Source organism: Leucoraja erinacea, chromosome 3 (assembly GCF_028641065.1).
Source record: "Leucoraja erinacea ecotype New England chromosome 3, Leri_hhj_1, whole genome shotgun sequence".
In the NCBI taxonomy this organism is placed as follows: Eukaryota; Metazoa; Chordata; class Chondrichthyes; order Rajiformes; family Rajidae; genus Leucoraja; species Leucoraja erinaceus.
The window spans coordinates 3,129,124-3,273,302 of record NC_073379.1 but is presented as its reverse complement, the minus strand read 5'-3'; the positions used below and the strand labels follow the sequence as shown (position 1 = coordinate 3,273,302).

General features: G+C 42.4%; 2 protein-coding genes across 3 annotated transcripts; one reads left to right on the top strand and one right to left on the bottom strand.

The window, feature by feature from the left end:
• Positions 1-33,427: 33,427 nt before the first annotated feature.
• khdc4 (KH domain containing 4, pre-mRNA splicing factor) lies at positions 33,428-92,493 on the top strand. The gene is made up of 14 exons (XM_055631493.1): positions 33,428-33,546; positions 46,392-46,614; positions 47,403-47,528; positions 48,158-48,237; positions 54,073-54,125; positions 55,725-55,879; positions 57,530-57,741; positions 59,631-59,691; positions 71,746-71,806; positions 78,893-79,230; positions 79,654-79,818; positions 84,180-84,286; positions 87,036-87,124; positions 91,741-92,493. Exons 1-14 carry the CDS (start codon positions 33,518-33,520, stop codon positions 92,040-92,042), a joined length of 2,001 nt encoding a protein of 666 aa, XP_055487468.1. The 5' UTR covers positions 33,428-33,517; the 3' UTR covers positions 92,043-92,493.
• A 1,350-nt stretch (positions 92,494-93,843) lies between these two features.
• On the bottom strand, positions 93,844-128,440 carry aggf1 (angiogenic factor with G patch and FHA domains 1). Of its 2 annotated transcripts, XM_055631481.1 has the most exons (16): positions 128,345-128,440; positions 128,144-128,226; positions 126,520-126,725; positions 122,563-122,662; positions 121,993-122,231; positions 120,142-120,273; positions 118,334-118,510; positions 111,953-112,274; positions 109,644-109,749; positions 108,446-108,497; positions 104,087-104,188; positions 101,985-102,150; positions 99,296-99,378; positions 96,363-96,490; positions 94,748-94,847; positions 93,844-94,151 (listed from the first exon to the last, which is right to left on the bottom strand). In XM_055631481.1, exons 3-16 carry the CDS (start codon positions 126,709-126,711, stop codon positions 93,924-93,926), a joined length of 2,127 nt encoding a protein of 708 aa, XP_055487456.1. In that variant the 5' UTR covers positions 126,712-126,725; positions 128,144-128,226; positions 128,345-128,440; the 3' UTR covers positions 93,844-93,923. The 2 variants fall into 2 exon arrangements, with proteins under 2 accessions (XP_055487456.1, XP_055487449.1); XM_055631474.1 differs by having other exon boundaries at positions 128,144-128,411.
• Positions 128,441-144,179: the final 15,739 nt, after the last annotated feature.

Sequence of the window (144,179 nt, the reverse complement as noted above, 5' to 3'; positions counted from 1 at the left end):
TGTCATTTGGACCCCTTGAGGTCCAAACGAAATGCCGTTTCTGCAGCCATACATTACAAACACATAGACCCAAGACACAACATAATTTACATAAACATCCATCACATTGCTGTGATGGAAGGCCAAATAAACTTATCTCTCCACTGCACTCTCCCCCCCCCGATGTCAGAGTCAAAATCAAAGCCTCCGGCTGGCGATGGTGATTGTCCAGCGGCCATTAAAGCCACGCCGGGTGGTGCGAGGTCGCACACCGGGTTCTTGATGTTAGAGCCCCCGGCGTGCGCTCGCAGAGTCCCGCGGCCATTCCAAGCCGCGCGGGGCGGTGCTGTAAGGCCCCGCTCCAGGAGCTCTTCAACCCCGCAACTCGGGCGGGGGAAGTCGCCGTTGCGAGAGCCCTGAAAAGCGGTCTCCCTCCAGGGACCCGCAGGCTCCCGGTGCCGCCATCCACAGACCTGCCGTTGAAGCCTCCGACTCTCCGGTCGGGCCGCAGCAGCAGCAGCAGCAGCAGCGCTCCTCCACCGCTCCACCCGCTCTGGACTCGGCCAGCCCCGCGACGGCGACGGTGAGTCGTCGGCACCAGAGTCCCCGGTCTCTTCCTGTTGGAGGCCACTCCTCGTTGCAGCCCCAACGATAACGGGAACCCGACGAGAAAAGGTCGGGTCTCCCGTGCAGGGAGAGATTTAAAAAGTTTCCCCCTCCCACCCCACCCCCACCCCCCACACACACACACCCCAACAAGAAATAACAAAAACTACATAAAAACACAGACAGAAAATAATAAAACGCGGACAGACTGCAGAGGCCGCTGCTGACCAGAGTCGCGCCGCCTACCGGATGACTTGGTCAGCAAGGACAAGTCGGGCCGAAGGGCTTCCATGCTTTATGAATTTATGACGTCAGAGAAGATATGTAGGCTTCTCAGGGTTAGTTTGCAGAGCACAATAATGTCTGATGTTATTTGTATAAGGTCTGAATGACAATAAAGGTAATTCTATTCTATAAGAAGGAACTGCATATGCTGGTTTAAACCAAAGATAGTTCCTCGTGCTGGCGAGAGCAGGAACAGGGAGATACAGGACCTGGATGTAGGGCTGAGGAACTGGTGCAGGGGGCAGGGAGTTGGATTCTTAGACCACTGGAATCTGTTTTGGAGTAAGGGGGAACTGTACAAAAGGGACGGATTTCATCTTAACAGGTGGGGGACCAGCATTCTGGCAGGCAGGTTTGCCACTGCTACACGGGTGGTTTTAAACTGAATAAGGGGGGTGGGGTATCAAATGGGATAGTGGAGGATGGAGTTAAAGGGAAAGAGAGTAAAGAGATAGTTAATGACCCCAGAATTAACGGGAAAGAAAGCTCACAAAGGGATAGGAGAGTATGGCCAAGTGTAATAGAGATCGATGTGAAAGGTAAGATGCGTAAGGAATTAAAAGTATTGTAAATGAATGCACAAAGTATAAGAAGTGAAGTAGATGAGCTTGAGGCTCAGTTAGAGGTTGGGAGATATGACATTGTGGGGATTACTGAGACGTGGTTGCAGGAGGATCGGGCCTGCGAACTTAATATTCAGGATTATACATCCTATAGAAAGGACAGGCAGGTGGGCAGGAGGAGGTGGGGGGGGGGGGGGGGGGGGGGGGGGGGGGGGGGGGTAGCTCTGCTGGTGAGGGATGGAATTCAGTCCCCTGCGAGGAAAGATATAGGGACTGACGAGGTAGAGTAATTGTGGATTGAGTTGAGGAATTGCAAAGGCAAGAAGACACTAATTGGTGTTATCTACAGACCCCCAAATAGTAGCCCGGATATAGGGTGTAAGTTGCAGCAGGAGTTAAAACTGGCATGTAACAAAGGAAATGCCACTGTGGTGATGGGGGATTTCAATATGCAGGTAGACTGGGAAAATCAGGTTGGTTCAGGACCCCAAGAAAGAGAATTTGTAGAATGCCTCCGAGATGGATTCTTAGAGCAGCTTGTAATGGAGCCGACCAGAGAAAAGGCAATTCTGGATTTAGTGTTGTCCAATGAACCGGGTATGGTAAGAGAACTCGAGGTAAAGGAACCGCTTGGAGGTAGTGATCATAATATGATTAGTTTTAATCTACAATTTGAGAAGGAGAAGGTTAAATCGGAAGTGTCAGTGATGCAGTTGAACAAAGGGGACTATGAAGGCATGAGACGGGAGCTGGCCAAGGTAGACTGGAAAGGGATACTAGCAGGAATGACAGTGGGACAGCAATGGCAGGAATTTCTGGGCATAATCTGGAAAACGCAGGATCATTTAATTCCAAAAAGGAAGAAAGATTCTAAGGGGAGTAGGAGGCAACCGTGGCTGACAAGAGAAGTTAGGGATAGAATAAAACTAAAAGAAAAGATGTATAACACAGCAAAGAGTAGCCGGAAACCAGAGGATTGGGAAAATTTCATAGGACAACAGAAGGAAACAAAACGGGTAATACGGGCTGAAAAGATGAAGTACGAGGGGAAGCTGGCCAGGAATATAAAGAAGGACAGTAAAAGCTTCTTTGATGTGTTAAGGGAAAAAGAATAGCAAAGTCAAATGTGGGTTCCTTGAAGGCAGACACGGGTGAAATTATTATGGGGAACAAGGAAATGGCAGAAGAGTTGAACAGATACTTCGGATCTGTCTTCACTAAGGAAGACACAAATAATCTCTCAGGTGTACTGGAGGACAGAGGATCTAAGGGGGTAGAGGAACTGAAATACATTTTCATTAGGCGAGAAATAGTATTGGGTAGGCTAATGGGACTGAAGGATGATAAATCCCCTGGACTTGACGGACTGCATCCCAGGGTCCTCAGGGAGGTGGCTCTAGAAATAGTGAACACATTGGTGATCATTTTCCAATGTTCAATAGATTCAGGATCAGTTCCTGTGGATTGGAGGATAGCTAATGTTATCTCACTTTTCAAGAAAGGAGAGAGAGAAAACAGGGAATTACAGACCAGTTCGCCTGACTTCGGTGGTGGGAAAGATGCTGGAGTCAATTATTAAAGAGGTAATAATGGGGCATTTGGATAGCAGTACAACGATTAGTCCAAGTCAGCATGGATTTCTGAAAGGGAAATCATGCTTGACTAATCCTCTGGAATTTTTTGAGGATGTGACAAGTAAAATGGATGAAGGGGTGCCAGTGGATGTAGTGTATCTAGACTTTCAGAAAGCCTTTGATAAGGTCCCGCACGGGAGACTAGTGACTAACATTAGAGCACATGGTATTGGGGGTAGGGTGTTGATATGGATAGAAAATTGGTTGGCAGACAGGAAGCAAAGAGTAGGAATGAACGGGTCCTTTACAGAATGGCAGGCAGTGGCGAGTGGAGTGCCGCAAGGCTCAATGTTGGGGCTGCAGCTGTTTACCATATATATTAATGATTTGGAAGGGGGAATTAGGAGCAACACTAGCAAGTTTGCAGATGACACAAAGCTGGGTGGCAGTGTGAACTGTGAAGAGGATATTCGGAGGTTGCAGGGTGACCTGGACAGGTTGAGTGAGTGGGCAGATGCGTGGCAGATGCAGTATAATATAGATAAATGTGAGGTTATCCACTTTGGCGGCAAAAACAAGGGGGCAGATTATTATCTCAATGGGGTTAGGTTAGGTTAGGGGGAGGTACAGCGAGACCTGGGTGTCCTTGTACACCAGTCACTGAAAGTTGGCGTGCAGGTACAGCAGGCAGTGAAGAAAGCTAATGGAATGTTGGCCTTCATAACAAGAGGATTTCAGTATAGGAGTAAAGAGGTTCTTCTGCAGTTGTATAGGGCTCTGGTGAGACCACATCTGGAGTATTGTGTACAGTTTTGGTCTCCTAATTTGAGGAAGGACATCCTTATGATTGAGGCAGTGCAGCGTAGGTTCACGAGATTGATCCCTGGGATGGCGGGACTGTCATTTGAGGAAAGATTGAAAATACTAGGCATGTTGTATTCACTGGAGTTTAGAATGATGAGGGGAGATCTATAAAATTATAAAAGGACTGGACAAGCTAGATGCAGGAAATGTTGGGCGAGTCCAGCACCAGGGGGCACAGTCTTAGAATAAAGGGGAAGCCATTTAAGACTGAGGTGAGAAAAACTTTTTCACCCAGAGAGTTGTGAATTTGTGGAATTCCCTGCCACAGAGGGCAGTGGAGGCCAAATAACTGGATGGATTTAAGAGAGAGTTAGATAGAGCTCTAGGGGCTAGTGGAATCAAGGGATATGGGGAGAAGGCAGGCACCGGTTATTGATTGGGGACAATCAGCCATGATCACAATGAATGGTGGTGCTGGCTCGAAGGGCCAAATGGCCTCCTCCTGCACGTATTTTCTATGCTTCTATATTTCTATGACACAAAAAGCTGGAGTAACTGGCGGCGCCAGGCAGCATCTCTGGAGAGAAGGAATGGGTGACGTTTCGGGTCTGAAGAAGGGTCTCGACCCAAAACTTCACAAATTCCTTCTCTCCAGAGATGCTGCCTGTCCCGCTGAGTTACTCCAGCTTTTTTGCCTGATGTTATTGGTAGATCCTTTAGAAAGAATAAATGGGCCTTTGATGAGGGAAATGGAATTCTCTCACATAATGGGGCGTATTATCAGGAGTGAGAGGCTGGAGGAGTGAGAGGTTTGTTTTCTTTGGACTGCTGGAGGTGGTGGAGTGACCTGACAGGTATATAAAATGATGAGAGGCATAGATAGAGTGGACAGACAGAATTTTTTTCCCAGGATAGAAAAAAATCAAACACTAGAGGGTATTTAACGTGAGAAGGGCAAAGCTTAAAGAGATGTGTGGAGTAGGTTTTCTTTTACATTTCAGTTTAGTTTATTGTCACGTATAGAGGTACAGTAAAAAGCTTTTGTTGCGTGTTAACCAGTCAGCAGAAAGACAATACATGATTACAATCAATCCATTTACACTGTATAGATACATGATAAGGGAATAACGTTTAGTGCAAGGTTAAACCAGCAAAGTCCGGTTGAGGATAGTCTGAGGGACATCAAAGAGGTAGATAGTTGTTCAGCACTGCTCTCTGGTTGTGCTAGGATGGTTCAGTTGCCTGATGACAGCTGGGAAGAAACTGTCCCTGAATCTGGAGGTGTGCGTGTTCACACTTCTATACCTTTTGCCTGATGGGAGAGGGGGAGTAGAGGGAGTGGCCAGGGTGAGACTCGTCCTTGATTGTGCTGCTGGCCTTGCCGAGGCAGCGTGAGGTATAAATAGAATCAATAGAAGGGAGGTTGGTTTGTGTGATGGTCTGGGCTGCGTCCACAATTCACTGCAATTTCTTGCATAGAGGGTGGTGAGTGCTTGGATCTTGCTGCCAGGGGTACGGGTTGAAGCAGATATTTCCGTAGCATTGAAAAGGCTTTTGGATAGGCATAAGGATGTGCAGGGAATAGAGGGATCGGGGTCATGTGTAGGTTGGTAAGAGATGGTCCTTGGCATCATATTCAGCACAGATGTTGTGGGCCAATGGGCCTGATCTTGTGCTGTACTGTCCTATGTTCTACATTCACTAAAGTAAGCTTTGCTGATGGCCACACCCCTGAGAGAGTTTTATAGTGTTTATAGCTAAACTTCTGTTGTTTCACTTTGTTCCATAATCCCACAATCACACAAAATTAATACAAGATGTGCTGGAAAGTGAGCTTTGAAAAGCTTCCACGGTTAATTTAAAGTGTGCTATAACTAGCTCTTTACAAGCTGGATACTATTAATAGTCTGTGCTTCACTGCAAGTTTAAACAGTTTGCTGTCAGAAGGAATTTGGACGAAAGTAAGTGACTAGTACAACATTGCTACCTGCATTCAGAGCATGTGATAAGAGTTCAAAACAAGGTGAAAATGTTCAAAACAAATTCAGAACCATTTTTATCATAGATGCCTAATTTAGTTCGACATTCTCTCATTTTCTTTTTATCTGAGTGGCAACACTAGTTTTTTTTCAAATCCTCAATTCAGATCCAATCGACATGGGATCTGCGTTATAATGATTGTAGTTGCAGCAAATGTCCTCGTCTATCCCACGTACTGAGCAATGTAATTCTGAAAAAAACATTAGCAAATGAGTTTGTTTGTTGCTACTTGATGTATTTTTGTCTCAGGGAAGGGGAGTGTAAAACTGCACACCATGGGTTTAAGGTTGAGGAGAGAAATTTATGGGGAATCTGAAGGACATGCTTTTTCACATCGAGGATGCCAGAGGAGGTGATATTGGAAGATACAATTACAATGTACAATGTAACCATATAACAATTACAGCACGGAAACAGGCCATCTCGGCCCTTCTAGTCCGTGCCGAACACTTACTCTCACCTAGTCCCATCTACCTGGACTCAGACCATAACCCTCCATTCCTTTCCTGTCCATATACCTATCCAATTTATTTTTAAATGATAAAAATGAACCTGCCTCCACCACTTCCACTGGAAGCTCATTCAACTCTCTGAGTAAAGAAGTTCCCCCTCATGTTACCCCTAAACCTTTGTCCCTTAATATCTCAAATCATGTCCTCTTGTTCCTTCTCATGAATCTTCCCTACTCTCAATGGAAAAAGCTTATCCACGTCAACTCTGTCTATCCCTGTCATCATTTTAAATACCTCTATCAAGTCCCCCCTTAACCTTCTGCGCTCCAAAGAATAAAGACCTATCTTGCTTAATGCTTAAATGAACGCACAATCAGCCATGATTTGAATGGCGGAGTAGACTTGATGGGCTGAATGTCCTAATTCTGCTCCTATCGCTTATGAAATGATAGGAAAGAAGTAGAGGGATATGGGAGGCAGGTGAATGGGATTAACGTGCATAGGCATCTCTGGCAGGATGGATGTTATGGGAAAAAGAGTCTGTGTTATAGATCTAATCAAACCACTATCTGGTTAGGAATTGTCTTTACAGAATGATTTCTCGGCAGTATTTTATGATACTATCGCAAATTTGAATAATATGCACAGTGGAGCAGCTGGTGGAGCTGCTGTCTCACAGCGGCAGATATCTGGCGTCGATCCTGACCTCGGGTGCTGTGAGTGTGGAGTTTGCATGTTCTCCTTAAGAGGGTTTCCTCCGGGTGCTCAGGTTTCTTTCCACATCGCAAAGACGTGCAGGTTTGTAGGTTAGTTGGCCTCTGTAATTTGCTCCTTGTGCGTCACAAATGGATGAGAATGTGAGATAAGATAGCACTAGTGTGAATGGGTGATCAATGGGCAGCGTGGATTCGGTGGGCCGAAGGGCCAGTTTCCATGCTGTATCTCCAAATGAAAAAATAAACTAAAAAAATACTGATTTGGTGTCAAAACCACTATATTTAAAAAAACATGAAAGGACTTCTAAAACCGTCAGTGTCTGGAACTAACTATGTATAATTATTTCACACTAGAAGTATTCATCTAGTTACCAAACACTTATTAAATATTTTATAGAGAAAATGGAATAGAAATAAGTAAATAAGCAACATTAATATCAATTTCTTTTACAGTTTGGCAGACTTGAAATGGTCACAGGAATGAATAATTACCATTATTTATTTACTAGCAAAAGCTTACATTCAGAAAGAAATGCTGGTAGATTAATGCACACATATAAACGGGTTTATTGAACTCCAAGAGTTTATAGATTTTGTTTTTGACATGTCTGACATTGGCTTTTAATCTGCCGCTAAAAACCACTCCTGCCTCTTAGCCCAAATACCCCACGCGTTTAAACATATGTATTTCTGCACGATCTCAAGCATATTCCTTCAAAGTTATTTATACATTACAGATATTCATTAAGTTTTTCACGATTTTGGCAGAGCGGCGGCGACCTGGTCAAGGATTAAACACACCGAGGTAAAACACTTGTCCTGCCGCCTACTAACAATATTCGCTAATATCACAAATCATTCTGCAACACGAACGATGCAGTCACTGATTGCAAAAATACCTTAACAAATGTCCTCTTCCAGCCGCGGGATAAGAACAGTTTTATTCAATTGTTGGATACCTTGAAACTTTCATGATCCCACTATTCACTACTTTAAACAATTTCCAACTAATCCCTTCCACTGCACGGCGCTTCTCTCACCTCACTGCGCGGCCCGATATCCTCATTCATTCTACTCTCAACGCAACGAAGTTCCTTCCCACCGGCTCCAAAGTATATTTCCACTCCGGACTTGCCTTACTATTCGTCCACGTGTGGGTAAAGGCGAAGAAGCATTTTCCGTCGGCATGCAATTACACAGCCTGAGCACAGAGATCCATTACCTTCAGCGAGTCGGCTACAGTTTTAAACCCTGGAATTTAGATTCCTCCAGAATGATCAACAGTGAACACAGGGCACTCCAGCCTATTCCCTCCCACTTCAAACAGAACTTTAGGTCCTAGCGTCCGCCTAGTTGCGTCTAACTCTTGAAATCCACAAGAACTGCTTCACAAAGTCCTTAAAAGGCCAGTAGATTTTTTTAACCAAATATAAATCATAAATGTTTTCTTTTCGTTATACATCAATAACTATTTCAAGAGGGTAGAGAGGAATTGCCGGCACTGGCAAAAATGCGATTTATATTGGATCCATTTATCGTGGGTTAACTAAAATCATGAGAGGAATAGATCGGGTAGATGCACAAAGTCTCTTGGCCAGAGTAGGGAAATCGAGGACCAGAGGACATGGGTTTAAAGTGAATGGGAAAAGATTTTATAGGAATCTGAGGAGTAATGTTTTCACACAAAGGGTGGTGGGTGTATGGAACAAGCTGCCAGAGGAGATGGCTGAGGCTGGGACTATGGCAACGTTTAAGAAACATTTAGATAGTACATTGATTGGCCTGGTTTAGAGAAATTTGAGCCAAATGCAGATGAGTGTAGATGGGACATGTTGGCTGGTGCGGTCAAGTTGGGCCGAAGGGCCTGTTTCCAATTTAACATTAAGATAAAATGTTAAATTAAATGCCATGCAGTGGAAGGCATTACAATCAGTGGAGGCCTTTTGTGGGAAAGGATGGCATGTCATTGTGTCATAGACCTGTACAACATGGAAACAGGCCCTTCAGCCCACTTTGTTCATGCCAGCCAAGTAAGGCATACTGGGCTAGTCACATGGGCCTGCACTTGGCCCACATTCCTCTCCATCCTTCCAATCCATAGAAATGTTTCAATGTCATGATTGGAATGGAGGTGGACAAATCCCTCATTGGGCCATCTTACATTGTAAGTTCATTCAAAAAGAACGATCAAACAGAAAAGTTTATTTTAAAGGGACACGGTGGGAAAAGTTGGAAGTTATGGTCAATTTCTACAAAATCTTGGTGACCCCGACCAGAGAGAAATTTCAGTTATCAGATTAAACAAAAGAAAGAAGCACTGGAAATGCTGAGAAACTTATTCCACATACTCACCTCTCTCCCTGTGCAAAAGTACTTGATTTATCCTACCCAAAAAAAAAGACTATGCATCCATAAGGTCATAAGTGATAGGAGCAGAATTAGGCCATTCGGCCCATTGTCTATTCCACCATTCAATCATGGCTGATCTATCGTAGACTCAAAATGCTGGAATAACTCAGCGGGACAGGCAGCATCTCTGGCGAGGGATGGATGACATTTCAGGTCGAGAATCTTCTTCAGATCTATCTCTCCTGACCCCATTCTCCTGCCTTCTCCCCATAACCCTTCACACCTTTCATAATCAAGAATCTATCTTTCTCTGCCTCAAAAATATCCATTGACTTGGCTTCCACAGCATTCTGTGGCAAAGAATTCCACAGATTCACCACCCTCTGGCAAAATAATTTCATCCTCATCTTCCTAAAAGAACGTTCTTTAATTCTGAGGCAATGAACTTTAGTCCTAGACTTTCCCACTAGTGGAAACATCCTCTCCACATCCACTCTATCCAAGCTTTTCACTATTCGGTCAGTTAACCAAATAGGAATAGATAGATGCATTCCTATCTGTTCCACTCATGAATTTATACACCTCTATACATTCACCCCTCAGCTTCCTGCAGGAATAAAGCTTACCCACCCCCCTCCTATAGCACAGCCCACCGAGTACTGGCAACATCTTCATAATTCTTCTCTGCACTCTTGTCAGCTTAATGGCATCCTTCCAACAAACTGAACGCAATACTCCAACTGCTCACCCACATCTTGTGCAACTGTGGCATAATGTCCCAGTGCTGGAGAAACTCAACGGATCAGGTAGAATCTCTGAAGACCATGAATAGGTGACATTTCTGGTTGGGACCCTCCTTCAGACTGATTGTGATGGGAAAGGGGGGGAGGGAGGGAGGGAGGGGGGGGGGGGGGGGGGCATAATTGGTTGCATAAATAATGGCACCTAAATGAGTTACTCAGTCATTTATACATAGCACTACACTGGAAATTGAGCTGATCAGTATTAGTGTGTAGGAAGGAACTGCAGATGCTGGTTTACACCAAAGATCGACACAAAATGCAGGAACGGGGTACTGATTGGGGAAGATCAGCCATGATCACATTGAATGGCGGTGCTGGCTCGAGGGGCCAAATGGCCTTCTCCTGCACCTATTGTCTATTGTTCCTGAATCTGTAATATAAAATTGACAAATCAAATACAAAATGCATATTTGATTCCACTTAAGTTGATATGGTTGGGGGCTTTAATGTGGTCTGTATTTTTGTGTTGACAATGGTGCTGAAGGCATCAGCATTATTATAGTGTAATGCCCCCGTCCCACTTAGGAAACCTGAACGGAAACCACTGGAGACTTTGCGCCCCACCCAAGATTTCCGTGTGGTTCCCGGAGGTTGCAGGTGGTTGCCGGAGGTTGCAGGTAGTGGAAGCAGGTAGGGAGACTGACAAAAACCTCGAGAGGTTTCCTAAGTGGGACAGGGGCATAAGTTGGACAGCAACTGGGCCAGAGTACATGAAAATCCAGAAGATCCTGCTTCTGCACAGAATACAGTGAAACAGTACCTTGAGGAAGGGTCTCAATCTGAAGCATCACCAATTCCTTTTCATCAATGATGCTGCCTGACTTGCTGAGTTGCTCCAGTATATTGTGTCTACCCTTGCCAATAGAATTGGCCTTGAATACAGATGTGAAACTGTGATAGTTACTCACTAAACATGGCAGAATAATTTAGGATTGTGCACTTACTCAGAGATGACTTTTTAATGCATGTTGATTGATAATTACTGTCAAACCTTTTTGGCCCTGGAAGTATAATATTCCAGAGATTATTTTCAGAAATGAATTACTGTTGGCGATTGTTTCAAAGAATTCCCCGCTGGATTAGAATATGACTGAGATAGTAGGATTTATAGCCACCACGGCAGTGGAAGCCAAGTGATTGGGTATGTTTAAAGCAAAGATTGATATGTTCTTGATTAGGAAAGGCATCAAAGATTAGGGGTGAAGGCAGGAAAATGGGATTGAGAGAGAAAAATATTTCAGTTATGATCAATTGGCAGAGCAAACTCGATGAGCCGAATGGTCGAATGCTGCTCCTCTACCTTATGATCAACTTGTTCTTTTAGATAGAAACATAGAAATTAGGTGCAGGAAGATTCGGGGTGAAGGCAGGAAAAATCCCGTACCTGGACCCCCTGATCCCCTTAGCCACAAAATACTCCCTCTTTTCAGTTATGATCACCCTCTTGGCAGAGCAGAGATTCGACTCTCTGCGTGAAAAAAAATCATCTCGGTTTAAAGGATTTCCCCCTTATCTTATGGACTTCCCTTTACAAATCTTCCTGCATCTAAACTTATGACCCCTTAAGAATTTTTGTAAGTTTAAATCTACAAACATTTGGTGGGCTTCCATTAGCATGGTGAACCACGCATGCTGTTTTTTTTCTGCTGACCAGGAAATTATGGAATTATGGAATCCCTATTTTAGTCTATTTCTACTTATCTGTTCTTTTCATCTTTTGATACCTTAACAAACAAAAAAAGCAATAGTACACAGAAAATAATTTTCTTTTTCTTTTTTTCTTTTTTCTTTTATTAGAAGTAAGTACAATAGTATGGTACCGTAGATACCTAGTGTATATTGACACGTTACATTTCATGTACAGCTTCTTATTTTATTTATTTTTTTAACAGTAAAAAGGAGACAGAAAGAGAATAGAAAAGAAATAGAGAGGTGTGTGATACCGAAAAGTGAGAAAAGGAGAAGAGAAAGAAAATAGAGAGAAAAGAAGAAGAGGTAGTAAGCAGAAGAATGAAGGAGAGATAGCTATTTATTATTCTTGACCACCATTCACCCAATCCTGAAACAGATAATGTCTACGTTTGTGTTGCACCATATGCTCATTGCACATTTACAAATAAAGTAACCCAAGCGATGGTGTCGTCTCTCTGTAAGTTATTGATATCGCCAGAACAAAGTTATTGCTGGTAAATAGGGTAGAACTCCATTACTTTCTGAGGTATTTATGTTATTATGGGATAAAATAGAATGAAATGTCAAGAGGCATCCGAAGATTGCTTTCAGTGAATGAAATGGGGAATACTCAGCCTGCCTGCATGTGATTGAACTATTTCTGCCCTGTAATTCTCCATAACGGAAAAGCAAATTGCCTGAAATGTCACACTTTATTACGGACTACACACAAATCCTTAGGACTATGCCTTATTGGAGAAGAGGTGTAAGTAATATGAACATGACAGATTTCCCCATTACAGGGGTGAGGAGTAGCTGAAAATCCAAATTGATGGACCATGGCTTGATGCTTTTGAAACGGCAGTCATGTGAAAAAAATGTCTTGCCCTGATAAATAAATGGTAAATATTGAGGTACTTGAGGTATACACCTTTGGGACGAAATGATTTTGGATGAGAAGCACATGATATCGTTCTGAAAGAAAAGATTCCATTATCCCGTTGCTTCCACTGAATGTTGATCATTGTCCTCTTTTTGAATGCTATTTTCAATTTCCTTTGACTTGTCATAGTCATTGAGCTGTACCAAATGGAAACAGGCCCTTCGGCCAATCCTATCCATGCCAACCACGTTAGTATATTGGGCGAGTCTCATTTCCTTGCATTTGCCCAATATCCTTCTAAACCCTTCCTTTTCATCTGCCATCACTCAGCGGGAGAAATAGGTGTGAAGTACTGGAAAGAGAGGGGTGAAAAAAGGAGGGGCAGGGGTTATCTAAAATTGAAGAATTCCATGGTCATAACATGTGTTTACAAATTACCCAGGTGGAATATATTCCTCCAGTTTGCGTGTGGGCTCTGTCTGGCAATGGAGGATGACCAGGACGGAAATGTTAGTAAAGGAATGGGATGGGGAGGCAAAATGGTCAGCAACTTGGAGCTCCAGCAGGTCTATGCAGACCAAATGCTCATGTTCAGTGAAACTGTTGCCTAATTTACACCGATGTTAAGGAGGCCACATCAGGATCAACGAATATAGCGTAGATGGGATTAGAGAAGATGAACCTCTACATTACCTGGAGGGGTTGCTGGGATCCCTGGATGGATGTGAAGGGCAGTGTTCTGCGCTTTCTAGCTTCTGCAACTTCTGCCACAAAGTGAGAGAAGGCTAGATGAATGATGGGGGGTGGAAAAAGTCTTGGATCATGTTGGCTGATTTTCCATGGTAGTGTGTAGGGTAGATGGAATCAATGGTGGGAAATCTAGTCTGTGTGATCGACTGGGCTACATCTACAATATGCAATTTATTGTGGTCTTGGGCAGAGCTATTCTCAAACCAAACCAACAGTGTGCTTTCCATAGTTCATTATATGTTGCAATATCTATGCAATAAATTTGAAGAAGATGGAAAGGAGTCCTTACAAGAAATGGTGGGGAGGAAGTTTAGTCTGCGTGCATACAGGAAATGCTTCTGTTAGGTTTATTGGTAGATCTGTTTTTATTACAAGATTAATGATATCATTCCACCATGCCAAGGTAAGAGATAAAATACAACAGAATCTGCAGAAGGTCATCAAATGAAAACATGTGTTCAACAGAAAATAAAGCTTTGTTTATCCTTAAAGAAACGTTGTCAAAAAAGCATTGTTTCGCTCAGCGAATATCTAATTTGAAAGAAGTGTTCATTTTAAATTATTATGCATCAAAAGTCCTTTACCAATTTTGAACGATTCAATGTGAAATTAGCATTCAGTTTAGTTTATTGCCACATGTACCAATGTACAGTGAAAAGCTTTTTGTTGCATGCTAACCAGTCAGCAGAAAGACAGTACATGATTATAATCAATCATTCACAGAGTATAGACACATAATAAGTTTAGTGCAAGGTAAAGCCAGCAAAGTCCGGTCAAGGATAGTCCTAGGGGCATCAAAGAGGTTGATAGTAGTTCAGAACAGCTCTCTGGTTGTGCTAGGATGATTCAGTTCCCTGATAACAGCTGGGAAGAAATTGTCCCCGAATCTGGTGGTGTGCGTTTTTACACTTCTATACCTTTTGCCTGACGGAAGAGGGGAGAAGATGGAGTGGCCAGGGTTTAAATTTTTAATTTAGGAATATCTTATTTCTCTCAACTTTTTTTCTGAACCAGTTTATTTATAGATCATGCAGGGGTTTGGCTGTATGTTCTGCTGTGTGTTCTGGCAAATTGCCATTTTTCATTGATAAGACTATGCAGGAGGTGTTGGCATGTTATCTGACTACAGGGACCTTTACTGTGAACATGTGATCCAACATTTGTACACACTCATTTCTATTCAAGGTCAATGGATAGCTCGCTAACTGAATATTTCACTATTGTTTCACCATCCCCAGTGTTGGGATTCTGGGATCAAATGTGGCTCATACAATATGTTACCATCCTGATTACGATTAACTAACCAAGCATGAAATATAGGTTAAAACCTTCCTGGATTATGTGATTAGACAATACCTACTGGATAATGAAAGGCCTAGATAGAATGGATATGGAAAGGATGTTTCCAGCAATGGCAGAGTCTAGGTCAGAGGGCACAGCCTCAGAATAAAAGGACGTACTTTTAGATTGGTTGTGGATGAATTTCTTTCGCCAGAGAGTGGTGAATCTGAGGAATTTATTGCCACAGACAGCTGTGGAAATCAAGACATTGGGTATTTTTAAAGTAGAGATCCATCGGTTCTTGATTAGTAAAAGGGTCAAATGTTACAGGTAGAAGGCAGGAGAATGGGGGTCGAGAGGGAAAAATAGATCTGCCATGATTAAATGATGGAGCAGACCTGAGGAGATGAATGATACCTTTGCCAAATGTTTTGAAAGCCATGGGAGTAATTTTTCTATTTTTAGTGTTGGGAAGTGAGACCTTAAAGAATTACATGAGAGAAAATGGATTCAGGCCAATTGTTCCTCGATTTACTTGGATGAAAGAAAAATCAGATAAGCTTTGTTTTGGTATTTGTCGTTCCCCACTTTATTTCCCGTGTGTGTTTTATCGAGCTGTGAAAAAGAAAAACTGTTTCCACAAATTTTTAAAAATCTATATTTGTTCAAGAATATTTCGACAGAATATAGAAAGGCAATTGGTCTTCTGGTAAAGTAGAGAGTACAGAACCACTTGGCAAGGTGTGCAGAATCTTAATCACATGTGCATTTTTGTTTGGTATATTTAGCATCACGACTGTATTCAACTGGGAGAATTTATGATGCCTCATAAATTCAACCCCGATAACTGCATTTGCCACCAATCTAAAGGCCAATTGGGAGTTATATATTCTGAAATTCATAATACTTTCATCTTTGATTAATTCTGCATCTGTAATTTTCTGTACAATAGCCAGATAAAGGCTGTTTGGGGAGAATATCAGAATTAGGAAAGACAGTGCCTGAAGTTTTTTGCCATCGTTCCATGCGGACGCGCACTGTAATTACATTTATAATTTAAGTCACAACAACCCTTGCGTGCTCGTTATGAACATGAAAGCGTTGACTAAGTTCACAGAGTTGGTTCCGATTACAAACTGGTGGACAACTAGTAGCAATGTTACAACATTTTGAGATTTTAAAAATCAAGTCTGCAATTTATCTCATCAGCTAAGTTTATGACCAGTGGCGGACTGGCCAGGGTGTCAGCTTGCCCGATGGCAAGTGGGCCCCTTATTCTTTATTCTTTTATTTCCTTATTCTTGCTCCTGAAATACTGGATTTTACTTTGGAGTCACGTGAGTGACCACGCGAAGAGCCCGCTGCGCGTCATTATCGTCTAACGCATGGCGCACGACTGGCTGGCAGGCTAGTCACTCCTCCAGCGGTAAGTTTCAAACCCTGCAGGTAAGTTTTTGAACTTATTTCCAGGTTCTGTTTTTTGCTTGCAGGAATCTCTTTTACAGAGTTTCCTGCTGGATACCAAACCGGTTATGGACCGCGGAGAATCCTGGTCACGGACCGCGGGGAACCGGGTTATGGACCGCAGGGGAAAACCGGCTACGGACCGCGGGGATACGCTACCCGAGTCGCTAACAGTGCGGCGAGCGACTTCCGAGTGCCTCTTGAAACCGCTGTGGTTCCCCAGAAAGGGGGTAAGCCCAAGAGTAAGACGGATAGGCCTGTCGACTCGGATATGGGTACGTCCTCGGACGTTTAACCCAGATGGAGCATGGATAGTGCCCTCGGGCGTTTATCCCACAAATGTGATGCTCCATCCTGATATGGTCCGTGGAACGGGGCCATATCAGCGCAGGTCTCCTTGGGGGCCTGCGGCAGCACCTGTTTCAGGGCTGTTTACAAATCTCCCTCTCTGTGGAGGGGAGTGCGAGGGGTCAGTGTGTAACTGACTCCAAACTCGGAAGTATGTCCGTGGAACGTACTGGAGTACATGCATGAGGTTCAAGAATTGTCTGTGATGAGTTGGCTTCCAGCCATTGGCAGAAAACCAGGAGGGGGCCAGAGTTTCCTTCACGTTACAAGCTTTGCAAGTATCAGCTACCTCACGTCACATCATTACAGGAACAGGTGACGGCTGTAAGATACCATGCACCTGTAAATTGTTCCTGAAAGTACCGGCACTGAACAGCGCTATCTGGGGTGACATTGGAGGGGGCATGAAAATCCAGGAGATGAAACTCCAACAAGTTTTAAAAATTACTAGCCTGGTGTTGATGTGCAATGCACACTTCGAGATGAACTGCTTTCAGAAGAACGCCATCAGACCTGCCTTAAATTCCAAATTTACAGGCTCATGTAAGGCCAGCAATGTCTAGCCGCCAAATCTTCTCTTCGGGAAAGACCTAACCATCCTAAGACCTGGATGAGTAAGCAAAAGCAAAAGTCGGACTGATCAAGGTACCAACGACGAGCAAAGCTTCATCGTTTCAGTGAGAACACACCCCACGCTTCCACCGGCAGTAAGTTCACTGAAGCTGGTGGCAGCTTCAAAGCTGGGCAAAGGTCTTTCAGGCCAAGGCCCAAGCCGGTCCTCAGTAAAAATATGGAATCCACGCACCCCAGCAGTCCTACTCTCCAAATTAAGGACGGAAATAGAACCCGCACCAGGGGCCTTTGGGCTTACCATAAGACCACCGGTAACCATGGATGTAGGTGGGTCTGGTTCTTTCTGAAACATGGGGTATGTGGACCATTTACAAGTTGGTAATATTTACACTTGTTTTTTGTACAAATGACAATGATAACATTGTTCACATCCGTTTATAAACTAAAATGATAACATGAGATTAGTTTATATGGCACAGTATACAAGGGTTCCAAGCAGACTTTCGGGACAGGCTTGGAAATGTGGCCAGAGTTGCCTTTCGAGGCAGGCTCGGAATTATGGCAAGGATGGCCTGATCATCGTGAAAGATGGAGGAGGTCGGCTCATCCTTGATTTACCTCGCATGTGCAGTATAGACATTTCAGCATAGGAAATTTTGTTACTGTCTAAACTGATTTCCTTAGGATCTTTATGGCATGCATCAATCACAAAGATACATACTATTCAGTTCCCATTCACAGGGATCATCGGAGATATTTGAAATTTAGCTGGATGGGGCAATAGTAACAGTTAAAGCATTGCAAAATGGGCTAACCTCAGCTCCCAGGTTATTTACCAAATTACTAAAACCGGTGCTTGGGCTGCTCAGAGCTCAAAAACACTTGTTATGGCCTAACTAGATGATATTCTAAACGTTGTATTTTGCTAAAATTAACTGTTTCAGCCATAAACTATATTTGAGAAATTGGGGTTTCTCATCCATCCGGTTAAATTTAAGTTGATACCAACTAGAGTTATTGATTATTGGGATTTACCTTTAACTCTATTAATTTGTCTGTGACTCCGCCCTGGGGCAAGAGATTGGAATTAGTAGAAGCAACCTTCTATTCATCAAGTGGCCAGTGTAATTGGCAATACAGTGGTTGTGTTTTTCAGCTGCGCAATTTGGGCCTTTGCATTATCAGAACTTACAACGTGCAAAGGACCAAGCTCTTAAGTACCATTTAGGTCATTGTTAACAGACCTAGTACCAGCTGAAGCTATCAAAGTCACAATGGTGGACGAACAGTATTCAGCATTGCTCCAGCAACTTTTGGTCAGTAAATCTTCAGTTATATTACAAACTGATGCTAGTCCTCAAAGATGAAAAATTACTAATACCATCTCTAGTTACGGAGGTGGATGCGATTTGCATGAGTTACCAATTCTTCAGTTATATGGTATCAACTACCTATAGACATTCTATGGGTTAAAGGTTATTGTGCAAATCTGCATAATCTGCATGCTCAACTCCAAGCTGATCCACTATCGTGGTGGCATATGATAATCACATGGGTGCAATCAAGTCAGTATCCTGTGATAGTTTACATAACCTCATTTGGCGCTAATGTATCATCACGTAAAATCAATGATAACACAGAATGGATGTTGGATCACAAAGTATTTAATGACATTGTGGCTCAATGGAACACCGAAGATCGAGATGTTTACAACCAGACTCAATCACCAGTTGCAAAAAATTACGTGGCATGGCAGTGGCAATAGATGCATTCTCGCTACACTGGGGAGGAATGTTCTTTTTTGTCTTTCCTCCATTTTGCCTCATCAGTCGGGTTTTGCAAAAAAGTTCAGCAAGTTCCTGCTTTAGGGATTATTCGTAATGCCTGACTGGCCTATGCAGCCATGGTTCCCGCTGATGTTGGGAATGATAATAGAGCCTTATATGGTTATTTCTAAACACAAAAATTGCTGGTTCAGCCCGTGACTGGGGAAAAACCATCCTCTGCATGATAAAATCAATTAATTGACTTGCAGACTCTGAGAAGACCGTTCCTGCCGCTCGGGTTGTCAGACCGAACCATGGACTTGCTCACTGCAGATTGCAGAGATAGCACCAAAAAAGCAGTACATTTCCTCATCAGGAGATGGGAAGTATTTTGTTTAAATGCTAATATTACATATAATCCGGCACGGATGACTGATGTCTTTTTCAAATGAGTCTTTGACAAAAATTAAGTTATAGTGTCATTAACTGTGCCAAACGTGCCTTCTCATCATATTTGCTGCGGGGAGCGGGATCCGCTCTGTCGGATCTCACCCTCTGATATCCAGATTTATGAAGGGTATCTTCAACTCAAAACCTCCCAGGCCCAGATACGCAGAGATATGGGATGTTAACATTGTGCTGACGCCACTTCGCCGGTAGGCTCCAGCTACATCCCTGTCCTTGGTCAAACTCACTTACAAAGTGGTTATGCTCATGGTGCTGGTTTCAACGCAACGGGTCCAGTCATTGCATAAGCTGCAACTGGACAGGATGGTTACATCTGCAGGCAAAATAACTTTTTATGTTTATGACTTACTCAAGCAGAGTAGACCAGGGGCATCAGGTCTCAAACTAGATTTGTTGGCATATCCCATGGACCTTCGGTTGTGTGTGGTCACACATCTACAACAGTATGTTAGGTCACTAAAAGCCTTACAGGCTCTGAACGAGCAATGTTTGTTAGTTACATAAAAGCTCATAAGAAGGTATCACTACAGACCATCTCCAAGTGGTTAAAACGGGTTCTGGCTTGTGCAGGAGTGAACACTGACATTTTCAAATCTCACTCCACCAGGGCTGCAACTACATTAGCAGCAAGGTTATGGAAGTTCCGCTGGACTACATCCTAGCGGCTGCAGGATAGTCAAACAAACGATCTTTCCAAACATTTTATAACAAACCCATTGCCAGACCGGGGGTATTTGCCAATTCTATTTGCCAACTCTATTTTAGGTTCTGTTTTATAGTTTCCTCCCGGATGAGAGGGGTTACTATTATTATTATTTGTTCATTAAAAAGCATCAGCATGTCTATATCTATGTCATGTCTGAATGCATTATTAATGTTCACTCATCCTTGGTCAACTAATGCAGTGTGTGACGCATGGACTCGTGTTCACGGCATGAAATCACAGAGCTTTGAAATCTTCACGTAGTCACTCACGTGACTCCAATGTAAAATAGTAAGATTAAACGATAAGTTACCAGTTCGAAGTTTGATCTTTATTTTATGAGGAGTTACGATGAGGGATTACGTGCCCCCCGCTCCCAACCCTCTCTTATAAAGGTCAGCTGGTAGTTCTAGTTTCTCGAATCATGCTATATTCAGTTCAACAACTGTTATCTGTGATTTCACACTGCTGCTTTGAAGATTGACGCGCATGTGTGCTGGCGGGCTCTTCACGTAATCCCTCATTGTAACTCCTCATAAAATAAAGATCAAACTTCAAACTGGTAAGCTCGTTTAATCTTATTATTTCCTATGTGTCTCCAATAATCCAATTCCAATTAAGAGATATTCAAGTACCGGTAATCTGCTATTTGTCTGATTTGCATTTGTTTACTGCATTGGGTAAAATAGTAAGCCAGCCATTCATCAAAGTGGTATTTGAAGGTACCAGTCTATTAAATTGACCAGAGCCAAACTCTGATATTTTTCCTGCCCAACTTCTCCTTCTATAACGCACCACTTAATGAGGACTTAGGAGGCTAATTATTCTTGGTTAGGGAAATGTAAGCTCCAGTTCAGAACAAGCATAACAGTACTTCTCTCTTTGCCATGGAAAGTGGTCAGGAGTATTAAGTTAGATGGAAGCAGCAGGAGATATTAAGTTTCTTTACCATTTGTAAAAGTGTTTTTTACAATGTGATAGTTATTGCTGTGTGGCAACTCAAATTTCACTGTACCTTAACTGGTACATGTGACAATAAACCTACCTTGACCTTGTATTTGTATTGTGTGATTTGTGAGTTTTAATATTCTAGCCATTGTATATTTTTCCTTATACCCCATCCTTCATGGGGTTGAAGAATTTTAAATAATTCTATTGGATTGTTCTCCAAGAGATATCATTATCAAGTTTCCTCCTTTTAATCTAATTGCAACTTCTCAGAAAACCAAGCAGCCTTTACTTGCATTGCAGCAAGATCTGGATAATCTTGTCATTAGCTGAAAAATGACAGGTAATAATCGTACAACACAAGTTCCAGGCAATGGTCATCTTCAACAAAAGAGAGTTCCAACTACATCCTTGGGATGTGCAGCAGAATCAAATTGCTAGATTTCTACACCGTGATATTATGGCAGAGTTATCATTGTCTTATTTTAAGCCAGAAATGGTGACATTGCTAGATATCGATTCATCCATCCATTAACACATCAAGTGGGTCACTGTGGTCTCATAAACCAAGTTCAATAAATTTTCAATTTCCCAATGGAAGGAAAGTACAACTTGAAAAGATCTAACTGGATCAGCTACATAAACACTGTGGCCATAAGAGCACAATATCTATTTTCATGGAAGGTCAATGTCAACAAGCCTATAGAAAAAGAGGCTTCTTCTTCTGCTGGGGAATTTGTCATTTTACCACCCAAACCCTTTCCATTATCTTCGAAACACTATCAGATGTACGATATAATATTGTCCAAAGAGTGTAACTTTAATAACACTCAAAAAAAGCCATATGCTCTTGAACCTGCTGTGCCAATCAATAAGGTAGTAGCTGATTAGATCTTGGCCTCAATTCCCATTTCCTACCAAATCCCATAATATTTGATTCCGCTATAGTTGAAAACGACTCAGCTTCCACAACTCTCTGGGGTCGAGAACTCCAAAGATTCACGAGTGTCCGAGAGAAGAAATTCATCATCATTGCTTTGTTAAATGGCAACCTTTTTATTCTGAAACTATGTTGCCAGCTTTAGATTTGCCTACCATGGGAAACACTCTGTTAGTATCTAATATCAACACCATGTGCAATAAAGCAGCACACTTGGACAGCAGTACATTAATCCGTAGGTTGGTTGGTTGCTGATGTACATGTTCTCAATCTGCCGTAAAATCTGCCATTAGAATTTGTTCTTTCCTGTTTCCAGGCCTCTGTGAACCTTAAAGGACAGACACCTCATTTCTATAATACGCGTGTGTGTGTGTGTTGTTAATTTTCCTATTTTCTTCCAAACGCTAGGCCACGGCCTCCCCATTTTCACACATTCTATTCACATTTTTCCCGTCGAGGCGATAAACATCTTCCCGTCGCATTCCCACCTATATTTCCGAACTTCTTAATAGTTAACATTTTTAAAAACAGCCCGAAAAAATGTCACCTATTTCGGAAAAAAATCTCGAGTGACGTTACCAAGCACTCGCAAGGCAGGACGGGACACTCCGGGAGGGAGGGGCATTCCAGCGCCCGCGTAGGAGGGTAATGCTGGAGCTGGAGTGAGGGCCGAGCCCGGGGCTTGGGATGGGGCCGTGACCAGGGCCGAAAAAGAAGTCGCCGCTGGTACCAAGGACAAGCCTGTGTCCGTGGTCAGGGACGAGCCTGGTCGTGAAGTCGTAGCCTGCACTATAGCCCAGGCAGTGGCCGAGTTGAAGGCTGGAGATGAAGTTGGGGCCGGCACTGGAGCTCAGGCTGCGGCCGAGCTAACGCCTGGAGTCTACAGCCAGGACTGGGCCGAGTACGAGAACCAGGCCGAGTTGCAGGCCCTGGCGCTGTTCTATGACCTGGTTAGTTCCTGGGGCAGGGAATGTGAGGGAGGAGGATGAGGGAAATGAGGAGGAAGGGGGAGATGGGTGGGGGATTGGGGTGGTAGAGAGAGATGGGGAGGGGAGGGGGGGTGGAGTGGGACATGGGGAGACCCCCGCCCTCTCCCCCCCCTCTCTCTCTCTACCCCCTCCCCTCTCTCCCCACCCTCTCTAACCCCTCCCTCTCTACCCCCCTCTCTGCCCCTCTCTACCCCTCCCTCTCACCCCTCCCTCTCGCCCCCCCGCCCCTCTCTACCCCTAACCCCCCTCTCCCCTCCCGCCCCCCCTCTCTCTCTGCCCCCCCCCCCCTCTCACCCGCCCTCTCTGCCCCCGCCCTCTCTAACCCCCGCCCTCTCTGCCCCCCCCCTCTCCTACCCCCCCCTCTCTACCCCCCTCCCTCTCGCCCTCTCCTACCCCCTCTCCCCCCCCCTCCTCTCTCCTCCTCCCCCCTCCCTCTCTGCCCCCCCCCTCTAAACCCCCTCCCTCGCCCTCTCTCTCCCCCCTCCCCCCCCCTACCTCTCTCCACCCTCCCCCCTCCTCCCCCTCCCTCTACCCCTTCCTCTCTTACCCGCCTTCCTCTCTGCCCCTCTCCCTCTCTACCCCCTCCCCCTCCCTCTATCCTCCCTCTCTACTCCCCTTCCCCTCACTCTCTATCTCCTCCCCCTCCCTCTCTGCTCCCCCTCCCTCTCTCTCGGGATTGAAGAGGGAGGGTAAAGAGGAGGAGGAGTGCTGGGGGATGAGGAGAAATGTAATTTGGGTCTATCAAATATTCATGTCAGTGTTCTAACTTAAAAGTTCCTGTCTTAATATTTACCACAATGCCCTATGTAGATCTCTGCAACATTTTCCCAAAATACCCAATAACTTTTTGAGATTTCATTTCGACCATCACATTGCATGTAAGCAATGGGCAAGGGTGGTAGTAATGGTATCGGGGTTATGGGGAGAAGGCAGTAGAATGGGGTTGAGAGGCAAAGATAGATCAGCCATGATTGAATGGTGGAGTAGACCTGTTAGGTCAAATGGCCTAATTCTGCTCCTATACATTATGAAATTATGAATATGTAACTGAATGACAAATGGATAAAAGTCATACAGGTTTGTAGGTTAATTGGCTCTGGTAAAATTGTAAATTGTCTCTAGCGTATAGGATAGTGCTGGTGTACAGGGTGATCACTGGATTGCATGGACTCAGTGGACTGAAGGGCCAGTCCATGATTCGCATGTATGCTGATACAGCAGCTGCATAGATCTAACAACAGCCATTCCGAAGTGAGCCAGCTCTGCATGACAACAGCAAGAATGTTCTGAAAAAAGACTGCATGTAAGTGGGGCTGACAGAATGGATAAAACAAATGCTGTTACATCCTGTACTGATTATAAAAAATCCTAGGTAAAATCCATCAGATCAAAGAGCTGGAGCTAAATATTTTACCATTTTAACAAATTGTTTATATGGTATTAGTGGTGCTGCTGCACAATTTCACAGACCCAGGTTTTGATTCTGACCGTGGGCACTGTCTGCGTGAAGTTTGCACATTTGCTTTGGAACTCAATTTCCTTCCACATCCAAAAGGCTTGCCCATGGGTTAATTGGCTACTGTAAAATACTGTAAAATGACTAATGGCAAAAAAAAAGATCAAAGGGGAACAAATGGGTATGTATGAGAGGGAGTAAATTGCAGGGGTACATGGAAAACGAGGGGGACATTAGAGCAATGGGATTATTCTCTGCGAGCCAGCATTGTAGCCTAGTCCAAATATTCTTCATCTGTGATATTATTAGATAAAGTAAGATTATATTAGAGGCACTGTGAATAAGTTGTTGTTTAAGAAGGAACTGCAGATGCTGGGAAATCGAAGGTACACAAAAATGCTGGAGAAACTCAGCGGGTGCAGCAGCATCTGTGGAGCGAAGGAAATAGGCAACGTTTCGGGCCAAGTCTGAAGAAGAGTTTCGGCCCGAAACGTCACCTATTCCCTTCGCTCCATAGATGCTGCTGCACCCGCTGAGTTTCTCCAGCATTTTTGTGTACCCTCATTCAATACTGTTTATTGACACTGTAGGAGCTCCCCCTACAGGGCTTTCAGCTACAATATTATATCACTGTTCCTTACTTCCACAAGACCAATCTTTGCCCTACTTTCACAACCCTAATGTTTTGAGACATGCTGATGAAGATCACGTGATGATTGATGGAAAGATACAGGATGGTATCAGGCCCTTCAGCCCACCAAATCCACAGCGGCCATCGATCACCCGTTCACACTAAGTTGAGGTTATCCCACTTTCTATTCCACTGTCTACACACTAGGGGCAATTTAGAGACCAAGCAACCTACAAATCAGCATGCCTTTGGGATGTGGGAGGAAACCCCCAGGAACCAGACTGATTCCTGGGATGGCAGGACGTTCATATGAAGAAAGACTGGATAGACTCGGCTTGTACATGCTAGAATTCATAAGATTGAGGGGGGATCTTATAGAAACTTACAAAATTCTTAAGGGGTTGGACAGGCTAGATGCAGGAAGATTATTCCCAATGTTGGGGAAGTCCAGAACTAGGGGTCACAGTTTAAGGATAAGAGGGAAGTCTTTTAGGACCGAGATGAGAAAATCATTTTTTACACAGAGAGTGGTGAATCTGTGGAATTCTCTGCCACAGAAGGTAGTTGAGGCCAGTTCATTGGCTATATTTAAGAGGGAGTTAGATGTGGCCCTTGTGGCTAAAGGGATCAGGGGATATGGAGAGAAGGCAGGGATTGGATACCGAGTTGGATGATCAGCCATGATCATATCGAATGGCGGTGCAAGCTTGAAGGGCCGAATGGCCTACTCCTGCACCTATTTTCTATGCTTCTATGTCTATGTAACCCCAGCATCTGGACGAAACCCAAGTGGTCATTGGGAGAATGTGCAAACTCCACACAGACAACACCCAAGGTCAGGTTTGAACCCGGTTCTCTGATGCTGTAAGGCTGCAGCTCCAACAGCTGCACTACTGTGTCACCTATAATGAGGTGAGGAATCTGGGTTGTTATTGATTGAACATTGAAACTACTGAGATATTGTGGACAGAGGGACCCTGTTTTCATTCATGTAAACATCACGAATGAGAGGACACAAACTTAAAGGCGATTGACAACAGCAACATGAAAAAAAAATTACTCAGTATGTAGCTCCCGCCTGACAGGATGGCGAAATATGACGATTTTCAAAATTGAGTTAGATCAATCCTTGCAGGAGAAAATACCAGCAATGTTTGAGGAATAGTACTACAAATTTCGACCAGGCTTCTTATAGACTCCCAGACTCAACATTGAGTTTACTCAACATTCAGTTAAGGATTCTGCCATTCCCACGTATATCTCCTCAAGACCTACCCTCTATATCAACAACTCGTTTTTATTTTTTTTACTGCCTTTTATTTCCTCCCTCCACGGCTTTTGGCTTTGCATGTCAATGTTTTCCTCCAACTTTGTTTCAGTTCAGTTTAGTTTATTTATTATTATTGTCAAGTGCATCGAAGTAAAGCGAAAAACTTTTGTTTGCGTGCTATCCAGTCAAAGAAAAGACTATCTCTATATAATTAAAAGTCTTCGTCTTGTTGTTTGTGCCCACATGTTCCCAAGATGTGTCTCTGTGTCAATCTGGTTTTCCTATCTTCTTCCAAACGCAAGGCCACAGCCTTCCCATTTGCACACATCCTACTCACATATTTCCCGTGGTGGCGATAAACATCTTCCCATCACATTTCCATCTATATTTCCCAAGTTACAGCATTTTAAAAGTACCCAAAACCAAGTTTTCAAATTGAAAATCTTTCAACCCACTTCCAAAGTGATGTCACAATGTCCAACACTGGGGGGAGGAGGGGGTTGGCGGGCACCAGCTTCGAGTAACGTCAGGGGGCATTTAAATAGGGGGGGTTGCACGGAAGGTCATAAGGTCAAAGGGCGTGACGCATGTAGTCGCTCAAGCCTTCTGTAGTGCCACACACGCAACACGTACATTCTTAACTGGTAAAAACCGCCAACATCACTACTGCCCACGACCACCCGGGGCTGGAGGGTGACTGAGCGCCCGGAACCCGAGCACCAAGGAATACTCAGCCACCGAGTGAGCGGCCGAAGGAGCGGATCCCTCGGGACAGCCCCCACTCTCCCCCCAGGGTCAGCGCTGTCCGTCCACGGCCGCCCTGTCTCCCCTGTGCGGCTGCACTGCGACAGGCTGTGGGTCGGCAGCGCCCACACACGGGGCCGTGTGGAGCGGGGCCATGGTTCTGGCCTCTGGACACATGGGGATGCAAAACCCAGCAACGTCCCCGTCAGCTGCAGCAGAGTTGGGGGCAATCTGGTCCCTCCGCCCACCCAGAGTCACTGACTGTGCTGCACCGGCACTGGACCCTGACCTCCACACAGGGGTGATTCACCCCACCCCCCCCGACCGACCCCCACCCCCACATGGGGTGATTCAACCCTCCCAAACCCCAACCCTCACATGGGGTGATTCATTCCCCTCCCCACTCCTGGACCCCAACCCCCGCATTATTTCACTGTGCCGAGGATTGGAGGGGGGGGGGAGAGGAGAGGGGGGGTGGGGGGGGAGGAGGAGGAAGGAAGGAGGAGGGGGGGGGGGGTGGACAGGAGAGAGAAAGTGGTGGAATATTGAATTGGGGGAACGGGTTGCGTTGGGTGAACTGGTGAGTGATGGAATATTGCATTGCGGGAGCAGACCCAACGGGTCTTCACTTGGTCTAGTACATGATTACAATCAAGTGTCCACAGTGCACAGATAATGGGCAAAAGGGTACAACATTTAGTATGAGATAAAGCCCAATTAAAGATAATTTAAAGGTCTCCAATTATGTAAATGGCAGGACAGGACCACACACTAGTTAAATCCTGATATTTCTCTGTTTTGTATTGCAATAAAACTATTGAACTGGGAGCAATTTTAAATGTTTTTTAGCCATTTGTTCTGCATACAACTTAAAAGCAAAAACAAAACTACAGACACTGGAAATTCTGGAATAAAAAGAGAAATGCTGCAAACTCTTATCACGCCAGGCAACATCTGTGGAGGAAGAGACAGGGTTAACTTTTTACTTCAAAGACTTATTATGAAAACCATTGAAAATTGTAGTTGTAAAGTTTTGCAGGCACTGTGAATTTTCATTATTTTCTGTTTTTATGTAAGGTTTCCAGCAGCAGCAGCAGCAGTATCTGTTTATTTTTTGATAGATTTGATTTCAATTACCCTGATGTAAAAGAGACTTCATTATGAGCAGCAAACACTGAATAGTTAACAGAAACATACCTGAATGCACCAAACGTTAGATGGACAGAGGTACAATGGACAATAGACAATAGGTGCAGGAGTAGGCCATTCGGCTCTTCGAGCCAGCACCGCCATTCAATGTGATCACGGCTGATCATCCACAATCAGTACCCCGTTCCTGCCTTCTCCAATGCAGATAATGCAACTCCTGCAGTTACATGGGAAAGTGAGTGTGTATTGGCAGAGATGGAGAAGTGAAGTACAGTGTCCCAGGGGGATGGTCTACATTGGACACTGACGAGGGATGGTACTCTAGATGAAAGTGACATCAGATTGGAAGTGTTGGAAACTGTAAAGGTTAGTTCTAAATAATTTAAAGGCTGGTAAACTGTAAGATGATTACAAAGAGAATCCTGGCTCTGGATTGTGGAGTGTGTTGGGTGGAGGAAAGAGATGGTCAGAAAAAAATGATGCAGATAAAGTCAAGGGGCCTGCCAATGATGGTGGAAGGGAATACTTGGTTAACAACAAAAGAAGATGTTTTGGGAGATCCAAAGATGGAAAAGTTGATCAGATGCAAACAGAAATGGAGAAACTGGAAGGTAGAATTGGTGTCCTTCAATGGAGTGCAATGAGAAGAAGTATATCAGTACAGTTTAACACTGCAGTAGTTGGAAAACGTTACGGAATGGAGGGGTATCGATTATGTGCACGTGGAGAAGAGCTGGTCTTGGCCTCATGTTCAGCACAAACATTGTGGGCCGAAGGGCCTGTTCTTGTGCTATGAAACTAAGACAAGGTGGGCTGAAGGGCCTGTTTGCCTGCTGTACCACTCTATGACTTGAGCATAACACCATCGGTCAGTCGGCCATTTAGCCTCTGGGTGATTGGATCATGCTGCTCTGTGGCTGATTCCTTAAGTCAGCTTTCTTGCCCTTTCCCCTGAACCAATGATTTTATTACTGATTAGAAATCGATCCACCTCAGCCAAAGACTTTCCAACCCCAGCCCCTATCCACCATCTCTTTGTGGCAATCATCTCCAAAGACTCACAACCATCTGTGAGATTAAATTTCATTTTTAAATTACCACCGTCCCTTGTTCTTTATTATGGATAGCTCCTTAATAATCTTATAGAAATATAGAAAAATAGGTGCATGAGTAGGCCATTCGACCCTTTGAACCCTATGATCATGGCTGATCATCTAAAATCAGTACCCCGTTCCTGCTTTTTTCCCATATCCCTTGATTCCTTTAGCCCCAAGAGCTAAATCTAACTCTCTCGTGAAAACATCAAGTGAATTGGCCTCCACTGCCTTCTGGGGCAGAGAAATCCACAGATTCACAACTCTCTGGGCTACCCCTTATTTTTAATCTGTGTCCCCTTGTTCTGGACTCCCATAACATCGGGAACATTATTCCTGCATCTAGTCTGTCCAATCCTTTAAGAATTTTATTCTCTCCCCTCTCATCCTTCTAAATTCCAGTGAATACAAGCCCAGTCGACCCATTCTTTCATTATATGTCAGTCCCGCCATCCCAGTAATTAACCTCGTGAACCTACGCTGCACTCCCTCAATAGCAATAATGTCCATCCTCAAATTAAGAAACCAAAATTGCACACTTCAGGTGCAGTCCCACCAGGGCCCTGTACAACTGCAGCAGGAACTGTTTACTCCTAAAATCAAATCCTCTCGCAATGAAGGCCAACATGCCTTCTTCACTGCCTGCTGTATCTGCATGCATCTATAAGATCAGCTCTCATTCTTCTAAACTTTAATAAACAAGACTCCCCAAACCTAGAGATCTCCATGCAGGTCAACGTCATCTGAACTACCTCTGATAAAATAATGTGTTTTCTTAATTAGTGGGTTACAAACTTTTCACAGCACGCCTTACACAGTTATGACAGGACTCCAGTACTTGTATTCTCTATCCCTCTTGATGTAAAGGCCACCATTCCATCAGCCTTCCCTATTACCCACTGCAATTGTGCGTTGGCTTTCCTTGTTTCAAAACACTAGCACACAAATGCAGCAAGTAATAAATGGTTAAACAGTGTTTAAGAAGGAACTGCAGATGCTGGAAAATCGAAGGTACACAAAAAAGCTGGAGAAACTCATCTCGCAGCATCTATGGAGCGAAGGAAATAGGCAACGTTTTGGGCCAAAACCCTTCTTCAGAATAGTTACACAGTCCTGCTAATGCAGGTTTCCACTGAAAACACAATGTTCTGGAGGACCTCAGTGGATCAGGCAGCAAATAAAAGACACAAAGTTTCAGAGTAACACAGTGGAGCATGCAACATCTTCGGAGACCATGGAATGGTGATGCTTTGAATCGGGACTCTTCCTCAGTTCTTCGCAACTACAGTTTCCAGCCAATATCCTCATAAACTGAGAGAAGACGTGATGGGTTGAATGGCCTAGTTCTGCTCCTATACTGTAACTTACAAAACCTAAACATGATTCAGTATAATTGTATCTTTCACCAAACTGTATGAAGTCTGTGACATGCAACAATGAAGGGTAACTGCAGGAAGTGGTGGACACAGAGGACTAACAGCAGAGATAGACACAAATGCTGGAGAAACACAACAGAACAGGCAGCATCTAAGGATAGAAGGAATGGGTGATGTTTCGGGTCGAGACCCTTCTTCAGACTGAGCGTCAGGGGAGTGGGATACGCAGAGATAAGGAAGTGTGAGGTCTGAAAATGAGACATCAAAGGGGATGCAGATCAAGGAAATGTATAATAGATTATCGTTAGTTAGGAGAATGTGACAACAAAGCATACAGAGACGACATTTAATCAGCAGGACAGTCAGACTGGTCAGAGAACTAGGAAGGGGGAGGGATGGAGAGAGGGAAAGCAAGCGTTACGAAGTTAGGGAAGTCAATATTCATACCCCTGGGGTGCAAGCTGCCCAAGCGAAATACGAGGTGCTGTTCCTCCAATTTGCACTGGGCCTCACTCTGACAGTGGACAGACCCAGGACAGAAAGATCAGAGTGGGAATGGGAGGGGGAAGTTAAAGTATTTTGCAACCGGGAGATCAAGTAGGCCTAGGCGGACTGAGAGGAGGTGTTCAGCGAAACGATCGCCGCGCTTGCGTTGGTCTCGCCGATAAATAGGAGTCCACACCTGAAACAGTGGATACAGTAGATGAGGTTGGAGGAAGTGCAAGTGAACCTCTGCCTCACGTGAAAGGACTGTCACCGAAGGGGGAGGTATAGGGACAGGTGCTACATCTCCTGCGGTTGCAGGGGAAAGTACCTGGGAGAGGGTGGTTTGGGTGGGGATGGATGAGTTAACCAGGGAGTTGCGGAGACAACGGTCTCTGTGGAAAGCGGAAAGGGATGGAGATGGGAAGGTGGCTAGTGGTGGGATTCCGTTGGAGGGGGAGTTAAAGTGTTTAGCAACCAGGTGATCAGGTAGGTCTAGGCAAACTGAGCATAGGTGTTCAGCTAAACGATCGCCTTGCCTGCACTTGGTCTCGCCGATGCAGAAGCCATCGTTGTCAGCTGTGTGTGTAGGAAGGAATAGGGAGATTGCACGGCAGTCGGGTCACGACCCATGACCCGTACTGTTGCTATGCTACGCCAACTGGAGTACACGCGATGAACTGCAGGTAAGCACTGACCATTGTTTCCAGCGTAGCGGGCCCGTTAAAACCCGCCAAAATTGTCAATTTGTGCGCTGTAAATAATTATGGAAATCGGGATAAGCGTGAGAGACATTTAGCCTACTTCAGAATTCCAAAAGTGAGGAGAGATGACGGTAGATAGAAGCGAGAGCTGAAGGGACAACAACAGCAGAAGTGCTTGGCGAACATTGACCGTTTGCTCACTGCATTTCATCAACAGTAAGGCATTATTTGCGGTTTATTCTTGTGCTTTTTCTTTGGCATCTAAAAAGTTTCAGGTGATAAATCTGTCTGTGAAATTTTTAAATCGCCCATGGTTCTCAGTGGGTTTTTACATACAAAAAGAAAACGCTTCTGAAGCAAAATTTACAGCCAGATTTATCACTTCTGAGACTTTTTAGATACCAAAGGAATCAAGAAAAAACACAAATAATGCCTTACTGTTGATGAAATGCAGTGAGCAAACGCGATAATTCCCAATATTTTTAATTCCGATATCTGCACGGCCAATGTTCGCCAACCACTTTAGCTGTTGTTGTCCATTCAGCTCTCGCTTCTCTTTACCTTCATTTTGCTTCACTTTTGGAATTGTGAAGTTGGGTACGTCTCTCACGTCTCTCACCGATTTCCACAATTTTTTTAAGCGTAAAAATTCACCATTTTGGCAGTTTTTAACAGGTAGGAAAGTACGCTTTTCGTGTATTAACAACATATACCGGAAGCTGCGATGTCCTCCAGATGGATTGAGCGGCTCCGTGAGTCAAGCCCTATAACCCAGTGACCTTACGTGCAACCTCCCTATTGCAGATGCTGGTTTACATCGAAGGTAGACACAGGATACTGGAGGAACAGGCAACACAATTGTAAAAAATAACTGTTTCAGGACTGGACGAGGGTTGGTCAAGATTATAAATAATGATCTCCTTTTCTTTTCACTATTTTCTCTCTCAACTTTCTTCATTTACTCGTTTTCTTTCTTCACACACTATATATTTCACATCTTTCTATCCTTTACTATCTAACTTCTTTTTCTTATTCTCATCTTTTTTCAATGTAACAAAAAAAAAAGAAGTTGTACATAAAATGTATTATGAAAATATATATTAGGCACTTTGGTGCCATATGACTGTACTTACTTCTAATAAAATAAAATATTAAAAAAACCAAAAAAAACAAACAGGTTCTTTGACCCTTCTTCAGACTGAGAGTCAGGGCAGAGGGAGACACACAGACAATGCATTTCGTTGTCTCTGTACTGTACACTGACAATGACAATTAAAATTGAATCTGAATCTGAATCTGAGATAAGGAAGGGTAAGGTGTGAAAACGAGGCATCAAAAGAGTCTGAAAAAGGGTCCCGACCCCAAACGTCGCCAATTCCTTCTCTTCATAGATGCTGCCTCACCCAGCATTTCTGGGTTTCTCCAGCATTTTGTGCCTCACATCAAGAGAGATGTTGTTCATGGCAAATGTCCTGTGGCCAACTGGTTGTTGTCAGCTCTGTTGCCAACTGGTTGCTAGGGCGCCCCCATAGCGCCGCGCGGCGGCACGGAGGACTAACGGCGGCTCGGTGCCGGGTGTCCGGACCGGCGGACGCGCTGACGTCACGTCGCTGACGCAGGCCCTGCTCTGCTCTGCTCGCTCGCTCGCTCTCACAATGGCGGCCGGATCGCCGCAGTTCGCGGGGTAAGGAGCTGCGCCATGTCGGGGCCGGGGGGCCGGGGCTGGGCCGGGGCGGGGTGGGGAGGGGACAGGCCGGAGCCCGATCACCCCGCCTCGCCTTTCGCTGCGGCATGTCTGGGAGCGCGGGGCGGGGGAGTAGAGCGGGATCGCGAGGGCGGCCGAGAGGCCCCGGTCGCCGTGTCTTTACCATGTCGCGGTAGTCAGTGGTTGTTTGAAACTGTTGGTGCGTCGATGACGCCTCTTCCACGAGGCCCGAGGCCGCACCGAGCGATCGATGTCGCCCTGAGGACAAGACGGGCCGGGTGATCGGTGTCGGCTCCAGGACAAGACGGGCCTGGTGACCGGGGTCGGTCTGAGCTCCAGGCTGAGCCGGGCCTGGTGACCGGGGTCTGAGCTCCAGGACAAGACGGGCCTGGTGACCGGGGTCTGAGCTCCAGGACAAGACGGGCCTGGTGACCGGGGTCTGAGCTCCAGGCTGAGCCGGGCCTGGTGACCGGGGTCTGAGCTCCAGGCTGAGCCGGGCCTGGTGACCGGGGGTCTGAGCCGGGCCTGGTGACCGGGGTCGCCCTGAGGACAAGACGGGCCTGGTGACCGGGGTCTGAGCTCCAGGACAAGACGGGCCTGGTGACCGGGGTCTGAGCTCCAGGACAAGACGGGCCTGGTGACCAGGAGCTCCAGGACAAGACGGGCCTGGTGACCGGGGTCTGAGCTCCAGGCTGAGCCGGGCCTGGTGACCAGGGTCGCTCTGAGCTCCAGGACAAGACGGGCCTGGTGACCGGGGTCTGAGCTCCAGGCTGAGCCGGGCCTGGTGACCGGGGTCTGAGCTCCAGGACAAGACGGGCCTGGTGACCGGGGTCGCTCTGAGCTCCAGTAGCCGAGTGGGTCAAACCGGCGCTGAGCTGAATCGGGTCTTTGCTCCAGTAAACAGCCCGGGCCCGGCTTTTGAGGGCGGCGGGGCAGCTGGCGGGAGTGCAGGAATAGAAGGGTCCCGACCCGAAACGTCGCCTATCAATCATGTTCTCCAGAGAAGGTTGCACAAAAAAAGCTGGAGAAACTCAGCGGGTGCAGCAGCATCTATGGAGCGAAGGAAATAGGTGACGTTTCGGGCCGAAACCCTTCTTCAGATGTTCTCCAGAGACGCTGCCTGACGCGCTGAGTTACTCCAGCATGTTGTGTCTTTAAAAACATTGTAAATCAGCATCTACAGTTCATTGTTTCTACGAAAACGGTTTTACATTGTGTCCTTATCAAAATCGGTCCCAGGGTTAATTTCTCTCACCTGCCGCCAACTTCGCACGTTGGTGGTAAAGGGGCGCAATGGGGATTTCTCCACCTTTTTTTACACCCCTCGCCAATTTTCTCCGGATGATCCCCACTGTTTTTAACTGAATTTGAAAGTTTGCGGACACGACGAGAGTGGGGTAGATTTAAAAGGCGTGACGGGAATGAACTATATTTCCCGCTCTTCTATATTTCTTAATATTTGAAATTAATTGTGTTGCAACTAAAAGGGGTGAAGGATTTAAGCACCGAAAATGTAAACCCTCTCTTTGAACTCTGGAACGAATTGATTAAAGTTGGTGATCTGATTATTTTTATGATTATGGTATTTAAAAATACGGACGAGCAAAAAAAACCCATTATATGTACTACGTGTGTTATTCTGGAATAAAAATAGTAACCGAAGCCCACAGTGTTTCAATATTGGTTTCCTGTGATCGGGTGCTGGTTGAATTTTGCCTTTGAATTATCTTGCTCAAAGTGGCAACAATGATTTGCTCCCTGGAATGAATTTTTTTGTTGTTAAAATTTGTATGACAAAATAACTGTTTCCGTGATGCAAAACCTTATCTAAATTTAGAATTAAACTTCAGAACCAATTCAACAAAATTATATTATAGTAAACAATGGAAAATAAGATTGGGTAATGTGGGATTATGAAATGTCATTCCAGTCTAACAATTTGAGATTATTTCAAATATTAATTTGATTGCATGCTAACATTAGATTGCTTTATTCTAAAAAAATGGATGTGCTTTTCTCAAATTATATTTATTTGCATTACTTGTTATTTATCATTCAGGTAACATATTTTCCACTATGCACTGATTTTTGGTTGCATTTCAGTGTTTTTTAACTTTTTGTTTCATTATTTATTGAGGAGTGCATTGCAAATCATCCATTAATTTGGTTTGTTAATGCATGAATTCTGAATATAAAGGTGCAAATGTGTTGATATCAATGCATTTTTATGGTGTCATGAATCTGATAGATTTTTGAGGAGGTAACAAAGGTGTTCACTGAGGGGAGGGCAGTGGATGTTGTCCACGTGGATTTTGGTAAAACATTTGATGAATTCCTTACGATAGGTTGATTCGGAGGATTAAGATGCATGGGATCCACAATGATTATTTGGATTCAGAACTGGCTTATTCAAAAAAGGGTGGGTTTGGTGAAACGATGCTATTCTGACTGGAGGTCTGTGACTGTTAGAAGATCTGTGCTGGGACTTTGGTGATATAGATAAACGACTTGGACATAAATGTAGATGGTTTGATTAATAAATTTGCAGACACTAAAATTGGTGGAGTTGTGGACAGTGAAACAGGCTGTATGGAGTGTGTAGGAAGGAACCGCAGATGCTGGTTTACACTGAAGATAGAAACAAAATACTGGAGTAACTCAGCAGGACTGGCAGCATCTCTAGATAGAAGGAATGGGTGACATTTCAGGCTCTATCCAGAGACGCTGCCTGATCCGTTGAGTTACTCCAGCATTTTGTGTCTAACTTCAACGTATGGAGGGTGATATAGACCAGCGACAGAAATAGGCAGATCAATGATAGCTATAGTTTAATCTGAATAAGTATGAGATATTGCACTTTGGGAGTTCGAATGTAAGGGGAAAGTATACAGTTAATGGCAAGATACTTAACAGCATTGATGTATATGGAGTGATCTCGAGGACCAAGTTCTAGGTCCCCGAAAGTGACAACACATGTAGATAGAGTGGTTCAGAAGGCAGATGCTATGCTTGCCTTCATCGGTCAGAGCATTAAGTATAATAGTCAGAATGTTATGTTGCCACTTCATTGGTTTTTGTTTGGGCTGCATTTGAAGTATTGTGCCCCATTACAGGAAGGATATGGAGGCTTTGAAAAGGCTGCAAAAAAGGTTTACCAAAATGTTGCCTCCTCTAGAGAGTATTAGCTATAAGGAGAGATTGGATAAACTAATATTATTTTCTCTCAAGCATTGGTGTTTGAGGGGACACCTCGGAGGTATATATGAGAGGCATATGTAGGGTAGCCACGGGAGAACATTTTCAGAGGTGAAAATGTCAAAGACCAAAAGGCATAGTTTTTAGGTGAGATGGGCAAATCTTAAAAGAGATATATGTGGCACGTTTTTTTTTGCACAGTGTGGATGCCTGGAACATGCTGCCAGGGATGGGGTGGAGGTAGATACGATAGTGGCATTTAGAAGGATTTTAGATAAGTGCAAGGATTTACAGGGAATGGATTCCTCAGCGGATCAGGCAGCATCCAGGGCTCGAAATTAGCGGTTGCCTGGATGCCAATGACCACCTAAAATGCTGCCGGACAACCTAAATGCGGCGTCATTTTGCCTGGATTGGCACTGCAGATACTGGTTTATACTGAAGAAAGATACAAAAAACTGGAGTAACTCAGCGGGTCAGGCAGCATATCTGGAGAAAAGGAACGTGACGTTTCGTGTCGGCGCCGGCTGTAGTGCGGGGCAAAGATACTAGGTGTGGGGTGACGGAGGGTCAGAGCGCATGACAGGCCCCGCACAGCAGCGGCTCCACCTCCTCGTTCTCCCGCACCCCACCCGCCCTGATAGGCTGTGTGCCACTCCAACAGCAACAACGCTTTCAAAACAAACCCTCCCACATGCTGAGGCCGGGAGGTGGGAGGAAGGGGGAGGCCCTTGTTATTATTTGGTATTATCTATAAAGATGGATTAATTAAATTGTGAACCCATGAAACATTAAAACCGCAGTGTTTGATTGTCACTGCCACCGTTGACACGTTATTACAGAATTCATTTTAACGGCAAATCAATGCTCTTAATATGAAGTATCAGTACTGTAGTTATTTAATGAGCAACATTCACAACTATTTGTTTTATCCAGGTTTTACTTCTATAGTCGGTCATATACATCACAAATTTTTGTCAGGACATATTTCAGTTAAAATTTTAATGTTAATTCTGAAGTGGGAATGATGGAAACAGCGTTTATGAATATTTTTTTTAAAATCTAGTGCGTGTAAACTGGGTATCTTCATTGCTGTTCACAACACATACTTATCTGAATGTCCAGTAATCTGGTGTTTTGACACTTTTAAAATTATTACCAAAAGACCATTTGCTGCACTTGTGTCCTTTGGCCATCTCTTGTCAGTTAGTGTAATGTTTAACCTGTCAGATGGGTATAGTCAACAGCTATTATCATAAACTGCCTTTAGAAATGTCCTTGCAACCTGTATATTTTGTTGTGGATAAGTTATGTGGGAAGCGAGAGTGTTTCTGTACCAATAGCAATAACAACCCATGCTATGGCCATGTCATGATAATTTTTGGTCCTTCACAGAAAACATGCTTGCATCAATCTGTAGTGTGCATGGTTAAGCATATATGTTATCATGGTCCAGGATTTATTGACACAGGTTGATCGTACGCTGAATAATCCAACCGCATTTTTGTTTGGAAGTGGAAAGAAATAATAGAAATTGCATTAATTGCAACGTGTAAAAAGAGTTGAGATACTGTATTATAACTTTGCTGCATTTCATTGTGGTATATATCATGTCTTGATTGGTGAATATATATAATTTGTGACTTGATTTGAAGCAGTATAATATGTGAATGCTTCATTGAGCATAATTCCGACTGGTAACTACACACTTCATCCGAGCACATTATCACAAACATCATGTAAGCCGTCTTAAATGACCACCTAAACTCATTTGGCAACCTAAAAAGCTGCCTAGGTTGCCCGGCTGGCAACAATAAAAAAAAAGGCAGAGCCCTGGCATCTGGCGGGAATGGAAGATGATGTTTTAGATTGGGACCCTATCTTCAAATGTTGTCTGTCCAGTCCCTTCACAGATGCTGCACAACCTTGAGCTGAATTTAAAAAATGTTTTGACTCTTTATTTAAAAAAAAAAAGTTGACATGTCTCAGACTGCGTCAGTCATACAGTGTGAAAAAAAGACCCTTCAGTCCAACTTGTCCATGCCGACCAACATGCCCCAGCTACACTAGTCCCACTTGCCTGCGTTTGTCCCATAAACCTCCAAACCAAATCTCTCCATGAACTGTCTAAATGTTTTTAAATGTTGTGATAGTGCCTGCCACAACTACCTCCTCCGGGAACTCGTTCCATATACCTACAAGCCGTTGTGTAAAAAAAGATTGGCCCTCGTGTTTCTATTAAATCTTCCCCCCCGCCCCACCTTAAACCTATGTCCTCTGGTTCTTGATTCATCTACTCTGGGTAAATGACTCTGTACAGCTACCAGATCTATTTCTCTCATGATTCTATGCTCCTCAACATGATCCACCCTCATCATCCTGCACTCCTAGGTATAACGTCCTAGCCTGCTCAACCTCTCCCTATAGCTCAGGCCTTCGAGATCTGGCAACATCCTCTTCTAAATCTTCTCTGCACCCTTTCCAGCTTAACACCATATGTCTTATAACAGGGTGACCAAAACGTATCACAATGCTCCAAATGTGGCCTCACCAACTGTACCATGTCCTCCCAACTTGGATGCATTGGTGATCATTTTCCAATGTTCTCTTGACTGGATCAGTTCCTGTGGACTGGAGGGTGACCCCACTTTTTCAGAAAGAAAGGAGAGAGAAAACGGGGAATTATAGACCAGTTAGCCTGATATCGGTAAGTGGGGAAGATCTGCACCTGGAAAAGCAGGATTGGTTAAAGTCAGCATGGACTAATCTCTGGAATGTTTTTGAGGATGTAACAAGTAGAATGGATAAGGGAGAGCCAGTGGATGAGGTGTATCTGGACTTTCAAAAAGCCTTTGACAAGGTCCCACACAAGAGATTAGTATGCAAAATTAGAGCACATGGTATTGGGGGTAGGGTATTGACATGGATAGAGACCTGGTTGGCAGACAGGAAGCGAAGAATAGGAATGAACTTTTCAGCATGGCAGGCAGTGACTAGTGGGGTACCGCAAGGTTCGGTACAATATATATTATGGATTTGGGTGAGGGAATTAAATGTGGCATCTCCAAGTTTGCGGATGACACAAAGCTGGGTGTCAGTGTGAGCTGCGATGAGGATGCTATGAAGCTGCAGGGTGACTTAGATAGGTTGGGTAAGTGGGCAGATGCATGGCAGATGCTGTATAATGTGCATAAATGTGAGGTTATCCACTTTGGTGGCAAGAACAGGAAGACTGATTATTATCTGAATGGTGTCAGATTTGAGTATAGGAGCAGGGAGGTTCTACTGCAGTTGTACAGGGGCTTGGTGAGACCACACCTGGAGTATTGCGTACAGTTTTGGTCTCCTAATCTGAGGAAAGACATTCTTGCCATAGAGGGAGTACAGAGAAGGTTCACCAGACTGATTCCTGGGATGTCAGGACTTTCATATGAAGAAAGACTGGATAGACTCGGCTTGTACTCGCTAGAATTTAGAAGATTGAGGGGGGATCTTATAGAAACTTACAACATTCTTAAGGGGTTGGACAGGCTAGATGCAGGAAGATTGTTCCCGATGTTGGGGAAGTCCAGAACAAGGGGTCACAGTTTAAGGATAAAGGGGAAATCTTTTAGGACCAAGATGAAAAAAACATTTTTCACACAGAGAATGGCGAATCTCTGGAATTCTCTGCCACAGAATGTAGTTGAGGCCAGTTCATTGGCTATATTTAAGATGGAGTTAGATGTGGATCTTGTGGCTAAAAGTATCAGGGGGCACGGAGAGAAGGCAGGTATAGGGTACTGAGTTGGATGATCAGCCATGATCATATTGAATGGCGGTGCAGGCTCGAAGGGCCGAATGGCCTACTCCTGCACCTATTTTCTATGTTTCTATTAGGAGAAGGGGAGGTGCAATGAGACCTGGGTGTGCTTGTACATCAGTCACTGAAAATAAGCATGCAGTTACAGCAAGCAGTGAAGAAAGCTAATGGCATGTTGGCCTTCATTGCAAGAGGATTTGAGTTTAGGTGCAAGGAGGTCCAACTGCAGTTATACATGGCCCTGGTGAGACCACACCTGGAGTATTGTGTGCAATTTTGGTCTAATTCGAGGAATAATATTCTTGTTATTGAGGGAGTGCAGTAATTCTTAAAGGATTGGACAGGCTAGATGCAAGAAAAATGTTTCCGATGTTGGGGAGTCCAGAACCAGGGGCCACAGTTTAAGAATAAGGGGTAGGTCATTTAGGACTGAGATGAGGAAAATCTTTTTCAACCAGAGAGCTGTGAATCTGTGGAATTCTCTGCCACCGAAGGCAGTGGAGGCCAATTCACTGGATGTTTTCAAGAGAGAGTTAGATTTAGCTCTTAGGGCTAAAGGAATCATGGGTTATGGGGAAAAGCAGGAACCGGGTACTGATTTTAGATCAGCCATGAGCATCTTCAATGGCAATGCTGGATTGAAGGGCCGAATGGCCTACTCCTGCACCTATTTTTCTATGTTTCGAATGTACCGAAAACTGATAGGTTGGAAAAGGTGATGTTGTTGCTGGTCATTTACATGCCTAAAGATCAGGGGAAGTAATTGGAAAAAAACATTACAATAGAACACCAAACAGGCCCATTGGCCCACTATGTCCATGGCAATCATGATGCCAATCTAATCAATCCTAAAGAAGATTGACACAAAATACTTGGAGTAACACAGCGGGACAAGCAGCATCTATGGAGAGAAGGAATGGTTGACGTTTTGGGTCGAGACCCTTCTGAGTTACTCCAGCATTTTGTGTCTATCTTGTGTCTATGCCTGTACATTGTCCATTGCCCTCTTCCCTTCCGGTTCACGTATTCCTCTAAATCCCACTCAAACGTTGTATCATATCTACTTCGACCAAATCCCTGACCGAGCATTCCAAGCATCTACCACTTTCTGTGTGAAAGTAAACTTGCATTCAGATTAATTTAGTATCATACACACCAGTGTGGACTGAATTCCTTGTTTGCACGAAGTTCATGGAGTACACAGTATACATGATAAAGATAGATAAAATACGATGATGAATGCAAAACAGCAGAATGGTGCAAAGATTGCAGCAACTCTGAAGTTAAAAAAAACTTGCTTTGCTCACCTGCTTTAAACATTTACCTTTAAATTTAGGGGTTTATATCCCCTATCTATGCCTTTCACAATTTCATATACTTCTATATCGGGTTGTCCGAGTGCGAGTGAAAACCATCCAACTTTGTTCAGCTTCTTCTTATTGCTCTGCAGGCCAGGAATCATCTGGTGAAAAAAAGATACAAATGCTAGAGTAACTCAAAGGCAGCAGCACCGTCTTTGGAGAAATGGATAAGTGGCGTTTTGGCTCGGGGGGGCCCTTCTTCAAAATGACATACATGGTAAAGATGTGGCAATGGGGGCCTAGAAATTGAAAGTTATTGAAGGGTGTGTGAGGTGTCTCGGATGTAGGTTGGAAGGGAGTGGACGATAGGGGATAGGATTGAATCAACTTATTTGGAGATAAATTTTGTGGGCAGGAATAATAGGTCTCCAGGGCAGTCCTGTTTGTGGATTTAAGGAAGGAGATGGAAGTTGTCAGTGTGGGGCTAGGATCCATAAATTTGGAGGCTGTGGAGGGCAGATTTCCAGATGTGATGAGATTGGAAATGGTCTGGGGAATGATGACCTGGTGTTCGTCTGTGATCATGATTAGGCAGTAGGTATGAGAAAGTGTTGGAGAGCTGACTCGTGGCATCAGCCAGACTACAATGGCACCTCCCTTATCGGCGAGTTAATGAGAATATTGGGATTATTGCTGAGTGACCATAGGGCTGTGTTCAGAGGGGTTGAGATTGGAATAGATAAGGGGACTGGAGAAGTCAAGACAGTTGATGTCGTGCCAGCTGTTGGGAATAAGGCCCAGTGAGTGTAGAAGGCTGGCATAAGTCTGAAGAGGGTCCTGACCCAAAATGTCAGCTATCCATGTTTTCCAGAAATGTGCCTGATCTGTTGCCGTACCCCAGCACTGTGTGTCATTTTTGGTAAACCAGCATCTGCAGTTCCTTGTTTCTAACATGTGGTGAACCTCTTCTTCATACTCCAAAGCATCCACATACTTCCTGTAATATGGCAACCAGAACTGCACATTATTCAAATGTGGCCGATCCATTGTTTTGTACTACGGCTAACTTAGATAGGACATCTTGGTCGGCATGGGCAAATTGGGCTGAAAGGCCTGTTTCCATGCCATATGATTCTGTGACTAGTTCAGATTAGACGCTTCTGAGAAGCGGAGGAGAGTGTCAGTGGCTGGGTATAGGTTGCCCAGTTGACACTCTCCTCACCCTCAACAACTTTACATTTGACTCCTCCCATTTCCTCCAAACACATGGCGTAGCTATGGGCACACGCATGGGCCCCAGCTCCGCCTGCCTCTTTGTCGGGTACGTTGAACAATTCTATGTACCAGGGCCCCATCCCCGACCTCTATCTCCGTTACATTGACGACTGCTTTGGGGCCACCTCCTGCACCTACACACAACTGACTGACTTCATCCACTTCACCACCAACTTCCACCCGCCACTCCAATACACCTGGACCATTTCCGACACTTCCCTACCATTCCTTGACCTCACCATCTACATCACAGGGAACAGACTCCTGACCGACATACATTACAAACCCACTGACTCACATGGCTATCTGGACTGCACGTCTTCCCGCCCTGCCCCCTGTAAAGACTCCATCCCCTACTCCCAATTCTTTCGCCTACGCCGCATCTGATCCCAGGATGAGACATTCCATACCAGGGCATCGGAAATGTCCTCGTTCTTCAGGGAACGGGGATTCCCCTCCGCCACCATAGATGAAGCTCACACCAGGGTCTCATCCATACCCCGTAACACTGCTCTCTCTCCCCATCCCCGCACTCGCAACAAAGGCAGAGTCCCTCTGGTCCTCACCTTTCACCCCACCAGCCGGCAAATACAACACATAATCCTCCGCCATTTCCGCCACCTCCAATGTGACCACACCACTCGCTACATCTTCCCATCTCCCCCCATGTCTGCCTTCCGCAAAGACCGCTCCCTCCGCAACTCCCTTGTCAATTCTTCCCTTCCCTCCCGCACCACCCCCTCCCCGGGCACTTTCTGTTGCAACCGCAAGAAATGCAACACCTGTCCCTTCACCTCCCCCCTTGACTCCATTCAAGGACCCAAACAGTCGTTCCAGGTGCGACAAAGGTTCACCTGCATCTCCTCCAACCTCATCTACTGCATCCGCTGCTCTAGCTGTCAGCTGATTTACATCGGGGAGACTAAGCGTAGGTTGGGCGATCGTTTCGCCGAACACCTCCGCTCAGTCCGCAATAACCAACCTGACCTCCTGGTGGCTCAGCACTTCAACTCCCCCTCCCATTCTCAATCCGACCTCTCTGTCCTGGGTCTCCTCCATTGCCAGAGTGAGCAACAGCGGAAATTGGAGGAACAGCACCTCATATTCCGCCTGGGGACCTTGCGTCCGGATGGCATTAACATTGAATTCTCCCAATTTTGCTAGCCCTTGCTGTCTCCTCCCCTTCCTTAACCCTCTAGCTGTCTCCTCCCACCCTCCCATCCGCCCGCCCTCGGGCTCCTCCTCCCCCTTTCCTTCTTTCTCCCCCCAACCCCTTTTCCTTCTTTCTCCCCCCAATCAGTCTGAAGAAGGGTTTTGGCCCGAAACGTCGCCTATTTCCTTCGCTCCATAGATGCGGCTGCACCCGCTGAGTTTCTCCAGCATTTTTGTGCACCTTCCTTTGATACCTTCTTCGCTCTCTGTAGTTCACCAATCTACTGTATTCACCAATACAAGTTTGAATTATCTGCAAACTTACTAACCACACCACATATATATGATTCATATATCTATCGATCTGTGCCAGCACTGATCTTTGTGGAATACTACTAGTCACAGATCTCCTGTCAGTGAACCACCCTTGTCTTTTATGGAAAAAAAACAATTTTGTGTCCACTGATAATGACAATGACAAAGATTTTCTTATTTTCATGACTTATTATGAAATCAATTGAGTGTGTTAAACTGAACCTGGGCTTTAGTGGGTTGATAATACGTCTTAACTTTACACTGTATTGTTCATGAGCAATGGAATATGAACAAGCAGTAACAATTAGTACGGGAGCACCTCAAGGCTGCGTGCTCAGCCCCCTGCTTTACTCACTCTAAACCCATGACTGTGTAGCCGGACATAGTGCGAGCTCCATCATCAAGTTCGCTGCCAACACCACTGTTGTTGGACGAATCGCAGATGGGGATGAGTCAGAGTATAGAAGTGAGATTGACCGACTGATTGAATGGTGCCAGCACAACAACCTGGCTCTGAACATCAGTAAGACCAAGGAACTGATTGTGGACTTTGGTAGGGGAAGGATGAGGACCCACAATCCTGTTCATATCAATTTCACGATGGTGGAGAGGGTCAAAAACTTTGAATTCCTGGGCGTGCATATTTCCCAAGATCTTTCCTGGACCCAGCACACCAATGCAATGATAAAGAAGGCACATCAGCGACTCTATTTCCTGAGAAGATTACGGAGATTCGGCATGCCGAAGAGGATTCTCCTAAACTTCTACAGGTGCACGGTAGAGAGCATTCTGACTGGTTGCATCGTGGCCTGGTTCAGCAACTTGAACGTCCAGGAGCGTAAAAGACTCCAAAAAATTACGACGACTGCCCAGTCCATCACCGGCATTGACCTCCCCACCGTCGAAAGGATCTATCGTAGTTGCTGCCTCAAAAAGTCAGCCAAAATCATCAAAGACCCACACCATCCTGGCCACACACTCATTTCACCATTGCCATCAGGAAGAAGGTACAGGAGCCTGAAAACTGTCACGTCCAGGTTCAGGAACAGCTTCTTCCCTACAGCCATCAGGCTATTAAACACAACAACGAATAAGCTCTGAGCTCTGAACTACAAAAGACTATATTATTATTGCACTATATTTGTTATTTATTGAACTGTTTTTTTTTTTTTTTCTCTTCCCCCGTTATGTACTATGTTTACATATTCACATATTCTTTTGTGCTGCAGCAAGTAAGAATTTCATTGTCCTATCTGGGACATATGACAATAAAACACTCTTGACTCTTGACACATATAACAGGATGAAATCCAATAAGTTTAGTGATGATTCATAATGCATAAACCATTCTGTAACACATTTATATTAATATGTTGGAATATTTTAAAACATTTGGCGTTTTCATTCCCTCTTCAATCCCCAGATTATCTTGTGGAATTTTAAAATTTATGTTACAATGCTGGACCATGTTAGCTTTATTCAGGTGAAGATTGACAATAGATGTTGACTATTTGATTGCAGCAGGTGTCCCATCTGATCTCCCCCCCCCCCACCCCCCCAAGCATCCATGTACCATTGTTTTATCCTTTCTCATTGCACAAATTAACACCCCAAGATCCATCTGTACATCATTGTTCCTAACAAATACACACACAAACAAATGTATGAGATGTTTTTGGATTCAGATGTCCTATTGTTTTAGATTGGATGGTCTGCCAAAGGTGGGGAAATATGAGCTTGAAAGGTGATATTCACAATATTAATAAGAAATTTTGTTGTTCTAGGCGCCGTAGTAAATGGGATTGCCCAGAATCGGTTCCTGTGTCAATAGACTCCCAGATGAACAATTTTTCCGTCACTATGTCACAAGATGGAGGACTCCCAGGCAGCCATTCTTCTCAGTCTTCATCAGATGCATTGGATGCAGCTTCAGCAGCAGCCGCCAGGATTAATGCCATGTTGATGGCAAAAGGGAAACTGAAGTTGCCGCAGACTCCAAGTAACAGAGTAAGTAAGGTTTTTCAATTAAGTGCACAGTGACATTCTTTATCTGGCAGTATGAATCATACTCACTTCCCCGATCTATGAAAGCAAGCATACCATATGCCTTCTTTGCCACAATATGCCACGATTACCAGCATAATTGGCCACTGACGAATATCTCGCAAAAATTAGGGTTGGATATAAAAAGCTTAGATTTTTGCTTATTTCTGCAGTCTGAATTTGCTCAGAATGCAAAACCTTGATTGAATCACAGGAAGTAATGGGTTCATGTCACAAAAGGCAATAGAGAATTAATGTAGGCTGACAGATTAAATGAAAAACAGCAAATGCTGGAAATACTAAACAGATCAGGGCAAAACATTAATGGTTCAGGTTGAGGACTCTTTGCCAGAACTTCTCGGACCCGCAGACCCTCAGCATTGGAGCACCGCAAGGCTGCATACTCTCCCCTCTCCTTTTGGACTGAAAAATAGAAAATGCAACTCTTTATTGAAAAAGGAAGAAGGGCAAAGCAGAAAATTCCAGCTAGTTAGCGTAACATGTCATGGGGAAAATAAAGGTGGAGCAGGACACTTGGGAAAATGGAAGGTAACAGGATAAAGCCAACATGGTTTGGTGAAATCCTGTTTGTTCAGTTTATTAGAGTTCCTTGAAGAAGTTCCCGATGTCTTAACGTTTTTTTGTAACTTGGTGACTAACCATGAAGAAATGAATTAATTTAATTTATTAAAATAGATAATACTTGTTTCAGAATTGCACAATTCGCTAATTTTGATGACTTTTCTTTCTAGTCAAAGTCTTCAAAGTCGTCATCACATCAAAAGAACAAAGATGATATGGTGGTTGCTGAAATTGAAATTAATGATGTTCCTATTGTATGTAGAAATTTGCTTACGAGAGGCCACACTCAAGATGAAGTAAGTAATGAGCATCATGATTTAACCGTTGAACAGTTTATGCTGAAAGTTATGAATGTATGTTTAGTGGGGTTCTTCTGTGAGAAAATATGGATGCGTGTGCATAACAACTTGATGAACTAAACCTGTGTGTATTTGGGTTGATGTGTGTTCAATCCATGGTATAGCCTTTGTCTAAACACAGCCCAAAGATCTTAAATATATAAAATTGTTTTGGGAGTGACCACACTAGATATCAAGTAGCTCAGATAAAAATGGGATGAATAGGCGGAGCTTGAAGTCATATCTTGCAAAAACAGTAGATAATTGTATTTGTTGTGAAATTATTCACTCAAGTCCTAGGAGTTCCTCAAGGCAATGTCGAAGGCTCAACCACCCAACCACTCTCATCATGTTAAAAGTGAAAATGTTTGATGATAGTTCCATCGTATTCAGTTTGATTCAGAACTTGTCAGACACTGAATCTGAAAATGATTCACTTTTAATAGTAGTGTTAATTTTTACTTTTCAATATTTTTCTTTTTGAGAAAAGGACAGTTATGACCTATGTTGGCCTACACTACCTGTTTAGACTCTTAAAAAGTGAATTGATAACATTGGAATCTCCTTATATTCCTTTTGCTCTGCAGATAAACAAAATTAGTGGTGCTGCTGTTTCTACCAGGGGACGATTCATGAATGCAGATGAAAAACAAATGGCACTACAAGGGTAAGCATTTTTTTACATTTTGTATTTTATTTCAGAACTGTGTGACTCTTGTACTCCAAGACAAATTATATGTTTCTTGTTATAATCAGTGTGCCTTATTCTAAACTAATTAGACCTTAATGTCTTAATGTAGTGATTCACTGTCAAATATATTCTAAAATAAAAATGCTTGTGCGTTTTTAAAATAAATGTTTGGTTAAAAGAAGTTGGAAGTTACATATTCTTTAATTTCATTTTTTATGAAATATAATGGATGGAAGTTGCAGGAGGTGTCAGGGGAGAAAGTGTAGAGATAATACTGGACAGAGAAACAAGCCAAACTCGAGTACAATAATGGATGGGATTTATATAGCGCCTTTCTAGATACTCAAGGCGCTTTACATCGTATTATTAATTCAGTACTCAGTCACACTCGGTGGTGGTGAGCTACTTCTGTAGCCACAGCTGCCCTGGGACAGACTGACGGAAGCGTGGCTGCTAATCTGCGCCTACGGCCCCTCCGACCACCACCAATCACTCACACACATTCAAACGCAGGCAAAGGTGGGTGAAGTGTCTTGCCCAAGGACACAACGACAGTATGCTCTCCCAAGCGGGATTCGAACCGGCTACCTTCCGGTCGCCAGCCGAACACTTAGCCCATTGCGCCACCTGTCGCCAGAGTGAAGAGAAAGATACGGAATATAGTTCTCAGAATTATAGTGCAATCATACTAGAGACATGGTCCAATGTTTGCAATGAAGTAGAAGAAAATCAGACTGTTTACTGGCTTGTGGAAGGATTGTTTAGAAGCGTGATAACAGGGGTGAAGACCTGTTTCTGGGTCTTATAGGTCTTTGATTATGTTGGCTGCTTGCCTGAGACAGCGTGAACCTTAGATGGATCTGTGTCTGGTCTGTGTGATGGACTTGGCTACATCATCAACTCTGTAATTTTTTGCATTCTTGGGCACGGCTCTTCCCAAACCAAGCTAGAATACAATCCGACTATGGTCTCTATTGTGCATCTGTAGATATTTGTGAGTGTTATTGAAGATGTTGAATTTCCTCAGTCTCCTGAGGAGGTAGAATCATGGCGTGCCTTCTTGGTTGTCACTTCGAGTTGGCTAGTCCATTACAGATTTTTGGTAGTATTTACACCAAGAAACTTGAAGCTCTCGACCTATTCCACTACGGCACCTATTCCACTTGATGCTGTTTGAGGCATGTACTCCACCACGCTTCCTGAAGTTTCTTAATACGTCCTGACATCTCTTAATAAGTGAGCAAAGATAGTCCAATATCACATTGTAGTTTTGAATGAGAAAATATATTGGTTCAGCTTATTTGACTTTCCAGAATACTACCGTGCTATCCTTGCATACAACGATTCATTTCTGAAATAGATTTGCCATCCTGTCCCCAAATATCTTATGACAAGGTACATTTATTGATCGCTTCCAGTATGATGATAGCTTTTGAAAAATCTTTCCAGATCCACTTGAATCTGCAATAACTTTGCTACACTGGGGTGTTTGCTGGATTAACACCAGTTTATTTGTAAGTGTGCAGAAATTTGGCTGATGGTCTATTAGGGGTGCACAAAGAAGAGAAAAGCAAAATATTACATAACTGGAACGATTCCACAGAATGCTGCAGTGTGGAGGGATCTAGTTTCCTCCTGTTGAAAATGTGGAAATTAGCATCCATGTACAGGAAGTAATTATAAAAGCTAATTGTATGTTGATCTATGTTGCAGATGAATAAAGGAAACCAGGCTTGTTACAACTTGACTGGGTTTTGGTGAGACCACACTTGGAGTACTACATATAGAGCAAATGTGCCGGGGGATCGCAGACAACTGCAGGTCAAATAAGGTTGTTGTTGTAGTAGGGGATTTCAACTTTCCCAAAATAGACTGGGAAAATCACAGCGTGAAGGGTTTAGATGGGATGCAATTCCTCAAAAGTGTTCAGAAGAGTTTTCTTAGGCAGTATGTGGAGGCCCCCACACGTATTTGGGAAATTGTGAAGGGCAAGTTAATGACGTGTGTGTGGAGGAACCTTTTGAGACAAGTGACCACAGTTCGATTAGGTTTACGATAGTTATGGATCGGGATGGAGCGGGTCCACGTGTTAAAATGCTCAACTGGGGTAAGGCCGGGTATGAGGGAAGGTTTCGCTCTAGTTGACTGGAGCAGGTTATTTGAGGGGTAAGGAACAAGTGGGATGTTTTTAAAAGTGTTCTGAAGAGAGCTCAGGATTTATACGTCCCCGTTAGAGTGAAGATAGCTTCTCAGAATCAAGGCCTGTGATTGTGTGCCACAGGGTTTGGTGCTGGGCCCGTTACTGTTTGTCATCTACATCAATGATTTGGATGAGAACATACACGGCAAAATTAGCAAGTTTGCTGATGATACAAAAGTTAGTGGTTTTGCAGATAGTGAAGAAGGTTGTGAACGATTGCAGCAGGATCTGGATCGATTGGCCAGGTGGGCGGAGGGATGGTTGATGGAATTTAATACAGAGAAGTGTGAGGTGTTGCATTTTTGGACGTCGAACAAGGGCAGGACCTACACAGTAAATGATAGGCCTCTGGGTAGTGTTGTAGAGCAGAGGGATCTAGGAGTACATGTGTATGGTTCCATGAAGGTCTAGTCGTAAATAAATAAGGTGGTCAAAAAGGCACTTTAGCCTTCATCAGGGGGCCGTACGATTGGCAGCCCCGCCAACAGACTAATTGTTTTTTCGTCTTTTTTAAATTTTATTTTTAGTGTGTGTTAAAAGTTCGTGCAAAGGAGGGGGAGGGGTCGGGGAGACTTTTTTTTCTTCTTCCGTTTCTTGCCTTGCCAGAGAGACGATTAATTTTCGGATTGCATTCTCCGGTCGCTCTGCGGCCTACCATTGATGGAGCAGGACGTCTCCTCGAACTGACCTTGGGCCCCACTGCGGGGCGTGGACTTGCATCGGAGTTGATCCCTTGTCTGTGATCGCTCCAACTGAGGCCTGCGGTCTTTACAATGGGAGCTTGTAGTCTCGGGGGAGGCCGTGGATGTCGGGAACTAGTGCGATCCGTCCCGATGAGAGGTTCGATCGTCTGGCGCGGGGGAGCTGTCATCCCCCGATACATGAGCAGATCGCTTCGATGCGGAGGGCTGGCCACAGGGGTCAAGATCGCCCCGTCAATAGAGGGCTCGAGGCCCCCGACCGCAGGAGAGGAAAGGGAAGAGATTGAACTTTTTTTCGCCTTCCATCACAGAGAGGAATGTGGAGGAGTCTCTGTGATGGATGTTTATGTTAAGATGTGTTTTGTGTGTTCCATTGCATTTTATTTATATGACTGACTTGCCAAATGAAATTCCTCGTATGTTGCAAAACATACTTGGCTAATAAAGTATTATTGTGATTGTGATCAGTCAGAGTATAGAGTATAGAAGTTAGGAGGTCATGTGTCAGTTGTATAAGATGTTGGTGAGACCGCATTTAGAATATTGGGTTCAGTTCTGGACACCATGTTATAGGGAAGATATTGTCAAGGTTGAAAGGGTTCAGAAAAAATTTAAGATGAAAGGGATAAGATTTAATAGGAATCCGAGAGGTAACTTTCTCACACAGTGGGTGTATGGAACAAGCGCCAGAGGAGGTAGTTGAGGCTGGGACTAAGCCATCGTTTAAGAAACAGTTGGACAGGTTCGTGGATAGAACAGGTTCGGAGGGTTATGGACCAAGCGCAGGCAAGTGGAACTTGGGTAGCTGGGACGTTGTTGGCCAGTGTGGGCAAGTTGGGCCGAAGGGCCCGTTTCCACACTGTATTCATCTATGACTCTATCTCCGACTCTATCTAATTACATATTTAAAGAGAACAATTCAGGGAGGGTTCACTAGATTGGTTCCTGGGATGAAGAATTTGACTTTGGAGGAATGTTTGATGAAGTTGGACCTGTGCACACTACAGTTTGGAAAAGTGAAACAAGACACTGATGGGAGAAGATAAAGTGCTGGAGTAATTCAGCGGGTCTGGAGAACATGGGTAGTTGACATTTCGGGTTGGGGCTCTTCCTCAGACTGATGCAGGCTACTGACCTGAATCGTCGCCTATCCGTGTTCTCAGTGGATGCTGCCTGACCTGCAGAGTTACTCCAGCACTTTGTCCTCTTTTGCAAGCCAGCATCTGCAGTTCTTTGTTTCGACAAGATACTGACAGGATCTGACATGATTGATGATGACGGCTGCTTCCACATGTGGCCAAACATGGGACCAAAAGACAGTTTCAGATTATGGTGTCATTTATTTAAAAGGGAAATTAGGAATTTTTGTGTGTTAGTTTTCTAATCCACAGATTTGTTGAGGCTGAATCATTGAATGTCTTCAAGACAGAATAGTCACACTTTTTGTTCTGTAAGGGAGGTAAAGGAAATGGAGAATGGGTAAGAAAATGAATTTCAGGCTAAGTTTAGATCAGCCATGATATTATAGAAGTCCACAACAAGCATTAGACTTTTTTAAGTTTGCTTATTATTTTGTGTATCTCCTCAGATCTTCCCTATGTATGGTGTATTACATCTGGTACGATTTAGTTCTCATTTGGATACCCTCTAACTAATTGTGTTACGGTATGGGGGAAGGGTATGTGGCGTTTCTGGAAAATGGTTCACTTTGCGATTCTTCTGTGATGAACAGTTTGTCATCCTTGCACGTGTCAAGAAATGTGAATTGAAAAATAATACATTTTGTTTATTTCCTTTTCCCCTTATGAATTTTCTGAGAGTGAATTTTATTGCATATCACAAGGTTTTCGGTGAATTCTGTAAGGGCGAATTTCAGTTTCCTTACAACCATAACATGGGTTGACTACTTATTTTATAAAATTACATACCTGTGTTACAAGGGGCATTAAGACCTCCATATTTGGTATGACACACAATGTGAAAGGAAATATAAAAATCAGCAGTAATATAAAGTTTAAAGATGGATATCATTTGAGCTCTTTATTGCAATGCATGCAAATATGACCCAGAAACATATTTTGTAAATGAAGAAGTAAACTTAATACTGTTGCCATAATTATTTGCCATATTTATAGTTATACGCCAAATATGTCAGTACTGTTTATATAGTAGCATCCTTAACTCCAGTTATGTTGACGTCCTATTGAAGACTCACTTATGAAATCTAGGGAAAACTTCCAGTGAATCAACCCACTGCACTGATAGAGGTCAAATGTTAAAGGCCCATCAGCCCTCGTTGGTGCCATTAATGATCCGATAGAATTTCAAAGGAGAGCAGTAAAGCCTGTTCAACTTTGCAATTGCACTTGCAATCAGCATCACAAAAACAGATAATTTGGTGATTATTGTGTGTTATGTAGATTGGCTGTGACATTATCCTATATTCCAATTTCAGAAGTATAAGATTGGCTTTTGGAACATTCTTGATGTTGTGATAGGTGCTATGTAAATGTAAATTATTTGTTCCAAAATCATTTTATTTGGAAGCATGTTTGTGAAATTTACTGATTGTTACCTCAGACAGGATGTTGCTCTGGCAAATATTTGTCCATTGAAATGACATCTCTAAAACAAGATAATTTGGTAAATGGTCATTTTTCTGGGCCGTTCTTGTGTTTCCTACGTTACAACAGTGTGCTTCTAAAGTACCGAATTAGCGACGATACACTTTGTGATGACGTGAAACTTTACTGAAGCTAATCCTTCGTTGACGAGCTGAGATATTTGTAGATAATTCAAAGAGATAACTAGAATTATATTTGTTTCTTTTATAAATGGAACATAACTGTTGTAATACTTTAGCAGTACTTAAGCTAAAGCACTATAAGTCAATAATTTATCTTTCTTTAGGGACCGACCCCTCTACCTTTGCATACAGGCACAGACGCAGAAGAGTGTGGACAGTAAGATTTGTTGAAATTGCTACGTGTCTACTTTTCACTGGTTAAAATTCAATTATTTTTGTGTTACTTGGACAATGGTTGCTATCTGGTTATTAAAGTTACAGGGCATAGGTAACAGATTTATTTTTGTTTATAATAAATGGATAGATTTTAATTACCATAACTTAGGTTATTATGATCTATATATTTTTTCTTTCTTGTGAATGTTCAGTTCTTTGTGGGACTATAGTTCCATGGAGCCATTAACCCCCAAATGGTCATTATTTTTACAAGGGACTGACTTTGAATGTCCGCAGGATGCTCAAGATCATTTAGGCTGAGTTTAATTTGTTTATATTAGAGATACAATGTGGGAGTAGTCCGTGCCAACCAGCGATCGCTGTACACTAGCACTATCCTACACATTATGGACAATTTACAATTGTTACCAAAGCCAATTAAACGAAAAAACTGTTAGTCTTTGGAATGTGGGAGGAAACCAGAGCACTCGGGGAAAACCCACGCGGTCACAGGGAGAACGTACAAACTCCATACAGACAGCACCCGTAATCAGGATCAAGCCCAAGTCTCTGGCATTGTAAGACAGCAACTCTACTGCTGCTCCACTGTGCCACCCAAAATTCATTTTGCCGAGGTTTGTGGACACAGGAGCAGCGTCCGCGGTTGATATTTTACCCTTGTTCATGATAACTGTTGGGTTAATATCACCCCACAAAATAACCTTCAGCCCTGAGTGAACTTAGCTAACCGTAAACAGGAGGAGAACAAATCCGTCTTGGCTGAAACGGTCAGTCGGAAAACCTGAAAAGACTGGCTCAGCTTTTAAATTGTGTGAAATGTTGGACATAAATGTGTGGCGTGAACTGTCATTTCAAATATCAGATTGAATTCATATCATAAACTTTGGGGGATCAGGTATTGGGTCAAATGGCATGGAAACGGCACCTTTGGCTCAGGGAATCACTGCTCACCATTAGGTACCCGTTTGCACTAATCCCACTTTTTATTCGCCCCATATTCCCATTATCACCAAGAAACCATTTAATGTACCAATGTGCATGTTTTTGAAACGTGGGACGAAACCTGAGCACACCACAGTCGCAGCGAGAACATGCAAATTCCACAGCATCGGAGGTCAAGATTGAACCCAGGTCACTGTAGCTGTGAGACAGTAGCTCTCCACTGTGATGGTGATCGATAATAATAGACCTTTCACATCAATTTCTACTAGGAAAAGTAACATCTTTCATTTTTCAGATGTCAAAGGATTTCCTGTACAGTAGAGATACTGCTGCTTTTGAAGATGATGAGCACCATGTTCATCTTTAAATTAAAAATAAAAACCATTGAATTTGTTACTAGGTTGCATCTTAAAAGCGGGTTTTTCAGTAATGCAAACCTGCTGATCAACTACTGTGATAGTGTAATCAGTCCAGCAGATCATCTGTCTGTAAATACAGTAGATTTGACAGCATCTGTTTGGATTTGTAGGGAAGCTTTTGGTGAGCATTCATAGAAATGTTTCACAACAGTTACTCGGTGTACCATTCTTTAAAAAAATTATGTGTGTAAACTACAGCTTTTTTTCCTCCATCTCAGGGGCTGTGAACAGGATCAAAGAGATTATTGGTGAAGCACTAGCAAAAGAAGCCATTAAGCAGCCACTTCCACCTGTGGTGACCTCCACTGCAAGAAGCAGTCCAATGACTGCACATAACTCTCCATTCAGCACTTTGCCTCAGTTACAACCAGGGGTATGTATGTTTGACCTAAATTGGGTATTGTGGTTGGAGTGGATATTTGTTCACAATTTATATTATTGTGAGTATGACAGCATAATGCAGTACTATTCTGTCAGATTTACTTAAAAGTGGAATTTACAAAAAAATATGCAGGTGCCACAACCAATTTCCAGAATACTTTGAGGTTCATAATTGCACAAAATGTACACTCTGAGGTCCTGTAAATTACAACTTCCCCTTGTTATTAGGGTCTGACCTTTTTAAAAAAGCAGCCTGTGGCTTTTAAAACTAGAGGCTTTTTAAAACACTTCAAGATTGATGTACAAAATATATACACTTCAATATTAAGGCTCCCCTTGTAAATGTGGTTTGTTGTAAGTTTAGTAAAGGTTTGAATCCTTGATGCACGTTATTTTTTGTGAAGAAGTATAAATCCATCTTTGATCAGCAATTGCATTTTTATTTTGAGAAAAATGGGCTAAAAGTAAATGTCAAGATTTCCCACCGGAAATAAGCGGGAAATAATTGATGGGAAATAATTGAGCTTTTGATTGGCCTTGGCATACCCAGATGCAGAGTAGAGCCTTCTTGTGGTATTGAAATACTGCTTTAGCACCAATCCTTAAAAGGGACTTCAAATGACACGTGAAATGTGAAAATGTTTGTTACCAAATGTTGCATTTTCTAAAGATTTATTTGGAAATATTTCTTGCGATACAGTGGTGTAGCTGGTGCCTCACAGCGCCAGCAACCCAAGTTCGACCCTGACCTATCTAACTGGAGTTTGCACGTTCTCCCTGTGACCGTGTAGGTTTCCTCCGGGTACTCTGGTTTCTTGCCACATCCCAAAGACATGTGGGTTTGTAGGTTAGTTGGCCTCTGTAAAGGCCCCTAGTGTTTAAGTAGTGGATGCGAAAATGGGATGACATTGAATATGTTAACTCGTAGTTTGTTTGGGTGATTGATGGTCAGTGTGAAATGAGTAAGCCGAAAGGCCTGTTTCTACACTATCTCCAAACTAAACTACAAATTTAATTATGAACAAAAGTGAATTATTGGGCTCATTGAGCCTGGCAGTTCTCAGAGCAGTCCCATCAGCCCTGCATGATTGTCCTTCTTAATCTCCCTGTGATTTTGTGGAAACTGAATAAATTAACAAATATACATAGATTGTATTGAGGTTAGAAATCATACATTGTTCTTATGCTGGGATATGGATTAGTGAAGATCTTGTGTACCAATTTATTGCTTTTTTTTTTTAACCTCTTACACTATCTTTTATAAGAACAAATTAATTCCAATAGCATTGAATTGGTAAAATTAAGTGACTGTAAAGCTAACGAGAGCGATTGAAAATACTTCCCTTTCCGTTATGTTAATCTGGATAATGCACGACTAGCGTAGCTTGCTGTAGGCCAGCTTTGCATTGCATTTTTTCTGGCCTCGCATCAAACAATACAAAAGTTTTGCTGAGGGGAAAAAAGTGGACTTTTTTGCACAAAATGTGAATGTTATTTTCATGCTTCTACTTGGTACTTCACAACAGAGAAATCAGTTTTAGAAAGTAATCGGAGGAGCTTAGTGTATTTGTGGTCACCTTACTGTGTATACCAAGAATCTCAACACTGAAATGCATTTTTTTTGTTATTTTTTTTGTTCCAGATGCATTTTGTTCAGGACAAAATCTTTGTAGGTTTAGAGCATGTGCCTCCAAATTTCAATGCGAAAGAAAAAGTGGAGGGCCCAGGGGGGTCATTTCTGCAGCATATTCAGAATGAAACAGGAGCCAAAGTTCACCTGCGGGGCAAAGGGTCAGGGTTCATTGAACCAACATCTGGACGAGAGGCATTTGAACCAATGTATATTTATATCACGTAAGTTTAACTTCTTAAACTAAAAGCAAAATTACTACTAACAGATTTCTGGGAGAGTGCATTATTGTACTGCAGCTTAGTTCTACTGCTACTTTAACATTGAACTGTTTTAGAGTAACACTCGTGGAGCTTGCCACTATGCAGAAGATAGACACAAAATGCTGGAGTAACTCAGTGGGACAGGCAGCATCTCTGGAGAGAAGGAATGGGTGACATTTCAGGTCGAGACACCATGCAGGGCAGGTTATTCAACTTGGCTTCCCATTTGTCACTAAAAGTTTGCTTCCACTATCACTGGTGCACCCGAACTACAGCGTGCACTGGCTACAAGATGCATAAAAGCAACTCGCTTATGTTTTGTTCGGCAGCAACTTGGCAAACCTCTTGTCATTACTACCCAGAAGGACAAACTGCAGGCTCCAGATTCATTTCCACCAACTGATAGTTCCCTAGTAAATCACACAGCATCTTGACTGAGCAATACGTTGCCCTTCCTTTATCATCAGAGTCAAAATCCTTGGAATTCCCGACTACATGTACTGTGGGGTGATTTCGCCACATGGACTATCGAGCTTCAAATGGTTGACATACTAATCTTAATAAAATGTAATTAGGGATGAGCAATAAATGCTGGCCTTGCCATCAGTAATATATTCCATGAATTGAATAAAAAATTGCAAAGGAATGTATATTTAATAAAGTCAGTGAGAATTTTGTGCAAATTGGAAAAATAACTGAAAATTGTAGTAGTTAAGGGATTTTACAGATGTCCCATTATTATTATTTTTGGTGGGCGAGCAGTGCAAACCCACAGCATTGGAATGTTCTGTTCCATCTCGTATTTATTCAGACCTGTGTGTCCATACATAAGTGCGTTAAACACTATTGATTTGAACTTGTTTAAGTTTCATTATGTATGGAATTTTGTATGGTTACATCGGTCAAGCTTTGTTATTTACGACAATGTGAGGGATCAGAGGTTTCCCTTGGATGAAGAGATTTTATTAAGATTTGTGAATCTGATCGGTGATTGTCAAGTTGGTAGTAAATTGATCACATCAGATATGGTGTTTAAGTGTTCAACGTGTGCGTATAATGAGGGGGTGATTATTGTGCTGCATTTGGCAATTTGATTAATATTTCCATCTTCTCCCCACACGATCTCTCCTCCCCACCTGCTGCATACATATTGGGGTAGATCGTAGCGGGTCATGCATGCAAGATTAGTTGCCGCATTTATCTACCAAAATTTCAGAATGAGAATCTTTGTAAAGTGACATCCCAAGGAATTGGCTTTTGTCAGCAGCCATTCGGAAGTTGAATTTGTTCTAAAATTAATAATTCATAAATTAACATTACTTGATGTACTAGCTGAGGTGAACATGGAAATGTACAGCACGGAGGTGAACATGGAAATGTACAGCGCAGGAACAGCCGTTCAGCCTACTACATCTGGCGAAATGATGCCAAGACAAACTTATATCTACCTACACATATCCCTCCTTTCCCTGTAACTCCATTTGCTTTTCATAAAGTCTCTTAAATGCCACTCTCGTATCTGCCTCCATCACCACTCGGACAACGTGGACCACCCTCTGTGTAAAAAAAAAAAAAAAACATGCCCTGCAGATCTCCTTTAAACTTTGTCCCTCTCACCTTAAAGCTATGATCTTTAGCGTTTGATATTTCCATTCTAGGAGAAAGGTTCCAGCTGCATCATGATTTAATATATTTGTCTCCCCTCAATCTCAGGTGTTCCAGCGAAAACAATCTAAAACGTGTGACTGTTGCTACTCTAGAGACTCAAACCAGGCTTAAGCAAAATGAATATTCAGTGTCTGTTATGTTCTTTCTTTACGTAGAAAGCTATAACCTTTTTGTTTCTACAGTCATCCTAAACCAGAAGGTTTGGCATCGGCAAAAACACTGTGTGAAAACTTGCTTCAGACGGTGAGTGGATTCCTATTGGATCCTTTAGTCAGCTTTGTATGCAGGAAATCTATCATAAGATAAGAATCTACAGTCAGATGCATAGTTGGGGACCATCTGGCTTCCTTACAGATCGTAATGACAACTTTGATGAAACTATGTTGAGCCTGTCAAACTCCCAATGGAGATCAAACTCCGCCTCCAGTGAACCCTGTGTTGTGCTGTTGACATTGGTGCATAAGGGAGATTACATGATCCTGCCCCCCCCCCCCCCCCCCCCCACATGCTGATGTCACAAATTGTTAAATCCCTCTTCCGTCCCTGCCAAAAAAAAAACAAGCTCATCATTTGCCAAATGAAAGAGATGGTGTTTGCTCAGGTGTTGCAGGAATTTCAGTCATAGACTTGTATCGCATAGAAACAGACCTTTAGGCCAACTGTGTCCAGGCCAACTATCATGCCAATACTAATGTCACCTGCTGTCATTAATTCCCTGTCCCTCTATGCTGTACTCATTCAAGTACCTGTCGAGATGCTTCTTAAATGTTGTTACTGTTTCTACTTCCACCACCTTCTCTAGCAGGTCATTCCAGATACCGACTACTTTGAAAGATTTACCTTTCAGATCCCCTTTAAACCTCAATAACAATGTTCTTTTCCCTCACAGGATTTTTAAGAACCATGGTCTTTTTAATAGCAAATAGTACAATTGTATTGCTACAAACTAAAAATACCAAAGGCTTTATGTTAAATTGATTCTTGCAGTGTCGAAAGAAGTGGTTGCTTGTCAATTTCTATGATGCCTGATTACAGGGGGAAGGTTACATGGAAACTTTTGTTTTCCCTTAGACTGTTTTTTCCAAAACTGGTATTTCTCGCTTATCAAGTTGCAAAGTAACTTTTAAGTTTCTTAAATTGTGTGATCGAAATCGCATTAGAACAGTTTGTCCCGCAAAATACAAATAGTACTGCATAATTATCACTTGCGTTATATCTAATTTGATTTATGGAAACCTTTTTATAGCAGAATTACTTGTATTTACTGTTCTCTGAGTGAAAAAGGTTCCCCTCAGATCCACTCTCAATCTCCATCCATGGGATGGGAACAGCTCTGCAGGAAATTGCAGAGAGTTGTGGATGTAGTCTAGACCATCACGCAAACCCATGTCCCGTCCATTTCCATCTACATTTCACGCTGGTCGCCAAGATCGCCAGCTTAATCAAGGACCAGTCTCATTCAGGCACTCCCCCTTCTCCCCTCTCCTATCAGGCAAGAGGTACAGATGTTTGAAAATGAAAACCTCCAGTTTCAGGGACAGTTTCTTCCCAGCTATTATGAGACAACTAGATGGTCCACTCATCAGCTAGAGTGCTGTCCTGACCTCCCATCTACCTCATTGGAGCATTTTGAACTATCTTTAATCGGACATCATCTTGCACTAAATATTGTATGCTTTATCCTTTATCTGTGCACTGTAGATGCCTTAATTGTAATCATGTATAGTCTTTTCATTGATTAGATAGCACTCAAACAAAAGCTTTTCACTGCACCTCAGTACACATGACAATAATAAACCAAACTAAACTAAATTCTCTTCCCCCTTACCTTAAATCTAAATCCTCTAATTTTATCTACTTCTGTTAAAGGGAAAAACAGTCAACCTTAGTTTCCTGCAGTCTACCCTGTGCATCCCTCATAATTTTATGTACCTTTATCACGTACCCTCTTAATCTCCTACTGACTAGGGAAAACAAACTTGGCATCTCTAGTCTCCCCATAACCAAAACACTCCATTCTAGGAAACATCCTCGTCAATCTCTTCTGCACCACCTCCAGTATCGGTCTCTTTTGATTTAGAAGATGCTTCGGTGCACTAGGACATTTTCTGAAACTGTTGTAGTGTTGATAAATGTTTTGCCGAGTAATACTTTGCAAACTCAAATTCCAATTATCCCAGCATCAGAATTTGAGAGGCATAGTTAAACAGACTAAAGTAGATTTTAAAGATAGCTGATGGGCACTTTAATGCTCATCCACCATGACATGATTGAGGAATAAGGGAAACGCAGCCATGCAGAAGGTAGATTATGGCTTTATGGTACAGGTCCACCACCAATTTTCCAGCAATGGATGGTCTGGCAGTGACTGATTCCACCAGTCTGGCCGTCTTCTCTTATGTGCTAGCAGTTAAGGCTAGACATTCCAACCATGTCTAGGCTGAAGTTTAGTTTCATTCGCAGAAATTCATTACATTTTATAGATTGTCATCCCAAGCATGATGTCCCTGTTTTTGTCTGACCTTCCCTGTGTGCACCTTGGGTACATGCAGCTTAATGTACCTTTCTGTTTGCATCAAAATTACTACCAAGTATTTTAAGCAATCAAGACTAGTCAGTATGTAAAAGAAAGAACTGTAGATGCTGGAAAAATCGAAGGTAGACAAAAATGCTGGAGAAACTCTATGGAGGCAGCATCTATGGAGCGAAGGAATAATAGGTGACGTTTGGGGTCGAGACCCTTCTTCAGACTGATGTGGGGGGAGAGGGGGCAGGAAGAAGAAAGGAAGAGGCGGAGACAGTGGGCTGTGGGAGAGCTGGGAAGGGGAGGGGAAGGAGGGAGAAAGCAAGGACAACCTGAAATTGGAGGTCAATGTTCATACCACTGGGGTGTAAACTACCCATGCAAAATATGAGGTGCTGCTTCTCCAATTTGGGACTCACTCTGGCCATGGAGGAGACCCAGGACAGAAAGGTTGGATTCGGAATGGGAGGGGGAGTTGAAGTGCTGAGCCACCAGGAGATCAGGTTGGTTAATACGAACTGTGCGGAGGTGTAGGGCGAAGCTCTAGAGCAGTTGACACCTAGAGCAGCGCGGATGCAATAAATTGGAGATTGGAGGAGGTTCAGGTGAACCTCTGCCTCACCTGGAACGACTGGTTGGGTCCTTAGATGGAGTCGAGGGGAGAGGTAAAGTGACAAGTGTAGCATTTCCTGCAGTTGCAAGGGAAAGTACCAGGAGAGGGGGTGATTTGGGTGGGAAGGGACAAATTGACCAAGGAGTTACGGAGGGAGCGGTCTCTGTGGAAAGCCGAAAGGGGAGGAGATGGGAAGATGTGGCCAGTGGTGGGATCCCGTTGGAGGTGTTGAAAATGTTGGAGGATTATCTGTTGTATATGACAGCTGGTAGGGTGGAAGTTCAGGACAAGGGGGACTCTGCCCTTGGTACGAGTGGGGGGATGGGGAGTGACAGTGGAGTTACGGGATATAGAGGAGACTCTGGTGAGAGCCTCATCTATAGTCGAAGAGGGGAACCCCCGTTCCCTAAAGAATGAGGACGTCTCCGATGCCCTGGTGCGGAACACCTCATCCTGGGTGCAGGTGCGGTGTAGACGGAGGAATTGGGAGTAGGGGATAAAGTCCTTACAGGAAGCAGGGTCGGAAGAAGTATAGCCCAGATAGCCATGGGAGTCTGTGGGTTTGTAGTAGATGTCGGTCAGTAGTCTGTCACCTGCGATGGAGATAGTGAGGTCTAGAAATGGTAGGGAGATGTCGGAAATGGTCCAGGTATATTTGAGTGCCGGATGGAAGTTAGTGGTGAAATGGATGAAGTCAGTGAGTTCTGCATGGGTGCAGGAGGTGGCACCAATGCAGTCTTCAATGTAGCAGAGGTAAATTTCGGGGATAGGCCCACGGTACGCCTCGAACAAGGATTGTTTGACGTTAGTAGTCAGTAAATGCTTTTTAATGTTCATTTGTTGGATTTGGCTATTATTGGCATGGACAGCATTTACTTGTGTAGGAAGGCAGTGCAGATGCTATTTTACACCAAAGATTTATTTCCCATTTATTTCCCATCCCTCGGGCAGCTGATAGTGAATTTCCTTCTGCCGTAGTTTCTTGTAGCATTTTTGTTAATCCGGTAGTTTAAAGTTGTCGTGCTCCATGTTTGTTTCCATGCGTAATTTATGAAATGCGTGTACATTTGTGGTTTGCTTTGAACTTGTGTGTCTGCATCATTTGACAAGGTCTGTTACTACTCCAGTTTCAAAAGCACTATGCTATTGCATCGTAGTAAATTAGTACTTAAAGCAGATTTGGCCCATTCTTTCCAGACAAAAATGGAGTACATCCTCCTTCCTAGCTTATGTCTGAGAATTAATCAATTTAAAAGCAGTATTTTGACTTCGGCCCAAAACGTGGCCTATTTCCTTCGCTCCATAGATGCTGCCTCGCCCGCTGAGTTTCTCCAGCATTTTTGTCTGCCTTCGATTTTCCAGCATCTGAAGTTCCTTCTTAAACATTTTGTCTTGACCGTCAGCTTTATGGAATTGTAATAGCTAATAGAATTATTATATGTATTTATTTTTTTCAATTGCTCCGTACAATTTGTAACATTTTCCCACACTGTACATCAAGTAGGATAATGCTTTGAAATCAAAGTGGCCACATTTTTTATTCATTCATGGATAGTAGGTGTTGCTAGAAGACTCGCATTTATTGCTCATTACAGAGTCCTTACACTTCAAAAGGTCTTGAAGATGCTTTTGGATGTTCTGTGAGGGGAATTGTAGATCTCTAATTGACCTTGGAAGTTGGTGAAATGCCATTGATATGCTTTGCTGCAGTCATTGGCGAAGGTGAGAAGATTCTATAGAGGGAATGCTGGGATTTTGACTCTGAAGGTGCTTGATAATATGATGGAAGTGTCACATCACAGGATGCCTTCGGTGTGAAGAAGTGACTGTTTCCACAAGGACAATGAAGTGGTCACTCTATCCAATACAACCATAGAGAGAGAGAGAGAGAGAGAGAGAGAGAGAGAGAGAGAGAGAAACCTACTAGGGGAAGATTGGTGAAGGTTTGTCCAAATAGATTTTCCATGTGTTGCTTCCCTTGTTTCCTACAGTAGGATCCACCTGGTAACTGACACCCTTTTAGATATCTACCAGTTTGTATGTAGTATGCTACCAAGGAATTCTCGATAACAGTTGTCAAAAGTCATCTGTCAGTGCTTTCTTCACCCTTCCCTGTATTGGTGATATTTTCAAGTGATGGCTAGCTGATGGATAGATAATAATCAGCAACAAACTTCCTTTGTATTTTTCCTAACAGTCTTTATGTGGTTTGCAGATAATGGTGAAGATTCCAGGGCCACTCCCTCCATGTGAAGTGCTTTTGTTTTGAGTTTCCATGTGAGTCCCTGTCACCTGGCTAGGCTCATTTCTCAACACAAGGTTCAGTATGTTCCTTCCTCAGATTGGAGTATCTGCATACTGTTTCAAGAAACCCTATTGGATACACCTCTCAAATTCTGCCTCTTCCAAGCCTTCGGCACTGAGCATATCCCAGTTAATAATAGGGAATTTAAAGTCACCCATTAAGACAACTCTGTTCGACAAAATGATGGAGTAACTCAGCAGGACAGGCAGCATCACTGGAGAGAAGGAATGGGTGACCCTTCTTCAGACTGATGTCAGGGGAGGGGGTGAGACAAAGATAGAATGTAGTTGGAGACAGTAATACTAGTGGGAGACCTAGGAAGTGGGAGAGGATGGACAGAGAAAGCAAGGGCCATCTGAAGTTAGAGAAGTCAATGTTCATACCGCTGGGGTGTAAACTACCCAAGCAAAATATGAGGTGCTGTTCCTCCAATTTGCAATGGGCCTCACTCTGACAATGGAGGAGGCCCATGACAGAAAGGTCAGATTGGGAATGGGAGGGGGAGTTGAAGTGCTGGGCCACCGGGTGATTAGGTGGGTTAAGACTGACTGAGTGGAAGTGTTCAGCGAAACGATCGCCGAGCCTATGCTTGGTCTCGCCTAATGTAGAGAACCGACACCTGGAATAGCGGATATAGTAGATAAGGTTGGAGGAGATGCAAGTGAACCTCTTCATCACCTGGAAAGACTGTTTGGGTTCTTGAATGAAGTCGAGGGGGGAGGTGTTGCATCTTCTGTGGTTTCAGGAGAAAGTACCCGGGGAAGGGGTGGTTTGGGTGGGAAGGGACGAGTTGACCAGGGATTTTCGGAGGGAACGGTCTCTGCGGAAAGCAGAAAGGGGTGGAGATGGGAAGATGTGGCCAGTAGTGGGATCCTGTTGGAGGTGGCGAAAATGTTGGAGGATTATATGCTGCTTCTTTTGTATCGAAGGCAACTCTGTTGCTTTGGCATCTTTTGGTAATCTGTCTACACATCTACTCCTCTATCTCCCGCTTGCTTTTACAGGTGCTTCTATGCCCTACCCACATTGCCTCAGTAGACAAACCCTACATTATGTCCTCTGAGTGCCGCTGTGACAATCTCTGTGAGTAGTAGGGCAACTTCTCCACTTCTTTTACCTCTCTCTTGATGACGTCTGAAACCCCATGACATTGAGCTGCTTGTCCTGTCCCCCTCTCAACCACGTTTCTGTAATGGCCACAACATCATAGTCCTAAGCACTAATCCATGCTGCAAATTCATCTGCTCTCTCCTCAAGACTCTCATTGAAATAAACAGATGACAGCCCATTGCGACACAACATTCCTTCAACTCACCCTGCCTGTCCTTCCTTTGAGACTTACTGATCCTCACCTCTACCTTCTCATCACTCATTCTAATTTCTGACCTACTACTCTGGTTCCCACCCCTTGCCTCGCTAGTTTAAACTCTCTCGAGTAGCACCAGCAAACCTCTTTTAAGGATATTGGTTCTCCTCCTGATAATTTATGTCTAACCCCCAATATTCACTTTGCAGGACCTAATCCCTTTTCCTACATATATGTCCTTAGGTTCTCTTCACTTTCCTGAAATACACATGATAGTTAGGAGAAGCCAGTGTGTGTTTCTTTACTGCTATGGCATATCTAGTATCATGTGTTGCTTGCAGCATTTCCCCAAAATAAGTAATATTACTATCCCCTGCAATAATTGCCCTTTCTTGATGAATAGATTAAGTTCTATGTTGATTTATTTGTAAAATAATTGTTGTAGAAAATTTGAGTCTTCACAAGCATAGTTTATGGAAGAGGGAAACCAAATCAGTTTGCTCTTTAAATAGCAATCAATTAGTTAAGGAACTGTATGTATGATATAGATTAGGTCTAATCTGCATGTATGATATAATAGATTAGAGCAGGAATAGATATGGCTGTGACTGCTCTATAATGTAGTATTCTTTATTAATTGTTAAAGGCAGTAAACCTTGAAGTTATCATCAGAAGTTATTTGTGCAGCTATTTCTTTGTGTGCAATTGCTTCCAGGGTTAAGTGAACAGAGGTTAATATTTTCCAAGGTATTGCAACTCCTGTTTCAGGACTCGACCAGCTTTATGGTGCTGATGAGAAACCTGATGGAAGTGGATCTCTCACTTGTCTGAGATGTGCAGTGAGCTAGCCATAGCAGACTGCAGCCATGGTAAAGAAGCTGTGTAGAAACTTGAAGCAATTGTATCTGAAAGAAAGTACCTGAGATAATTTAAGATAGATTTTGGATTTTATATTAAGTACAGGATAAATCATGAATTGCATTTGAGCATATATGAAATATATTTTAAAACTTGCATACTGGATAATTTGGAGTGTTCGGTGTTTATTCTGTTAACAACTCTAAATGTTGCAAAGGTCATGGTACTAGATTCAGATGAAACTCCATTACTTTGTTTCTTTCCACAACCCCAATCTCAAAAAGTCTAATTTGAAATTCTACTTTTATTTCTGCTCCGTTTCTTCGGTACCATTAATCTCTTTTGCTCGTTCACTCACCTCCTGAATAAACAGCCTAAAGTGGCAATTCTTCCGCTATAATTTTCAAAACATGCATTATTATCATTAATGACCTTAAATGCATTTATAATTCCTTCTCTATCACAACATTATTGAAAACCCACCTACTTGAATATTGCATGTCAAACGTTAGTCCAAAAGTCTTGATAATTTAAGTGCCTGTCCAATTGTATCTTAAACGCAATGAATGTATTCCATCACCCATTCCATCACCTTCCCTGGCAGAGAGGTCCAGATAGCAACCATCTGAAAAAAAAAGCACCACTGAAATCCTCTTCAAAATTCCTTCCGCTCACCTTAAATCTTTGATCTCTTGTTTTTGATATGCCTATCGTTGAAAATAAAGTTCAACGATCTAGCCTATCTTTACCTCTTATAACTTCATCTACTTCTGTCAGGTCAACACTGGCCATGTTGCTCCAAGGAAACCCAGCATATAATTAAAGTCCTCCAGTCCAAGCACATCCAGGTGAATCTCCTCTGCACACTCTCCAAAGCACTGACATCCTTCCTATAATTTGGAACCTAGAATAGCACATCATTCTCTAATGCAATCTAACTATCCTGGGGCCCATGCAAGTGCTCATGGCTTGGAGAAAGTGAAAGGAGTCAAAGAAGTTGTGGGTGAACTATGACAAGCATCTATGTCGGCATGGACAGGTTGGTCCAAAGGGCCTGTTTCCGTGCTATATGACTCTATGTCTTGAACTCTAATGTCCCACTGTTCATTAATGTCCTTAGCACCCTCCTGTGCATGTTTTATTCCTATTTCATTTTTCAAATAGCATTACCCTGCATTTGTCATGCCTAAGTTCCACCTGCGGTAGCCTTTAAAAACATTCCTCACTATCCACAACACCGCTTTCATGTCGTCTATAAAGCTACTAACAGTATCTCCCACATGTACATATATATTGTTTGCCCCTCTCACGTTAAACCTATGCCCTCTAGCTTTTGACATTTTCATTCTGGGACAAAACATTTTGACTACCCTATCTATGCCTCTCCTAATTTTACATACTTTTATCACATCTCTCAATTTAAGTTTCTCTGACCTAATCCAGGCAGCATTCAGGTAAATCTTTATATATGTCAGGTGCCAGCATTGGTCACAGAGGTTTGATCAAGGAATAGAGACCCAGCCTAGTCAACCTCTCCCTATAGCTCAGACCCTCTAGTCCTGGCAACATCCTCGTAAATCTTCTCTGAATCCTTTCAAGCTTGACAATATATTTCCTATAACGTGCTCAGAACTGAACACAATAAAAGTAAGTAATAAATTATATTAAAATGTAAAAGTAAAAGTAGATGCTGGATATCAGAAATAAAACCAGTAAACACTGGAGGCCAATCAGAGTCTGTTGAGAGCAAGGGCATTAACATCAACAGCTGATTTGTATAGGTTCGTGGAGCCAGAGATTTATGAATGGCATTGGGGACAGAGTGAAAAAAAACCCAACTGCAACTGTGAGATGTGGGCTGATGCTGGAAAGAGAAAAAAATGTTTTCCCTAAGATTGCATGAGGAAATGCCATGAGAAGTGAAATGGTTGGCAGAGATGAAATAGTAAACCCAGTGAGTCACGGAGGGAATGGTGTGCTTGAAATGTTGACAAGCGCTCTGGTAGATCAGTCTGGTGATGGATATTGTACAAAATTATCCCGTGATTGTGGAACTGGTAGATGGAAGTTAAGCATAAGAGAATTGTGAGAAGGGCACAGCATAGAACAGTACAGCTCGGCAACAGGTACTTTGGCCCACATTATCAATGCCGATCATGATGGAAAGATAAACTAATCTCATTTGTCTGCACGTCCTTGAATTCCCTGCATTCCCTGGCAGCACGTTTCAGTCACCCGCCATCCTCTGTGTGGGGAATAAAAACTGCCCTGCACATGTTTTAAACTTTGCCCCTCTCACGTTAAAGCTATGCCCTCTAGCTTTTGACATTTTCATTCTGGGACAAAACATTTTGACTACCCTATCTATCTATGCCTCTCCTAACTTTACATACTTTTATCACATCTCCTCTCAATCTAAGTTTCTCGGACCTAATCCATGCAGCATTCAGGTAAATCTTTTCTGCATCCTTTCCAAAGCCTCCACATCCATCCTGTAATAGGGCAACCAGAGCTGCACGCAATACTTCAAATGTGGCCTCACCAAAGTCTTAGAGCTTCAACATGCCTTGCTGACTCTTATACTCAAAAGTGTGGGAAACAAAGGAGGTATGGTTGAAAGCCTTGTGAACTGGTAGGGTGGAATCGAAAGTTAGATTAAAAAGTACTCTCGGAAGGATTTAATCAAGTTTGTGACCAATATCCATTAACAGAAGCGCTCAGAGTTCCACAGATATTTTGACTGCATGAATTCTGTGAAAGGAGGGTTGGAGGTCTGCATTCTCTTCTCTGTCATTTCAGTTCTGGTAAGATTTCCCACAACAAATCTTTTGAAATCTTTTTATTTCTGCAACTTGCTCTCCACTGTTGATAAAACTTTTAATCATGTCTGTTTGTTTCATCTGCCATGCCCCCTTTCAGCTAGCACGTGGGTCAGATTCCCCATTTCTTTGATATCCACTCCATCACCCTCCATGTTTAATGGATCAGTCAATTTCTGCCACCATAGTAAGATTCCACCAACGGCATTCCCTTCTCTTTCTGCATTCCAAAGGGGAACTGTTCCCTCTGTTGCTCACTCTTCCGCCTCATTCAACCACTTCCTTTCCCACGGCATTTTCCCATGCAACCTTTTACCCATCAAATTTAGTGTGTTTGGTGTAAATTATGTAGTCTCTGCATTGAAGAAACCAAAAGAAGATGGGCAACATACCTCTCTCTGTTTAATCTGCAGCAGTGACACTGAATTCCAGTTGCCAGTCAGTTTAAACCTCCATCCCACTTTGACTATTCTGTTTGTGGTCTTCAGCCTGCTCCAAAAAAGTCTTAACAAGCTGGAGGAGCAGCACTTCATCTGTGTAGACACATTACAAACCTTAGGATTCCATATGCAATTCAACAATTTCAATAACTTTTTGTTTTTCCTCTAAAATACCCAGTTCTCTGCAACATTATTAACCTGTAACATTAATACAGTCTCTCTAAAATGTTGCCTGGACTGCTGAATATTTCCTATATTCAGCTAACTTCCTCACAAGCTGGAAAGGGTACAGAGAAGATTTATGAGGATGTTGCCAGGACTAGAGGGTCTGAGCTATAGGGAGAGGTTGAGTTGGACTCCATTCCTTGGAGCGCAGGAGGATGAGGGGTGATCTTATATAGGTGTATAAGATCATGAGAGGAATAGATCATGTAGATACACAGTCTCTTGCCCTGAGAAGGTGAATCAAGGACCAGAGGAGACATAAATTTAAAGTGAAGAGGAAAAGATTTATTAGGAATCCGAGGGGTAATTCTTTCACACAAAGGGTGGTGGGTGTTTATGGAGAGGGTAGTTGAGGCTGGGACTGTCCCAACGTTTAAGAAACATTTAGATAGGTACATGGATAGGATAGGCTTGGAGGGATAATGGCCAAACGTAGGCAGGTGGGACTGGTGTAGCTGGGTCATGTAGTCCGGTGTGGGCAAGTTGGGCCGAATGGCCCATTTATTTCCACGCTGTATCACTCTACGACTATTTATTATAAATTCAGATTTCCATTCACTTGTATCTTCCACAATCTCCAGTTCCAACAATGTTCTTTCTCTCTCTACTGCTCACATGCATCCCCTTCGATGTACATTCTGACAGATCAGCTGTGATCAATTATCATTCATCAATCTTTCTTAGCTGGAAGCTGTTGTCATCTGGATAAGCTTGGTTTCCACCCTGTTACTCTCGCTCCTCCCTGTCTGCAACATAAAATGCATTTGTTTCTCAGTCGGAGTTTCGATTGAAGGTCATCAACCTGAAATCTTAACTCTTTTCCTCCACATGCCGCTTATTTGCACAGCGACGTTAATTGCTTTTTCCAATATGTAAGTTAAACAGAATGACAATGGCTAATAGAAACACAATAGTCTATTAACGATGATTACATGTTCAGACTCTTTGGGGAGTGTGTGGGGAAAGCATACTGTTTTATGATTCAAGCCACAGGGTGACTGATGTGAAGGCATTTAATGTTGGAAGAACTAATGAAGTCATTCTTTATAGACAGAAAATGTTACCAAGATGTTAATATAATGCAGTAATAAGGTATACCCTGGTTGTGTTTGGACCTAAGCCATGGATGCATAATGTCAAAGAATGATATGCATGTATTGATATTAATTTGCAAACTAATACAAGGTGAATGCTATCTTTTTTTAAGGTATATGCAGAGTATACCAGATACCAAAGCCAGATTACAACAGGACTGGGTCCACCATCAGGTATACTTTGTGGTGTGAATTTTGAAGGATATAAATAATAATGTCATGTCTATTACTTATATTACCAAGTAAGAGAGTTAAATGTTAAGGCAAGAAGCATCATGAAAATAAGTGTCAAGATTGCAAGTTTCATTCCTGGGACAAGGAAGAACTATCCTGTTGTGCTAGGCAATATTGAATGAATTTATTTTATAAAATCTAGAAGGGACGATAGAAGATTTTACCAATTCCATAAATTTCATCAAAGGACCCTGGTGAAATGTACAATAGCTGCTTTCCATGCCTGGAGAGCAAGAGTGTATTCTTCCTCATTTTAGTGTAAATGGTTAGTTGTTTAGCACAAGTGAAGGGTAAATAGAGTCAAACAGCACGGTAACAGGCCCTTCAGCAAAATCTGTCCACGTCGACCAAGATACCACATCTACTCATCCCACCTGCTCACTTTTGGCCCATATCCATCTAGCCACTTCAATCTGGACTTCCACTGTTACGCTGATGACACCCAGATCTACCTTGGCACCAAATCCCCCCACAACCCCTCCCTCTCCCATATCAACTCCTGTTTGTCAGCTATAAAAACCTGGATGCAACATAATTTCCTCAAACTCAACAGCGATAAGACAGAATTTCTCCTCATAGGCTCCAAAGCCACACTCAGCAAAATCAATAACCCCACTCTCACCATCGACGGCACCACTGTCTACCCATCTCCCCAGGCCCGCAACCTTGGCGTGATCTTTGATTCCACCCTCTCCCTTGAGCCTCACATCCGCCATGTCATTAAAACCTCCTTCTTTCATCTCCGCAACATCGCCAAACTCAAACCCTCTCTCACACCGCCCGCTGCTGAAACATGGAAACATAGAAAATAGGTGCCGGAGTAGGCCATTCGGCCCTTCGAGCCTGCACTGCCATTCAATATGATCATGGCTGATCATCCAACTCGGTATCCTGTACCTGCCTTCTCTCCATACCCCCTGATCCCTTTAGCCACAAGGGCCACATCTAACTCCATCTTAAATATAGCCAATGAACTGGCCTCAACTACCTTCTGCGGCAGAGAATTCCAGAGATTCACCACTCTCTGTGTAAAAAAAGGTTTTCCTCATCTCGGTCCTAAAAGATTTCCCCCTTATCCTTAAACTGTGACCCCTTGTTCTGGGCTTCCCCAACATCGGGAACAATCTTCCTGCATCAAGCCTGTCCAACCCCATAAGAATTTTGTAAGTTTCTATAAGATCCCCCCTGAATCTTCTAAATTCTAGCGAGTACAAACCGAGTCTATCCAGTCTTTCTTCATATGAAAGTCCTGACATCCCAGGAATCAGTCTGGTGAACCTTCTCTGTACTCCCTCTATGGCAAGAATGTCTTTCCTCAGATTAGGAGACCAAAACTGTACGCAATACCCCAGGTGTGGTCTCACCAAGCCCCTGTACAACTGCAGTAGAACCTCCCTGCTCCTATACTCAAATCTGACACCATTCAGATAATAATCAGTCTTCCTGTTCTTCACTGCCTGCTGCACCTGCATGCCTACTTTTAATGACTGGTGTACCACGACACCCAGGTCTCGTTGCATCTCCCCCTTTCCTAATCCACCACCATTCAGATAATAATCTACTTTCCTGTTTTTGCCACCAAAGTGGATAACCTCACATTTATCCACACTATACTGCATCTGCCATGCATTTGCCCACTCACCCAGCCTATCCAAGTCATCTTGCAGCCTCCTAGCATCCTCCTCACAGCTAACACTGCCCCCCAGCTTTGTGTCATCCGCAAACTTGGAGATGTTGCATTCAATTCCCTCGTCCAAATCATTAATATATATCGTAAATAGCTGGGGTCCCAGAACTGAGCCTTGCGGTACCCCACTAGTCACTGCCTGCCATTGTGAAAAGGACCCGTTTACTCCTACTCTTTGCTTCCTGTCTGCCAACCAGTTCTCTATCCACATCAATACTGAACCCCCAATACCATGTGCTTTAAGTTTGTATACTAATCTCTTATGTGGGACCTTGTCGAAAGCCTTCTGAAAGTCCAGATATAACACATCCACTGGTTCTCCCTTATCCACTCTACTGGTTACATCCTCGAAAAATTCTATAAGATTCGTCAGACATGATTTACCCTTCATAAATCCATGCTGACTTTGTCCAATGATTTCACCACTTTCCAAATGTGCTGCTATCCCATCTTTAATAACTGATTCTAGCAGTTTCCCCACTACCGACGTTAGACTAACTGGTCTGTAATTCCCCGTTTTCTCTCTCCCTCCCTTTTTAAAAAGTGGTGTTACATTAGCTACCCTCCAACCCTCAGGAACTACTCCAGAATCTAAAGAGTTTTGAAAAATTATCACTAATGCATCCACTATTTCTGGGGCTACTTCCTTAAGTACTCTGGGATGCAGCCTATCTGGCCCTGGGGATTTATCGGCCTTTAATCCATTCAATTTACCTAACACCACTTGCCGGCTAACCTGGATTTCACTTAGTTCCTCCATCTCATTTGACCCCCGGTCCCCTGCTACTTCCGGCAGATTTTTTATGTCTTCCTTAGTGAAGACAGAACCAAAGTAGTTATTCAATTGCTCTGCCATGTCCTTGTTCCCTATGATCAATAACCTGTTTCTGACTGCAAGGGACCTAGATTTGTTTTAACTAATCTTTTTCTCTTCACATATCTATAAAAGCTTTTGCAGTCAGTTTTTATGTTACCTGCCAGTTTTCTTTCATAATCTATTTTCCCTTTCCTAATTAAGTCCTTTGTCCTCCTCTGCTGGTCTCTGAATTTCTCCAGGTCCTCTGGTAGGCTGCTTTTTTTTGTTTTTTTTTGTTTTTTTGTTTTGTTTATTTTATTAGAAGTTAATACAATACAAAACAGTACAGTGGAACCTAATTTTAGGTGCCAACTATGTCATACCGTAATCCATTCTATGTACAACCTCTAGTTTTATGTTATGAAAAGGAAGTAAGCAAGACAAGAAAAAGAAAACAATAGAAAGAGGAAAAAGTGGAAAAATAGATGGTAGAGAGTAGAAAAACGTGAAGTGTGTATATAAAAAAATAAAGAAAAAGAAAAAGTGGAAAGTAGAAATAGAAGAGAAGGCCCCTTAAAAGAGAATTTTTCAAATCTGTATTCGGAGATGTAGATCTATCCACGTCATGAACTGAAATCAGCAATCTTTACGGTACCGCTGCATCACATGATTCCAAAAAGTCGATGAAAGGAGACCAACTCCTTAAGAATTGGTCATATTTATCTATTAGTTGGAGTCTCATTTCTTCAAGGCGTGCTATGTGCTTTTTCTGGCTAAAGACTCATCCATGCCTTCATCTCCTCCCGACTGGACTATTGCAACTCACTTCTCCTTGGCATCAGCTCCACCTACATCACCTACATCAACCGACTCCAACTGGTCCAGAACGCAGCTGCCCGACTCATCACCCACACCAAATCCTGGCATCACATCACTCCAGTCCTCAAACAACTTCACTGGTTTCCCATCTCCCACCGGATCACCTACAAAATCCTGATCCTCACCTACAAAGCCCTCCACCATCTGGCCCCCCCATATCTCACTGACCTCCTCTCCCCCTACCAACCCTCACGGTCCCTCAGATCCACATCAGCTGGTCTCCTCTCCATCCACAAGTCCAACCTCCACAGTTTTGGGGACAGAGCCTTCTCCAGGGCAGCTCTGGAACTCCCTCCCCCAACTGATCCGCAATTCCGTGTCCCTCACCATCTTCTAGTCCCGCCTCAAGACCCATCTCTTCACCTCTGCCTATCCTTAGCCCCACATGCCGTCCCTTTTCATCTGTGCATTAATTGCCTCATACTGTGTTTTGTATTGTATTCTATATTTACTTTGTGTACTAGTCATGTCTCTACTATTTATTTCATTCCCCTTACATGTTTGTCCTCTACCTGCTAAAGTTTTGTAAGGTGTCCTTGAGACTCTTGAAAGCCCCCCATAAATAAAATGTATTATTATTTATTATTAGACCTTTCCTGTCCATGTATCTGTCAAAATGTATTTTAAATATTGTTATAGTACCTGCCTCAACTATCTCCCCAGCTTGTTCCATATACCCACCACCCTCAGTGTGAAAATGTTGTCCCTTGGATTCCTATTAAATCTTTCCCCTTTCTTAAACCTATGTTCCTCTGGTTCTTGATTCCCCTCCTCTGGGTAAAAGACTTGCATTCACCTTATCCATTTCCCTCATGATTTTATACACCTCAATAAGATTATCCCTCAGCTTCCTGCGCTCTAAGGCATAAAGTCCTATCCGGCTCAATCTCTCCCTACAGCTCAGGTCCTTGTGTCCTGGCAACATCCTCATAAATCTTCTCTTTCCAGCTTAATGACATCCTTCCTATAACTGGACCAAAACTGAACACAATGTAGCCTCACCAATGTCTCATACAATGTAACATAACATCCCAACTTTTATACTCATGAATCTGACTAATAAAACCCAATGTACTGAAAGTCTTCTTGACCATCCTATCTATCTGTGACATCACTTTCAGAGAACCATGTTCTTGTACTATTAAATCTGAGAAGGTCTTGGTTTGACATCCCTAAAGTCAACACTTTGTACTTATCTGCATTAAACTCCATTAGCCGTTCCGCAGCCCACTTGCCCAGCTGATCAAGCTCCTGCTGTCATTTTTGATAACCCATCTACACTATGATACCGGCTTGGATATGAAGAAGGGTTTCGGCCTGAAACGTTGCCCATTTCCTTCGCTTCATAGATGCGGCCGCACCTGCTGAGTTTCTCCAGCACTTTTGTCTACCTTCATTATGATACCACCCACTTCAGCGTCAAATATCTTCACTCAGGATGGTGAATCTTTGGAATTCACATTTCCAGTGGGTTGAGGATGTCTATTCATTGCTGAGAATAGATTAATTTCTTTGACGTCAAAGGAATCATTTTATATTATGGGAAGGTGCGGTATACCAACCATGATCTCACTGTACAATTAGGACAGAATTGAACTATTTTCTATTCGAATCTTCCTTCATTAATCAGTGAGTTCAAAACAAAATATGTATGGTATTAATCAACTAATAGTGATGAGAAGATGCTTCATCATGGTCTTTTTAAACAATAGAATTTCATTTATTTTAGTTGTCAATATAATGGTTTATGGTTGGTCAGGCCTCTATTTCAGTGTGTGGAAGAAGTTTTGGAAATTGATTTCAGTACCGATCTAATATAGATTGAGAGCTATTCCGAAACTATTTACTTCCACGATTTTCAGAATTAAACAAGTTTATGGATTTGACTTGTTTAAACCCTAGAACCATAGACTTTAACACTACCAAGTTTCAGAAGTGGTATGCAGCCGCATGTTCACTGTTCAATGCATCAAATGGATACAATCTCTACACGTTGATTTATTATTAAAAACTATTAAGAATTATTTCTGAATATAAACAAAGTATTTCTAATATGCTGATTTTGTTTGTGGCTGTTGGTATGTATTTTATATTTTAATTATATAATAAAATTGTGGAGGAATGAGAAAGTGAGATAGCCTAACAACAATGCTGCACTCACTGGTATGACCTCCCAGATTAAAATTATGCAGCAATTTGTTTTACTGAGCGCCAGCACTTAATTGTTGCTAAAGCACACTACTGTTACTGCATACACAAACCCCTTAATGATACGATTACATTTAAAAATCATTCTTGAGGTGAACCGAGTGCATGCTAGAAAACACAAAAAAACAATTTGCTCCCACCTTCTTTTAGGGACCAGTTTTAGGAAAAGGCAACTCTTGAATATTCCACGGCATCATTTTACAAAGTGTTTTCTGCCCAAGTGACTGAGAGATGGGTCACTTTGTAAACTGGCCACCGTATGGGCAAACCTGATGCTCAGATCATAAGGTTTGACCATCTTACAAGGCAAATCTGGAAACCAGAACCCTTGCTCACCCAAGTCTTTTGGTGGACTAATGTGCCAGGAGTCCTTTACTCCTGGCACATTAGGAATGGATAGGAGGAACTGCAGATGCTGGTTTATATCGAATATAGAAGCAAAGTGCTGGAGTAACTCAGCTGGTCAGGCAACATCTCTGGAGGAAAGGAATAGGTGATGTTTTGGATCAGAACCCTTCTGCAGACTCTGAAGAAGGGTTCCAACCCAAAATGCCACCTATTCCTTTCCTCCATAGATGATGACTGACCCGCTGAGTTACTCCAGCATTTTATGCCTACACATTCGGAATGGATGTAAACAGAGAGAATGAAGTGCAGAAGAATTGCTGTCGGCCTTTGGATAGAATGGTGGAGGAACAGTAGGGTACCAGATAGTGGGACAAATGCTGGAGGAACTGAGGAAGGAAGAAGGCTCACTAACCAAACCATTGACTGGTTTCTCTTTCAACTTGGCTGCTTGACTGGCAAAGTTCTTCCAGCATTTCTGTTTTGATTTCAGATTCCAGCATCTTCAGTTTAATTTGTTTGCCAAATAGTGGGGTCAAGTTTGGGGTAAGGATAGAGAAGAGAGAAATGAAGGGTTGGGGGAGAACGGCAGAGAAAGTAAGTATGTGCTTCTGTGTCCATCTCTCCTTGGTCCTTCCCCCAATACTAATGGCTGGTGTGGGTTGGTTAGTTTTCAATCAATTCACATTTCCAGCGGTTTGCGGATGTCTATTCATTGCTGAGAATAGATTAATTTCTTTGACGTCAATGTAATCATATTATATAATGGGAAGGTGCGGTATACCAACCATGATCTCACTGTAGAATAAGGACAGAATTGAACTAGTTGGTAAAATTGGTTAGGTCATATGTGTAATAATGTAACCAGTTATGATCCTTACTATAAAAAGGATTTAGATACATCAAAATGAATAGATTGCCCCATAAGAGGAAAGGTTGAATCTGGCATTGCTATTGCTGAACAGTATTTGAATTCCTTTCCAATAGGCATTGTCTGACATGTTAGGTTTGTAATCTCACCAGTTAATTAGAAAAAGCAAAGATAATTTTTGATCATGTGTGACACAATTGAACATGAACCTTATTTTTTTAAATCTTCAATGTTTTGCAGTTTATTCCATGGTGACACCGTCTCCAGTCATTGGTCCTGCCCAGAATCCTATTTCTGTTTTACCTCCAGTGATGACCTCACAGCCCTATCCAATTCAGCCACAGACAACTGTCCCATACACGTTTGCAAACACAAATGCACAGTTTACTACACAGCAATTTAGGCAGCCTCTTCCAACATCTTATGCTACTGGAATGCCTACAGAGATGAATCAGAACCAAGTGGTGTCAGGAATGGTGAATCAAGGATCGCCGAACAACTTTCAAATGCCACAACCAATGCCAGGACCTTGTTTTACACAACAGCCTTTGCAACAAACTGGAGCAAATTTGCAACAGGTGACAACATAAATAAAACAAACTTGTATAACGTCAGTCAATGAGCTTTGAAATAAGGTTTGGTGTGAGCTAATGTGTTGCAATGATAAATTAGACTGCCATTTTTTTAACTTTATCTCAGATTTGGGCATTGGAAATAATATTCAATAACATTCAGATTGATTTCAGTTTTCTTTGTAAAATATTATGTAACCACGTGTGAAGATGTAATTACTTCTAATGAATGACTGAGCTCTGAGTACTATAGCTTGGAGTATAGCCGTTAGTAATGCATTTGGATTTGCATGAATTGTTAATGTTCCTTGTCATTTTGGGGAATAATACTAGTGAAAACAAACCCTGGCATTTTCAGCTTTTGTAATGATGGCTTGAGCGTTTCCTCATTTTGAAAAACTACTCCAACTAAGTGTTGGTCGTTTATAGGTTCAGTCTGTAAACTCCACCCACATGCCGCTCTCCATGTCCAGCTCAGAATATCAGTTCCAGGCCTCGGGTAACAATAACCCAATGCCACCACCTGGGCCACAGAAGAGACGCTTCACAGAAGAAAGAGCAGCAAATACACCAGAAGGACTTCTTGGATACAGGGTAGGTACATTCATAATGTGCGTGTTTGAGAGAAGAAGCCACTCGGTGTAATACACCAAAATAATTCATTGCATTTGGATTTTAGGGATGTTCAGAAGAGGGAGACTCTGATTGGCTTTATGATACAACTGGATAAACCCTTAATTGGAGGTGGTTAGAACAAACCTCGATTTTTAAAATCCAGATACCAAGAAAAATTTTGTTTTATATGGTTGAAGGAACTATTTTAAGATTTTGAAAGAATATCCAAAGCTAATAAAACAGTTAACTGCATACTTTTAAAATAAAAAATGATACATGTGAATTTCGGAAAATTGGAGTAGGAGCAGGCTACTCGAACCCTGAGGACTGCCCCACCTTTTAGTATGACCGTGGTTGGTCAGACCTCATTTCTTCTGTGCCGTTCTATCTTACCCTGAGTTCCCTGATCTTTCAAAAATGTATGTATTACTTTCAATACCCACAATGATCTAGCTCCCAACAACCACCAGAAGAGAGAATTCTAAAGATTCATCATCCTCTTAAAAAATTCCTACGTGCCTCAGTATTAAATTGTCATTCTTAATTTTGCAAATATGTCCTCTTGTTTGACATTCTCCCTCAGCAGAAACAACTCAATGTTTACCCTTTCAGGATCCTTAAAGATCTTGCCTGTTTCAATAAAGTCACCCCCGTTTCTCTAAATTCCAAACAATACAGATCTATTTTTTAGCTGCTTGTGATAAGGTAATCCTCTCATCCCAGGAATTAGCCAAGTGAATCTCTTTTGGATTGCCTTCAATGTCGATGTATCCTAACTTAAATAAGGCGACCAAAACTATGCACAGTATTCCAGGTGTGGCATCACGAGTAAGTTGACCAAAACTATGCACAGTACGCCAGTTGTTGTCTTACCAATACTCTATATTTGTAAAATATTCCCTATTTTTAAATTTCAACCACCTTGGATTAAAGGGCTTCTTGCCATTTGCCTTCTTAACCACTGGCTGCACCTGCCTTTTAACCTTTTGCACACTTTATGCAAAGAATCAGTGCATAAGAATATCTGACTCCTTTTCACACCGCTCATTGGCAATCTTTCTCCATTTATATAATATTGACTGTTAAAGCTTTGCATTAAACTGCATTTGTCAACTGTTTGCCTACTCAGTCAATCTAATCCTATCCCGTTGCAGAAACCTAAATCACAAGACGTTCTCCTACCTATTTTTGTGACATCGGAAACTTTCATACCTTGCATTCTGCTCCCATCTCCAGGTTATTCATATCAATTGTAACCAATTGAAGCTCAAGAATGAATCCATGGCACATCTTACTTAAATGGCATTACGTTTAATTTTGGCAAACAGATATTTGGTGCACATTGTACATTTTTAGTATGTGCCATCTGATTTTGCTAGCATAGCAAAGCGATCTTAAGTTGAGAGAAATAATGTAAAAAAATATTCTAGCAAGTATATAGAAACATAAAATTATGAAAACGTATAGAAACATATAAAATTATTAAAGGACTGGCCAAGCTAGATGCAGGAAAAATGTTCCCAATGATGGGGGAGTCCAGAACCAGGGGCCACAGTCTAAGAATAAATAGGAGACCATTACTGAGATGAGAAAGAACTTTTTCACCCAGAGAGTTGTGAATTTGTGGAATTCTCTGCCACTGAAGGCAGTAGAGGCCAATTCACTGGATGAATTTAAAAGGGAGTTAGATAGAGCTCTAGGGGCTAGCGGAATCAAGGGATATGGGGAGAAGGCAGGCACGGATTACTGATTGTGGATGATCAGCCATGATCACAATGAATGGTGGTGCAGGCTTGAATGACCAAATGGCCTCCTGCACCTATTTTCTATTCGAATCTTCCTTCATTAATCAGTGAGTCCAAAACAAAATGTATGGTATTAATCAACTAATAGTGATGAGAAGATGCTTCATCATGGTCTTTTTAACCAATAGAATTTGATTTATTTTAGTTGTGAATATAATGGTTTATGGTTGGTCAGGCATCTATTTCAGTGTGAGAAAGATGTTTTGGAAATTGATTTCAGTACCGATCCAATTTAGATTGAGAGCTATTCCGAAACTATTAACTTCTTCCACGATTTTCAGAATTAAACAAGTTTATGACTTGCTTAAACCCTTGGTAGTGTTAAAGTCTATTAAATAGACTTTAACACTACCAAGTTTCAGAAGTGGTATGCAGCCGCATGTTCACTGTTCAATGCGTCAAATGGATACAATCTCTACACGTTGATTTATTATTAAAAACTATTAAGAATTATTTCTGAATATAAACAAAGTATTTCTAATATGCTGATTTTGTTTGTGGCTGTTGGTATGTATTTTATATTTTAATTATATAATAAAATTGTGGAGGAATGAGAAAGTGAGATAGCCTAACAACAATGCTGCACTCACTGGTATGACCTCCCAGATTAAAATTATGCAGCAATTTGTTTTACTGAGCGCCAGCACTTAATTGTTGCTAAAGCACACTACTGTTACTGCATACACAAACCCCTTGATGATACGATTACATTTAAAAATCATTCTTGAGGTGAACCGGGTGCATGCTAGAAAACACTAAAAAACCAATTTGCTCCCACCTTCTTTTAGGGACCAGTTTTAGGAAAAGGCAACTCTTGAATATTCCACGGCATAATTTTACAAAGTGTTTTCTGCCCAAGTGACTGAGAGATGGGTCACTTTGTAAACTGGCCACCGTATGGGCAAACCTGATGCTCAGATCGCAAGGTTTGACCAGCTTACAAGGCAAATCTGGAAACCAGAACCCTTGCTCACCCAAGTCTTTTGATGGGAGCAATAGTCCTGGCACAATAGGAATGGATAGAAGGAACTGCAGATGCTGGTTTATATCGAATATAGAAGCAAAGTGCTGGAGTAACTCAGCTGGTCAGGCAACATCTCTGGAGGAAAGGAATAGGTGATGTTTTGGATCAGAACCCTTCTGCAGACTCTGAAGAATGGTTCCAACCCAAAATGCCACCTATTCCTTTCCTCCATAGATGATGACTGACCCGCTAAGTTACTCCAGCATTTTATGCCTACACATTCGGAATGGATGTAAACAGAGAATGAAGTGCAGAAGAATTTCTGTCGGCCTTTGGGTAGAATGGTGGAGGAACAGGACGACAGATGGCACAATGGGCTAAGTTTTCGGCTGGCAACCGGAAGGTAGCCGGTTCGAATCCCGCTTGGAGTGCATACTGTCGTTGTGTCCTTGGGGCAAGACACTTCACCCACCTTTGCCTGTGTGTAAATGTAATGTAATTATGTGAAGCACTTTGGGGTTAATGCAAGTTGACTAAAAATGTGCTATATAAATATTATTATTATTATTGTTATTATTATTATTAACAGTAGGCTACCAGATAGTGGGACAAATGCTGGAGGAACTGAGGAAGGAAGAAGGCTCACTAACCAAACCATTGCCTGGTTTCTCTTTCAACTTGACTGCTTGACTGGCAAAGTTCTTCCAGCATTTCTGTTTTGATTTCAGATTCCAGCATCTTCAGTTTAATTTGTTTGCCAAATAGTGGGGTCATGTTTGGGGTAAGGATAGAGAAGAGAGAAATGAAGGGTTGGGGGAGAATGGCAGAGAAAGTAAGTATGTGCATCCGTGTCCATCTCTCCTTGGTCCTTCCCCCAATACTAATGGCTGGTGTGGGTTGGTTAGTTTTCAATCAATGCTTATTTCCAATCTAATTATTTGACTTTCATTGTCATACAGCACGAAAACCGTCCCTTCAGCCCATCTCGACCAGACTGACCAAGATAGATCAGCCATGATTGAATGGCTGAGTAGACGCGGTTCCGAATGGCCCAATTTCACTCCTATGACATGAACTAATGTCCCATCTCAGCTAGTCCCATTTGCCCATGTTTGGCCCAAATCCCTCCAAACCTTTCCTATCTATGTACCTATCCAAGTGTCATTCAAATGTTTTTATTGTTTTCCTGCCTCAACTACCTCCTCTGGCAGCTCATTCCATATACACACCACCTGTTAAGTCATTAATGCAGTGTCAAGTTATTACCTGGCTTGGCAGAGAAGAAAACTCATTTACAGCCATTGAGGTGTTTAAACTATTTTTTCTTTAATGAAAACGTCAAGCTGTTAAAAGTATGCTGTTAGCTGTTTTGCTTGTTCATTCAGTTTGGTGAAGAGTATCCAATTAAAATTATAGTCCTTGCTAATTCCCAACTAGCTCTGACATTTTTAAAAAGAAACCTTGTTTGTGTAAGAAAATCTAATTTAACATAGGTGTGCGTAATCGAATTTGTTTTCTACTCTGTATGCAATCACGCCTGTTGATTTCTGTGGCCTTTTTTCTACTCATAGCACGGACCATTTCACTTGACTAATCTAGGTACTAGGAGCAGTCAGGATATGGGATCTGGGTTGAAGATAGCTGCTGATTCCATTCTCTTTGGAAGAGGAAGAGAAAGGTAATTCTTTACTTTGTAAAATTGTAAGATGTTGTCCAAAGTCAAAAAAATTGTACACACTTTGTCCCTCTGGTACACCTGGAAGGCACAGGACACTCCTGCTTATGTTAGGCAACAGAGATGTAAAGATGCATGTGGTGTCATATTAAATGTGGCCAGGCTAATGTTGACAGAAAAAGGGCAGAAAATGAATGATACTTTATTGGTATGTAAAAAGAGTTGGCAAGTAAAGGGCACAGACAAAAGCTGTTGGTCCAGCGATCCATCATGCCAGTCCTTCTGTGGCAATGAATTCCACAGGTTCACCAGCCTCTGACAAAATAAATTCCTCTTCATCTACCTCCTAAATAAACGTTCTTTTATTCTGAGGCTTTGACCTCGGGTCCTAGACTCTCCCACTAGTGGAAACATCTTCTCCACGTCCACTCTATCCATGCCATTCGCTATTCGGTAGGTTTCAATGAGGAGTCCCCTCATCCTTCAGCGAGTACGGGGCCAGTCCCGTCAAACGCTCATCATATGTTAACCCACTCATTCCTGGGATCATTCTTGTAAACCTCCTCTGGACCCTCTCCAGCGCCAGCCCGTCCTCGGATATGGGTCCCCAAAATTGCTCACAATACTCAAAATGCTGCCTGACCAATGCCTTACAGAGCCTCAGGATTACATCCCCGTTTTTGTATTCTAGTCCTCTTGAAATAAATGCCACATAAAAGGCGCCGCCAATTCTGTTGGTCCAGCGATCTATCATATTTAACATTTTCCAGAATGCAAACAAAAGTAGATATAAAGAATTAACATAAATTTATTTTCTTGAGAAAAATCTATTAGATCAGTAAGTAATATAAAAGCTATAGTGTTATTCACCAAGGCCCGGTCATCAAAAATTGAAGGTTATATTTTCTACTAGGAAGATTATTGGTAATTCTTGGTATAGTTCAGAACTCAAGCTGTTCTGAATTTTCATAAATCAAATTCGGACTAGTTATATTGGCTGAAATGATTTGTTTTAATGAACATTGAAAACATGTTTTTTTTCATATCTTCTATGCCAAGAACCATTCTGATGTTCAATCTCGTGTCTAGTTCATATTGTTTTCAAGTTTTACATATTGTTCTTTAGTTCCATTTCTGCTATTTTCTGTGTTGCTTTTTAACTATTCTGACAAAATTGGCTATCCCTTAAAAGATCCATTGAAATGGTATGTCATGCAAATAAACAAACAATACCTAAAAATTGCTGTACTATTACAAAACTATTAGTGTAGTTCCTTGATTGAATGAATGGTTGGGTAATACAAATATGGAATAAAATTCAATGCAATATTTAGAACATTAGGAACTCAAACATGGAATGTTTCATGGATTGATTTGATAATACGGGTCCACCTTTATCCAGACAAAATAAAAAAACCCCCCCCCCCCTCCCCCCCCCCCCCCCCCCCCTCCCCCCCCCAGCCACCGCCCCCCCCCCCCCCCCCCCCGGATGTCCCCTCAGAAATGTGGCGTCTGGACTGGATGAGGCGGCTGATTTCAACCTCATTGGGATTGGCGTGTCGAATTTGCCAATGCAGCTGTTGCCTGCAACTCTGTCCCAGTCAGAGCCGGCAAATCCGTTGTCATGGCCGAGCTAAACGGCGATTGGCATGTCGAATTTGATCCCTGTAGCCGAGGCACTGGAATTCTGGCACGGTCGCAGTCGGCAGATCCCTTCCCATAGCCATCTACTGAGGCTGACTTTGTGGGCCGATAGCTCTGCTCCACGGCTGTCTAGGCGGACTGTTCCGGTACAGTTGGACTCCTCTCGGAGACCATGAACTGCTGGTCCCGCAATTCAGAAATGCTCTGGAATCAAGGATGCCGGAAAATCTGTCGCGTATGGCGTGCACAGCCTAAAGTTTTAGATCAAGGGTAGACATCCAGGTCAGGACAGCATCAGGTACTGAGTGGATGGCTTTGATGCCTCCAGGGAAATTCACGATGTGTAGGATGGTCTGGTCTGCAGTTGTAAACAGGGCTGTCTGTCATCCCCCACTTATGCAGGTGATGGGTTGTTCCTGCATGGAGGGTGCGGATTCTGTTCAGGGCTAGCCATGGAGGTCAAAACCCGGTGGTTTCACTGTGGGGTCTGTGATGACCTCTACGTTGTTGTGTTGGCATCTTTCCAGGCTCTGCGCCACTCAGTCTTAGAGTCAAAGTCTTCCAGGGACTTGACTAAAGACCAGAAGGGTTTGCGGGACTTCAGGCGCATGTTGGGCAGATTGTTCAAGTCAGCTTGGATGGGAAGGTCAGGGTTAGCCTCGATGATGCACCAATCTTTCAACATCCTCTCCCTTCTGCGTATGCTGGGAGGGGCGACATGAGAGAGGACAGGGAACCACTGCAAAGGTGTTGACTTAAGCGTCCCTGTGATATCCGCATTGCAGAATTAAGGACAGTGTCAACTCGTTTGGTGTGGCAGCTATTAGCCCAAGCTGTTGAGCAAAACTCGGATGCTGAGTAGACTAGGGCTAAGCTTGTGGTACGGAGGGTGTGTCGTGAAGGAAAATCTGTGGTGGACCTGTATTGAAATGGATGCTGATGGATATTTAAAAACATTTTTAGAGAATTTCTTCAAAATTCAAGTTTGGGAATTGGCTACTTAGCTTCCATTATGCACTTAAAAGTTTAATATATCTTTGGTTTTCACCTGTGCTTTTGCCTGTTGTGACCAAAATACGAGACTCAGATTGTTCTTACTACTTTGTAGGCAGCTGATGCCCCTGATGTCCAACCATGGAGATCGGTCGGAAATGCCAAAGACCGCGATGCATATGTTACGTCCTTTAAACATGCAAGGTGAGGCCCAGTGCACCTATTCTTCTAAATCTGACAATTTTTTTTCCTCAAAGTTACGAAGGATTTATGTTCCAAAAAAAATACTAGGTTGACCTAACAAAACTGGAATATTTTTCATCCCCGCCTCTTCTTTTGAAAAGAGTAACTTTCAATAAGGCACAGTACCTTGGATATCTACATAACCTCCACGCGTTAATCTGTATACTAATCAGCAGGCTATTTGATTAAGCAAACTTCATCCTATTGTCGGCTCCACTTGCATTTAGATTGCTCGATCGTTACTGCACAATACATGGGAAGTCAACTGGATTTCGTCTATTCGCCAACTCAATCCACATTCTTTGTATAATGATGTTGCAGCCACCTCTAGCTTGCAGTCCTTGCTAAGATCTGCTACACCAGTAGCTGCACCTGCGCATGTTCATAAGTGATAGGAGCAGAGTTAGGCCATTTGGCCCATCAAGTCTACTCCACCACTCAATCGTAGCTTCACCCCCATTTCCCTACCTTCTCTCCATAATCCCTGACACCTGTACTAATCAAGAATCTATCTATCTCTGCCTTAAAAATATCCATTGACTTGGCCTTCACAGTCTTCTGTGGCAATGAATTCCACAGATTGAATAAATTCCTCCTCATTTTTCTAAAGGAACGTCCTTTTATTCTGAGACAATGACCTCTGGTCCTAGACTCTCCCACTAGTGGAAACATCTGCACATCCACTATCCAGGCCTTTCACTATTCGGTAAGTTTCAATGAGGTCACCCCCTCATCCTTCTAAACTCTAGCGAGTAGAGGCCCAGTGTCGTCAAACGCTCATCATATGTTACCCGCACATTCTGCGGATCATTCTTGTAAACCTCTGGACCCTATCCAGCCCCAACACATCCTTCCTCGGATATGGTGCCCAAAATTGCTCTCAATATTCCAAATGAGGTCTGACTGGTGCCTTATAAAGCCACATTACATCCCTGTTTTTGTATTGTAGTCCTCTCAAAGTAAATGTTAACATTGCATTTGTCTTCTTTACTACCAATCGACTTGCAAATTAACTTTTTGAAAATCCTGCACCAGCAGCACTCCCAAGTCCCTTTGAACGTCCGATTTCTGAATTATCTTCCCATTTGGAAGATACTCTGCGCCTTTATTCTTACTACCAAAATGCATGATTCCTCTCTTTGCTACACTGTATTCCATCTGCCACTTCTCTACCCACTCACCTAACCTGTCCGTCCTTCTGCAGAGTCCCTGTTTTCTCTGCACTATCTGCCCTTTCACCTATCTACGTATCGTCTGCAAACTTAGCCACAAAGCCTTCAATCCCCTCATTGATATCATTGATATACACCGTGAAGAGCCAGCACCGACCCCTGTGGAACTCCACTAGTCACTGGCAGCCAACCTGAAAAAGCCCCCTTTATTGCCACTCTTTGCCTTCTGACATCCAGCCAACCTGCTATCCATGCTTGTATCTGCCCTTTGATACTATCAGCTCTCATCTTCTTTAGCGGCCTCATGTGCGGCACCTTAATCAAAGGCTTTCTGAAAATCTAGGTAAACAACATCCACTGACTCTCCTTTGTCCTGCTATTTACTTCCTCAAAGAATTTCAACAGATTCTTCAGGCAAGATGTCCCCTTCACAAAACCATGCTGATGTCAGCCTATTTTATCATGAACTTCTTCGTACTTCATCCTTTATAATGGACGCTAAAATCTTATCAACCACTTAAGTCAGGCTAACCGGCCTATAGTTTCCCACTCTTCTGCTTTGCTAATTGCTAAATATACTTGCTGACTATGCCTGTGGCCTTAATTTTTAAACTTCTATGATTAGAAATAACTATAAAGGTAAGATGAACTTGCTCATTGTTCTCCCAGTGCATAAGTAACAATACATGGTGCATCAGGTTCCTAAAATATGCAAATTGGAAAAAAAAAACAGAAGTAAAAATGGTACTGATTTTCCTACAATGTTTTCCTCTATGTTGGAGGAAAGGAGGTACTATCAGTTGATGTAGGAAATTATTTTTGAGTGTTTCCTTTCTTCATTAACTCTCAGATCTCTGTCCTCATTTATCTGGAGGTCTTCCAACAGTAAGAAGTAGAGCTGGGATTTTGATCCTTCAAATGGGCTCTTTGGGCTCACACAAAATGATTCAGTTACCTTTTTGTTTAGCTTTTAGATCTGCCTAATATACCAACTCTTGTGTAACCATTGGTTCCAGTTGGGGATGAGTTCCATTCCTTGGTCACTGATGTTGCTTCCAAAGCCACGTGAACATAAAAGGACAGGTCCCCGTGGAAGACATGGATTATATGAGTCCAATAGTGTCACGAATTTCCTTTGCAAATAAAAGCTTAGATTGGTTAATTTTACATTTCAGGAAGTTGAAAAGTGATTGGAAATTAGAGACCAGGTAAATTGGTCATTATAACTATCATGATGCACATCTGTGAAAGGAGCAGATCACTTAACAATATATTGATTTGCATCCATAATATTTCTATGAAGATTGGATTTTTTTAGAACATTGGACAACATGAAAGTGAATTGGCTTTTAAACCATGATTAGAACTGAGAATTGAGTTTAGCCATAGATGCTGGTCCATAGATTCATAGATGCTGCCTCACCCAATGAGTTTCTTCAGCATTTTTGTCTACCTTTGAGTTTAGCCATTAAGCTTTGTGACTCAATTTAAATATATAGATTCTGATAGTATGTTGAGTTAAAATATCTTAGAAAATGATCACTCCTATTTGATGAATTCTTATTTCATAAACCTGGGAGAGCTTAATTCAGAATCTAATTGAGATATTCTACTTGCTGCAATGTAGGTGAATTTGGCTGACTTAAAATTGTTATTGGATGTACTTAAATAAAAAGATGATCACTTTGTTAGCATTGTACTCTGGCCATTCCCCTCCCCCCCCCCCCCCCCCCCCCCCAGTACTCAACAGGAATTAGAAGAACAATATGCCGGAAGATTGTAGGCAGTGGCAATACTAATAGGGTTATAGTTGGAGATTTTACTGTCCTCAATATAGACTGGGGATGCCATAGTGCCAAGGGCTCAGATGGGGTGAAATTTGGAGTTCAGGAAAGTTTTCTCGGGTGATATGTTGGGGACCCGACTGGGGAGGTTGATCTACTATTTAGAAATTTGGCAGGACAAGTTGACTGAAATGTCAGTGGGCAAGCACTTTGGGACTAGTGACCACAGTTGCATTTATGTTTTAAATAGTTATGCATAAGGCCAGGGTGGGTCCACAAGTTCTAAATTGGAACAAGGCTAACTTTGATGGTATTAGTCAGGAATTTGCAAATGTTGATTTGAGTCATTTGTTTGCAAGCAGAGGGATATCGGGAAAGTGGGATGGTTTTAAAAGTAAGATAGTGAGAGTTCGAGGTATGCATGTTCCTGTTGAAGTGAAGGGCAAGGCAGATAGGAATGATGAACCCTTGCTGATGAGAGAAATTGGGGTTCTGGTAAGGGAAAGGGAGGCATGAGTCGGGTTTAGGTAGCTGGGGCCCGAGAGTAGTATAGGGATCGAGGAGCATACTGAAGAAGGAAATCAGGAGGGAAAATGGTTCTAAATGAATAGTTTACCTAAAAACATGATGGAAAACATGTTTATATTTTTTCTAATATACTACATTTGCTTAAAAATGTTAACCATTACCTGCCCTTGCTAATATTAAGTTTGGTGCCATGTGCTAAGGTAGTGGAGATAAGTTCCAATATATCTCCAGCAAGTAAGAATATTATTGCTAACGTTTGAGGGATTGATTTGTCAGATAGTGTTTTGATAATTTAAAAAAATCTTTGCCTTTTTTATTTACACTAAAAATTAATTGCCTGAGCTATTTATTTAACTGCTATAAAAGAATATTATGCGAGTACAGTATTTATCAGGTGATGTAAATATAACTGGTACATCTAATATGGCAAAGAACAAGACATCCATAATGCTATCATTGCATCTTTGGAGATGCCGTAAGTAAAAGATGTCTACTTGGTTAATCCTTGATACACAATCAGTTGTGATGTTTTTGCATTGGGTTGAATTAATGGTTACTGTATTAGTTGCTTCATCGCTGAACATTGCAACTTTGCTAAACAAAAATTATGGTATTTGTAAAATATAATGTAAATTAACATGTGGGGTTGAGTGGCAGGAAATTAGATTAATATGGATGGGTACCTGATGGTCATGGTGGGCTGAAGGGTGGTTCTCCGCTATATGTCTCTACAGCATTTTTTTTTGAGAATGTTAATATAAGCACTTGGTAATGTGCAGTTTGTAATTGTGGTATAGATTGAACATATTTACATGTAGCAGTTGATCTGAATTTAATTTTCCTTTCTTGTGTCTTGTTTTCTCTTACATGTTTCTGATGGGACATCACCTGCTGCTGTCAACTTGACATGGCTTTATCTCGCATCTTCATTTGTGCACTATACTGTTGATATCTCGATGCATTGCCTGTAAATATTTTTAAACATTAACAATATGTTTGTTCTCTTTCCCACAAACTAAAATCTTTTTGACATTGAATACTTCTTGGCCTTTCTCGGTGTGTTTGGGGATTCTTTTTTTCTCTTAAAATGTAGGTCATATGTCTCCAAGCCATAAGCGACACAAGACAAGCGATAGCCTATGTGCATTGGCACAGTATGGCGAGGATTCTTCAGACGAGGAAGACGACCGTCATAAACGAGGTGGGAGATACCGAACTTCTGGAAATGGTTCACGCAATATGTATCATCCCTACTTTCAACACTCGATCCACCGTCCCCCTCCTCACCACCACATAAATCATCGTCCGCAGCCCCCGCCACAGCAGCAGCAGCAACAACAACATGGCATCCCAAGGTCTCACAATTCCATGCCCTTCTGGATGGCACCCAACTAATACTGAAAATGTTGTGAATGTATTTTTGTCAATGTTCTCTTCATGTGCAGCTAAACCACGTGTTCAAAAGAGCCTGTGTGTGTGCGCGCTAGGTGTGGTAACATTACCGAATATACCAGCAGCACTCCTGGAATTAATTTTGATGGACCACCATAATCAAACGGCTGACTGCAACAGTGGACAATGGACTCATGCAGGATGCAGAAACTTGTGAAGAACCATATTATTGGCATTTCTTTCTGTTACAGCACTGCATTAGCTGCAATAACTTGAAGAGTAAACTCGCACTACCTTCAGTGTACAATTTCCAGAAGTGAGGATTTAGTGACAACCACCGCTTTCCCCACTGGTACGGCGCAGAAGCATGATTCATGCACCAACCTTTTATGTTGTAATGGGCAAGAATTTTAGTGTATTAAATACAGCTGTAAAATAAAAGTATGTGAAGAAATTGTGTATCGTGTATTAAAATTGGAACTCAAGTCAATTTACGTACTGCAACAAACAATGGTGGATGCGTTTGTTCTGCAGTCCTATGGTTTCAAGTACAGCTTGCCTGCTGGTTTCAGCAGACATATCAAAATAACTTGGTGTTTAGTTTCGATCGGGGGTGGAAGGATGTCCATTCCCGTCTATTTATGGAAGGTTAGCATTCATTTAGGTTCAGTGCACACCCAAATAGAGTGGTGGGATGGGCTGAGACTTTTTATTTTCCCCCTGGAGCTGGTGAGTAACCTTTCACAGGTACAAAATCAAGAGGTGTGTCAGTAAATAGCCAGAGTGTTTTCACCGGGCTAGAGGAGTCTAAAACCAGAAGGCTTGGGTTTACGGTAAGGAAGCTGTAGAGGCAGGTACAATGACAACGATGGAAGACAATAGACAATAGGTGCAGGAGTAGGCCATTCGGCCCTTCCAGCCAGCACCGCCATTCAATGTGATCATGGATGATCATCCACAATCAGTACCCCTTTCCTGCTTTTTCTCCCTATCCCTTAACTCCGCTATCCCTAAGAGCTCTATCTAACTCTCTCTTGAAAGCATCCAGTGAAAAAGTTTTTCCTCATCTCCGTTCTAAATGGCTTACCACTTATTCTTAATCTATGGCCCCCTGGTTCTGGACTCCCCCAACATTGGGAACATGTTTCCTGCCTCTAGCGTGTCCAAACCCTTAATAATCTTATATGTTTCAATAAGATCCCCTCACATCCTTCTAAATTCCAGAGTATACAAGCCCAGCCGCTCCAATCTATCAACATATGACAGTCCCACCATCCCGGGAATTAACCTACGCTGCACTCCTTCAATAGACAGGAAAGGTTTGGAAAAATATGGGTTTAACGTAGGCAAGAGATCAGTTATAAAACTTGGTATGAACAAGTTGGGGTAAAGAGTCTGTGACTGAGTTCTGATTATCTAAATTACTAGTTTAGGTCTAATTGCTACTGTATTGTTTAAACCTGTCCTAAATGTATTTGTACAATTTTATATTAGAGGTCTTTAGGATTTCCCCCTAAAATATTATCTTCTCTAATCTTCAGGCTATCCTTGGACAAGTTTAGGGTTGAGAAACTTTCTCAATGTACACGAGAGCCTTTATTGATGAAAGTGGACGATGTCGTGTAGAATAGAGTTGTTGCTTCATAGAGAAAACCTGTGTAGAATCCTGCACAATTATTTCTGCCTCAATACAAGAAAATCTTCCCTGTTGGATGAAGTTATAAAATAATCCTAAATTCCATTGCAATTTTGGACAAACAGCTGAACACAACTGACTTACAGGAAACAAATATTGACTAAAATCAGTTTAAAAAATGGGTCATATTTGCATTTTATTTTACAAAAAGAAAAGTAGCTAAAAATGAATATTAACTGTTAGGAAAGTCAAATTGTAGAATCTTCTGGTTCTCTGCTTTCACATTCAGCTTTGACATAGACAGTTTTTGCATCTGCTTCCTTTTGACTTGCAGTCTGCTGGAAGGTTTCTGAAAATCTTGCTCTAGCTTTGGCCCAGTTCTTGTGTTTGTTTGATCTGGACATTTGTACATCTTCAATTGAAAGTGGCACATTAGCCCCCAAGCCAGATTGTGACTGGTGAAGGTGAACTTGAATCTGAAAAAATAAAAATAATTGCAGTTTGAGATCCAAAAATGGCAGGCAGTACTTACTGCATTAAATTGTTTTGATTTCCCTACAAAATCCTTATATTTATGTATTCAAAAAATAATTTTCCATTGTAAAGAGGAATTAATCCTCAAATGTTTTCACAATTCCATAAAAACTAAATGATTTAGAATATTTCTAAATTAAATGCAAATGGTCTAATAAAACTATTTTCCTTTCCAGTCACCAAGGTGCTGATATCTCGCATGAGAATCAACTTGTAGTTATAAAATAAAATAATAAATGTTTTGGTACGGCAACAAAGCCATTACTATCGCAATGTTTAAGAAACATTTAGATAGGTACATGGATAGGGTAGGTTTAGTGGTATATGGGCCTTAAGCAGGCAGGTTGGATGAGTTTGGGTTGCATGATGGGCTGGAGATCCTGTTTCCACACTAAATGATGAATGCCAAATTCACGATGTGTGCCGATAACAATTAGTGAAGGGTGCACTGGCTGAATTATTTTCTCACTGATAGGGGACCAAGTAAATGTTACAAACACTATTGAATCTGTTTACTTTCAAAGCAGGATAAATTTACCGGCTCTTTAATTCCACAGCTTCCTTTTCCAAGCCCCTCGCCTTTCTTCCAGCCCATTTTTTCCAACATCTTTCGTCCTTTGTTATCATCACAGATTTCCCTAAAATAAAATGTTTTAAGTCATTGATTCTAGCAAGCAGTTTCTGTATAAAATCTGAACATCTAGATATATAATTTCAATTTTAAGCAAATGTACATTATATGTAGAAATGACAATAAGTGAAGTTACTCTTGACCAATGGTGCTTGTATGGTACCATAGATTCTTAACATGACTTCCACGTCCTGTATTCATAGCTGGCATAATAATAGACAATAGGTGCAGGAGTAGGCCATTTGGCACCAGGTGCCATTCATTGTGATCATGGCTGATCATCCCCAATCAGTACCCCGTACCTGCCTTCTCCCCAAATCCCCTGACTCTGCAATTTTTGAGCCCTATCTAGCTCTCTCTTGAAAGCATCCAGAGAACCCGCCTCCACCGCCCTCAGAGGCAGAGAATTCCACAGACTCGCCACTCTCTGTGAGAAAAAGTGTTTCCTCGTCTCCGTTCTAAATAGCTTGCTCCTTATTCTTAAACTGTGGCCCCTGGTTCTGGACTCCCCCAACACCGGGAACATGTTTCCTGCCTCTAGCATGTCCAAACCCTGAACAATCTTATATGTTTCAATGAGATCCCCTCTCCTTCTAAACTCCAGAGTGTACAAGCCCAGCTGCTCCATTCTCTCAGCATATGACAGTCCCGCCATCCCGGGAATTAGCCTTGTAAACCTACGCTGCACTCCCTCAATAGCAAGAATGTCCTTCCTCAAATTAGGGGACCAAAACAGCGCACAATACTCAAGGTGTGGTCTCACTGGGGCTCTGTACAACTGCAGAAGGACCTCTTTGCTCCTATAGTCAATTCCTCTTGTTATAAAGGCCAACATGCCATTCGCTTTCTTCACTGCCTGCTGCACCTGCATGCTTACTTTCATAGACTGATGTACAAGGACCCCCAGATCCCGTTGTACTTCCCCTTTTCCCAACTTGATGCCATTTAGATAGTAATCTGCCTTCCTGTTTTTGGATGGAAAATACCCTGTTCCTGCACTATTCCTTGATTCCATTAGCCCCAAGAGCTAAATCTGCATTCTGTGGCCACAACTCTGGGTGAAAAAGTTTTTCCTCATCTCAGTCCTAAATAGCCTACTCCTTATTCTTAAATTGTAACCTCTGGTTCTGGACTCCCCCAACATCGGGAACACGTTTCCTGCATCTAGCCTTCCAATCCCTTAGGAATTTTATATGTTTCTATAAGATCCCCTCTCATCCTAAATTCCAGTGAATGCAAGCCCAGTGGATCCATTCTTTTATCATATGTCAGTCCCACCATCCTGGGAATTAACTTGGTGAACATCATGTCCAAAACATCACCTGTTCCTTTTCTCCAGAGATAATGCCTGATTCGCTGAATAATGCATTTACTCGTGTCTACAGAATAGCTCCAATAAAGCCAGCAGTGACATTATTTCTATTGGATTATAATAAAATGGTAGGAGTGACAGTGATATTGCTGATGCTGCACACATGTATACATTGAGAAATTTATTGTAGATTTATAATTCTGGACTTACACATGGACTGAAGCAGGAGCATCATCTCTTTTGAAAACACCATCACTTCCAATCTCCTGTCTACGTTTTGCTGCTCGATCCTTGTACGTCTTGTTCTTCAGCACCTCACCTATTTCATATGCACTATTCTAAACAATAGGAGGCAAATATACTTTATATAGCATAAATATAACAGTTCATAAAGAAATGCCATAATCTGCAATGCAGTTACATTGCAGTCATCCAATTTGCCAGCATTAATTTCATATCACTGCATGCTCATTGAAGTACCTGTCCAGATGCCTCTGGCAGCTCATTTCAAGTTCCATCTACTCTGAAAATATTACCCTTCGCGTTCTGTTTAAACCTACTTGCTCTCACTTTAAACCTATGCCCTCTAGTTTTAGACACTGGAAAACGGACCCTGGAAATGTTTTAACTATGCTTCTCACAATGTTATATACCTCTATCATATTGCCTCATTTCACCCTGGGAAAAAAAGACCTAGCCTATCTGATCGTAGACAAAAATGCTGGAGAAACTCAGTGGGTAAGGTAGCATCTGTGGAGAAGGAATAGGCAACGTTTCGGGTTGAAACCCTTCTTCAGACTGATGATTGGGGGGGGGGGGTGTGGGGGGAAGAAGAAAAGAAGAGGCGGAGGCAGTGGGCTGTGGGAGAGCTGGGAAGGGGAGGGGAAGGAGGGAGAAAACAAGGACTATCTGAAATTGGAGAAGTGACAAAAATGCTGGAGAAACTCAGCCGGTGAGGATCTCTCCTTTTCATTCAAGTCCTTATGACCAGGCAACTCCCTGTGAATCTTTTCTGCATCCTCTAGCTTAATCAAGTCTTACATTAAATTAAGACAACTGGTACAGTGTACTTTCAAGTCTCAATGTTTATAGACTTCATACTAATTATTTTAAGACAACAACCAGTCTCCCACAAAATATCTAGTATTCAAAATGGTAGTATTCAGACTATGCACAATTCTTGGTAAAGGAGGTAACAGAACTGGCAAAGCATTATCATAAAACAACAACGGAGGGCAAGGGGGGGCAGAATAAAAAAAGTAGGCATAAATTGATGGGAGTTAAAGGATGGTCTAGACAGTGTAAGGACAAACCCGGAAGAGGAAAGGGCCTGTCCCACTTGGGTGACTGCAGGAGACTGCAGTCGCCACATGTTCGCCGGTGGTTGCCGTGGAGTCGCCTTCATGGTCGTGAGGAGTTCCTGCATTCTGGGAATTAGTGGCAGCCTCATTATGGTCTCATGTTGAAAAATTACTGGTGACTAGAATGAAGCCGCCATGGAGAGCAGCGAGAATTCTCGAGCCTTAGGTGGGTCGGCAGGAGGTCGAACGTTCTCGTAGGTTGGAGCCGGTGCTGACCAGTGAATTTCATTGGCTCATTGGGGGAAAAAAAGGTAAGCAGTACTTTTCAGAATTAAGGATAACCGATTGGTAATGTTAAATGTCCGCTGAGCTTCACAACCGTGTATCTCAGGCTTCTTAAAAGTTGTCCCCACTCCTTCACTGTCCTCTCCCCCTTTTAAAGGACTTATCCGACTTAATTACCGTGTCAACCTTCCTGTTCATCGCGGTGTGTGTCTGTATCACAATGGCTTTGCACCGTGAATTTTTTAGAAGGGCAAGCGGGGGGAGTGCTGTCTAAAAAATTCACACGGGCTGATGAGGGAAGCGACGTGTGTGTGTGTTCCACTCTTGACAGTCGCCGTTCCAGTTCCCGGTTTTTCAGGCGACTGCCGGCAACTTGACAGTCACCGGCAGTCCGCTGAAAAATTGCCTAAGTGGGACTGGCCATAAGGAGAACAACAAAGTTGGAGGTAGTTTGATAGGATCCAGAAATATTGTAAATGTGAATGGAGATTCCTGCTTTGTCGGTGGGGAAAACTGGCTGCTGGATATCAACGTGAAGAGTTCTGAAGTGATCCACCACTAACCCAAGAATATTGGAATGTTTTAACAGAATAGTAACTGTGCCTAGGTGATTAAACGCTAGTAACGGGAAATATCTGCAAAGTTAAATCTATAACTAAGTTACAGAGAAAGGTTGAATAAGTTAGGTGTTTATTCTCTGGAGCGCAGAAGGTTAAGGGGGGACCTGATAGCGATCCTTTAGAATGATGATCTTGGATACACTAGAGTTGATGTGGCCAGCTTTTCCCTTTGAGAATAGGGAAGATTCAAACAAGAGGACATGACTTCAGAATTAAGGGACAGATGGTTTAGGGGTAAACGATTCTTTAACAACTTCTTTACAGAAGAGTGGTGACTGTGTGGAATGGGCTCCCAGTGGAAGTGGTGGAGGCAGGTTCATTGGTATCATTTAAAAATAAATTGGATAGGCATATGGATGAGAAGGGAATGGAGGGTTATGGTATGAGTGCAGGCAGGTGTGACTAAGGGGAAAAAAAAAAATTTGTTCGGCATGGACTTGTAGGGCCGAGATGGCCTGTTTCCGTGCTGTAATTAACCATATAACAATTACAGCACGGAAACAGGCCATCTCGGCCCTACAAGTCCATGCCGAACACATTTTTTCCCCTTAGTCCCACCTGCCTGCACTCGTACCATAAACCCTCATTCCCTTCTCATCCATATGCCTACTGAATAGCTCGCAATGATAAAATGGTTATATGGTTAAATGTTGGCCTATTTCAAGGGGCTTTGACTTTGTTAGATCTCATCTATAGTACTGTGTTCAGTTTAGTATTAAAGATAGACACTAAAAGCTAATATGGAGTAACTTGGCGGGACAGGCAGCATCTCTGGAGAGAAGGAATGTTCTGAAACGTCAACCATATAACCATATGACCATATAACAATTACAGCACGGAAACAGGCCATCTGCCCTACAAGTCCGTAAGATGGTGCAAATTTTTTTTCGATTCTTTAACAACTGCGTTTACAGAAGTAAATTGACTAAAAACAAACCTGCAATCCATACTTGACCTGAATCTGTTTTAACTCGTGACGCCGTAACTTATCTTTATCCTGCTTGCTCAGCACTGGATCCACTAAATAAAATAAAGCCCAGCAATTTAATAAAGAATTTGACTTAGTTTGTCTGCAAGTTTAAAGGAAAGTTATTGCACCAGAACTGCCAGTCAGGAGTAGACATATGAGCTCAAACTTCAAAGGCTTTAAATTACACATCACATTAACATCATATTAATTAACTAATCGTGTTCTGTACGTTAATTAATTGAAATACTATTCCACATGTCATTTAAATCCCCATCAATAAATTAAACTTATCGCTGACTGGATAGCTCGCAACAAAAAAGCTTTTCACTGTACCTTCGTACATATAGTGCAGCTTAACCAAAGTAATATCGGTAGGAAAGAACTGCAGATGCTGGAGTAACTCGGCGGGACAGGCAGCATCTCTGGAGAGAAGGAATGTTCTGAAACGTCAACCTTTCCTTCTCTCCAGAGATGCTGCATGTCCCTCTGAGTTACTCCAGCTTTTTGTGTCTATTTTCTATACTCAATAGACTGATGAAGGCCAATGTGCCAAATGCCTTTTTGACCACCCTATTGTGACTCCATCTTCAAGGAACCATGCACCTGCATTCCTAGATCCCTCTGCTCTATAACACTCCCCAGAGCCCTACCATTCACTGCACAGGTCCTGCCCACGTTAGACGTCCCAAAATGCAACACTTCATTTCTCTGTAACAATAGTGATAGTCACATGTGACAATAATAAACTAAACTACAACTAATACAAAACTAGAACCATGTAATTTTAACTAATATCAATAATTGAATCTGACTGCTTTGCAGTTCAGTCCACAAGCGTAAGACTGAGCATCGAGTAATCTGGCTGTTGAGTCTGTCAGATGTGCAATCAAGTTCTCTCAGCCTGTACAATGAGCTATTTTAACTTGCGCCATCCGTATTTTGTTCACCCAAAGTCTTTTTCATACAGCTATAACATTGTACATGCTCAGGTTAGGCCCATTACTGGGGTCGGGTACTTTTCGGCGCCCCCGTTTTTGCGGCGCACATAGTTAATGCTGATCACCGAAACAGCGGTGCCGAAACGACTGTTGCATTTCTGACATTTGCCTGGTGCGGCGAGCGAGGTCAGTCAGTTTCGAAGAGTTTTGAGGGAAGCCTGCAGTTTGGTAAAAGTTGTTGGTCTCTGCTGTTTTCCCAGTGCTGGAGCTGGGAGGCTTGTTTGTAGAATGGGAATGAAAGCGTCCTAAAGCTTTTATACACACACGCTGTGTATAAAAGCGATACCTGTTTACCTTGCTTCATATTTCGAGCAAGATACTGTTCTTTTTGGAGTAAATGTATTAAAGTGGCGAAAGATCGGCGCCTCCAAAACGGCGGCGCCAAATGGTACCATTCCGCCATTACTGCACTCCACAAATAGCAGTCACATAAAAGAGTGATGAATTTTAGAAAGTAGGCCATAATGTGGCATTGAGGTATCTAAGCAAATCATCTATGTTACTCCTACCTTGTCAAGTCTCTCAATCTTTTCACCACATGGACCAAAGTGTGATTTCCTAATGTAAGGACCTCCTACCATTTTGACTGGAATGTAATCATGACACTTTGTCTACTCATGGATTGACAAATGCCCAGGCAACATTTAAAGGTGGATAAACTATTTAAAATGGAAAATCTATATTATTCATGGGGTATATTTACTCTGGCATCATCTTAGAAAATTTATATTTTATTTACGAAAGATCAAACTAACAGTCTAGATTTACAAACTAACCCTAGATTTTCCTCAAGATTCGCATAGTGATTGAATAATGTGGTTTTCGAGCATGAAGATTAAAACTAGCGATGGTATACATTCAGCCCTTGGACCTGGAACTTTCAATTATGCTCGTACCTCCACCTCAAGTTAGAGCCCAACCTTTGAATCACTGAGACCAAGGAGCCACCTGCTGGAAAGCAGATATATAAGGTACACTTGACTATTCTCTGTTGAATGGGTTAGAAAGCTAACAATTTTTCCCATTATAGTAAACAACAGCAATCACAACTTTTAGTTGCAAGAATAAGATTTGGCTACATTACTTGTAGTTCGGAACTCAACAAAAGGTTTTAGAGCTAGAATTAGTTGCAGTGTGGCAGAAGCTGGCAAGAAGGGTGGCTAATTTCCTTCTTTACTGTTCTATAATCAAGATAAATATGCCTGAAATTTTCAGAGCCCTCATTTCTGTTCAACTTCAATGTAAATTCAGGGAATGTTTCTTCCCAGCTGTTATCAAGCAACTGAACCGTCCCCTCGCCAGCTAGAGTGTGGTCCCGACCTCCCATCTGTCTCATTGGAGACCTCTGAATTATCTTTAATTGAACTTTATCTTGCACTAAAATTTATACCCTTTATCCTGTATCTGTACACTGGATGACTTGCTTGTAATCATGTATAATCCTTTCTTGACTGGATAGTGTGCACCAAAACGCTTTGCACTGTACCTCAGCACGTGCCAATAATAAACAAAACTATGCTGCCAATTCAGTTGACAAGTTAATCACAGATGTGGATAACAGCACAATTTTAGTTCCAAAACTAATGCATCTAAATGGTACAAGAGTGGACATCCACAAAGCAGCACAACCGGCCAACAGATTTATTACATTCAGTTACCTGCAGGTTCGTCTTTTTTGTTGAGACGCAGGTGAGCTATAACCTGGCCCGGTTCACAGCCATTGCATGTGTCCGTTCCAGGATGGATGTGGAAAGACAATACAGTTTCCCCAAATTTTATTTCATCCCCATGTTCGAGCTTGTAGGGGTCACATGTATCTTTTACCTGAAATAAGAATACACACTTTAAGAAGAGAGCTAACAAGCAGATTATTATTAAATTGCATTGATTTTTGTACATTTTAATATTACAGATAGCATTGTTTCTGCAAACAATTATTTTTACAATGTAACAATTAGATATAAGATCAATTAAAATAATACTGCACAGATTATTTGCTTCAAAAGGTACTGCAGAGACGGTTCTGCTATAACGCATGGATTGGACATAACAGTGGTAAATTGGGGAACACTATTTGTATTAATTATTTGAGTGGCTTTTCCTATAATGTGAGATTTCTTCGGGAAGCAACAGAGTAAATTAATGAAGATACACCAGATTCTGATTTTTAATTACATTAATAATTTTGTACATCATTGTTTCAGTAACTGGGTTGTTTTTATATTTTAGTTTAGAGATATAGCACGGAAACAGGCCATTCGGCCGACCGAGTCCTCACCGATCCCCGTACATGTTTGAAGTTGTGTTACACATTAAGGACAGTTTTACATTTACACCAAGCCAATTAATCTACAAATCTGTACGTCTTTGGTGTGAGGGAGGAAACCGAAGATCTCGGAGAAAACCCACGCAGGTAACGGGGAGAACGTACAAACTTCTTACAGACAAGCAGAGGTAGTCAGGATCGATCCGGGTCTCTGGTGCTGTAAGGCAGTAGCTCCACCAACTGTATAATTGCAATTTAAAATACCCTGCAATATCCGGGTGGCGCCGTACAATGGCAGCCTCGCCAACAGTCTGTCTCGTTGTTTTCAGTCTGTTGTTAAATGGATGTTTTAGTGTATCTTTAGTCTTGTATTATGTGGGGGTGGGGAAACTTTTTAAAATCTTTCCTCGTCAGAGATGCGACTTTTTTGGTATCGTATCTCCGCCCGCACTGCGGCCTAACATCTATCGTGGAGTTGGCGATCGATTGCGGGACCTCCAACCGAGGGAGCCTGGGGACTTAACATCGTGTTTAGGGATCAACTTTGGGAGCTCCGACCGCCCTGACCGTGGATGGTTCGACTGCCCAGACCGCGGGAGAATACAAGGGAATATGTCATTGCCTTCCATCACAGTGCGCTGTGGTGGATGTTTATGCTAATTTTTATGAAGTCGTGTGTTGTTGCTTTTTTGGTATGACTGTATGGCAAATCAAATTCTTTGTATGTTTTTACATACTTGGTTAATAAATTAATTACAATTACAATCATAGCCAGATCTCATGACAAAATTAATTTATCTGCCAACTCATGAAAATCAGTGTGACATCTACTAACTTATATGGAGCAGGAAGTTTTTGAAGTAACAACATGCATCTTTTCTAAGTTTCCAACCTAATGAACAGAACTGATCTTCTTTCATGGACAGGACAGATGCATTTTGTGAGACTCCTACACCTGATTCTGAAAACGGATACAGCAGCAATCAAGTATGTGAGTCATCAATGTGAATTTAGTTTAGTTTTGAGATACAGCATGGAAACAGGCCCTTTGGCCTCCTGAGTCCGCTCCGACCAGCAATCACTAGTTCTATCCTACACAGCAGGGACAATTTTACAGAAGCCAGTGAACCTACAAACCTGCACGTCTTTGGAATGTGGGAGGAAACCGGACCACGTGGTCACAGGGAGAACGTACAAACTCCATACAGACAGCACCCATAGTCAGGACTGAACCCGCGTCTCTGGCGCTGCAACACAGCAAGTCTACGGCTGTGCCATTGTGCCACCAATATGAATAACACTCAATTTTATATTCACAAATTAAGTTTGGGTTTCATGAGCCGACGTTTTCTGAACTCACGCGAACATTAAAGCACTGGATTTTTGTTAGAGAGTAAAAAGCATCATCATCTGAAGAAATCATATTTCTACATCCATTGCTAAGGTGTTTGTTAATAAAAACATGTTGTTATCTGATTAAAATAAGATTCTTACTGCAAGGATCCTGTTCCCATTCACAACAGTCCCATTCTGGCTCCCCTTGTCTAACAGCATGTACTCCTGCAGATCTTGATCAAAATATACTTCAGCGTGGAACTAAACAAAATGAAAATCAGGATGTGAAAAAAAATAGATTATAGAAAATAGGTGCAGGAGGAGACCATTCGGCCCTTTGATCCAGCACCACCATTCATTGTGATCATGGCTGATCATCCACAATCAGTAACCCGTGCCTGCCTTCTCCCCATATCCCTTGATTCCGCTAGCCCCTAGAGCTCTATTTAAATCTCTTTTAGATTCATCTAGTGACTTGGCCTCCACTGCCTTTTGTGGCAGAGAATTCCACAAATTCACACCTCTCTGGGTGAAAATGTTTTTTCTCAAAATGGCCTCCCCTTTATTCTTAGACTGTGGCCCCTTGTTCTGGACCCACCCAACATTGGGAACATATTTCCTGCATCTAGCTTGTTCAGTCCTTTTATAATTTTATACGTTTCTATAAGATACCCTCTCATCCTTCTAAATTCCAGTGAATATAAGCCCAGTCTTTGCAATCTTTCCTCATATGACAGTCCCGCCATCCCAGGGATTAACCCTGTGAACCCACGCTGCACTGCCTCAATAGCAAGGATGTCCTTCCTCAAATTAGGAGACCAAAACTGCACACAATATTCCAGATGTGGTTTCACCACAGCCCTGTACAACTGCAAAAGGACCTCTTTACTCCTTTACTCAAGTCCTCTCATTATGAAGGCCAACATGCCATTAACTTTCTTCACTGCCTGCTGTACCTGTATGTTTACTTTCAGTGACTGGTGTACAAGAACACCAGGGTCTCGTTGCACTTCCCTTTTTCCTAATCTGACACCATTGAGATAATAATCTGCCTCCTTGTTCTTGCCACCAAAGTGGATAACCTCACATTTATCTATATTATACTGCATTTGCCATGCATCTGCCCACTTACTCAACCTGTCCAAGTCACCCTGCAACCTCCTAGCATCCTCTTCGCAGTTCATACTGTGTCATCTGAAAATTTGCTCGTGTTACTTTTAGTTCCATCACCTAAATCATTTATATATTGTAAATAGTTGTGGCCCCAGCACCGAGCCTTGTGGCACTCCACTCGCCACTGCCTACCATTCTGACAGGGACCCGTTTATTCCTACTCTTTGTTTCCTGTCTGCCAGCCAATTCTCTATCCATGTCAATACCCTACCCCCAATATCATCTGCTTTAATTTTGCCCACTAATCTTCTGTGTGGGACCTTATTAAAGGCTTTCTGAAAGTCCAGATACACTACATCATTTTACTTGCCACATCCTCAAAAAATTCCAGAAGATTAGTCAAGCAGTATTTCCCCTTCATAAATCCATGCTGACTCGGACCAATCCTTTTACTACTATCCAAATGTGCATCATTACTTCTTTAATAATTGACTCACCACCAACGATGTCAGGCTAACTGTTCTATTATTCCCCATTTTTCCCTCTCGCTCCTTTCTTGAAAAGTGAGATAACATAAGCTCAATCCACAGGAACTGATCCTGTATCTATAGGACATTGGAAATGATCACCAATGTGTCCACGATTTGTAGAGCCACCTCCTTGAGTACCCTGAGATGCAGACCATCAAACCCTGGGGATTTATAAAGTAACAATGAATGCTATTTTAAAAATGCATTGAGCCACCACATTGTAAAGACGTGGGATTGTGTGCTCCCCATCTTAATGAGAAGAATGTCAAATTTACTCTAGTTTATTGTCAAGTGTACTGAGGTACAGAGTAAAGCTTTTTGAAAAGAAAAACTATAAACTAAACTAAATTGAAGGCGGGATAAAACTCTAGGAAATTCCCCACGAGGGGTTCCAAACAAAAACTGACAAGTTGATTTCTAAAATTCACAGTACATAGGATGAGAATAACAATGCCAACAGGTTTAAAGAGAAGAAATAAAAATCACAACAAATCTAAAATAGAAAATTGCATGAGAAAGGGCAGGTAGCATCTGTGGAGAGCAGGCTAATTGAATTTATCAGACTGAGCCCGACTTCAATTGGACCAATTGTAATGGAAAGATTATTGACCTAGAAATGGAAATCACTTCTCTCACCACAGATGTTGCCTGACCTGAGCATTTCTGACATTTGCTGGGTTTTATTGTATTTATATAACATCATTAACACAGTAAAACATTTCATGCTGCTTCACAGGTGTGCTGGCACATAATTTTTTTACATTTGTTTATATGAAAGATATGAGCAGATCCCCAGATGATTATTGGAAAGGGCAAGGAAAGTAGAGAGCTGCATGAGTTAGACAGAGAATATCTCAGCTTCAAAGGTTACACAAAAAAGCTGGAGAAACTCAGCGGGTGCAGCAGCATCTATGGAGCGAAGGAAATAGGCAACGTTTCGGGCCGAAACCCTTCTTCAGACTGATCGGGGGGGGGGGTGGGTGGGGACAAGAAAGGGAAAAGGAGGAGTAGCCCGAAGGCTGGGGGATGGGAGGAGACAGCAGGGGGGCTGAGGGAGGGTAGGAGACAGCAAGGACTAACAAAATTGGGAGAATTCGATGTTCATGCATCTCAGCTTCAATCTCTGGCAACGAAGGGATGGATGGAAATGAGGGGGCAACGGAAGCAGCCGATGCTTAAGAGCTTAAACTCACAAAAGCACATCTGGAGCTGGCTAGATAGTGAGGGGCAAGACCACGGAGGAATCTTAAATAAGAAATCTCAAAAATTAAGTCATTGCCTAATGGAGAAGCAGCGTCGTTCAGTTAACATTGCGGTGATTGGTACAAGTTGGCAATGGGTAGTAGTCAAATTTACATTGACTAGAACAATGGGAACACTAGGAGTGCACTGGGAAAATCAAAACATGCCCGAGGGTCCCTCATACCGAAATGTATCGGAGTATGGTGGAAAAATCTATGGAGGCAGCAGAATGGTCGACATTTTAGATCAAAACCCTCATCAGGAACGACCCAAAACTTTGATCACCTTGTCCTCCATAGATACCGATCAACCCACCGAGTTCCTCCAGCAGTTTAGTTTTTTTTCTTCGGATTCCAGCAAATGCAGCCCCTTATGTTTCTAGGTTAGGATGGAAAAACTGAGACCAGGGACCAAAAATGCACTAATCTTTCATAAAAAAAAAATAAAAAAAATTATAATCTGTGACTGAAATTATCGATACATCTTCAATAAATTGATGCTCATCAGATTACAAGAAACTGGCACTAATGTCCTCAACCAGTGAATTCATCATTACAGGTGCAGCACTGATTTTCCGGCACCCTTCATTCAAGAGCTTTGAAACGTTTTGCTGAACCAACAGAGGTCACATAATAATAATTCATAATAATAATAATAATAATAATAATGCAGCTCAAAATGTTGAGTTATCCAGAGAACACGAATGATCCCAGGAATGAGTATGTTAACATATGATGAGCAATTGACGGCACTGGCCCTGTATTCGTTGAGGTTTAGAAGAATGAGGGGGGACCTCATAGAAACGTACAGACTAGTGAAAGGCTTGGATAGAGTGGATGTGGAGAGGATGTTTCCACTAGTGGGAGTGTCTAGGACTAGCCTCAGAATTAAAGGACGTTCTTTTAGGAAGGAGATGAGGAGGAATTTCTTTAGTCAGAGAGTGGTAAACCTGGGGAATTCTTTGCTGTGGAAGCCAAGTCAATGGATATTTTTATGGCAGGGATAGATAGATTCTTGATTAGTAGGGTGTCTGGGATTATGGGGAGAAGGTAGGGGAATGGGGTTGAGAGGGAATGATAGATCAGCCATGATTGAATGGCGGAGTAGATTTGATGGGCTGAATGGCCTAATTATACTCCTATCACTTATGATCTTAAGACGTGAGAGCAGTCAGCACCACACAACTTAAAGTCAAAGCGCACAGCAACCCGAGTGCAGCTGCCATTCAGGGACTGCGTTGCTGTGCTTTTAATCTGTCCCCGAGCCAGACCCTTTTACTTGATCTCGAATCTGGCAACTCGCAGCCCTGAGGCTCACACACGCTCACAATCAAAAAAAAAAATTCAAAAGACATGAGGAAGACCAGGAGCTCTCACATATACTGCAGCTGCAAAGAATCGTTTCCATATTATAATTTTGTCCAGATTAAAGGACTTTGTCCGTTTTTAAAGGACCATCAGTTGCCCGTAAATAGGTGGTATACCCATGTTAGATTTTACTATGGAAAACAAAGCAATTGATTTTATAACAAAATTAAACAAAATATCTCAAAAGTAATTAATCACTAATGATAATCATGTAAATTTCATTCTGTTTTCTGCAACGTCCAGTTTAATGTGGTTACATTACGAACCTTACTAACTCCAAGTTCAGCTATTCTGATTGCGTGGCCCATATCTTTCTCTCTGTCGAATAAAAATATATTATATACTTAAAGTAAAGCACATTGAAACAAAGTAAAGCACATAGCATAATAAATACTTTATACTTCTATTGTTTTTAGAAGTTAATCTCATATGCCACGTTATTTATCCATTTCCTGAATTTCAGCAATAAATCTTGGGCATTAATTATTTAACATTTAAGTGACAAAAATATCTAAGGGAATCACTGCCTCTCTAAGAAATCCCATGTTTCTCACAATCATGCATTGTTAAAAGTAGAAAATTGTTTATTGGAAAAAAATTACATTCAGAAATTATAGAAAGAACACTTTAACCAACAATTATTTGGAAGTTTTTGGTAACTTTCCATTTTAAAACCAATCACGAATAAAAATCTCTATTCCAATAAATTGCATTATTCATATATATTTTTTAATTGGCAATATAATTTTTTTCAAATTTGAGGAATAATAAATGAATAATAATATTATGTGATACTGATGCAACATAAAATGAGGACAGGGAAATTATATCTTCTAGTACTGAACTGAACAAAGTACCTTTTTTTTGTGCCATACTTATTAATCCGTTTTTTTTAATTCAGTGAATTCATATACTGGAGTAAAGTAATGGAACTAATCATGATGTGTGCACTTTTAAAAGATTTTTGAAAACCCCATGCACTTGTATTATAGTTCATCTCTGCTGTTTTTGACTATGGCAAGTTTCATTCTTTAAAAAAAAATCCAAAAAGACCAACTTTATACACCTCAGATGATAAATAAGGTACTAATTTGATTGCATTTGGAGCTTCCGTGGACTTGAATGATGGACATGATCCATGATTCTGATAATATCAGTGAATAATGGTCATCATTACAAAGAGGGATATGATTTTCTACTTTAATCACAACGGTAAAATCATGAGGGTGTTGGGGGTTATGGGGAGAAGGCAGGAGCATGGGGTTCAGAAGCAAAGATTGATCAGCCATGACTGAATGGTGGAGACCTGATGGGCCGCATAGCCTAATTCTGCTCCTACAACTTATGAACATAATTCATCCCACAAAACCTTTCCAGAATCTCTCTATACCGTTCTAGCTAAAATCCTTATTGAAAATGTTCTTTTGATTACTGCTGGATAACAAAATCTGTATTGTCCTATACCTCCCAATAGTAGCGGTCTTTACTGCAGTGATGATGAACAGTGTACCAGGTTCCAGGACTGGTGATCGGACTACCATCACCCGGATACATGGAGGCCATAATTGACCTATATGGTGGAAAATAATATTGATTAGACATTTTAATAGACTTGGATATACCCACAAGAAAGTGTAATACATATTTTTGGGTTTAAATCATTTAAGAGTGCTTTTGGCTAAAACCTCAACAGAGCAGATTCTGTTTATCTGCTCCAAATCTCCTCATAATTGGAGACAATCATGAAAAGCTGGGGTTACTTAGTGGGTCAGACAGCATCTCTGGATAAAAGTAATGGGTGACGTTTCGGGTCCAGACCCTTCTTCAGTTGCCTGAAGTCAATGAGTTCAATAATTCTTGCTCAAATGGAAAATAAGATATGCTGTCTCTCAAGCTTCAGATGGGCCTCACAATAACCGTGCAGCTGGCCACAGACAGATTGGCCAGAGTGGAAGTGGGATGGAAAATGGGAAATGCCAGAACCTCGGTCACAATGAACCACTGGCAAAGCATTTGTACTTCAGGATGGTGCACCATTTGGAGGGGAATCTGCAGATGATGATCTTCCATGAACTGCTGCCGTTGTCCTTTATCATGATAGAAGTCACTATTTGGTTGTGATATCGTTGTTTCCCAGGTAAGTATCTGCAGTGCATTTTGTGAGAGCACACACCTTAACCATTGCCCTTATAGTAGGAATGAACATTTAAGGAGCTTGATAGCACACTATTCAAGCAGGCTACTTGGTCCTACATTTATCACCCATGCCAGGCTTGATGCAGGCTTCTTGAAAGTGGTTGCAGCTACCCTCATCCAGACAAATAGAGAACATTCGATCATGGTTCTGGCTTAGATTTTGGAAAGGTCTTGAGATGTCAGGAGATGAGTCAAATGCTGCAAGATATCTAGTTTCTGACCTGCTTTTGTAGCCATGGTGTTTATGTGGCTGGTCCAAGGGAGTTTCTAGTTATGGTTTGGTACTATTAATGGTGGCTCTCATGATATTGATACTGTGAATGTAGCATTGGTAATGCCATTAAATGCCAGGAGTGGTTGACTGCATTCTTTTGTGTGAAAAATGGTCCATGCTTGGCAGTTCTATGGATCGAATGATACCTGCCATTTATCAACCACGCCAGGGATAGGCTGCTTCATCTGTTGAAAGTTGCTAATGGAATTGGACATTGTGCGATCACCAGCAAATATCTGTAGTTAACTTTATGGTGGGAGAAAGGTCATTGAGGAAGCAGCGGATGATGACTGAGCCTCGGATTCTATCGGGAATAACTCCACAATGGGGTTATTGATCTCTGATATCCATAACCATTTTCCTTTGTTAGATGTATGACTTCAACCATTGGGGTATTTTCGTTTTCATGCTTATTGACTTCAATTTTACCAGGGTACCTTGATACTATACTCAGTCAAATACTGCCTCATTCACAATCTCTCTCACCTTACCTCTACCATCTAGAAATGTTAACTCTATCTTTCCACAGATTCTGCCTAATCTTCCGAGCATTAAAAATAGCATTCTCTATTTTTATTTCAGATTTCCATCTTTGCAATTTTCATTTACTCTGGAATTTAGCACTTTGGACCAAGGCTGTGATGAAGTCTGGAGTTATCTGTTCCTACTGAATCATTTTACTGATGAATAGGAGTGGACTGATAGTGTGGCCATTAGCCAATTTGGATTTGTCTATTGCTCGTTGATGTATTTGGACATTGTCCTAATATGTCATTTCATTGAGATGCAATTATTTTTCCCATCACTCATGTTAAGCTGACATGATTATGATCTCTTGGAAGTTTTCCAGCGATCAATGTAATTATGCTTATTGGACGTACTAATTTGCCTTTCTTAAACAATGGTGCTTTGCCAGTGTCCACCAGTCTTTTGCCACTGCACCTTTATTTAGAATTACCAAGTGTGAAAGAGCACCTTTACTTTCACTTCCCTTCAGTTCCGTTTATCCAGAAAAGGGTCGTGTTCCAGAGTTTTATTAGTTTACTTACATTTCCCCTTCTTTTGCAATCTCACTTTCTGATTTGCTAACTGCCAGGTTTGTCTTGGTAAACATTAAAGTGTTACTTTGCTTAAATGTCATTCTGATAGCACTGTCATATGGCTCTCTTATCTATCCCTTACTGGGTCTATCCCAAGCCTGATTTTTTGATGGATGTACAATATTTTATCATTTTATTTTTGCAACTAATTTTTCTCTCCCGATTTTATCAAAATTTAAATAGTATTGTTTAAAATCGTTTACCTTCTTTCATATTCTCATTGTCTTCACCTTCATCTGATTCTTCCGTCTCTTCATCTACAAAACTACTTTGCTCAGAATCTGTAATTTCTCCTTCCTCTGGTTCACTAGCAAACCCAGCCTCATCCTCTTCTTCCAGTTTCATTTTGACATCCCCTTCACCTTGGACACTCAAATCTAGCTTTTGATTGAGTCCATTGGATGAACTGTTATCAATATCCACCACTTTTGTTTTCCTTCGTTTTTCCGATGATGATAATTTGCTCTCTTCCTGGTCCCAGAATCTACAATCGCTTGAAGCTTTTGATATTTCTGATTCAATATCCTTAGGAGGAAATAATACGAAAATATTAAAGGACCAGTCTTGGAAGAGCTTTATGATATCTGTCAATGACAAACAGAATCTCAAATCTTTTAAATATCACTGATTCTTGGATATAATAGGCCATAGATCAGGTGGGCAGAGAAATGGCAGATGGAGTTCAACGCGGACACGAGTGATGTGTTGCACTAAACTGCTGCTGTCACACCAATCTTAAAGAAACCTGGTCTTGATCCCTCCTCTCTCATTAACTACCGCCCAATCTCAAACCTCCCCTTTCTTTCAAAAACCCTGGAGCGTATCGTTGCGTCGCAACTTCATTCCCACCTCCTTGCGTATAACCTACTTGAACCCCTCCAATCCGGCTTTCGCCCCCTCCATAGCACAGAAAACTGCTCTCCTCAACAACCTCCTCACCTCTGCTGACACTGGTTCCTTCAACATCCTCATCCTCCTCGTCCTGAGCACAGCCTTCGATACAGTGAACATAACATCCTGCTCACCAGACTCAAAGACTTCGGCATTGAAGGCTCTGCACTCAGCTGGCTCCGTTCCTACCTTTCCAACAGATCCCACTTCATCTCTCTCCACAACCACACCTCTGCTACAGCCACAGTCACTCAAGGCGTTCCCCAAGGCTCCGTACTCGGCCCCCTCCTCTTCATCATCTACATCCTCCCCCTTGGTCAGATACTCCGCCACTTCAACCTGGACTTACACTGTTACGCTGATGACACCCAGATCTACCTCGGCACCAAATCCCCACACAACCCCCCCCCCCCCCCCCCTCCCATATCAACTCCTGTTTGTCAGCTATAAAAACCTGGATGCAACATAACTTCCTCAAACTCAACAGTGATAAGACAGAATTCATCCTCATAGGCTCCAAAGCCACACTCAGCAAAATCAATAACCCCACTCTCACCATCGACGGCACCACTGTCTCCCCATCTCCCCAGGCCCGCAACCTTGGCGTGATCTTTGATTCCACCCTCTCCCTTGAGCCTCACATCCGCCATGTCATTAAAACCTCCTTCTTTCATCTCCGCAACATCGCCAAACTCAGACCCTCTCTCACACCTCCCGCTGCTGAAAGACTCATCCATGCCTTCATCTCTTCCCGACTGGACTATTGCAACTCACTTCTCCTTGGCATCAGCTCCACCTACATCAACAGACTCCAATTGGTCCAGAACGCAGCCGCCCGACTCATCACCCACACCAAATCCTGGCACCACATCACTCCAGTCCTCAAACAACTTCACTGGCTTCCCATCTCCCACCGGATCACCTACAAAATCCTGATCCTCACCTACAAAGCCCTCCACCATCTGGCCCCCCCATATCTCACTGACCTCCTCTCCCCCTACCAACCTCTCCATCCACAAGTCCAACCTCCGCAGTTTTGGGGACAGAGCCTTCTCCAGGGCAGCTCCCAGGCTCTGGAACTCCCTCCCCCAACTGATCCGCAATTCCGTGTTCCTCACCAACTTCCAGTCCCAACTCAAGACCCATCTCTTCACCTCTGCCTATCCTTAGCCCCACATCCCCCTCCCTTTTCATCTGTGCATTAATTGCCTCATATTGTGTTTTAAATTGAATTCTGTCTTTACTTTGTGTACTAGTCATGTCTCTACTATTTATTTCATTCCCCTTACATGTTTTTCCTCTACCTGCTAAATTTTTGTAAGGTGTCCTTGAGACTCTTGAAAGGCTCCCATAAATAAAATTTATTATTATTATTATTATTAAGGGAGGCAAAACGTAAACAAGAAGGGTACAGTAAATGGCAGGACTCTTGGGAGCAATGACCAGTGGGCATAGATTTAAGGTGAAAGAGGGAAAGATTAAAAGGAGATTTGTGAGGCAATTAAAAAAAAAACTTTACACAGATTGTTTCCTGGAGGCTTATAGGATAAGGGGATATAAACAATGTGCTAATGGGATTAATTTAAATTAGCATCATTAGTTTAAATCAGCACGGCCTTTGGGAGCCGAAGGGCCAGTTCCTGGTCTGTACTGTTTCGTGTTCTAATTATATATAATGAAAAATTTCAGAATGGGAAAGTATTTGTGATATGCAAAATAAGTGTCCTGCAATCATTGCGTATCAACTAGTACTATGAACAAAGTGATGCCGAATTTAAAATATACTTTTGTTAATAAATCAACTGCTTAAAAACATAAATCACTTACGTGCCTTTAATTAAATGTAAAACTTTGAATGTGACCTTAGAAGGGATTGCTAAAGCAACTTCGACAAATGTAGTCAATATCTGACCATATTCGCATACTTGACGACATATACATGAATTAGGAGCAGCATGCTTGTCGAACTCTCAAGCCTGCTCCATTATTTAATAAGATCAGATCTGATCTTACTTTTAACAACCATAAGACTTGTTTTCGACATGCAAGGAAAAATAGGTGTTCCACTAACTCTATCACAATATTTTAACTGTAATAAACTGTAAAAAAGTTATTTACAAACAGATACACAACCTCAAAGATAGACACAAAAACCTGGAGGAACTCGGCAGGGTCAGGCAGCATCACTAGAGCAAAAGAATAGGCTCGGCGATCGTTTTGCTGAACACCTCCGCTCAGTCAGCCTAAACCTACTGATCTCCCAGTTGCTAAACACTTTAACTCCCCCTCCCATTCCCACACTGATTTTTCTGTCCTGGGCTTCTTCCATTGTCAGAACGAGGCCCAGCGCAAATCTCTAGGAGCAACAACTCATATGTCGCTTGAACAGCTTAAACCCCAGCGGTGTGAACATTGACTTCTCTAACTTCTAGTAACTCCTGCATTCCCTCTCTCTCCATCCTTCCCCCCTACCCAGTTCTCCGATTAGTCTGACTGTCCTTGTTTACATTTTATCTGTTTGCTTTGTTGTTACCTTCTCCTAGCTAACAATGATCGATTCTACATTTTCCTTGATCTCCATTCCCCTTGTCTCCTTTTCACATCTTACACTTCCTTATCTCTGTATCTCCCTCTCCCAATTCAGTCTGATGAAGAGTCACAACCCGAAACGTCACCCATTCCTTCTATCCATAGATGCTGCCTGTCCCGCTGAGTTACTCCAGCATTTCGTGTCTAGCTTCTGAAACATACAGATACAGAACCTCCATCCCCACTGCATGTCAATTGAAGGAACTAACCGAAGATGAATGACAACTTGCAAAAATAGAATTCCTTTTTAGATTTGAGATTTTCAGCAATTTAACAATATCCAATTTTCAGCAATTTAACAATATCCAATTTTCAGCAATTTAACAATATCCAATTTTCAAACCGCACAACATGGCTCAATAATAGAAGTTGAGATGCAGATAATAGAATTGGGATGTTAATCTTGTTTACCCCACCTAAATTCTTCCGGGAATCTAGTCAGCTTGCATTTCTGAATTTTGAGACAACATCAAACAAAAACAAATTATTGCAGATGATGGAAACCAGAAATAACTAGAATTCTGTAAACACCGAGCAAATCCTTGTCAATTTGCAGAGTTTGAGCTCAGGATGTTTTTCTCTTTGCTATTATCTTCCATGGAAATCATACTATAAATAATTCTCTCAAATTGCCTGGAATTGAAGCTTCATTGTGCAAGGTACCATTCAGTTAGATTCTCCTCCTCCTTACAGCGAGACCTGAATATCAATTAAAGATCCAATGAACTCCAATTAGTTTCGGTTTTTTTAAATCACTTAAAGGAGGGCTTCAGATTTTAATCTGGAAAAGCCTTTAATAGATTGTATCTTTGCCGCAAAAGGTTTTCACAATCTTATGTTTGATTAAAAAAAAATCTCAATATTGAATCAAATGAAAGACTGCCAAAAAGGAATAATCAAGGGAAGAAAGCAATCAAAGTAGTATGTGCCTCAAATATGTATCAAAATTTCACAAAACTTGGTGTAACATTGAGTGATTTCTTTCAGGTTATGTTTGTCATAAGTCATAAGGTGATAGGAGCAGAATTAGGCCATCAAGTCTACTCCGCCATTCAATCATGGCTGATCTATCTCTCCTTCCTGACCCCATTCTTTTGCCTTTCCCCATAACCCCTGACACCTGTACTAATTAAGAATCATGGATGATTAATAGATCATTTCCAGCATTTGTAGGACTAATGTTTGTAACAGAAACCTGTTTGTTGGTCATTAATCTACCTGTTGCTGATTCTGACCATCCCAAAGAAGATATCTTCAAGTTAGCCATTGATTCTGTCATTTGCAGCACCTAGGGACAGGAGGAACAGAATCTAATGAATAGTTGGACATTTATTAAAAAAAAAAAGGCCTTAGCAGACGGAGCATTAAGTTTAATATTCTTTGTCACAGAATAGTGACAAGGTGGGTGCTGGGCCAGTTAACCTACAAGACAGTGTAATATCTGTCATTGCCTGGTCCAGGCAGGGTTGGCAAAAAAGCAGAGTTTGCATCTGTTCGTTTCTACAAAGCCTTAATCTCACACAAACCAGGAAATGGGATAAAATTATGTGTATATACTATAAAAAGTGATCAGATGAATGGATATTGCCATCAACATACAAATCAGAAAAATGGGATAAAATGATGTGCATGTACCATTAAGAGTGAACAAAATGAATGGATATTGTCATTCACATCCATTTTGATATAATTGATCTAATATGACATAAACGCAGACCACTTTTTTTACTCCTTGTGAAATTATTGTTGCAGCAAGTGACAGCTCAGATTGATGCAAGAAGAACTTTTTTTTTTGGTACATGTTCCTCCTAGCCATAGGTCAAATGATACGTTACACAAAATGCAACTTTCCTCAAATGATTGCATGTGGTTGTTACAATTGTTACGTTTGCACATGCAACACTTCTGCAATCTGCCCTTCATCTGGTCTTAAAAAAGCATTATTGTGAACCGTCACCTGACATCTACATGGTCAATGGAAAAGCCCGAAGCAAAATGTTATATATTTAGGCTGCTTTAATTAAATGTATTGTTTGGAAGAAAAAGGAATATGCGTACTATTCAGGTGTGAGAAGGGAGCTACAAGTGGAAAATATGGACAATCCATGAAGGTTGTCATAGATCCGCAAGGCAATAAATAGAGATTGAAGGAAAATATTAATGGTGTTGAAATATAATCGGACAAGAACTACCAGACGCTTCAAAATTATTTTTTAAAGATGGAGGAATAGAGGCACATACACATGAATTATCAAAATAGTTACTTCTATACACAAAGGAGGAGGATCAACTATAAAAGAAACTGCTAACCAATGCTGTCGGTATCGCTGACTGTTAAAGAGGATCATTAAAACTTAACAACTCCTGATGTTCTAGCATGATTTTATTTAAAAGATATTTTGAATCATCTACAAGGTGGATAGTGGATAGAAGTGAATCATTGAATCAATGGTATTCATTGGTAAGCATGCAGCCAAAGCTTTTCACTATCCCTCCAAATTCAAACTTCAACACGTGGCAAAATTTCTTCCCTAGTTTTTTTCTCTCGTCAAAGCTCCATCCTCATAGGGTGATATCTTATCAGTATAGGTTTCCCCGAGGTCTCACATTACTCATTGAAAACTGCTTCCTAGTGACGTACAGCTCCATTATCCTTCTGCATCCAGCTCGAGTTTGCACCGGGAGTTGGGGACAGCGTTGAAGAGCATGTATGTTGGTACTGATCCCCCTGGCACTCTTTGTTGAGACATGGTGACTTTATTGCACAGGTGGACATGCGGTTATCTGCTCCTCAGCACAATCTACAAAAGTGGTGCAATATCCACATTTTGCTAATGGGAAATCGCAAGTAACGTCATCAACTCAGTGATTGAGAATCAATCAACATTCATGTGGCCCTCAGAGCATTAACTCAAGATAACTGCTGGCCGAGGAAATAAACAGAGAAGGCAGAGTGACAAGTAAACTGGAAACAGAGACTGAATGGTCAGAATTCTTAAAGCACAACATCTTGAAACTTTACTCTCTCCTCTTTCTAACAAGACCATGTGTTGGCACAGCAGGTTGGATTACACTATTTCCATTGATAACTGAGTGCAACATACCTTTCCTTCTTTTGACTCTAGCTTTTCAATTACTTTACGTTTTTTCTTCACCTTTCTCTCCGAATGTGCCGTGTGGTATGAATGTAGATCCACTCGAGAATGAAACTGGTAGAGGCCGTTCCCAGCATCATAATAATAGTAAATTCCAGTGTTTGGATCATAGTAGAGCTGGTTTGTCTAGCCAATGTAGAAATGTAGAAAACAAATGTAGAATTACAAACTATTAAATTAATCCGCGATACATAGCTTTTGAATGTAAATACTAAGCTACATTAGTAAACTAAGAAACTGTAGCATAGGTTAACATTTTAATATTTTAATATAACTTGTTATGCACTTATTATGGTAAAACAGAGCAGATATAGATTTTTGCTATCCAAAATGTAAAACTTTGGTATTAGACGGGTGAAAATGATCAAGCAGTATAAGATACTTTTCATGGGCAAATCAAAGAGTATGCAAACTCTGATTATGCATACAGATCAAATTAAATTTGCTTACAATAGGCTAATTACTCTATAGGCTCTCCCTAGTTTGAACAAGGACCCAGCCATGGTAACATGAATATTCACTTAATATTTTACACAAAATCACATACATGTTGATTCATGACCGAGTACTCTTCCAGATGAGAGATCGCTAATTTGGAAATGTTCTCACAGTACAAGCAAGATTTTAAATCTGTACCTGCTTCTGTCATTACTTGAAAATCAAATGCAAGTATTTCAATTGTTCTTACTGTATTGTGATGACGTTCTGATCAACTTTCCCTCTCTAACCCAGGGCCTTGATCCCAATTACAAGCCTTTATCAGGCTACTTAAGATAGACCAGAGGGAAAATGCCTATTATTCCTAGCACCTTCATGATCTATATTGCTCAACTTGTCAACTAGTGAAACAAAAGCCTTTAAGTAGCCCAACAGTGTCATGAATAAATTTCAGCCTTATTTTATAAGGTAAATAGCAAGTATATTTGGAATTAATTACTAATAGTTTATGAATGTACTGTAATCTGCTACATTAAATGGATTTAAGAGCTGTTCAAAATTGAAGGATTTTGATTGAGTGAGAAAAAAAATGCTTTCGCTCGTGAAATTATATGTTTATACGATAATTCCAAAATGAATGGATGCTTTTGAGGATCAAAACCAGGAAATTTCAGCACTCAAGCAAAAACACAAAGTAACTCAGGGTAACTCAGTGGGTCAGTCAGCATCTCTGGAGAACATGTATAGGGGGATATTTATAGTCAGAACCCTTATTCACACAAATTCAGTGGACCGCTCGATTCATTATGTCTGGCTGTACCATGCAGAACAATCCATTTTATGTCAACCCTATTTCATGCTTTCAATATTTTGGTCTTTGTGTAATCTAATTGCATTTTATCTGTTATGATCAATTGAATTTGCAAGCCATCAAATCCCATCAAAAAAACTCTCTCATAAACCTACCAATCTCCTTCACATAAGGCTTCCATTTACCCAATTCACTGTTGCTTTTATCAACCCCTCTTAAATTTTCAAATGATCTCCTGATACTTCCCACATTCCAAGTTGCAGTGAACGACATATTGATAAGAACCCAAACATAATAGAAACGTCTAATTCACACATCTTCATTAAAATAAAACAGTGCATCCAAAAATGTTCATATTATTCAAAGTATCCATTGCCTTGTACAGACAACGCCTTCATTTTACAAAATGTGGCCTATTAAAACACACTAATAATGTAGTTATTTAAATGTTAATTTGTTTAAATGAAAGTTAAATCAATAATGGATAAGGGAATATAAATCAAGTTACCGAATCATAATAGAAGCCAGTACTGTAATCATAATATAACCCACTACTTTCATCATATGTGAAACCTGTCTGAGACATGGCAGCTTCTGCTGTAGCACGCAAACTCTCGGCCAGGGATGTATTCATCGAGTCCTTGAAAGAAAACATAAAATGGTACAAAATGGTACAAATGGTAACGTACAAAATAATTTTTTTTACTTTCAATATTAACAATCGATTAGGATTTGGAGAAAGAACAGTACCACTCACTGCTGAAGCAACAATCTACAAAATTAGAAAGATTGCCCCAAATTTTGTGCTCAAAAACCATCTATTTACTCAAGAGGGAAATGGAAAAGCACAGGGATTTAGAGGGAGAATTCCTGCAGACAGGTTCTCTGCTGTTTTAAGATTTAGTCATCAACCCTGTGGTAATGAGGTCCCCTGTGGTTTGGGGACACTGGGCAGGTGAATATGTTGTAACAGTCACTGGTGGGGCAGAGGCAACATAAACAGAAGATATATATTAAATATAAATGGAATTAAGTAGCAATTAAGGACAGTGAAGACAGAAAAGGGTTGAGAGGGACCTTTGTGGGGGAAGTTCAAGTATAAAGGCTTTGATGGAGAGAATGACTGTATCATGGATAGAAAATATATTTAAAAAATAAGTTACATTATGTTGGGAAAATCTTGACAAATTTTGCATATGTGGTAATTTATTTTTAAACGATACAAATGATTCAATCATTACACTACGAAATGCAATGATTTGCCCATTACACATATTTCAATAGCTTAGATACAATAAACCCCAATAATCCACAACTAGACTCTTTGGCAATTCAATTGTTTTAGCAGAGGTGATGTTTCATGTGTTACCCTGAAATTAACTGGTGCCCCAGATACCATTCTCTCCAAAAAATCATCAGCTACCCAGTCACTGCACCCTGACAGGTCCCGACCTGAAACACCAGCAGTCTGAAGAAGTGTCCGAAGCACGTTGCCGATCAAAGTTCTCCACAGATGCTGCTTCATCAAATGGGTTATTCCGGCACTGTGTCTCTTTTACGTACAGCAGCATCTGCAGTTTCTTGTGTCTACAGTCACTGCACTCTCTTGAAACTCATTGGCACCCTTTGTTCCCCACTTCCAAAACTCATCAAATCCACTTTTGTTGTGTGCTCTGAAACTAGTTGGCTCCCACGCTTCCCTGACACTAAGTGGAAACGTCTTTATGCTGTCCCTTGAAACTCACTTTAAACTTAATTGTCTGTCTGGAACATTTATCGTCACATTATGTTATATTATACTTTTATAATCCCAGCCTCAGGTCGGCCGACTTGGGGCTACTGGCTATCCCGCGGTCTAGGTTTAAGCTCAGGGGTGACCACGCTTTTGTGGTTGCAGCACCTAGACTGTGGAACAGCATCCCCCTCCTCATCAGAGATGCCCCCTTTAAGTCACGACTCAAAACCGATTTCTACTCCCTAGCGTTTTTGAGCCACTCTGAGGGGGCGCTGTAAACAGTTTATGTATGTATTGTTAGGTCTGTCTACCGTTGTATGTATCAAATTAATACCTGCACTGATGTGAAGCACGTTGGTCATCGTGAGTTGTTTTTAAATGTGCAATACAAATACATGTATTATTATTATTATTGCCTATCAACATCTCCCTACAGCTTAGGCCCGGCATTCCTGGTACCATCCTTGTAAATCTTCTCTGTATTCTTTCCAGCTTAATAGCATTTTTTTTATAGCAGGAAGGCCAAAACCCAACACAATACTCCAGGTACGGCCTCCCCAACACCTTGTACAACTGTAACATAATGTCTCAACTTCTAGTTAAGCTATCACAAGCATTACATACCCTTGTATCTTCATCCACATTCTTATGGTCTGTTCCATCTGGTAACGTTGATTTATCCAGATATTCGGTGTACTGATAATTATCTGTCTCAACAATTTCTGAGTACTGGTAGCTGTCTGTCTGTGGTTGTGTTTGAGACTGAACTGGAACGGAATCTGTAACATCCCCTGGCACTCGCCTCCTTTCATTCTCATCATTTTCCAGCTGATGATAAAAATCAACATCTTCTTCTTGGTAGTCTAGAGAACAGAGTAACGAGAATTATGCACTAAGTTTTTTTTTACAATATCTATTTTTTTTGTCATGATAAAAAAATATTAAAAGTGTTTTGCTTCATAATATTTGATCCTAACATGTGGTAATATTTCAAAAACATCTGGCAAGGCGATAAATGTCAAGTTCTTTTGCACTTTCAGACGAAACTGTGAACTAATGTTGCCCATCACCTAGAGGATTTCTACAAGTGAAATGTTTTCCTCACAAAAACTAAGAATGTTGTAAATGAAAATTACTCCCAGCAGTAAATTATTTTTCAGGTTTACATTCCATGCACCAATTGTTTCCACATACCTGTGTGTTCATGTGTGAAGCAAAGGTCTGTCTGAACTTCAACATCAACTCTGTTACTTTCTTCATTTCTTTCATGGGGTTTTTCACTGAGATCTTTAATCTGAAAATATATAACAAGTTTCAAATTTTTGCTTATCACAAATGAAAAATCTACTTTCAAATCACCATAACAAATACCCATCCTATTTAAACGGGGGTACACAAGAAGAAGGGTTTCGTCCTGAAACGTTGCCCATTTCCTTCGCTCCATAGATGCTGCTGCGCCCGCTGAGTTTCTACAGCATTTTTGTGTACCTTCGATTTTCCAGCATCTGCAGTTCCTTCTTAAAAACTATTTAAATGAGGGTTCCCCTCCCCTACTATAGATGAGGCTCTCACCAGGGTTTCTACAATACCCCATAACACTGCTCTCTCTCCCCATCCTCCCACTCATATCAAGGGCAGAGTTCCCCTAGTCCTCACCTTCCACCCCAATAGCTGTCACATACAACAAATAGTCCTCCGTCATTTCCGCCACCTCCAACGTGACCCCACCACTCGCCACATCTTCCCATCTCCCCCCCTGTCTGCTTTCTGCAAAGACCGCTCCCTCCGTAACTCCCTGGTCAATTCTTCCCTTCCCACCCGCACCACCGCTCCCCGGGCACTTTCCCTTGCAGCTGCAAGAAATGCCACACTTGTCGCTTTACCTCCCCCCTCGACTCCACTGAAGGACCCAAGCAATCGTTCCAAGTGCGACAGAGGTTCACCAGCACCTCCTCCAACCTCATCTATTGCATCCGCTGCTCTAGATGTCACCTGATCTATATCGGTGAAACCAAGCGTAGGCTTGGCGATCGTTTCGCCGAACACCTCCGCTCGGTCCACAATAATCTACCTGATGTCCCGGTGGCTCAGCACTTCAACTCCCCCTCCCATTCCGAATCTGACCTTTCTGTCCTGGGCCTCCTCCATGGCCAAAGTGAGCACCACCAGAAATTGAAGGAGCAGTACCTCATATTTCGCTTGGGCAGTTTATACCCCAGCGGCATGAACATTGGCTTCTCCAATTTCCGGGGGCCCTTATCGTCTCCTCCCCTTCTCAGCTCTCCCTCAGCCCTCTGGCTCCTCCTCTTCCTTTTTTCTTCCCGCACCCCCACCATACTCAAGAAGGGTTTCGGCCCGAAACATTGTCTATTTCCTTCACTCCATAGATGCTGCTGCACCCGCTGAGTTTCTCCACCACTTTTGTCTCCCATCCTATTTAATTCCATGAATGTGGAATTAGAAATGTAATACTCAGAGACTATTGAAATTATAAAATGGTTAATGCTACTACTCTTATCTTACTTAACCAGCAGAACTTCTTTTTCATTTTAGTTCATGTACACAACTACTTAGTCCTTAAATATTTTAGTTTTAGAGTATTAGAGATACAGCACGGAAACAGGAGCTACAGGATCTAATAAAAACATCTACAGGCACCAATTATAAAAGGGCTGGACAAGCTAGATGCAGGAAAAATGTTCCCAATGTCGGGTGAGTCCAGAACCAGGGGCCACAGTCTAAGAATAATGGGGAGGCCATTTGAAACAGAGATGGAAAAAAAGTTTTTCATCCAGAGTTGTGAATTGGTGGAATTCTCTGCCACAGAAGGCAGCATAGGCCAATTGACTGGATTAATTTAAAAGAGTTATATAGAGCTCTAGGGGCTAGCGGAATCAAGGGATATGGGGATATGGCAGGCCCGGGTTACTGATGGCGGATGATCAGCCATGATTACAATGAATAGCAGTGCTGGCTCGAAGGGCCAAATGGCCTCATCATGCACCTATTTTCTATGTTTCTATACTTTTTTTCTTTTATATCCCCTCTCCAAATGATAACACCAGACCAATTTTAGATAACCTCTACCATCCCCCTCCCTTCACCCCCACACCCTCCCCTTTCTCTCCCCCCCCCCACCCACCTGGACTCACAACTACTACCCTTTCCCTCCTCCCATATTCCTTCCTCTGGAACAAAGTGGAAAGTCACTGATAAATATCAGATTCCAAGCAGATAATTATAATGTGTCATAATATCCATAAAATATATGATTGGTATATTTTGACATGCTCCATTCTATACAGGCCGTGGGCCGAACATCGAAAATGTGTCTAGAATTCAACTTTCGTGACCCATGTCTGGTAGCTACTTGAAATCTGGCACAGATTTAGATAAAATATCATTGAGAAGGAATTCATAACTCGTCAAGGCAAAAAGTTGCACACTAATTAATTAAGCTAAATAGAAAAAGTAACAGCGCCCTCTTGTGCTCAATAATAGGTAGCTGTATATAACTCTATGGGGAGCTGTGGTAGTGCCGTGACTCGAATGGGAACATTGAATACTATTACGCCAATTACACGGGACGGGTGACTTTTGGAACAAGTTCAGGTGGTAAAACTCAGGCAAGAGTTCGACTGGAGGCGTACGGTGAGTGAGACTGCCGCAAAGGTCCCGGGTTTCACCGGCTCCTGAACCCGCCTAATTAATGGGCGAGGACAGATCCTGTGCGTTCCCCAGTTTACTGAACCCCACTGACTGACAGTTACTTTCCTCTGGTAGACACACTTGCTGCAGTAACTCAGCAGGTCAAGCAGCATCCCTGGAGAAAATGGATAGTCGACGTTTCGGGTCCAGACCCTTATTCAGTTTGCGAGTGAGGGGAGAGAGAAACTAAAGATATCTTTGTCTCTCAGTCTGAAGAAGGGACTCGACCCAAAACATCACCTATTCCTTTTCTCCAGAGATGCTGCCCGTCCACCTCAGTTACTCCAGCATCGTGCATCTACCAGAGGAAAGTAACTTTGTTTTAGGTACTTTGCATGAACCAGTGTCCAGGATCGTTGGACTGGATCTAGATGAGTAAGTGCACTGTTCATTAAGTCTTAGCGGCCTCACTCACCGCCTGACCTCAGGATGTCACGGTGAGACGTATCCCCTCTCACTGCATTGCCGTGAACCTGTTGATTAAAATGAATCCAACCACCGCGCTCACTGTAACTAAAATGAACAGGCAGACCTTTCTCATCCCTACGGTAATCGATGAGATGTGTTCTATTCCTCGCTCCTGGGTTTATATCAATTCAAACTTGGACACACTAAACAGCAAAAGTAGACTGTACATAATCATTTATTTTCCCAATCTTTTGGTTTATATTTCATAGGTGGGTATGTCATGAATGGCTAGTTTACAAACAGAAACATAGCATTTTTATTTGTTTATATCAGTACACACGATGTACGAAAGAAAAACACTATAATCTCACAATAGTAATCATGTCTTGGACCGGTATTCTTTTTGGAGAACATTGTTACTTTAATACTGTTGGGTACTCAAAGTATTCTGATCCAGAGTCTTCCTCAAAGTTGAACTCTTTCAAACGTATGCATGCACAGTAATCTGCAGTTCAATATCTTGCAAAAACTAGATGACAACTTGCTGAAAGTTCACAGGAATCATCAATCATACTGTCATGGTTTATTATAGTGTACGATAATCATGTGAGGTTATTTGTATTATTGTTTTGACAGTTAAAACCTCTTGCACTAACCTTCCTCTCCGCCATGATCCCAGTGTGCTCCCTGCCTAGCTAGCCTGAAACAAAGCGCGTGATTGGTCAATTGCCGTCCGACTCAATGTCAAACGTGCTTTGATTTTACAATTACTATTCGGAAATTTGGAAGTTTTGTACATATTTTAAAAATAAGTGCACGCTTTTTTCTTGACGAGTTTCAGATATAATTTCTATAATATTTTTACACAATTTGTTATAAATACAGGTAGATATGGGATGACACGAAATGAAACGAAAAAGCACCTCGGCCCACGGTCTAACCGCAAATGCCACTTGAATTTTATATTTTTGATCTCTAATGCACATTTGTAAACTTGAGTTTTGTAGCACTAGTCTCTTTGGATATTTAGTTTACCTGTTTGTACAGCTCTTCGTTGCAAATCTTTATGTCTTTGTATAGGACTTCGGTATGATTTAACTCTTTCTGCAACACCAGAAGCTGATTTCTACAAGATGTTAATTCTTCCTCCAGGCTTATGACTTTCTGTTTTAAATCACACAGCTCAGAGTTACGATCTGATTGCTGATCCCCGTCTGCTGTCGCCATCTTAAAACCGTCACCTGCAACAAAGCAGAGCAGAGCATTCAGTTTAGTTTATTGTCACGTGTATTGAGGTACAGTGAAAAGCTTTTGTTGTGTTCTGTCCAGTCAGCGGAAAGACAGTACATGATTACAATTGAGCCGTTTAGATATATTGTAGATATATGATAAGGGAATAACATTTAGTACAAGGTAAAGCCAGCAAAGTCCGATCAAGGATTGCCAGATGGTCTCCAGTGAGGTAGATAGTCGTTCAGGGCTGCTCTCTGGCTGTGGTAGGATGATTCAGTTGCCTGATAACAACTGGAAAGAAACTGTCACTGAATTTGGAAGGTACACAAAAAAGCTGGAGAAACTCAGCGGGTGCAGCAGCATCTATGGAGCGAAGGAAATAGGCAACGTTTCGAGCCGAAACCCTTCTTCAGACTGAATTTGGAGATGTGCGTTTTCACACTTCTATAACTTTTGCCTAATGGGAGAGGGGAGAAGAGGGAGTGGCCAGGGTGCGATTCATAGAAACATAGATTAGTTGCAGGAGCAGGCCATTCAGCCCTTCGAGCCAGCATCTCCATTCAATATGATCATGGCTGATCATCTAAAATCAGTCGCCCGTCCCTGCTCTTTCCCCATATCCCTTTAGCCCAAGGAGCTCTTGAATACATCCAGTGAATTGGCCTCGACTGCCTGCTGTGGCGGATTCATAACTCTCTGGGTGAAAATGGTTTTTCCCCATCTCAGTCCTAAATGGCCTACCCCATATATTCTTAAACTGTGACCTCTGATTCTGGACTACCCCAACATCAGGAACATTTTTCCTGCATCTAGCCTGTCCAATCCTTTAAGAATTTTATATGTTTCTATAAAATCTCCTAAATTCCAGTGAATACAAGCCCCAGTCGACCCTTTCTTTCATCATCCTTAATTATGCTGCTGGCCTTGCCGAGGCTGCATAAGGTATAAATGAAGTCAATGGAAAGGAGGTTGGTTAGTGTGATGATCTGGGCTGCTTCCACAATTCACTGCAGACAATTCTTTCAGTCAAAGTATGACAAATACTATATATTTTTGGAGAATATACGTACGCACTTCATAGATTGAATAGGCCCACGTATCTATTCCAATCTATCCCGCTCATGATTTTACGTACAACATCTTTGGAGGATATATGTACACACACATATATATATATATATGTAAGGATATATCCATAGGCAGGATCTCTGGCAATTGATAGGCCTTTCTTCAGACATATTTGTTGCAATTAACAAGGCATCACCCGCTATGTAGAATTGAGACGCTGCGATATTTGCCATTTACTGTCGCCCAGCACGTCTCCTCCTCCTTTTCGTTTGTAATTCACACTATAAGCCGGCCGCCTCCCGCAGTATCCATCTATCTATTTCCCTATCTCTGTCTCTGCTCCTCTTGACCCACTTACCATGAAACCAACGTTAAAGGAAGGCCGAGATCCCAGTCTCTGCACCTTAAGGTGAGGATTGGCCCTGGCCTCACATGGCAGACCTAGAAAAGCAAATAGATCACGTTACTGCCCGGCACGCACTCATATCCGACCCACGGAAAAAGATATTTCGCGTTTTGTGAACGACAAATGCAACTGGTGTCAGTCAAGCTGCTGTACTTTGCAACCACTCCGCCGCCCGCCATCTTTGCAGCTACTCTCTCCCCCGCGCGTCCGCAGCTGCTGGCTCACGGGGGCGCGCACGGCGGGTCCACGCAGCGTCGGCTCACGGGGGCGCGCACGGCGGGTTCACGCAGCGTCGGCTCACGGGGGGCGCGCACGGCGGGTCCACGCAGCGTCGGCTCACGGGGGCGCGCACGGCGGGTCCACGCAGCGTCCGCAGCGTCCGCTCTCGGGGGCGCGCACGCATCTGTAAACTTGAGTGTTGTGGCAAAATAACTTTAAGTTGCCGATTGTTTGGGTGAAATTTGATAAAGTATTAATTTGGTAAAGTATTAATGGTCCTACACGCAAGTCAAGTCAACTTTATTTGTCACATGCACATACAAGATGTGCAATGAAATGAAAGTGACAATGCCTGTGGACTGTCTGTAAAAACAACAGAACAACAACAGAACAGACCAGAACCAGTATTTACATTTTAGAAAAAAAACACAACAGTAAATTAGTCAGTAAATAGACGGGAACAGGAACAATACAATACAATTTATTGTCATTTGAGCCCCAGGGAGGCTCAAACGAAATTCTGTTTCCACAGCCATACAAACAAAGACAATTTCCTAGACATACACACAATTAATTCACACAAACATCCATCCATGATGGAAGGCAAAGTCTTTTCTCTCCCCTGTTCTCCATGTCTCTCCCGATGTCCAAGCCCCAGGCGGGCGATGCTAAGTCCCACGGCCATGTTAGGCCATGCCGGGCGATTTACGGCCCCGCTCCCGGTCTAAATGTCACAAAGTTGGAGCCCCCGGCAGGCGCTGGAATGTCCCACGGCCATGAAGCCGCGCCGGGCGATGTACGTCCCCGCTCTGGTGCAACTTAGGTGGGACACACCTATCTATGCTCAGTCTGCCTGGACCTACCTGGTGGTAGCGGTGTGGAATGAGCTTCCAGTGAAGGTGGTGGAGGCAGGTTCGTTTTTATCATTTAAAAATAAATTGGATAGTTATATGGATGGGAAGGGAATGGAGGGTTATGGTCTGAGCGCAGGTAGATGGGACTAGGGGAGATTATGTGTTCGGCACGGACTAGAAGGGTCGAGATGGCCTGTTTCCGTGCTGTAATTGTTATATGGTTATATATATGGTTACCTGATCTCCCAGTTGTCAAACACTTTAATTCTCCGTCCCATTCCCACGCTGACCTTTCTGTCCTAGGCCTCCTCCATTGTCAGAGTGAAGCGAATCGCAAATTGGAGGAACAGCATCTCATATTTTCCTTGGGAACTTACAGTACAACCCAGTGGTATGATTTATTTATTGATTTCCCTAACTTCAAGTAAATCCCTACACTCTCTCTCCATCCCTCCCCCGCCTGAGTCACAGCAGGTTCCCGTTCTCACTGAGCAAACAGTGGCCTTTTTCCTTTATCATTGTTCCTGTTTTCCATATCTTTCATTCATTTGTTCTATACCTCTCTACATCACTGTCTATATATCTCATTTCCCTTTCCCAAGGCTAGTCTGAAGATGAGTCTTGACCTGAAACGTCACCCATTCCTTCTCTCCAGAGGCTGTCTGACCTGCTGAGTTATTTCAGCATTTTTTGTCTTCAGTTGAATCCAGCATCTGCAGTTCCTGCACAATGGCTCTATACGTTTTGTCCGCTCCTGTGCAAAATCTCCTCAAGGTATGCAACCTTTGAAGATGTCCTCAGATGAGAGTTCTGCTGCACCTTCTTTTGCTGCACCCCCTCTGTTTCTATATCACCGTCTATATCTCTGGTTTCCTTCCCCTTATTCTCAGTCTGATGAAGACTCTCGAAACGTCACCTATTCCTTTTCTCCAAAGATGCTGCCTGACCTGCTGAGTTACTCCAGATTGTTGTGTCTATTTATGGTTCAATGGTACATTTTCTCACATGTATCTAAAACCGTTGAAATTCTTTGTGTGCATACAATTCAGTAAAAATTATACTATATATAAGCACAATCATAAATATGTGCAAAAGTGCAGCGATTGTAGTGTAAAAATAGTAGACTTCGCCAAAGCATTACACAAAGAATCGCCATGTTTCTGGCACCATCTTGTGCCCTTCAGGTTTCAAGTTCTTAAAATAGAGTCTTATCATGGCCTTAAAGTACCAGGGTCTTGGCAGCAGCACTGTGTTCTGAGTTCCATGTTTTGGCAACCTAGCCTGCTCTGTTGAATGGAAAGTGACAGTAACCTCCCTAATGCAATGAGATGGAAAACCATGTTAACCTCTTCGTATCAAGAACCTGTCCTGCTCTGAGGCTGAATGTTTCAGGTGGCATGTTTCAGCAAAATGTCCAAAGACATCTCTCACACACTGTTTCTGGCAGGGGTCTAGTTTGGAGAATTTCTCTGTGAATTCTCTGGCCAGTCATCTGCTGATTCTTCCCATTATGCTGTACTCCTAAGGGAATACCTGCAAACAAGAAGGTCTGAAGAAGGGTCTCGACCTGAAACGTCACCTATCCTTTTTTCTAGAGACGCTGAGTTACTCTGACTTTATGTGTCTACCTGCAAACACAACTGTGTCTGGGAGAAACAGGTTCATGTAGAGACTTTAAAGATTAGTCATAATGTTTCCTGTAGACTAACAGGACAAAATGAACTAACAGAAAGACTTGGACAACCTTAGCAATGACAATTAGAAGTTTACAAACATTGACGGTCACTTTTAATGAGTTAGGAGTTGTCATTTCTTTATGTTGCACCAGAGTACAGCACTGCATGATTAAGAGGGTGCATTACTGGAGCATCATTTAATAGTGCACCATCGGATCAGTTTGGATGTCACAAACTGCCACATCATATTTACATTGAGCATTGTTTGCGGGAATGGTTTCACAGCTAAAATTACAATTTCACAGATAACAATAATACAGAATATTTTTGATAAAACAGAATTTTGAAAAAATATCCAGTCTGAAGGATACCAACCCAAAATGTTACCTTTCCCTTTCTCCAGGGATGTTACCTGAACCACAGAGTTACTCCAACACTTTGTGTCTTCTTTTGTAAACTGGCATCTGCAGTTCCTTGTTTCCTCTTTTATAAATGTTGGTGTTTTCTCAACATTGAAAATCTAAATTATACAATTTTAATCTTGCTTTATTTTCTACTTTAGCTGTAAACTCCACATTCTGAAATGTAAGGCCATTTCTCTGATGCAAATCAGAAATGTGGGAACTCCCTAGAATATGTTTAATTGTCTTAATGTTAACAGATGTGTGATGAATTACATCTTCCTTTCTGATGTATATAATATTTTATCTCCAAATACTCCTTTTGTCCATTAGAGGGCAGAAGAGCAACAGCATAGAAACATTTCTAACAATTGTATCCTGAAAATTCAGCTACATTGAGAAATATCTGTCTCCTACTCAAATATCTCACCTCACAGAAATTGCACCGCAGCTTGTAGAGTCACAGAGTCAGACAGCACGGAAACGGCCCCTTCGATTCAACCTGCCAATGCCAACCAAGGCGCACCATCTACACTAGTACCACCTGCCCGCATTTGGCCCAAATCTCTCTAAACCTTTCCTGTCCTATGAATAAATATTGCAATTTATGAGGGATTGAATATTATTAAGCAGGCTGATTACAATGAGCTTGGTTTTAAATTTGTTCTTTCACACCAGGTCAAAGAGGTTACATTATGGTGAATGCGCACTTCTTGTGTGTTACTGTAGATGCAACCCAACAGAAGACCAAACTAGATTGTTCCTTGTAGAAACCAGGAACTGCAGATGCTGGTTAATACACAAAAGGACACAAGGTGCTGGAGTAACTCGGCAGGTCAGGCAGCATCTCTGGAGAAAGTCGATGTTGATGTCTTCAGCCAAAATGACACCTATTCATGTTCTCCAAAGATGCTGCCTGATCTGCTGAGTTACTCCAGCACTTTGCTTCCTTAGAATGTTACTTCCTTTACTGGTAAGCATTCTAGCAAGACTCTGAATGCTTCCATTCCATCGTACATAATCATATGTTGAATTCAACCACATTCTTGACATTAACATAGCAATCAATCCAACATTCCAATCTCAACTCTGTACACATAAAGTTAGGTGTATTGGCAAAGATAAGGCAAATTAACCATAATGAGAACAATTATGAAATCATCCATTCTGATAGAACGCAAAAGGCTAAATATTTTGTGAATATTTTAAAGGTTTTGGTGTTAAAAGACCTGAGCATCTTGACACAAATCACTGAAAGATGACATGCTGATTCACCAAGCAATTGGGAATTTTAACCATGTGTTGACTATGATTATCGGAGAAGTTCTGTATATGAGTTGGCTTCTTGATCCACATATGTTTTAGATAGAGGCATAACATTGGCCACTGGGACCTCATCTGTGTCTAATGATGATTCATATATCTCAGCCAGAGCTCTTGTAATTTCTTTTCTAATCCATGGATATATCTAATCAGGCTTAGGTGATTTATCTACCCTCATACGCCTTATACAGTACCTGTAAGAATGGTGAATTCTGAAGCCAGAGGGAGGAATGTATGGGGAAGGGGAGGGGGAAGGGAGAAATTGGTGCGATTCCAGGAAGGGCACAAGGAAGTTGAGGGGTGAAGGGGGAGGGAATAAGGCGAGGGGAGGGAGTTAGTAAGTTGCCTAAATGTAGAGAATTCAATGTTCATGCTCTTGGGTTGTAAGATAGCCAAGATATGAAGTGCTCCTTCAGTTAATCCAACAGTTCTACCTCGCTTTGCGCATGCTTAACTTGCCTACTGAACTTGCTTTTGTTGGCTTCTGTACAAAATTCTAGCCACTCACCTGCATTGGACCTCATCCCACTGCCAATCTAGTTTAAACTCTCCGGAGTAGCACCAGTAATGCTGCCCGCCACAATGTTGATTCACCTCCAGTTCAGATGCAACCCATTCCTCTTGTACAGGTTACCTCTGTCCCAGGGATTCCAATGGTCCAACAATCTGAATCCCTGCCCCCTGCACCAACTCCTCAGCCGTGCGTTCACCTGTCCTATCTACCAGGTTTCTAAAACTATCCCTAGTGCGTAGGGAGTGGATGCGAAAAATGGGATAACATAGGACTAATGTGCATGGCGATCGATTTTTGGTGTAAACTTGATGGGCCGAAGGACCTATTTCCATGCTGTATCTTTAAACTAAAATTCTAATCACTTTTGGAGCTTTGCAAGGCAAATTAGTCCAAGTAGTTCGGAAGATAGACACAAAATGCTGGAGTAACTCAGCGGGACAGGCAGCGTCTCTGGAGAGAAGGAATGTGTGACGTTTCGGGTCGAGACCCTTCTTCAGGTCCAGTAGTTTCAGGAATGACCATTGTCAGTTACACCGGGGACACCAATGTTTCAACGTTGCAGCCCTGATATAGGTTGCTGCAAATAACCCGCACACTGACCTTTGATCCTTTGGGCTTCATAGCTCCACCAAGAGGCAATGAATCCCCACATCTAATCTGGATCACAAACCCAATCTCTATCAGAAGCTCAAGGCACAGACTCTGATGCCCGGGGTCTCACATGGTACAGCTCCACCACCGATTTTCCGGCAACCGGTGGTCCGGCACTTCCTTTAATGCAGACAAAATTACGATACGGAAATGATCCTTCGCAGCGCATATGAATCCCCCCCCCCACCCCGGAATTCCTCCCGAAGATGTGGTGCCTAGGCCGGGTGAAGCGGCCAATCTCAACCTCATCGGAACTTCCACGGCCAATCGTCGGGTTTAATTTGCCCCCTGCAGTCGAGTCTCTGGAACTCCAGCCTGCCCGAGCCAGCAGATCCATTCCCATAGCAGACTTCTGAGGACAATTTGACGGGTCGGTATCTCAGCTCCTCGATGGCCGAGGCCCACTGTTCCAGTACCGTTGGACTGCTCTCGGAAGCTGTGACCTCTGTTGGTCTGACAAATCGGATAATCCAGAAAGGCTCGAGAACCAACCATGCCGGAATATCGGTAGGGTGACTGTATTATAGAATTTCCTTGGTAAACCGGCAGTTCTTCGTTTCTATATTTATCGAATTTCATTCCCGACAAGACATTAGCGTTAATTGCTAAAAGGCGGTCAATGATCTCCTTGCTGGGTTTAGAAACTTTAGATTTTTACATGTGCTCTTTCGGTGCAAGGATATGTGTATTTGGGAGGCTTTGATCAGAATGTTTTCAGTAGTTACTGTACATTTTTAAGATTTTTACTTTACTTTTAATCTTTAGAGATACAACATGGAAACAGACCCTTAGGCCCATCGAGTCCGCGCTCACCAGTGATCACTCCATACACTAGCACCATCATATAACCATATAACCATATAACAATTACAGCACGGAAACAGGCCATCTCGGCCCTTCTAGTCCGTGCCAAACACTTATTCTCCCCTAGTCCCATCTACCTGCACTCAGACCATAACCCTCCATTCCTTTCCCGCCCATATACCTATCCAATTCATTTTTTAATGATAAAATCGAACCTGCCTCCACCACCTCCACTGGAAGCTCATTCCACACAGCTACCACTCTCTGAGTAAAGACGTTCCCCCTCATGTTACCCCTAAACTTCTGTCCCTTAATTCTCAAATCATGTCCTCATGTTTGAATCTTCCCTACTCTCAATGGAAAAAGCTTATCCACGTCAACTCTGTCTATTCCTCTCATTATTTTAAAGACCTCTATCAAGTCCCCCCTTAACCTTCTGCGCTCCAAAGAATAAAGGCCTAACTTGTTCAACCTTTCTCTGTAACTTAGTTGCTGAAACCCTGGCAACATTCGTAAATCTCCTCTGTACTCTCTCTATTTTGTTGACATCTTTCCTATAAGCTGGCGACCAAAATTGTACACCATACTCCTGAATTGGCCTCACCAATGCCTTGTACAATTTTAACATTACATCCCAACTTCTATACTCAATACTCATCCTACACACTTGGGACAATTTACAATTTTACCAAAGCCAATTAACCAACAAACCTGCACGTCTTTGTAGTGTGGGTGGAAATTTCTGTGGTCACAGGGAGAAAGTACAAACTCCTTACAGACAGCACCCGTAGTCAGATTCAAACCCGGGTCTCTGACGCTCGGCACTGCGCCACTGTGCCTCTCTGTGTTGCTTTGCCTGTTCCTGGAAGAAACATGACGAATGCACCGATTTTCTATGTTAAAAATGAGTGGCATCACTTTTGCAGTGTTCACAACACATCCAGATCCCTGCTGCTCCAAGGTTCCACGTTACTGACTCTAGTGAGGTCGGCTCCAACCATCCCGTATGTAACTGATAATGCAGCTGCATGGCTTATCACTATTGTTCATGCCTGTTTTTCTGCCCACGGTCCACAATGGTTGCTGATTGTATATCCATGAATCAATCTCACCGCGGAGCTGTTGAATGAATGTTCCATGAGATTCGCTGTCACTCCCATATGCCCCTGTCCCACTTAGGAAACTTGAACGGAAACCTCTGGAGACTTTGCGCCCCACCCAAGGTTTCCGTGCGGTTCCCGGAGGTTTTTGTCAGTCTTCCTACCTGCTTCCACTACCTGCAACCTCTGGCAACCACCTGCAACCTCCGGGAACCGCACGAAAACCTTAGATGCGACGCAAAGTCTCCAGAGGTTTCCGTTCAGATTTCCTAAGTGGGACAGGGGTTACACTACATGTGTGCTTTGTTCACATTATGCTTACTGAACCTTGAAATCAAAATTGCCACAACTATCAATGACATTTTTCAAATATGTTTTACCATTCTCTACATACATGACATTGTTTAAAGTGAACACCGCTGAAAAGATTGAAGGATTAGAGTTTTGGAGATGCAACGTGGAAGCAGGTCCTTTGGCCACCGAGTCCTCACCTAACATCGATTACCTGTTCACTATCCTACACACTAGGGGCAATTTTACAGAAGCCAATTAACCTACAAACCTGCACAATTTTTGGAGTGTAGGAAGAAACTGGGACATCTGGAGAAAACCCACACGGTCACAGGGAGAAGGTACAGATTACGTATTGATAGCACCCGTTGTAATGATCAATGGGTCTCTGGAGCCGTGAGGCAGCATCTCCACTGCTGAGCCACTGTGCTGCCCAATGTGCCATTTTCACCCTTTAGTTTATGTGAAGTATTTTATGTGAATTTCAGCTCAGATAATTTTATAAAAGAATGTTTCCAAAGAATGTTGCACGCAGAATTGAAAGCGTCTGGTCATAGTTTAATTTACTTTAGTTTAGTTTATTGTCACATGTACCAAGGTACAGTGAAAATCTTTTGTTGTGTGCTAACCTAAACCAGCCAGCGGAAAGACGACACATGATTACAATTAAACCGTACACAGTGTACATGCACTGTAAAATTGGATTCTCCTTTCTGAGGGCCATGGGAAACAAATGCAGTTAGAGTTAACTTTCAGGAACATATCACTACTTTGGGAAGGTTCTTGATTGTCTGAGGAAATACTTTACTACGGTCCGGAATCAAAGCTTGAAATCAGGAAACACTTTAAAAAACAAAGGTGATACATGAATCTTTTACTGGCGCTAAATGAACTGCAGAGAATGATAGAATGAGAATGGAAAAAGTGTCGATCTTTTCAGATGTGTGATCCTCATATACTTAAACTCTGATCAATTGGTGCCTCTGGACTTTAACGGTGCAGTCATAAAAGATTTCCCAGATTGTTGAATGTTACTCCGATTGATAGCACAACGCAACTTATTTCCAGGAAAGGCACATCATGCTGGAGTAACTAAGCAGGCCAGGCAGCATCTCCAAAGAACATGGATAGGCAATGTTTCAGGTTGAGACCCTTCGTCAGATCTGACCCGAAATGTTGCCTATCCATTTTCTCCAGAGATGCTGCCTGACCCATTGGGTTACTTCAGCATTTTGTGTCTTTCTTTCAATAGACCAGTATCCTTGTTATTACAGCTTACTACATTTTTTTTAATGTTACATAGTAATAACTAATATTTTCATTGAACCCAATGATCTTAAAAGAGGCAGGAAAGACCTATAGCCTCATCCGTTGAGTTACTCCATTATTTTGTGTCTATCTTTAAAATAAATTTGGCCCTGTAACACTGACCCTTTCAGCCACCAGGACAATGGACCTTTAAGTCCAAGATACAATAGACAATAGACAATAGGTGCAGGAGTAGGCCATTCGGCCCTTCGAGCCAGCACCGCCATTCAATGTGATCATGGCTGATCATCCCAATCAGTACCCCATTCCTGCCTTTTCCCCATATCCCCTGACTCCGCTATCTTTAAGAGCCCTATCCAGCTCTCTCTTGAAAGCATCCAGAGATCCGGCCTCCAGAGGCAGAGAATTCTACACTCACAACTCTCTGTGAGAAAAATTGTTTCCTTGTCTCCATTCTAAATGGCTGATGCCTTATTCTTAAACTGTGGCCACCGGTTCTGGACTCCCCCAACATCGGGAACATGTTTCCTGCCTCTAGCGTGTCCAAACCTTTAACAATCACATATGTTTCAATAAGATTCCCTCTCATCCTTCTAAACTCCAGAGTGTACAAACCCAGCTGCTCCATTCTCTCAGCATATGATAGTCCTGCCATCCCAGGAATTAACCTTGTAAACCTACGCTGCACCCCCTCAATAGCAAGAATGTCCTTCCTCAAATTAGGGGACCAAAACCGCACACAATACTCCAGGTGTGGTCTCACTAGGGCTCTGTACAACTGCAGAAGGGCCTACTTGCTCCTATACTCGACTCCTCATGTTATAAAGGCTAACATGCCATTTGTTTTCTTCACTGCCTGCTGTACCTGCATGCTTACTTTCATAGACTGATGTACAAGGACCCCCAGATCACATTGTACTTCCCCTTTTCCCAACTTGATTCCATTTAGATAGTAATCTGATTTCTTGTTTTTGCTATCAAAGTGTACAACCCTCACATTTATCCGCATTAAACTTCATCTGCCATGCATCTGCCCACTCCCCCAACCTGTCCAAGTCACCCTGCATTCTCATAGCATTCTCCTCATGGTTCACACTGCCACCCAGCTTTGTGTCATCTGCAAATTTGCTAATGGTACTTTGAATCCCTTTATCCAAATCATTGATGTATATTGTAAATAGCTGCGGTCCCAGCACCGAGCCTTGTGGTACCCCACTAGTCACTGCCTACCATTCTGAAAGGGACCTGTTAATCCCTACTCTTTGTTTCCTGTCTGCCAACCACTTCTCTATCCATGTCAGCACTCTACCGCCAATACAATGTGCCCTAATTTTGCCCACTAATCTCCTATGTAGGACCTTCTCAAATGCTTTCTGAAAGTCCAGGTACACTACATCCACTGGCTCTCCCTTGTCCATTTTCCAAGTTTTATCTTCAAAAAATTCCAGAAGATTATTCAAGCATGATTTCCCCTTCGTAAATCCATGCTGACTCGGACCGATCCTGTTACTGCTATCCAAATGCGCGGTTATTTCATCTGTTATAATTGGCTCCAGCATCTTCCCCACCACCGATGTCAGGCTAAGTGGTCTATAATTCCCTGTTTTCTCTCCCCCGCCTTTCTTAAAAAGTGGGATAACATTAGCTACCCTCCAATACACAGGAACTGATATATAGAACATTGGAAAATTATCACCAATGCATCCACGATTTCGAGAGCCACTTCCTTAAGTACCCTGGGATGCAGACCATCGGGCCCTGGGGATTGATCAGAATTCAGTCCCATCAGTCTACCCAACACCATTTCCTGCCTAATGTGGATTTCCTTCAGTTCCTCCGTCACCCCAGATCCTCTGGCCACTAGCATATCAGGAAGATTGTTTGTGTCCTCCTTAGTGAAGATGGATCCAAAGTACCTGTTCAACTCATCTGCCATTTCCTTGTTCCCCATAATAAATTCATCTTTTTCGGTCTTCAAAGGTCCAACTTTGGGCTTAACTAATTTTTTTCTCTTCACAAACCTAAAGAAGCTTTTACTATCCTCGTTTATATTCTTGGCTAGCTTACCTTCGTACATTATCTTATCTCCCCATATTGTCTTTTTGGTTATCTTCTGTTGCTCTTTAAACATTACCCAATCCTCTTGCTTCCTGCTCATCTTTGCTGCGTTGTACTTCTTCTCTTTTATTTTTATACTGTCCTTGACGTCCCTTGTCAGCCACGGTCGCCCCTTTCTCCCCTTGGAATCTTTCTTCCTATTAGGAATGAACTGTTCCTGCACCTTCTGTATAATTCCTAGAAATACCTGCCATTTTTGTTACACAGTCATCCCTGCTAGTGTATCTTTCCTGTCAACTTTGGCCAGCTCCTCCCTCATGCCCCCATAGTCCCCTTTATTCAACTGTAACACTGACACCTCCGATTTACTCTTCTCCCTCTCCAATTGTAGATTAAACCTGACCATGTTATGGTCACTGCTTCCTAATGGCTCATTAACCTCGAGGTCCTTTATCAAATCCGGTTCATTACATAACACTAAATCCAGAATTGCCTTCTCCCTGGTAGGCTCCAATACAAGCTGCTCTAAGAATCCATCACGAAGGCACTGTACAAACTTCCTTTCTTGGGGTCCAGTACCAACCTGATTTTCCGAATCTACCTGCATGTTGAAATCTCCCATAACAACCACAGCATTACTTTTGCTACATGCCAATTTTAACTCCTGATTCAACTTGCACCCTATGTCCAGGCTACTGTTTGGGGGCCTGTAGATGGCCCATTAGGGTCTTATACGACTCTATACTCTTAAGAACTTTGTAACTTGAAGGGCCCAAGCGGCAGTAATGTGGCAACTCTTTGTGTATTGCATTAATCAAGTCTACTATTCTGAAGATGGGTCTCGACCTGAAACGTCACCCATTCCTTCTCTCCAGAGATGCTGCCTGTGCCGCTGAGTTATCCCAGCTTTTTGTGTCTATTATTCTTATATTCCAATTTGTGCTTACCTGTGATTGTGCTTATCGTGTGATTTCACCGGATTGTATGCAAAAGAAAATAATTGTGCTGTATCTGGGCACATGTACAATAAAGTATTGAAACATCAAAGCATTGAAATTTCAACTTGTCAAAAAAAAAAGCTGCATGTCTGGTTTAATTCACACTCTCCATTTGCACTAAATGTGAGCTAGATGCTAAACCATTGGGATTGCACAACAATTGGTGTCAAATTATTGGAGCTTTAGTGCATTATATGTAATTTGCCCAGACAACTTAACAAAGAAAGGAAAGACTTTGAAAAGTTTCAATCGGAAATGTGAACTGCGTTTTTCTCGTCGCCATGTTCCTTGACCTTTGCTAAGGGCATACAGCTCATTCCTTTGTGCATAATTCTCATTAATTTACAAACGGATTTCAAGATTTTGGCACTGAAATTAATCCCTTGGTCCAAATCCATCTGTGTTTGGACGTCCCAGTGATGTATCGCTTCCTTGGCAAATATTTAAAAAATCATGACGTACATGACTATAAATAAGATATTCCAAAAATAATTGCTTAGGTACCCTTTTCGAGCACTTTATCTGACCAATGACATGGACATTTTTCTATTGGAAAGCAATAGTCATTCAATTTGATAACTTTGGAAGTCTGCAAAATAGTCTTACATTAGGTAAAGTAAAATTAATTTTCTTCGTAGAAACTAGGACCTGCAGATGCTGGTTTACAAAAAAACAATACACAAAATACTGGAGTAACTCAGCGGGCCAAGCAGCATCCCTGAAGAACATGGATAGGTGATGTTTCGCTCTCCTCTTTTTGCTACCAATCTACACCTGATAGATCAGCACAATGTCAGGATATGGAAAGATATCAGAGCATCCATGAGAAATGAACATGGACAAGGGGAGAATGTGCAAACTCTTAACCCAGGCAGCACCCGAGGTTAGAATTAAACCACATTCTTCAAACTGTGAGGCAGCAGTACAGTATTTACTCCTGTACCCTATGGCACCTGATTCTGATTCAATATCCTGATCACCCATTGAAACCTTGACACAGATTCAATTTCAGGAAGATTCATCATCCACTGAAATGCTGACACAAAAAATAGAGTCATACAGTGTGGACCCTTGCCCACGCCGAACAACATGTCCCATCTATACGTCCCGCTTGCCTGCGTTTGACCCATATCGCTTTAAACCTGTCCTATCCATGCATTCACACTGAATTTTTTCTTTTCTCTCCCTCATTTATCATATCATACTATGTTTACATATTTTGTGCTGTAGCAAGTAAGAATGTCATTGTTCTATCTGGGTCATATGACAATAAAACTCTTGACCACTTGTCTAATTGCTTCTTAAATGTTGCGATAGTACCTGCCTCAACCACCTCCTCCGGCAGATTGTTCCATACACCCACTACCCTTTGTGTGAAAATATCCCTCATATCCCTCTAAAATCTTTCCACCTTCACCTTAAACCTATGCCTGTGTATGAAGGAACTGGAGTTGCTGGTTTAAATCGAAGATAGACACAAAATGCTGGAGTAACTCAGCGGGACAGGCAGCGTCTCTGGAGAGAAGGAATGGGTGACGTTTCGGGTCAAGACCCTTCTTCAGACTGGAGTCAGGAGAGTGGGAGGTACATAGATAAGGAAGTGTAAGGTGTGAAAAAAGGACAAAGGGAATGAGGGAGAATGTAGAATGGATCATTGTTCGTTGGGAGAAGGTAACAACAAAGCAAACAGAGATAACGTGGAGCTGGAGACAGTAAGACTGGTCGGTGAATTGGGAGGGCAAGGGTTACTTGAAGTTAGAGAAGTTAATGTTCATACTGCTGGGGTGTAAGCTGCCCAAGCAAAATATGAGGTGGGGCTGTTCCTCCATTTTGCGTTGGGCCTCACTCTGATAATGGAGGAGGCCCAGGACAGAAACGTCAGTGTGGGAATGGGAACGGGAGTTAAAGTCTTTAGTAACCGGGAGATCAGGTTGGTTTAAGCGGACTGTGCAGTGGTGTTCAACGAACCGATCGCCGAGCCTGCTCTTGGTCTCGCCGATATCCAGGAGTCCACACCTGGAGCAGCGGATACAGTAGATGAGGTTGGAGGAGGTGCAAGTCAACCTCTGCCTCACCTGAAAAGACAGTCGGGGTCCTTGGACGGAGTCGAGGGGGGAGGTATAGGGACTGGTGTTGCATCTCCTGTGGTTGCAGGGGAAAGTACCTGGGGAGGGGGTGATTTGGGTGGGAAGAGACAAATTCACCAGTAAGTTGCGGTGGGGAATGGTCTCCGCGGAAAACCGAAAGGGGTGGAGATGGGAATATGTGGCTAGTGGTGGGATCATGTTGGAGGTGGCGAAAATGTTGGAAGATTATGTGCTGTATGCGATGGCTGATGAGGGGAAGGTGAGGATAAGGTCCCTGTTACGAATGGTGGGAGGGGGAACAAGAGCGGAGCTGTGGGATATCAAGGAGACCCTAGTGAGAGCCTCATCTATAATGGAAGAGGGGAACCCCCATTCTCTAAAGAATGAGGACATCTCTGATGACCTGGTATGGAACACCTCATCTTGGGCACAGATGCGGCGTAGATGGAGGAATTGGGAGCAGGGGATAAAGTCTTTACAGGAAGCAGGGTGGGAAGAAGTGTAGTCTAGATAGCTATGGGAGTCAGTGGGTTTATAATAGATGTCGGTTGATAGTTTGTCTCCTATGATGGAGATGGTATGATCAAGAAATGGTGGGGAGATGTCAAAGATGGTCCAGGTGAATTTGAGTGCAGGATGGAAATTAGTAGTAAAGTTAAAGTCAGTGAGTTGTGCATGGGTGCAGGAGGTAGCATTGATGCAGTCATCAATGTAGCAGAGGTAGAGTTCGGGGATAGGGCCAGTGTACACCTCGAACAGTGATTGTTTGACGTACCCTACAAAGAGGCAGGCATAGCTGGGGCCCATGCGAGTGCTCATTGTTATGACATGGATTTGGAGGAAGTGGGAGAAATTGTTAAGGGTAAGGACTAGGTCTGCTAGTGTTAGTAGACGGAAATTGGCTAGTTCTGCGGCCGAGGAAGAAACGGATGACTTTAAGACCTTCCTGGTGGAGGATGGAGGTGTAGAGTGACTGAACATCCATAGTAAAGATGAGGTGGTGGTAAAACTGGAAAACGGAAGTCATTGAAGAGATGAAGGGCGTGTGAGGTGTCTTGGATATAGGTCGGGTGGGATTGGACCAGGGGATAGTCGAGGTATGTGGAATATAATTCAGTGGGACATGAGCAAGCAGAAACAATGGGTCTGCCAGAGCAGTTCTGTTTGTGGATGTTGGGGAGAAGATAAAATTGGGCCGTGCGGGGCTGGAGAACGATGAGGTTGGAGGCTTTGGAGGGCAGACAGCTGGAAGTAATGAACTTTGAAATGGTGTGTGATATTAAGGCCTGGTGCTCACCTGTGGAGTCATGGTCCAAGGACAAGCAAGAGGAGGTGTCTGGGAGTTGTTGCCTGGCACAGAGAGCGGAGGGCTGTACGTTCAGAGCGGGGGGGGGAAGGGGGGGGGGTTAGAGTAGGTAAGGGAGTGGAACCTAAACCTTCTGGTTCTTGATTCTTCTACTCTGGGCAAGAGACTCTTCCTCTCATGATTTCATACGCTTATCTTAAGACTGGGAATAAATGATTTTTGCTTAAATTTCCTGTTTTTCAAACAATATTAGAATACAGTACAAAAGTAAGGAAAGTCACAAAATGCTAGAGTAACTCAGTGGGTCCGACTGCAACACTGGAGAACATCAATAGATGATGATTCTACGGACCCAAAACGTCACTAATCCATGTTCTCCAGGGATACTGCCAGACACACTGCGTTACTCCAACATTTTGTACCTTTCCTTGGTAAAC

Excerpts from the sequence above, each read along its gene's own strand:
- khdc4 (XM_055631493.1), top strand. The coding sequence starts at position 33,518 with ATGGCGGCCGGATCGCCGCAGTTCGCGGG. Across the intron at positions 47,529-48,157 it reads GAGGCCACACTCAAGATGAA|ATAAACAAAATTAGTGGTGC; the intron begins GTAAGTAATGAG and ends TTTGCTCTGCAG. Across the intron at positions 55,880-57,529 it reads TGCCTCAGTTACAACCAGGG|ATGCATTTTGTTCAGGACAA; the intron begins GTATGTATGTTT and ends TTTTTGTTCCAG.
- aggf1 (XM_055631481.1), bottom strand. The coding sequence starts at position 126,711 with ATGGCGACAGCAGACGGGGATCAGCAATCAGATCGTAACTCTGAGCTG. Across the intron at positions 112,275-118,333 it reads TAGAGTCAAAAGAAGGAAAG|GATATTGAATCAGAAATATC; the intron begins GTATGTTGCACT and ends TTTCCTCCTAAG. Across the intron at positions 108,498-109,643 it reads AAGACCGCTACTATTGGGAG|AGAGAAAGATATGGGCCACG; the intron begins GTATAGGACAAT and ends TTTATTCGACAG.